Here is a 138,468-nt window from a genome sequence, read left to right on the forward strand (position 1 = left end):
TGGAGGTGGGCAGGAGGCAGCCTTTCAACACGCACAGGGTGGGGGTGGCTCTAGGAACATAAAGAGCCCGGCTGGATCCAAGAGGATCAGGCCCCTGCAGGCCATCTGCTCCCACAGTGGCCGAACATCCCCACAAGCTCCTGATCCACAGCTCAATGAGAGAGAACCCAGGCATTGCACGCAGGAGATCGCAGTCTCGATCTAAGCCCAGGTCCGGCTAAGCCACAATCCCGCCTGAAACCCTGGAGTGCTGCTGCTGCCAGCCAGTGTCGACAACACTGGGCTAGATGGACCAAGGCTCTGCCTCCGTATGAGGCAGCTTCCTATGCGCCGATGGCACTTGCCTGAAAGCCCCCTGCCACTGGTCGTGGAGGCCACACATAGCCTTCTTGGCCAGTAGCCAAGGAGAGCTGCCGCTGCCTCCTCCCCCCTAATCACCTGAAAGAGAAAGGGAAAGGTAAGGTAGGGCGCCCGCCCTGCTAACCTGACCAGGCCCCCTCTTTCGGCACTTCTCTCCACCTGGGCAGCCGCTGGCGCTGCAAAAGGCAGCAGCTCGGGCGATGCGGCCTGCAAGGTTTTCCCTCGGGGCCGCCAGGTCGCAGTTATCCAAGGCGCGCCGGGAGCAGCTCTCCTGGACGCGGCAGACGCGGCGCGCGGGTTGCTCCGCAGCCCGGGGACCCGCGCGGGAGGCCGCTTCCTTCCTTCCTTCCTTCCTTCGCGAGGGCGCCGCGGCTCTTGCTCTGAGCAGCGGCAGGCTGGCAGGCAGGCCGGCAGGTAGGCCGGCGCCGAGGGCCGCGACCCCCCTCTGCAACCCGCGGCCGATCCAGCCCCTTCCCAGGCCGGGCGGAGGGAGGCTGCGCGACCCCCGAGGGCGGCGGGAAAAGGCCAGATCCCCGGGGCAGAGGCGCCCCCGGACGGGAGGCGGGCCGATTGCCGCGCTCCAGCGGCTCGCCCCGAAGGGACGCTCCGGGAAGGGCGCCTGGCGCTGCGCTCGGCTCCCGGGCGGACGAGGGGCGGAGCGGAGCGGAGCGGCGTCTCGCTGGCGGCGGGCTGAGCGCTCCTCGGCTCAGTCGCGGCTGCCTCTGGGCCGGCCGGCCGGCCTCGCCCCCTCGCGCCGCTCTCCCGCGGCGGCTCCGCAGAGGCAACTCTCCCGCGGCCGGCCGGCCAAAGACCACTCGTCGGAGGGCGGCTGCGGGGGCTCTCTGGGCCCGGCGGCGCCTTTGCCTCCCCCCCGCGCCGAACTTTCCCCGCTGTCCCGTCGGAACAGAAGAGGCTGCGGACCCCGGGGAGGACGGGAGCGCGCGGGGGCGCCGGGGCAGGGAGGGCCTCCCGCAGCCCGGACGGTCCCGCCCGGAGCAGCGCGGCCCACCCTCGCCGGGTCGGTCTGCCTGCCTTTCTTTCCAGGCGGCGTAGTCTCAGCCGCGGGGAGGACCAGCCGCGCTGGAGGTGCCAGGTGCGCCTGCTGGATCCGCGGACTGGCGCAGGCGGGGCTCCGGGCTCCCCGCGCGGGGACCTTTTCTGCCTCGTCAGCATGCCGAGGGACAGCCCCCACGCCCAGCCGGCCTCAGAGAGAGGCCAGCGGCCAGAGCCCGCGATGCGCGGCAGCCCGCCTTCCTCTGCCCCGCCCCGACGCTCGCTGGCCTTGAATCGCCCCCCAGGTCGCGCGTGGCGGTGGCCTCGGAGACGGGCCTGTTAGGCCTGGCTCAAATGAAGCCAAGTGGCTGAAAGGGGTGGTTGCTTCCATTTTAGGGAGGGGTGTGTGTGAGCATCTGAGAGACTGAATGAGGCTTTTGGGGGAGGGCGTGCGTGGAGAGGTATTTGCGTTTTGTTAAACTGCCTGGGCAGGGAGCTGAGACGTGCTCCCTCAGTCTGGGGAGAGGCCTACCCCCCCTTTGAAAGAAACACTCGGCTGCCGAGAGCCTCGGAGGAGCTCCTGAGTCCAGCCGTCTCTCCCCAGGCTGCTCCCCGCAACCCTTTGAGGGGAGGCCACGTGACACAACAAACGCTCTGCCTGGGTGGTCGCTTCACGCATGCCGGTCCTCACTTGAGGCTGCATCCATCTCGCGTTGAATGCCGGTGCCTGACTTCACTTGCCCTCTGGGCTGGGGGGCGGGGAGGGCAACGGAGGCCGGAGTGCAGGAAGGGGCAACCGTCTCCATCCTTACCCACTGAAGGGATGCTCAAGCGAGATGCCAGAGTGCTTTGCCCACCTCACCACCCACAGCGTTGCAGAGGGGGCCTAGAGAACATTACAAATGAAAATTGGACGGAGCGACGGGTGCAGGCTGGGCAGGCATTGGAGGTGACTCAAAGCCAAGGGCAGGCGAGCAGCTGGGATTGACTCTGCTGCCTGCCCACCCACCCCCACTCTCAGAATAGCCCTAGGAAGCAACATGAGTCTCCCAGCTCCCCCCATCCCTCCCTCCCTCCCTCCCTCCGGCGGAAGGAGCCCAGATCTCTGGTTTCCTGCCACATTGGGAAGGTGACACCTGTCTGCAGGAGCTGAGAGCATCCGATCCAGAGATGCTTGGCTTTTCTTGGAATCAAAGCCCCTGCACCTGGTGCCCAACTCAGCAGAAAGGAGACCTTGTAAAAGCATCTGTCTTTCAACACCCCCTGGGAAGGGACGTGAAGGGGGGCAGTGTGTGTGTGTGTGTGTGTGTGTGTGTGTGAAGGGCGGGGGCAGTCAGCAGGAAGTGTGCTGGAGCAGTTGCTGCGAAGTCTTCTTGAGCAAGTGGCAGGTTCTTAGCCTGGTAGGCTTGGCCGGGGGCTTTACTTAAGTCAGGGCACAGCCCCATGAGTATTAAAGAAGGTTGTTTCTTTGAGCATGCACAGAGTAGCTTTCCCTCCAACATCTGGAGTTAATGCCTTTATCATAACCCCACAAGGACCCAAACAGCTGGTGCCACATTCAGGTTTCGGAGGGCCCTTGGCAAGGCCCCCTCCCCGAGCCCCCCTCTCTAAGAGAACCTGCCTTCTCGCTGTCGCCATGGTCACCAGCTGCTCTGGCTCCTTGCCCTCTTTCTCCTTAGGGCTCCCACTCACTTCCCTGACAGGCAGGGAGGCCAGGTGGCCCCTCTGGTGCCTGCTTCTCACACCACCACTGTCTGGGCTCAAGTGAGCAGCAGGAGAACAAGCGGGTGGCATGGTGAAGAGGGGGGTGGGCAAGTCCACGGGGCACTTGCCAGAGGGGCCCTGCTGGGATGTGGCCTCTCCCTGGTGCCAGCCCTGCCAGCATCCTGGGCGACCATCCTGGCCCCCCCTGACCTCCGTACCTCTTGAGGACGTTGTGACGTCAGCACTTCTCTGAGCACCTGCTGGACTTGCTCGTTGGCCCACTTCTATTTTTGCACCTTGTGATCAATCAGAGGCAGCGCCTGGAAGGCTCCCTGGAGGATCACGTGCCTCAGCCCTTGCACCTGGCACCTGTGAGGGGTACATGCCCCCCCTCTTCCCATCAAGGTGCACGCTGACCTCCAAAACCAGAGCGACAGCAGAAAGGGCCGGGCCGGGTGTGTGTGTCTCCTCTGGCCTCTTTTGTCCTGCTCAGGAGCCTCCTGGAGAGGCCCGGCTGGGCCCAGGCCACTAGCCGTTGGCAGAGGCCAGGCGCCAGGCTAGTGGTCTGGCCCAACACCATGGATGGCTTTTTATCGCTATTGTAATCAGCGTTGTTTTTAATAGCGTACTTTGAATGTGAGTTTTAATATTTATGTGCAAACCCCTTAAAGGTGTTGCTATATTAAGCAGTATATAAGTATTATTAATAAAAGGAAGAAATGGATGCGCGCTCTTGTGAATCTCTGCCATCCAGACCGCAGAGCCTGGAAAAGCCGAGTCGGAGGGTGCACAGAGAGCCGACCTTGGGAAGGTGCTGAAGCAACTCCCGCTCCTCCGCGACCAAGCCAAGCCAGCGCCGGGGAGCGGGAGGGGGTGTGGGTGTGGGGCGAGAGGCCACCTGGGACCCTGGTTTCAATCGCGCAGGGAAAGGCAGCCACGAGTGGGGTGGGGGGGCGGCGGGGGGGGGATAACCTCGCCAGCTTCCACCTTCTGCCGAGCGGTTGCCCAGAAGGGCCCCTTCCTGTCCACAGCAGAGGAGGCTTGCGGGCCCATTCAGGACACCCGGCCTTCGGGTTCAGAGCTGTGGGGCGTCTGGGCCCGTTAGCACTTGAACCCGCGCCCAGCTTGCCAGGCGGCAGAGGAGTAGCCAACGGCTGGCCTTCCCTCGCCGGCGCCGGCTTCCTTGCCCTGCAGTCCCACCTAGGGCGGCTCTCCGCAGTGGTAATCCTGCACCACTGGGATGCAGGCAGTGCCCCCCCCCCCCCACGCAGAGCCGGTGGCAGCGTGCTTGCAGCGAGTTTTTGGCAGCGGGACAAGGCCTCCCTTCGCAGCGCAAGCCCTGAGTCATGGCTCCGTGCAGCTTTCAGAGCTGCTGCAGCGGCGGCGGCGGCGGCGGCTGCAGCAGCAGCAGCAGCAGCAGCAGCAGCATCGGCGGCGCTCTCGGCCCTTCCCCACCTCCGGCTTCAGCGGCCTTTCAGTAAACCAGCCATGGAGACAGCCCCGCAGCCTCTCTCCGCAGGAACTGCGCTCTCATGGCGGCGGCGGGGAAGGAATGATGCGAGCAAGCAGCGCCCACCCCCACCCCGTCCCGCGGGAATGCTGCTGCTGGGTCTGGGCGACGCGGCTGCCCGTTCGGCGCTCGTGCGCAGGCCCGCGCCATCAAGGCACGGAGGCTGAACCAGGCCCGGGTCGTCGGAGAGGCCTGGAGGGCAGCCTGGAGAGCCCCCTGGGCGTCAGGGCTTCCCATGAGGCCCCCTCACGCCCCGGGCCGGTCTGGGCTGCCACGGCATTCCATCCGCCTCTCTTGCCCTGCTTCGGGAGACGGAGCAGCCAACCCCGTGGAGGAGCAGGGCTGGGCAGCCGGGGCTTCTCCGGGCTGCCGTGTCCCCCCCCCGGCTTTCATGGGAGCCCCCCGCTTTCAGGCTTGTCCTCACCCGCAGGAAGCCCCACTCTGGATGGGCGCTCCATGGCCAGGCCCGAGATGGAGCTCCGCGGGGTGAGGGGGGAGAACGTGCCCAAGGCAGGGCTCTAAGGAGCGGGGGCGGCTCTGGGGGAATGTGCGCTGGGCAATGCTTGGAGGGCTCGTCCATGCCGGGACTCCGCCGCTCCGCTGCTCCTGGAGCCCCCAGCCCGCCCGCGGAGGCCCTGCAGGGCAACCCAGGGGCTGCTCCGCCGCCTTCTGCCGCAGCTTGTCCTGGCGTGGGAGGGCCCCGGCTCAGGGAGAGAGGCCCTGCGTGGCTTGCAGCCCCCCTGCCAGTCCGTGTGGACAAAGTGGGCTGGACGACCCAGGCGGGACTGATTCAGTTCAAGGCCTCGCCGGACTCCCGAAGGCCTGCCTGGATCTGGGGTTTTGCCCTTCTCCTAGCCCAGGGCCCGGGCCTGCGCTGAATGACGTCCCGCCAAGGCGAGCTGGGCTTGTTACGGGCACCGAGCCGCAGTCTCGGAAAAGGAGCCCAGCTGCCGCCAGCTGGGGCCGAATGTGCCACCGGCAGCGGGGAGCGACTCCGCGCCAAGCGAGCTGGAAGAGAGGTCTGGAACTCGCACCACGTGGAGCCCCTGGAATGAAGGAGGCGGTTCTGCCCTTTTCCCGGAGGAGGGATGCGGCTGGCCCAGGTCCCGCGTGGTCTTCCTACACCCCGCTAAACTGACCCCCCCCCCCGAAGCGTCCTTCCCGCTGGCTTCAGTCCCTCGGCGCTCAGAGGCCTCACGGGCTGTCCGGAGAGCCCCCTCGCCCCCCTCCACCGGGCTTGCAGCAGTGCCTGCCTGCCTCCGCCCCTCGCTGCCTCCGTGGGCAGGCGGCCGCTCGAGGGGGCGGGACGCGCGCGGCAACTTTTGCAGCCAGAGAAGCGGCGGCGGCGGCGCCTGGCAGGAGCAGGCAGGCAGGCAGCGGCAGCGGCAGCAGCCAGAGGCAAACTTTGGACGCCGCCGACCCTGCGCGCTCGGGACCGGCCCAGGCGATCACTGCGGCGCTGCAGCAGGCGCAGACATGGCTGGGGGCACCAGCGGGGCCAGGGGCTGCCTGGGGGACGCCTTGCTGGGTAAGTGGTGGCGGGCCGGCGGGGAGGGAGCCGGCAGGTGCCGTTGCAGCCCGACGCGGGCGGGCGGGCGGCCGGAGCGGCCGGTCCTGCTGCGGGCAGAGAGAGGAGCGAGCGAGCGAGCGAGCGAAGAGCACATCCCGGCCCGGGCGCGGATCTAGCCGGCTTCGTTCCCAGCGGGGCCGCTGGAGCAAGGCCGGTGCGAACGCGCGCCCTTCCCCGCGGGGGGTGCGGGGGCTGCGTCCCGGCTGGGACCTGCAGGTAGGGCTTCTCCCCGCCTGCCTCTCGGCTCTGCCGCGGCAAGGCAGAAGCTGCCGGTGCCCTCGAGCTCGCAGCTGCAGCCCCGCTGCAGGCGTCCCGAGCGCAAGTGCCGGAGCCGCGGGCAAGGGCCGGGCTGGGGGCGGGGGCGGGGCATCTGCTCCTGCTCGGCTTTAGCACACTCTGTCGCATGCCTCCCCCGCCGCCCCCCTCGCCCCCCTCGCCCCCCCCCCCCCCGCCGCCGCTGCCGCCGGGCTCTAATCTGCATGGAAGCCCAATCCGTCATCTTTCACCTTTTCCGTTGTATGGTTGTATGTTCGGCGATAGGAAAAAGTATCTAGATTCCACGAACACTTAGGAGTGCATTTGCTTGACACGGAAAAGGCTTGTTCAGGCATGACGTAAGGAAAGGACTCTCACCACTGTCTCGTGACTTGGTATCTCTCCGGTGAGAAACTCTGCAGGAGGGAGCAGGTTAGGAGGCGCCCAGGTGCTGCCGCTCCGGACCCGGTCTCCCCCCCCCAACAAAGTGTGTGCGTGTGGGGTGGAAGTGGGGGTGGGAGGATGACGAAAATAAGCACAAAGAACATTCAACACTCACCCTTGCAACTCTAGCTCCAAGCCCCCCCCTCCCCGTCCCGCTCTGTGACAGTGCCAGTCTGGATATTGACAAAGTTAAATAAATTGCAATTAAGATATGGATCTATTTTCCAAACCCAGTGTTGGCAATGTCAGTAAAGGGACTTTCCTTCTGTATGAGCCAAATGCTTCTGGTATCCAAAGAGTTTCATAATATCTGAAATAACAAACATCACCACACCACCGCCACCGCCACCACCACCAGTCTTGTGGCCCCTTAAGGACCAGCAAACGTAGTCTGGCACAAGGCGTTGTAGACACTGATGGATCTGATGAAATGGGTTAGGGCCCACTAAAGTTTATGCCAGAACACATCTGTGCCACGAGGCTCTCTGTGGCTTTTGGTACAAGAGACTCACACAAGGGCTGCTCCTCTGGGCACCATCACACCTCGCCAGGGCCCCTGGCCTTTTCCCGGGCAGCTTCCCCCCCCCCTGCATCTTCCTTAGGCACACCTGCTGACCCACTCAGCCTGCCTGCCGTATGGTTGACAATTGCTCTGCTTTGCATGGGTGGTGCCCTCCAGAGGATTTAGATTACAACTGCCATAAGGCCAATTATTGGGGATTGTGGGAGTTGTAGTCCAAAAGATCTGGATGGCTCCAGGTTGCCCCTCTCCTGTGCTGGGTAGGCCTGCCCTGCCGTGGCTCAGCCCCAGCATGGGTTTCTGCGGCCTGCACTCGTGGGGATGTCCCCACTGTCGCTTCACTCAGGACTTCGTTCATCAGGGCAGGAGGGCTGCTTCTGTCCTCCTTGGTGCTTGGGGATGGTGCAGGATAGGTGCCTCCAGTGAGCAGCCGGGCTGGCTCTGGATCACAAAGGAAGTGGCCACGATCCCTACCATGCAGCCTTCGTTGCTCTGCTCTCCTCCTCCACTCCTCCCTGGCCTGCTCCGGAGTGAACAGGCCACAAAGCTAGTTGCTAGGCAAGGATGAACAGGGTGCTGATGGTGTCCAGAAGCACGTCCTGGTTTGGGTGAGGGTGAGCCGAAGGAAGCAGAATCCAGACCACCAAGATGTGCTCCTGGAGCGCAGCAGAACGGCTGATCCAGGAATGGGAGTGCAAGCGGCTGGGGGTGGGAGTGGGGGTGGGGGTGGGGCTCCACTGCAGCTGCTCTTGGGCGCAGCATTGAACCTGGCGACCTGAGGGATGGCTGCTGTAGGGCTCCGCTTCTGCACCTTGGGCTGGGGCAACAGCTTCCCCTGCTCCCTGAGATGTCAGCTCCAGCAAGGGTAGCAAATCTGTAGCTACCTCTCCTTTGGGGGACTATCAGGCATGATCTCTTTGTCTGAAACTGAAAACTGTTCAGCACGTGCAGCTGGTTCAGGATGGTGCAGCCAGACTGTGGAGGAGGAGGAGGAGGAGGAGGAGGAGGAGGAGGAGGAGGAGGAGGAGGTGGTGGAGCAGCTTCCTGGGAGTGACCGGGCTGGTTTTCAGTCCCTGGGAATGGTTGCACTGGTTTCCAGTTTGTTTCTGAGCCCAATTCAAAGTACTGCTTCTTGTAATCTTTAAAGCCCTAGATCACTTTAGAGCCAGGTTACCTGCAGGGCTGTGTGCTCCCATGCAAACCTGCCCAGGAGATGCTCTCCTCTGCACCCTGGCAGCCCCTGAGGTGCCTTTGGCTGGGATGCAGGAGCGGGGCGGTCTTCTCAGCAACTTCAACCAGGTTCAGGAAACACCTTCCTAGTGAGGCCCACTTCTCCTCCCCTCCCCCTCCCCCTCCTCTTTCTGATGAGCTCTTGCTGATATGCAAAGTCCTCCTGACTTTGGCCTTTCGTAGCTGATTGTTCTACTGCTTAGTTTTCCATTTTTATTTTTGCTCTCTTTGTATTTTTGATGCATTGTTTTGTTGTAATGTGGTGGTTTTGTGAATGTTTGCTGCCTTTGGCTTCAAGTACGGAAGGATGCGATACACATGTCTCTTACTTAGTAAACAAACATGAGAGCAGCAGTTAGTCCCAGGACACTAGATCCTGGCATATGGTGAATTTCCTGGCAAGGTCTTTGGGAAAGGTGGCCTCGTGAGCTCCCTCTCCAGCAGTGTGCTGGGATCAAGATCCACGTCATCCGATGCACACGTCGCATTGTGGTCATTTTAAATTCTTTATTACATTGGTAAAGTGGTGTCCCCTGCCTCTCCACTTTCATTCAACCCCCATCCATCCTGTGCTGTAGATTCAGGGGAGACGTTGGTGACTTGGCCACCCTGAAGGTTCATGACTTGCAAGCGGAGCTGTGGCAAAGAATTTCGTGTACCCTCACTGTCCGGGCGTTTTACAAAACAGCTTACTGTCTAATCATTGACACCGTGTGAGAAAATGGAGAGAGGGAAGGCCAGGCAGGGTTACCTGGGGTGGTAGTTGAGGGGGGGGGCAAATGTGATTGCTGCTTGCACCCAAAATAGCAGCCCTCAGAGCCGAGCTTCTGGAAACTTACGTCCTGTGCCAGGGAGCAGACTTTGCTGAGATGTTGCCCTGTCCAGATGAGTGAACGGCCTCTCCAGAGCCCCATGGATGCCCCTTCCAAGGATGGCCCTGCTCTTTGGGGACAGGTGCCCAGGCTCCGTGGCTGGCTGACTCTTCTGGGGTGGCCCGTGGCCCTCGTAAGACGTGCCTCGGGAGGTGAGGATTTCTCCATGCCTTTCTGCCAGGAACTAAGGCGAGGAGGCGATGAAGCCTCAGGAGGCCTCCCTGCAACCCTCTGATGTGCTGGAGGAGGACTGGGCACATGTCTGCTCCTAGTGGAACTGGTTGCTCAGCAGCCCTTTCCAGGAAGATGGTTTGCCTCCCATGGCCCTCCTGGCGGCTCTGGAAAGCCTCCTTCTCACGCAATGCGGGTTCCAGATGCACCAAGCTCAGAGCACTCTCTGAAGAGCATCCTTGGGCTCATTTGGTGCCATCGGAAAGGCAATGTTTCCGCATAGGGGGATGGATGGACAGACAGACCCAAGGTCTCCTCGGACACAGCTCAGAGTCAGCAATGCAAGATGGGACTTGTGCTGGTGGCAAATCAGCCAAATCTTTGGGCTTTGCCCCCTGTGCTAGGATGTGCCATGGGGCACTGGCAGGGTGGAACATCAGAGGATGGTTTAGGCAGGGTTGGACCTGGTCCATCTAGTTCAGCTGCACTTGCCTGTATGGATGGGCAGTGGCAGCAGCACCTTTCCAGGGTCTCTGGAGAGAAGGGTCTTTCCAAGCCCCCTGGCATTGCCCCCCCGGGGCCCTTGGCCTGCATGTGGGCACTCTACCCATCGAGTCGGTGCCCTTCCTAGGGCTCCTGAGGGATGCTTCCCACCAATCCTCCTTCATGCACACACTTCTGAAATCAGCCCCTTTCTGAAATCAGCCCCTTGTGCGAGTGACTTATGTGCAGCAGCCCTTTCCCATGGATTCCATGGATGGACTGTCCAGGCCGGGGGGGAGGGGAGATGCTGCTGCTGCAGCTGCTTCCTGGAGAGGTGGGAGAAGCTGCTGTGAAGAGCCCAGCATGGCTAGACAGAAGCCCAAGGGCCTTGGGAGGCTCCGGAAGTTGAGTGGGCCCAGACGAGTGCATCTGGGGCTGGGGAGGTTGGAGAATAAGTTTGGATTTCTATGAATCTGACCCAGCAATTCTGCAGTGGACCAGCTTTTCCCAAGTCACATGGATTCCATGGACTTGTGGACCATTTAAATTGGGGGGGGGATTTTATGCAAATTTGGTCATAGAAAAATACTTAAAACAACAACAACAACAACAACAACAACAACAACAACAACAACAACAACAATTATAGCAATACCAGCCAAAAATGCACATTTCCTCCATAGGATAAAGCATGAAAGTACATTTTGGGGGGATTTGTTTTTCCCCCCACAAGTGTTATTTTTGGCAAATGCAAATTTTGCACACATTTAGGAAATTACGGGTGAGACAGACCCAATCCATTGAGTGGACAATGGAACGAAAGGCACCTGACAATCTGTGAAGTGCATCGAGGTGTATATTTTACAAATCCTTGTGCCCCTTCACTGAGGTTTCGCCTTTGCACTTCTGATCTTCCGGGCTCGGGCTGGGCTTCTCCTGCACTTTCGGAAGCTCTGACCTGCTGCCAGTTGCTTGCATACCCTCCGGCGGATGGATGAGGGTGGTTCTTGGCTTGAGCTGCTGCAGCAACCTGGATCTCCAAGGCCTTCCCGCAAAGTCGTAGCAAGCCGGCCAAGGCACTGACACCTATCATGGCTATCCAAAGTCCTGCAAAATCTGGATGATGCAGCAGGGGGCACCTGTCCTGCCATCAGACGCCTCAGACGGAAGCACCGGAGCTGTTACGGTGCTGATTCTCGGCCTGGCGCTGGGGCTTCAGGTGGAGCGGGGCTGCTGCTGCGTCAGCCTCTGCATCCCCTCGCTCTCTTCTTAGAGCAGCCAGGGATTCAGCTGGGGGGTTTGCAGGGCAATTTTCTGACTCTGACCACAAACCAAGGTCTCCCTAGCTTGGCCTTTGAACCCGTTCTTGGGTGAAGGTGGGGAGGCTCCTGCCAGGATGGGGGAAGAAAAGCGCTCTGGCCTGGCGCTGGGCCCCTACAACAGTGGAGAGCTGAGGGCTGCAATCCTTGGGTACTCACTGTTCTCAGCTCATGCCAGGTGTGTGTGTGTGTGTGTGTGTGTGTCAAGGAGTCTGGGGTTTTGGCTGAGCCCGCTTGTCAGGCCAGAGAACCATAGAATCATAGAATCATAGAATAGCAGAGCTGGAAGGGGCCTGCAAGGCCATTGAGTCCAACCCCCTGCTCAATGCAGGAATCCACCCTAAAGCATCCCTGACAGAGGGTTGTCCAGCTGCCTCTTGAAGGCCTTGAGTGTGGGAGAGACCACAACCTCCCTAGGTCACTGATTCCATTGTCATACTGCTCTAACAGTCAGGAAGTTTTTCCTGATGTCCAGCTGGAATCTGGCTTCCTTTAACTTGAGCCCGTTATTCTGTGTCCTGCACTCTGGGAGGATCGAGAAGAGATCCTGGCCCTCCTCTGTGTGACAACCCTTTAAGTATTTGAAGAGTGCTCTCATGTCTCCCCTCAATCTTCTCTTCTCCAGGCTAAACATGCCCAGTTCTTTCAGTCTCTCTTCAAAGGGCTTTGTTTCCAGACCCCTGATCATCCTGGTTGCCCTCCTCTGAATATGCTCCAGCTTGTCTGCGTCCTTCTTGAATTGTGGAGCCCAGAACTGGACGCAATACTCTAGATGAGGCCTAACTTAGGGCCGAATAGAGAGGAACCAGTACCTCACATGATTTGGAAGCTATATTTCTATTAATGCAGCCCAAAATAGCAGTTGCCTTTCTTGCAGCCATATCGCACTGTTGGCTCATATTCAGCTTGCGATCCACAACAATTCCAAGATCCTTCTCGTTTGTAGTATTGCTGAGCCAAGTATCCCCCATCTTGTAACTGTGCATTTGGTTTCTATTTCCTAAATGTAGAACTTGGCATTTATCCCTATTAAATTTCATCCTGTTGTTTTCAGCCCAGCACTCCTGGGCTGAAAACAACAGGAAGAAACCTGGGTCCTTTGCTCAAGCCTGGCATCAGTGCTTGTTCTTCCTCTCCATCCTAGGGAGGGGGGGGGAAGACTAGGGAGAGGGGGAAGAGAGAGAGGTGTACTGCAGCAGCTCTGGAGCTGGAAACCTGAAGGTCATCTGTCAGCTGCAGTGTGAGGCAGAGCTTCTGCGGAACAAGCTGGGCTTTCTTGGGCTGAGGTCTTTTGTGGGGACACAAACAGCCCTGTGGGGAAGGGTCCCTCTGGGCTGGGCAAGAGCACAACTGGCAGAAATTTGGGAGGGTACGTGGGAGCATGCAAGTGCATGAAGCAGGAGTTGGCAGGGGCCCTTGGGCTTCTCCCTGCCTGCCACTCCTGCCGCTTCACCCTGCCTTTTGCCCATCCCTTGCAGAGGTGCAGCGCCAGCTCCTGTGTCGTTCTCCCTGGAGTGTGTGGAAGGCAAAGCAAGAAAGTGGGGCCTCACTGCCCTGAGGATCTTTGCCCCTGGCTGGTCTTCAGAGATGGCCTCTGGCTTCCCCATGTGTGATGACTCCAAGCTCCGCTTGGTGGATGAGGGTGCCTTGGTGGACTGGCTGTGCCCATTTTCACAGAGCTCAGCAGAAGGACCACTGCAGCACCAGCTAAGCCTGCAGAGGCCTCAGGGGTGGGGGTGGGGAGAGCAGGGCCCTGAAGGGACAGCCGCCCCACAACCCCAAGAACCCCTCAGCCTGACAATTTAAAAGACGGGACAAAAAAAGGAAAGTGATTCAAAGAGGGAAGAACGCAGTCAGACATGAGTTGTTCAGTTGCCATGTTCTTATCACGACCGGTCGGAGTGGACACAGCTCAAAGAGCGGAAGCACCAACCCCTGGTGGCCTCTCAGCTGAGCAGATGGAGTGGCCCTGCAGCCTCCTGCCTCTCCCTCTGCTGCAGCCTGATGGAGTGGCTAATGCAGGAAGGGCAAACCCTAATGAGGCTGGCTTCACAGGCCTCCTGATGGCTTTGCTTCTCCGCCCTGCCGCAGCCAGATGGTCTCTGTTCTTCAACTCCAAGTCTTCAAGTCTCCCAGCGGACTCCCATTCTGGAAGAATTCAGGTTCCTGGCTGTTGGTGTCTGCCCATCAGTCTTGCGTCTCTTCATTATTTTTAAATCCTTTGGCAAACAAATGTCCACTACTCTGAAAAGTTTAGATAACATTCTGGTAAGCAGGTTTCTGATGCATATCTCCTCTTCCTGTTATCTTGCTGGTTGATGGTCAAGAGGGCACATCATGTTCCTGTGTCCATATTTGGGAGGCATCAGAAGTGTAAATCAAGTCTCAGTCCTGCCTCTGCCCAGCTCAGGGTCATCCACGCATATTCAGCTGGTGGCACGTTCTTCTTGGTACAGAAAGAACAGACCAACGGTGGCTGATCACCATCTGTTATACGCTCCATCTTCCATATCCTTTGTGAACAAAGTGTCCCATGTGTCCAGTTCTGACAAAAGTGCTCTCCTGCTTTGACCAGAAAACAACATTCCTACCTGGGAAGCAGGTGGGAATGTTGCATTTGGCCGTGATGACATTTGGGTGCCTTTTTGATGCCAGAGGCTTGTCAACCCCCATCCCTCAAGTGGCTGCACACCTCTAGTTGTAAAACATGCCAGTCTCTGGGGACTTCGGGGCTATTTTACAAATCCCAGCAAATCCCAAGAGGGTTGGATTCAGATGGAGCTGCATTTCCCACACAAGGAGAATTAAGCAGCAGAGCTAAACTGTTGCACAGTGTGGCTAATGGGCAAGGTGGCCCTCCTGCCACTTGCTCCAGCAGTGCTGGCTGCAGCATCTCTCTTGTGCTGAACCACTTACTACAGACCACTTCCACACACACACACACACACACACAGTGCATGACAACTGCCACATGTTGTGTGACATCCTGGCTGCTCTGTGGGGCAGGAGCACAGTCGGCAATCCTGCACAACCCCGTAGTCGGCATACAGAAGGTCCCAGGTTGAATCCTGGACCTCTCCGGCCAAACATGCCAGGTGGTGGCGGGTTAAGGGGAGGCCCCTTCCTGCCAGCCCGAGGCCCAGAGAGCAGCATCTCTAGGCAGGGCTTGGACCAGATCCTGCCTGAGGCCCGGAAGAGCGTCCACAGTACTGGGCGAGATAGACCAAGGGGGGCTGATGCAGGGCAAGGCAGCCTCCTCTGCTGCACAGGGCCACTTCCCCTTGGCGTGGATCCTGGCCTCGGTGGACAAAGACCCTCACAGCCTGGCATAGGGCAGCTCCCTGTGTCCCCCCTTGGGGAGGGCTCCTGTTTTCCTGCGGCGGACGTGGCGATGGTGATGGGGCCAGGAGGGGCAGGATGCATGAGACCGTGCAGCCACTCTGCTCGCCACTCCGCCTGCCCCCCACGCTCTTCCCAGTGGGTCTCCAGTGGAGCTGCCCAGCCCTGCTCATGAGCCCTGCTGCCTCTGTTCCCTCCTGCTCAGGCCTTCTGCTCTGCTCCGTGACGCTTGCCTTGGAGGTTTCGGTGGGCAAAGCTCCTGTCATCTATGTACAGAACGGCACTGACGTCCTTCTGCCCTGCACTTTCACCTCCTGCATCGGCATTGACAGAGCCAACTTCACCTGGATCCGCAATCACACGGAGGTCTGTGTTCCGCAACCGCCTGGGGCTGGGCTGGCTGGAAAGGCCCAGGGCATCTCAGGTGCATCCACCGCTGATGGCGCTGTTTTCTTGTGGGTGGGGGTGGGGTGGGGGTGCTCTTGAATGGGTCCAAGGTGAACAGCTGGTTTTTTTTATCATGATAGTTAGCAGTCCTGAAGGTCCCGTGTCTGGGGCACAAAGGTGGGCCACACATTTTTTTAAAATAAAGAAAAGATGAATGAAGGTCCCCTCAAGTCTCGCACCTCATCCCATCACTGCATGGCAGCCCCACAGAACTCTGGCTGTGCACCTAGCCAGCTCTAGCCACTCTGGGGGCATGGCGTGCTGTCCGTTTGCTCCTGCTTTCCCTGGCTGAGGTCCGGGAGGGAAGGATGGTCCATCTCCATCCCCCCCCCCTCTTGCTTCTGGAGCTCGTCAAGAGAGTGCAGCCACCCGGCCACCCTCTAGAGCCTGAGCCTCCCAGTATTTGGGGCATGAGAACAGATAGCGGAAGGCTCAGCCCCAGCATCCCCCGTTGCTTGTGAGTGGCCGCTCATAAATCTTGGCACGAGAGGAAGCTGAGCTGTTTCACACCTTGCCCAGGAGAACGGGGCCCTGTGTGTGTGTGTGTGTGTCTTTAGCTCTGAGACAAGGGGCTGGTTTGGCCGTGGGCAGGTGGGAGCAGCATGCAATGCAGGAGGGGGTCTCCCAACTCTCTTCCTGCCCCTGAAAGGCCCTCTCCCCTCCCCTCCCCTCCCCTCCCCTCCCCTCCCCTCCCTCCGGCTGAGCCCACAGTGACTCTTTATCACCAGGGTTGGTCTCTGCTTCACTGAGCCAGGGCCCTTTTCCAGCCCTGTGTTTTGTGAGCCATGTGGGGCAGCCCTTCCCCTGAGAAATGCCATCTGTTCCTGGCTTGACCCACATGGTGGAGGGAGAGTGGGGTCAGGTGAGTGGGTGGGGGAAAGCTCCATGGCCAGATCCTCCACTCATTGGCATTTACCTACTGCAGATCTTCAAAGGGGTCGTGAAGAACAAAGACTCCAAGCCGGAGCCCTACCAAGGCTACAAGTATGACTTCAAGTACAGGCTCCCTCCTGATGTTGCCCTCAGCAAGGACAACCGGGAGTTCAACATCTCCCTCGAGCTCCTGGACGCCGAGTTCAGCGACTCTGGGAAATACACCTGCTTTGTCAAGAACCCAAAGGAGAAAAACGCCAATCACAGTGACACCATCACCCTCAAAGTGGTTGTGGAGTGTGAGTGCTGGCGGGGCAAAGCCCGCCCCCCCCTCAGCACTGCCGTGTGCCGTGTTGGGACAGCCACACCTCTGGCCTGGGTTCTTGAAGCCCCTTGGCTGGCTCGTGGCCTGGCCCAGCCTGTGTGTGCAGGCAGGGCAGCTGCGTTCTTGCCCCCCCACCTGGGCCTCTCCTGACTCCCCCCTCACGTCTTCTCTGCTCTCTCGCAGTGGAGAAGGTTGACAACACAGTGACGAAGATTATCGTGTCAGTTGTGGGAGGCGTCATTGGGCTGCTCATCCTCATCATGGTGATCAAGAAGGCCACCCTCTTCATCCTCAAGAAGACGCGGCAGAAGAAGTGAGTGCGCTTCATCCTCCCCGCGACCTTCCGAGAGTGTGGGCTGGGTGGGTCAGGAAGAAGGCACTGTGTAGTGGGGCCAGGCTGGCACTCCAGGCATTGCTTCTGTGGGCCCTGGGGGCAGGGGGGGGGAGCATTGGTCTGGACGCCTTTCCTTTAAGGATCAGCAGGGGGCAGGGAGGCCTTGGCGCCTGGCCTGGATGGCTGCTGCGCCTTCTGGCCAGCCCCTGACCTCTGAGTAGCTCCAGCACCTCCTGGCCAGCCTGGTCAATGGGGGAGCCCGTTAGGTGTCCTATCTGCCCCACAAGTGCCCTTGTAGAGAGCTGGGCTGGGGCTGGTGAGGAGGTGTGGGAGACAGGCAGCGCCTGTGTCATCTTTGCCTGCTGCAGGGAGTGCCTTGTGAGCTCCTCAGTCAACGACAACACGGAGAACGGGCTGGCTGGCTCCAAAGCGGAGCAGAAATCCACCCCAAAGGCCTGAGGCCAGCACCGGTGGGGCTCAGCCACCCACCGCCCCAGGATCTGGTGACCTGCGAGGCTCTGAAGTCCAGGCCTGGGGGCGGAAGAGAGTCGACTGTTTCCAGATGATGGATGCTTGAGACACGATTCCATTGCATAGCTTCTCAGATGAGACGGCAGACTCTGGGTGGCCGGCGGGGAGCGGCCGCCCAGGGCCAGAGGATGACAGGGGGGAGGGCCAGGGGTTGTGGGTCGAGCAGGCCTTGAGCCACAGCTACGCTATGTGGGGCTTGGCCAACGTGAGCCTGGGCAAGAGTCTGGTCAATGACACTGGGCACTCAGCCCTCCTGGGCAACGCAAGGAGGCGAATGGGCTGAGAGCCTTCAGGGGTGCTGGTGCTGGGGGGAGCACCCTCCTTTCTGCCTGCCTGAGGAGCTGACCTTGCCTTTCTAGAACAAGGGGGCAGGGGGCGGAGGCAAGGCAGCTGGGCTAGTTGGCCAGGAGCTGTGCAGTGGGGTGGAGGGGGCTCTCCCCACGCCTAGGGCCCATTACCATTTTGCTTGAATGTCCACTCAATTATTTGGTCTTCCCTGCAGCCTGAGGGAGGGTGGAGGGGGCTGCAGGTTGCACCCTAAACTGCCCTCCTGCTCTCCCCCCCCCCCAACTGCTTCATAAAGGTCCAAAGTCTTCACGGTACGGCTGGAGGGGAGGGATCCACCCGGCTGCCTTGAAACTCAGTGCCTGGGGCTGTGGTTGCAGGGGGTGCGTGTGTGGAGGGGCTTCTCCCCCTCCTCCTCCTGGCTCTGGGCAGCAGCCACTGTGGTCCCTTTGTTCCGCCCCTGCTGGGGCTGGGGGGAGGCAGTGATCCTGCTGGGACTGAAGCGCTGCGCTTGTGGTCCTTGCCTTCTGGAGGCCCTCTCCCTTTGGACCAAGGCCGCCTCCGCTGCGCAACAAGCCCGCCCTGCTGCCTGGCTCTGCCCCTCCTGCCCAACGTGGCTCCCCAGCCCTGCGTGCCCTCTTCCTCCTGGGCGGCTTCAATGGGCCCGAGCCCACGGAGTCTCTGCCTGGTGTGGCTCAGGAGCCACACGGAAGGTGGGAGAAAAAGGCGCCTCGCATTCCCCCTGCTCTGCTGGCCCTACATCCAAGCTGCCTGCTTGCCTGCCACAGCAACATGGAAGAGGGAGGAGCAGAAGCCCTCGCCTCCTCCAGCGGCGTCGCCCAGTGTTGGAGCGGCAAGAAGCCTGGGTGGCGACGGGAGGCACCCGGCCCTGACTGGAGGAAGTAAGAGCTGAGTGGAGCCTGGAAAGGCCTTCCCTCCCTGTAGCCCCCTGCCCAGGAGGCGCATGCAGGAGAGGCGTGAGCATGTGCGGTGAGGCCTTGGCACAGAGGCCTTGGCAGTGCATCCGGCTCCACTGGGCACCTTCAGCACCTGGGATTTCCGGTGTCTTCTGAAGAGAGCTGGTGCTGGGGGCCAGAGGAGGAAGCCAGCACTGGGCGCCAGGCAGCGCTGTGGACCCTCACGGGAGCCCAGCTTTTGGCAGGATGAGCGAAACCTCCCACCTTTTTCTCCTTGTAGCCATGGGGCCTGGACTCTTTTTTAAAATCGCAACAGCTGAGCATGTGCAAGTCCTGCTCAAAGTCCTGCTGCCCATCAGAGGCTGTTTCTTCTTCCTGGCCCAGCTAAGTCCGGATGTCCCAAGCTCCTGAGGGGCACGGGGGGAGCCCCGCCCCTGCCGAGGCTTCTGGTAGAGTTTCCTCTCCCTCTCCTTGAGCTTAAGCAAGGCTTTAATGGACCGAGGAGGTTCATTGCCTGTGTATTTGGCCAGAAACATGCCTGAGCTGCTGCTGCTCCCCTTGGGGGGTAGGAGAGATGGCCAGGCAGCTGCTTCCCCCCCCCTCGTACACACACCCAGGGGCAGTGGTCTGGTTCTATTCCTGCCCCTCCTTCTAGCTTTTGGGGGTGGCTTAGAAACAGTCCCATCCTTCTTCTGTGCCTCAGTTTCCCCAGCTGCACATTGGGGATAATAATCCTGACCTACCTCGCAGGAGGCCATAAGGACACTTAACTCATGCCTGTTGTCAGGGGCTGGGGTGGGGGGCGGGGGGGGGGAGGCTGGCAAACCCAGAGTTGCAATTCTGAGGCTGGGCAAGCACCGCGGACTGCATGCCACTCTCTGCTTCCCCAGTGGAGGCAAGAGGGCGTCTGCTCCGGGTTCTGCTCCCCTGCTTGCTTTCCTCCCATCCCCCACCCTCACCCCCACCCTGCGGCATGGAGGTGAGAATAGCAATAACAGCACAACCAAGCCTGAGCCGGCAACTGGTCGCGCAGTCAGAGGCCACCTTCCTCAGGTGAATGAGGGCCACACCAAGGCCAAAGACACCCCCCCGCCCCCTATCACAGCAGCTCCCGGGCGAAGCGAGCAGGCATTGGCCAGGGCGGATTCTGGCCAGGGTGGGGGTGGGCCCTTGGCTGGCCTATCAGGTGCCCCTTCCCACCATCCCCCCCCCCACTTTGATTCCAAGCTGCACAATTGCCCTGCTGGGGGAGAGGGGCAGCACTGCTCTGATGTGGAAGCGACTGGTGGGCAGGCCTTCCGCTGCCGCCACCACTGCTTCCTTCAAGCGCTCTGGCTGGCTCGTTCCCTGCCTGGAGGATGCTGGTCCCTGCGGCTGCCTTCACAGGTCCTTCTTCTCCAGGCCTTGCTAGGTCTTGGATGGGGGTGGGGGAAGAGACCTGGAAAGGGCTTTCCACAGCCAAGCCGGCTTGTGCTGAGGGCCCTTGTGGCCCCTTTGGCATGACACCCCCATCCCCTGGGCTCAACACGGGCTCCATGAATAGAAGAAAGTTGTCTGGAGCAGTTTGGTGTGGAGCTCTACTGCTTCAGCCAGAAGCCCCCCCCCCCCCGCCCTGCCCTGCCCTGCCCTGCCCTGCCCTGCCCTTAAATGGAGACGCCTTGCCAGCTGCCTCCGCTGGAGCCCACGGGGCCTCTGTCTGCATGTGCACACGCATTGCAGGGCTGGCGCCAAGGCTGGGCCAAGCACAGGTGCACCTGGACAGTGGGTGTCACCTCCAGGACCTTCCCTTTTGCACTCTTGAGCTGTAGTCGGCTTCTTTGCCTTGAATGAAATAAAGTTTATGTTTACTACTGAGACTCCTTCAGGCTGTATTCCTTTGTGAGTTGATGGCACGGGAGGTGTGTGTGTGTGTGTGTGTGTGCGCTTGTGTGGATGTGCGTGCAAAGTACAAGATTTGGGTTCAAGCATGCCCACACACAGGGAGCTGCACTGGAGCCTCTCCTCTTGGTCCTGAGCTGGGGCAGGCCCATTGCCTCAGCTGCCCCCACAGCAAACCAGGCAAGCCGCCTGAGCCAGAGGGGCCATGGAGCTGGTCTGGTCTTCGGGGAAGGGTCACTGCATTTACCGGTCCTCTCCTCCTCCTCCTCCTCCTCCTCCTCCTCCTCCTCCTCCTGCTGCTGCTGCTGCTGCTGCTGAGAACTGGAGGAAGTACAGCTGCTGTATCTTTTGGGGGGCACACAAATGGGCACGTGGGGCTGCTGGACTCCTGGCTCTCCCCCAACCTCAACCCCTGGTCCTTCTGCCCTGTCTTTCCTGGTCCTGTGCCCCGCTTGGCCTAGCTTCTGACCCCACTTCTCTTTATGGCTGAGGTGCTTGCTTATTTTTTTTTTTTATTATTATTATTATTATTATTATTATTATTATTATTATTATTATTATTATTTTATTTAAATCATTTTTATAGCGCCACCTCACCATTTCTGGCATTGAGGCACTTTACAATAACATATAAAACAATTCCATTAAAACCCTCAACCCACATTAAGACAATTCCATTAAAACCCTCAACCTTAAATCATTAAAAGCCCTCAACCCCAATCTAAACCACCCCTCCCCAAACTCTTGTGAAAATAAAAATGCCTTACAAAGGTGTTTGAAGCAATTGAGATGGGAGCCTGTCTAATCTCCAGTGGCACATTATTCCATAACTGGGGCCAGCCACTGAAAAAGCCCTGGCCCCGGCACATTCCAATTTGTAGTGGGGGACCGTCAGGGCACCCTGCTCCTGAGAGCGAGTCTGCCAATGGTGAGACACAGGAGAGAGGCGAGGCTCAGGTATCCAGGACCCAAGCAATGCAGGGCTTTATACATGGTCAACATGACCTTGTAGCGCACCCTAGCAGCCACCAGCAGCCAATGGAGCTCTTGAAGCACCAAAGTGGTAGAAGACCACTTTGGGAGCCCCTTGACCAACCTGGCTGCTGCATTTTGTAGCAGGTGTTCCCCAGAGTAGGGTGGATGTGCTTTCATGAAAGGAGGGAAGACAGAGGGGGGGGTGCTCCTTGAAGCAGTTCCCCTCAAGCTGTGCCCAGCCCCTGCCCCCCACTTTCTCTCAATGCCAAAACACAGCAGTAGTCAGCCACTGGCATTCCCACCCCCCCACTCCCCAGGACTCCACAGCCTTATGGTGCAAAACCTCCTTCAGTTTATTTGGCCCAGAGGCATTTGTCGATGTCCAGTAGGAGAAAAAGTGTCCGAGCTGGACTGAGCATCCTTGGACTGCCCAAGCAGATGTGAGCAGAAGCCGGGTGTCCTTCAGCCAGGGCTTGTAGACAGATAGCCTGAAAGGCACAAGGCTGGCAGAGCCCTGGCCATGCAACTGCGGGCCCCTGACCAGGCCTAGCCCCTGGCCCTCTCTGAAGTCGCTCCAGGACCAGTGGTGAAGTGGTCAGTGGTGGATCACAAGGAAACACGTTGCCCAAGCACTGCTAAGATGGCAAAAACGGACAAGCAGCAGAGCAAAGGGGGCCCTGCCTCAGGCCATGCAGCAGCAGCAGCAGCAGCAGCAGCAGTCCGAAAGTTGGGGATCCCTGTCTGGCCCCTTGCTGCAGGCTCCTTCCTCCAGCTGGCCCCTTGAGTTTCCCTGTGGCCCCAGTGGAGGCTGCAGCGTGGCTGGAAGGATGTCCTCTCCTGCACACATTGCTCCAAGGGTGGGCACAGGATGGCCAGCCCCGTTTCAGGGCTCTGACTGGAAAAAGAAAGACCCGTCACCTTGGCCTGGTGGTTACTCGAGGCAGTGGCAAGAAACCTCACCATGGAGGATACCTTTGCCCCACTGTGGCCACCTGCAGCCCTGGGCCGCCCCACCATGCAGGGCAGCAGGGGAGCGCTACTGACCCTGCGGATGGTGTAGATCCAGTTGAGGTAGGCCTGGACTTTGGTGTAGACTCCAGGGGTGCTGGGGCCTCCGCAACCATGGCCCCAGCTGACGAGGCCCACCACGTGCCAGTGCTCCTGCTCATACATCAGGGGCCCCCCACTATCTCCCTGGGGGGAAGGAAGAGAGGTTGCCGTTGCTTGCCAGCAGGGTGTAGGGCACTGTTGAGATGCAGGCGAGTTCCCTCTTTGGTCAAGTCTGTGCAGACAGGAGTCCAGGAGGCCAAGAGCTCTGCAGCTCCAGTGGCCGTCCTAATTTGCCTGAAAGGCTGGCTGTGCCTCGTCCCAGCCCAGCCCAAGCTCAGCTCAGCATCAGTGTCCTGCTTCTTAGAAAATGGGAGCAGGTGACTCCCCCCCCCCACCCTGCCATGTCCCCTCTGGGATGGGTGAGCTGGACATGCAGGGCAGGGTTGCGGCCTTTGACCTTTGCTCTCTGTTTACCTGGCAGGTGTCGGCCCTGCCTTGGTCATGGCCGGCGCAAAGCATCTTCCCCGTGACTTCCCCCTGGTAGGCGTCGGCTGCGTTGCAGCTGCTGATGTTGACCAACTCCACCTTCGCCTGCTGCAGTGTCTTAGACAGTTTACCTGCAAAAGGGAGAAGCCTCATATTCTACCGGCTGGTCCTGGAGCATTATTCAACATTCCGGTTGCCCATAAAATGGACGGCCAGAGTGGTTTGTTCCGAGCCGGCTCGCCCGCCCCTCAAGGTCCTGCTCTGCGCAAGACAGCACCTCCGTTGAGGGGTCAACCCTGCAGCCCAGCCCCCACAATCTGTTCATCTCATGAAGGCTGGCCCACGTCTTCCTGTTGTCGATGGCAGGACTCTGGCTGCCTGGGGGGTGGGGGGAGCGCTTGTCCACCTGCTGTTCTTTTTGGGGAGCTGCACCCGGATGGGCGATGCTGCAGGAGCTCTGGGGCAGCCTGTAATCAAGAGCTTTGCCTCTTTGCTTGCTCCTGAGGCAGCTGGAGCCAAAGGCCTGGCCGGGCCTTTTGCCCTGGAAGAGGTGGGGTCCCGCCACTCTGTCAGGAGAACGTGCACATGTGGAAGGAAACCCACCGTTCTGCCTGGTGTACCCCCAGCCTGTGACCCACAGGGCAGTGCCTGGGGCTATTTCCTGGTCAAAGAAGGGCAGGCAGATGGGCCTCACAGACTCTGCTGCAGGAAGAGAGGGAGAAGTCAGAACTGGGCAGGGGGCAGCCCCCCCAGAGGCCACGCCAGGCCTGCAGGGGGCTGGGGATGGCAGGAGAACAACTTTCCGTCCTAGCTGAGGGGGCCTGGCTGGAGAAATGAGGGGAACACATCTTAATTCATGCCGCTGTGCCCTGGGCTCAGCTGTCCTCCCAGCCAGTCCCCTCAGCCACCAAGCTCAGGGGCCGAGAGTGTCTCTCTCACCTGGGGTGCTCAAGGGGTCTCGCAGCTTGACCAGGGCAATGTCCATGTCTTTGGGAAACATGGACTTGATGTCAATGACGAAGACCTTTTCCACAGGGACAGCCGTGGTGCCTGAGAGAGTTTCGGAGCCGCCTTTCACTTGCCACTGCTCAGTCAAAAGGTGGCTCCTGAGAACAAACAGAGGTGGCCGATGAGCCCTGCCCCCCGTGTGGCAAGAGGGGCACTGAGCAAGACCCACTCTGGGGGACTGTCATGGGCAGGGTGGGCAGTGAAGGGAGGCTAGCTGGCTGGGCCGGCTCCTGGGCCATGAGCGTAGAGTAGAGGTCAACCACAATCAGAGATTTATTCTCCAAACCTTTACTGTGGTCCCCATGGATGCCCCAACTCCATCACCACTTCCAAATCTGCCCCACACCTGCACCCTCCACTCCCTCCTCCAGAGATCCTAATGCAGGTTGCTCTTTCTCTGCCAGCAGTGAGGAAAGAGCCATGTGCATCAGGACCAGGGGCCGTGTAGGTGTGTGGGTGTGTTCGTGCGCTGGGCTTGCATTCACCCCTGTATTGATGGGGCAGAGGGGTGGGACTTGATGGCCTTATAGGCCCCTTCCAACTCTACTCTTCTATGGTTCTATAATTCTAGACTCCTGCCCTGCTGGGTTCCCGTCGGCATTCGCCTGGTCGCTGACTCACCGGAAGCAGTGTGCTGCTGTCAGAACCCATTGGGGGTCAATGAGGCTCCCGCCACAGACGTGCTGTCCCTTGTGCTGCAGGCTGGCCTGCCACGGCCACTCCTCGATGGAAGCTGGGTCCCCGCCCACAACCCGTGGCAACCTCAGATTGTTGCCGCAACCTGTATCCGAACGGCAGACAAAGCAGAGTCTGGGCTCAGCACACAAGGCTCCCTTGGTGCTGGTGCAGAAGGCAGGAGAGGGCGGCAGGCACAGGCCCTTCCCCACAAGCACAGCCGCCAAAGATCCCTGCGCACTCACAGGCAGTCCGGCTTCCTTTTCAGGGCCAGGTTGAGAGGTGGGTGTGGGGGGTTTGAGAGGTGGGTGTTTGAGAGGTGGGTGTGGGGGGTTCTGTGTTGCTGAGTCACGCTCTGCCCCGCCATGTTCATTCATGCCTGGAGACAAATCCGGACATGCACACATGCGCCCAGCAGAAGCCATGAACCAGTTTCCCCCTGGCCCAAGATGCCGGGTGTGGGAATTGGGCTCCCGACTCTCCAAAGGGGCTGCCCACATCCTGGAAGAGGGACAGGCGAAGCCACAAGGCAGCAGCGAAGAGGGGACAGGGGCCGTTGTCACCCCCCACCGACCCCGGGCCAAACCACTGGCAGGCTGGCTCTGCCCAGCCAAAGGAAACCGCACCTGGCATGGTGCCTCCGCAGACTCTACCATACCTCCCCCCACTCTGGCTGTCAGGTGAGCTGGCTGCCTTGGCCATGTGGTCAAGGCAGCCATGGGCTCAAGGCTGCTTGTGGGATCGCTGTTTTGTATTGCGCTAGCGGTGCGCAGTCATACTCACTTGAGCAGGAGAGCGAAACAACGAGGCCAGAGAGGCACTGCCTGCAAGAAAGAGGGTTGGTTGAAAGTGACCACCTGGTGTGGGCAGCTTCGGAGGCTCCGCTGCTCCATTCTGCCTGCTGTACTCATGCAAGGAGACCTATATGAGCCCCCCCCCCCCGGGACCCTTTGCCTCTGCCCTGACCAACAGTCTGAATTGTGCTGGGCCTTGTGCAGCTTTCCATGGGCACAGCAGGGAAAGACCGTTGCTCCTTTGGTTTGGCCACCAAAAGCCACGTAGCCCCTGAGTCCCTGGCCCTGCGTACAGGCTCATCTGGATGGGGGCACCCGAAGTCGGCCTCTTCCTTCTTGCACCAAGCCTTGCTGATCCACGTACAAAGGCTTCTGCTGTGCCACCACATCTATCTTAATCTTGTGGCATCATGAATGCATCATGGTTTGCCCTGCTCGGGCACTGGGCCCCCAGCAGTTGCCCATGGATGCCAGGTGGTGGCCGGAACAAGAGGGATGAGGTGAAGGGCCAGGCCTGGCTAGCAGCCAGGAGACTCTGGCCTGCTGCAGGTCATTCACCCTCTTTTGTAAGGTGGGGATGAGGCGATAGGATGGGCGGGTATGTGTGTGTGTGTGGGGAGGGGGATTAGTCACTGAATGCTCTGAAGGCAGAAACCAGGCCCGAAAGCCCCTCCCCTTCCCCAGCTGCTGTGCCTCACCTCCCTGAGAAGTCTTGCCAATGGAGCTCCTCCCGCCGCAGGACCACCTCCGTGAGAGGCAGCCCCTGCGTGTCTTCGAGCGCCACAGCCCTGAAGGTGGGGACACTGCAAAACAGGCAAGGGCTTGGTGACAACAGTGGCACGCTCCAGGGGCACGCGGTCTCCCTCCCTCCCTGCCTGCAAACACTGCTGCAGGTGTCAAGGACACCAATGGGCAGGTAGGCAGCCCTCTGCTGGGCCTGACATGCGGTTGGAGGTTTGCCTCTGCTCAGCAGGATGACGGGCTCCCCACGGCCAAACATGCGCTGATGGTGCTTTGACATGGGCGCTGGGCACTCCCTTCCTGCCCTCCCGTGTTGGGGCCCCCTGTGTGCCAATGACAGTCATCTGCCGTTTGGAAAGACGTTGTCGGGGAGGCCTCCTTCACTTGGGTCCCTGTGCATAAGCGAGCCCTTCTTTCAGTTCAAGCCTAGGACCCAGCTGCATGCATCCTAAACTGTCACAATCAGGTTCGCACTCTCTGCTGCAGAAAACGTGCAGGTGATTTACCTGTGGGCCGGGTGCAATAGGATAATGACAGACTTCTTCAACAGCATTTCATTGCAAGGGGGAAGGGCCCCGCGTGTGGTGCCTGGGGGGAGGACAGTGCACTGGGCTGCCCCTGCTTTCACATGGGAAATGCGGGAGGGTCTGGAGCAGACCCTTTTGGTGTCCTTACCATGCCTCATTTATGGAAGGGACCAAAGGACTTCTTCTTCCACACAGGACCTGTGTGTGTGTGTGTGTGTGTTTACCATCCACTGAAAATCTTTTAAGGAGGAAATGCACAAGGCCTTCAAATGGCTAATGCTAGGAGCCCTCCATCAACCAGAAACCCTCCCTGGACACTCCGTTTACTGCTGGGGGACAGGGAGGCATCCAAAGTGGGGCCAAACCTGCCTGCCTGTCTTTGTCACCAAGACGCCTCTCACTGTGCCTAGCAGTCATTGGCCTGGGTTGGGGGGGGGGGCAGGAGAGAGCGAGCGAGCGAGCGAGAGAGATTGGCAGCTAGGCTGGACTGAGATGCTGCAGTCAAAAATCGCAGCACTACAGCTGCAGCAGTTGCTGTCAGGCTGCCAGTCCCAGAATGCAGGCTGCAGTGCAGAGACGCAGGCAGCAGGGCAGGGGACCCCAGGCGGTGCCTGCTGAATTCCAATTAGGACAGGGGGGAGGGGGCTGCTGTCTCCTCCCTGCCCCCCATCATGCCTGCAGTGATTTGCGAGTTCTGGCCAGAGGGCCCATGTTCTGGGGCTGCCCCTTGGCCGGAAGAGAGACATCAGGGGCAAGAACGGGCTACGTGGCCTGGTTTTAGAGGCTCAGAGAGAGGACAGGGAGGCATTCAGCTGGTGACAGAAGGAGCTTTGGTGTGAGGAAACCCTCTGCGGCTCATTTCTGCTTGTGTCGCAGCTGTTCACGGCCCAGGATCAAGGGGCTGGGAAGCTGTGCCTGCCATCAGCTTGGTGGCTGTCAGCGAGAATTCCAGTACATCCAAAATGAGGCAGAGCTCTTTCAAAACTGGGGGATTCTGGGAAATGTAGTGGGCATAGCGGACAACAAAATGACGTTATGCCAAAGGAGGACAGCTGAGCCCCTCTCCCTCCCCTGTGCAGAAGAAGGACTTTTGGCAGGTTTGTTGTGGGCAGGAGGGAGACCCACTGCTCCTGCTGGTGTTCCTTCTTTGGTTCAGCTATGAAGGATCCCGCACAACGTGGCTGGTTGCTTCTGCAGGACATCTGTTCTTTGGAATTGGGGCGGGGGTGGCTTTGACTCTGCTCTGGCCTCAGGGCCACCTGCCCATACCTGCTGTAGCCCATCTGCTTGCATGCTGCTTCGGCCATGGTGATCTTGAACCCATCATGGCAGGCCCATGCCCAGGCACCCGTCTCTCTGTTCCGCACTTGCAGGCTCGATCTGACATGTGAGAGACGGACTGGAGAGAAAGAAGGGGAGGTGTGGGAGGCTGTCAGTTCTTGGCTTCCTGGCCTGGAGCATCACCTGCAGGCCCACAGACGTTCTCCCCTCCCTCTGAGACCAAGCCAAGGACTCACCTCCCACTGGGGGCCCATCGGGCACCTGCTGCACACAGCCAGCTTCGTCCTCCCCCCAGGCACAGTCCACTTGCCCATCACACAGAAGGTTGAGGGGGATGAACTTGAAAGTATGGCTGCAGAAGAAGTAGTAGGACCCCACCGCCACCTTGACTAGGAGGCAGAAAGCAACAGTGAGTGGCTTGTAGGCCTATGTGTGTGTGTGTGTGTGTGTGTGTGTGTGTGTGTGTGTGTGTGTGTGTGTGCTTCTGGGATGCTCTGAAGTCTGGGGAAGAGCTGGAACTCCACCTGAGCTCTCTGGACAGCCTGGCTGGCCCCATGCATGGATGCCAGCTAGATGCATGTGTCATGGCACATGAGCGGGCCTGGAGGAGCTGTAGCTGGGTGGGATGGGAGCCCAGGAGGGAACGTGGACATGGGCAATATTGTCTCTCTCTCTCTCCCGCTCCTTCTCTCTCTCCATTTTTTGCTTTGAAGCAAAGGCAAGCATGGGAGAGCGGGGTGGGGAGGAGGTGTCAGCAGAGACACAAGGAGACCAGCTGGCCCCCGTGGGATGAGGGGCTCTTACTGAGAAAGGCGACTCCAATGAGCGTAGCGATGCTCAAGATGGCTGCAATGACGGGGACGCCAATGTGCAGGAACGCTTGCTTGGCTGTTGGAGCCTCCTCGTGCACGAGAGCAGCATCTGTGAACAGAGAGAGAACCGGGGGGGGGGGAGGCCAGGGGCTTCAGCCAGTGCGGACTCTCCCTTAACAGCCCATCTCCAGAGCTTAAGATGAACTAGATGCTGTCATGGGTCCAGATCTCCTGGGCCCGCTGGAGGAATCCTCTTCAAAAGAAGAGCTAGAGCTCTCAGACACAAACTGCAGCAAGGAGCAGGTCCACGCCAAGAGTTCGGGAGGAGCCTGGGCCCTCAGGTGAGATGACCATGGGTCCATGCCTGCAAGTGGTGGGGGAGAGAATCCATCTCTGAGGTGGATGGAGTGACACCCCCCCCCAAAAAAACCCAAGAATGACAGTGTCTCTCTCAAGAGAAAGTCCAGAACAATCACTGTGTGGAGGAAAGCCTTTTTTAAAAAAAAGAAGAAGAAGCAAGTCTCCTCATGAGTAAAGGATTCCTTGTGAGCAGGGGCCCCCTTGCCAGGAGGACTACTTCCAGAGGCTTCTGATGTGCTTTGCCTTGCGCATGGTGTGGAGGGAGGGACAGAGTACAGAAAATACTTTTATCCCTCTCTTAAAATACCAGAGCCCAGGATCATAAAGAAAATGAAGCACCTCTTCACACAGAGGAACTATGGAATTTGCTACCCCAAGGTGTAGTGATGGTCACGAACTTGGATGACTTTAAAATGGGGTTAAATAAATTTGTGAGGGATAAAGTACTGGCCATAATGACTGTGTTGGAAGCTGGATTCCTGAATACCAGTTGCTGAGGAACCCGAGTGGGAGGGTGCTGCTGTGGCGCTCCTGTCCTGCTCCTGGGCTCCCTACTGGTGCTTCTGTGTGGCAGAATGCTGGGCAAGATGGGCTTTTGGCCCAATCCATCAGGGCTCCTCTGCTGCTCTTACCTCTGCTGTTCAGTGGCTGCTCGGTATCCTTGTCCTGAAAAGCAGAAGGAACGGCCATCAGGGGCCACGAGGGCAACTGAGAGAGCCAGGCGAAGGTCAGCCTGCGGAGCAGGCCTCTCTGGTTGTGCCTGCTTAACTATGGATTATTAACTATGAACAACCTGGGAAGAGAACCCATGGTTTATCGTTGGGTTGCGAACTCTGGTGTGTTCGTGGTTAACATCCCAGAGTTAAACCACAATGCAGGGTTTGCACCTAATGACATCCCACAATTCAACCACAACCCATGATTCAATGACAACCCACAATTCAACCACAACCCAGGCTCAACCTGTACCCTGGGTTGTCGTTATGTGTGAGCCAGTCCAGAGAGCATTCTTCCCCACTTCCCAGCTGTGGCCAACACTTGCTGCCACACAGCCTCGTGATTCTTGGCTTCCAGTTGCAAATAGATGCAAACCAGATCTCCCTCTCTCACCTCGCACAATGCCAAGTGCCCTGGACATCCACTCCTTGCCCCAGAGAAAGGCAAAGCCCTCCATTTTCCACATTACACCTCAGCCTGCATGGCTCCTGCAGGCGGTTGAGCAGCAGGCAGCAACTCCTCGGGTGCCTGCCTTGTGGCAGCTTTCCTTTGGCCTGGGAGGCTGTTCCTGGGTCTCCTGCTTTGCTCCATCCTGGCTTCTTGTTGCCTGAGCAGCAGAGAGGAAGAGGAGGAGGAGCAGACAGGTGGCCGGGGGCGGGGGTGTGGTGGCTCTGGAGAGGAGGGCTCAGAGAAAAGCAGGCAGGGCTGCTGCTAGGAGACGGCGTCAACTCACCAGCGGCAGCCCACACCTGAAGCACAGAGCTGTTTGCGAACCACAGCGAGGAGCAGGAAGGATGTCCCCTGCCTTTTGGAAGCCGTCCCCTCTACTGCTCACCAGAGGGCCCAGCCACATCCTGCTCAGGTTGGCACCCTTGGCAACCATGCCAAGGGACTCTTCCGTGCTACTGCTGCTGTTGAAATGAAGCATTGGTCCTGGGCGAGAGCATTCATTTACCTGCTGGGTCAACTCTCAGATTTTGACATGACAGGTAAGGCCTGGCATTTGTATGTGAGGCCCACGTTGATGAGAAACAGACACTTGAAGGTGGAACATCCCCCCCCCTCCCGAGCATCTGGGAACAATCTGGACCCCCTTTGATGTGGCTTCTGCCCTGGGCTTGGTCCTGATGGGCAACGTGTGCAGGAAGGAGGATGGGGGAGCGTGGCCCTGTGACTTCTCCTGCTCCTCCCAGGGGATTCTGACACCAGCATCAGCCACAGCCCTGCTGCCCTTCTGGACTAGCGGCCTGGCTGGGAATCAGCTGGCTGGCCCCACACTCCAGTCATCCTGCCCCCTCCCCACCCCACCCCACAGGGATTCTAGAAGGTGGTGCTAGGACACTTTTTTGCCTGCAGGTCTCCACTTTGTCCCCCAGGCTGCTTAACAGCTGCATGAAATCAGGGGGAGGAGCCCTGCCGAAATTCAGAGTGAGATGTCATTGGTATGCTAATGCCATCCCTTTCTATTGGAGCCATGTGAGGCAGGGATGTGCTGAGCAGCAGGAACCTTTGAGCCTGTAATGGGCTAGGTGATGCCTGATAGACTGCATGTCAATCTATACAAGATGGAGGTGCTATGGGTGAGTGGCTCACCTGACCGGGAAGGTGGTCCCATTTAAGGACCCCACCACCGAAGGATCCAGGTTGCACCTTGCTTTAGGGGCACACATGGCTTCAGTAGCACTAGAGACAGCATTGCCAGTTATTGGCACCTACAAACAACCTGAATTGGCTCCTGCCTCATCTTATACGTAGGGCTGCCCATGAACACGGTTCAACAACTTCACTTGGTCCACAACTTCACTTGGTTCAGAATATTGACTGGAACTGACCAGCTGGAACTATTTTTGCCCACAGGGAACATTTTTTCCTGGCTTCCAATTTGTTTCTGGGCTCAGTTCAAGGCACTGGGTTGGACCAATAAAGCTCTGAGCAGCACAGGATTGAGGCATCTGAGGGAGCTCCTGCTCCCCTCTGAACCTGACCATCCTTTAAGATTCACTCCAGGTATCCCTGACTTCAGAAGTGAGGCAGGTAGGGGACAGGGTCTTTTCAGTGATGGCCCCCTGCTGGTGGAATGCCCTCCCTGGGAGACTCTGCTGTCATCTGCTCCTTAAACTGCCTCGTCTTATTCACAGGGTGGTTTGTTTTGGGGTTGGGGTTGGGGTTAGCGTTTAATGGGCTCTTGATGCTGTTTTACTACTCTTATTGAGTTTTCATTTTTATTGTTTTGTGTTTTAAATCAATATTTTTAAAACTGCATTGTTTGCCATCATGATAAAAGGCAGACAAACAAATAGCAGAGAACAACAAAGGAGAGATCTGGGTTTAGATCTGGGGGGAACAGTTGAGTTCCTGTTGGAAATTAATTCGCTGCTAACATCCATTATTTCTATATCACTTGTGCGAAAGCTTCCCTCTGTGTTGTCCCCAACAAGGCAACACATGGCAGTGCCAGCCATCTCCGCATCCCTGCCAATGTTTGGGAGAATTGGGGGGTGGGGGCGGAGAGAGAGAGAGAGAGAGAGATTTAGGTCATGTCCCTCCCCCCCCCCCCGACCGGTTGTGGAGTTCCACTGGTGGAACCATCCATCCCAGTTGGAATCGCTTTGCAGGCAGCTGCCCCACATGGTTCTGGGGAACTCAGGCTGGAAACGGAGAGAGGAGAGCTGCCCCCTTGCTTGCTTCCCTCCAGTTGAGCAGCCTGGAATGGGAAGGCTTTTGCTGCCACCTTCTGGCTGCTTCGTGCTGCCAGCCCTTGCCTGAGGGATGGCCCTGTTTGCATGGAGTGGGAGGAGGCTGGTGGAAAATAGGAAGGGGACGGACGCACACACACAGACACAGACACAGAAACACACACACACACACACACACTTGCAGGAGGGAAATGGAGCCTGGCTGACCTCTTGGCCCACTTAGTGGGTACAGGGGTAGGGGTAGCTACCTGTGGAAGGGAGCGTGGCGAGAGGCCTGCTGTTTGCAGAACTAGAGGCCAGAGGCCGGAGCGGTGCTGCAGGGGCGGGGGGCAGTTTGGCCTTTAGGCAGAGGTCACCTTGGGAATGCTCTCCTCGGGGCTGCCCACGATGTTTTTGCTGCAAATGGCATCCACACCCCCAGGTTGAGGTGTATAGTCCGGTGGGCCATGCTCTGCTTCATGCCCAGGAAGGAGCTCTCCCTTAGGTCAGGGGGAAAGACTGGCCAGGGGCCCTGGCAGTCTCCGTTCACCCTCCCTGGGCTGGGGAGCACTCCCATGGGCAGCCCACGGACCTGCAGCCCCCAGTGCAATGCAAGCCCACTGCCCACCACCTCTTCCTCCTCTCGCTGTGCACTTGTGCTGGCGCCCTGTCTGGAGCACAATCAGGGTTTGGGGGGGACATTGGGGGAGATGGGCCTAATCCCATTGCCTTGGGCTCCTCCTCACGGATGCTGCTGCCAGCCCTGAGATCAGAGGCATCTTCTGCTGAGGGACAGAGGGGCAGGGCCCTCTGGGCAGACTCCGGGCAGGCCGATGCCTTGGGGTCCTGGCCGCTGTGCCCGAGCCTTTGGGCCCGTGTTTACACCAGGAGCTCTGGGGTTCAGAACCCCTCCAAGCCAAATGCACCTCCCCTTGTCTCTACTCTGGACCTTCTCATGGTTTAGTTCTCCTCAAGGTGCCTGGTTTTCCCTGGGCTCTCTTTGACCAGGGGTCTCTGATCTGGAGGGGGAGGGTGGAAGGTGCCTGCTGCTGCCCTTCATCCCCCACACATGATCTACACTGCAGCAGCCACCAGTGGAGGCATCCAGGTGCAACACTAAGAGTGAAGCCTCTCTGCATTAGGCTAAAACCAGGAGCTGCCTGGAGCTGCTCTCCTTTCCTGCTCCCCCCCCCCCCCCCGCAGGGCATTTAGTGCAGCATTGCCACTGGGGTTGCCTCTGGGCACAGTCGACACAGGCAGGCTCCGGTTGCCAGCTGAATGTCTGCAGCCCAGCAGTCAGGGGAGGCCAGGCGCCTTTGCCTACTATTTCCTGGTTCCTTTTGTTGGTGGCCTTTCTGTGGGTTCTGCGATCGTATTACTGCTCATTGTCCCGTCTCAAGTGTGTTGCACTTAGGTAGCACTCCTGGGTGCCCAAGGTGCCTCATGTATGCTATCCTCCTCTATTCCTCACAACAACCCTGTATTACTGTTCCCCTATTGCAAGGAGGGAGGGAGGGCGTGGGTCCACACATGTGCACATGGCGCCTGAGGAGCAGTGGCTCGCTGAGAGCTGCCTTGAGAATTCGTGGCAGAGGTGAGATTCGAATGGGAGACCTTGCAGCTCACGGCCACTACATTACATCTCCAAGTTCATCTGTAGCAACAAAAGGCACAGAGGCAGCTTACCCTGGAATATTAGGATATGTTGTGACCAGAGAATGGAGAGGTCACTGCCTGCCCCTGAGGCTGTGCATGACTCCAGCCTCAGAAGGGATCCCCTGGGCCACTGAGGCAGCACGCTGGGGATCTCCTCACACTGCCCTGGCTGGACCCTGCTGGCCTTGGCTGTACAGCAGCTGGAGGAGCCCTCAGGCTGAACTTTGGATCCCATGAGCTCTGGGCAGGGGGCAGGACAAGGGGCCCATAGCCTCTTTGCCAAGCCTCAGGCATCCGGGCGAAGGCTAGCAAGAGATGCAGTTCCAGACCAAGGAAGAGCAGGGCTGTTGGGGCTGGAGAAGGGAAGTCCTCCTGCAGCAGGACAGGAGAAGCCCACTGAGTTCCATGCTCAGCAGAAAATGGGTACCAGGAGAGGCCATGGATACTTCCAAGAAGGCAGGGGCCTCGCTCTCCCCCTCCCTGCACCTGGCTCAAAAGGAAGAGTTGAAGGGAGGGGCTCCCCCCCTGCTCTGCAGAAAGCAAATCCCTCCACCCTGTGCACTGACCATGTTTGCTGCCAGCCAGGACCCTCTTCCAGGCCCGGAGGGGCTCCACCACCTTCGCAGAACGACTAGCGCAGAAGCACCGCCATCGCCACTCCCCAGGGCGTCTGGAGGATCCAGGCTCCTTCAGTGGTGGCTGGGGGCCCAGCAGTGCCGGAGCACTATTCCTTCTCCTCACCGACTGCTGGGCGAAGACTCTCCAGTCGGTGGATCTGGCTTATGTAACCTGACACTCACCTGTCAGTGGCCACATCCTCACCTCCGGCATCCTCCTTGTGCAACCTGAGTGAGTGAGTGAGCGAGTGAGTCACCTACAGAGATTACTGGGAATGAGCGGCCCTGGGGCATGGAGCCAGGCAGGCGCCCCATCCCCTCCTGAAACACAAATGACACAGCCCTCCATCCCCAAGGGGGCTTGGAAGACTGCTTGGCCCCAAAGCAGTCACTGAGGTGACAAAACAGGGGTGGGGGGAGAGGATGGAAGAGAAGTCCTTCATGGGGGGGAGATGGGGGGAGCTAGGGGAAAAGCCACCTGGCAGCTTGGGCTCGTCTCCACAGACTGTGGCTCCAGTTGCAGCGCACTAGAGGTCTCCATGGCACAGAGGAAGGCGATCAGAGACTGACGGTGGTGAGCAGGTGGCCCCCTGGCCTGTGCCAAACAAGTCCCCAGCTGAGAGTCATTCTGCATCTGCACCCGTCCTTGTCCACGTCCTTCCATCCGGGTCCAGTCTGTGGTGGCAGAGGGCACGGAGGAAAGAGGGGAAGGCGCCTCTTCTGCTGTGGGCCCGGGGGCAGGACCCCCAGGAATGGGAGCACCTCTGCCTGCCCAATGCTGGCCTGGCCTGGGAATCAGCCTGGCCTGGGCCGAGAGCCTTCCATGAGGAAAGCAGGACTGGGTGGGCAGAGGGGCTGCGCGACGCCCTGCCCGACCTGGCGCTTGGGTGAGCTCTTGCTGGGCTCTCGGGGTCCCCCCCCCCCGGCTCAGCCTCCCCTCCCACCAGTACGCCCGAGAAGGGGATCTCAGGTGCCAAGCTGGCGAAGCAGGGGGTTGGACTCGATGGCCTTATAGCCCCCTTCCAACTCTACTATTCTATGATTCTCCGCTGCCACACACACCCTGCCCCCGGAGCTGGCGGGACAGCGTCTCCAGCTGTCAAGGCGTCGTGCTCCACCCCTGCCTGCCTGCGTGCCTGCCTGCCTGCCGTTCTTGGCTGCTTCGCACGTCAGCTACCAGAGCCGGGCCTCGCCTGGGCTTTGTCCCTAAAGCACAACCCCAAAACAGTCGCGCTACTGAAGACTGCCGGGGTGGGTGGGGGGACCGGGCCACTTTCCGGCCTCCTCCCTAAACTCCGCTGCCTGTCCAGGCAGCCACTCCGACCCAGCCCGCCTGCCCTTTCCGAGAAGGGAAGGGACGGGACGGGACGGGACGGGGAGGGCGGTGGGCTCCTGGAAACGCGCGCTTGCGCTGGGAGGCCTGCTTCGCCCACCCAGCTCGCGCAGGAGAGCGCGCAGGGAGCGAGGGGCCCCGCCGGCGTGCACGTGGGCGCGGGGCCCCGACCACCGGCCTGGCTGGGCATCAGGCGCTTGCCCAAGGCCCTCCTGCCTGCCCGATGCGCACAGGAGCAGCTCGGCGTCTCTGGCAAAACAGAGAGGACCTCTGGATGCCCCGGGCGTGGCGATTCCACCCCGGCTGACTCAGAGGACTGCGGTGCGGCAAGGAGGCCACTTCCTGGACGAGGCTTGCCGGGGGACGGAGCGGCGCTTTCCGCAAGCGTTTGCTCACCTGCCCGCAGGCACCGCCCCCCTCCCTCCCGCCCCCGTGGCCTCGACCTCCCAGCTCCAGAGCAGCGCAGATGCCCCCCGCCAGCCCGGCTCTTCCAGTGTCTTTTCCGGAGCCAAGGCGAAGAAGCGTCCGGAGCAATCAGACCCTCAAAAAGCGCCGGAGCCTGCGGTGGTGCCAGCCCCGACGGAGACCCGCTAAACCCGCAGGGCATCCGGAGGAAGTGCCGGGGGAGGCCGGCATGGAGGCCCATTGGGCTCCGCGGGGCTTGAGCGCAGCTACACGTTGTTGCTGGACGCTGTCCGCCCATCCGTGGCGGCGCAGATGTGGGCGTGTCTCTGCCGGGAGCGGAGCTGGGCCAAGTGCGCTGTGGGACTGGCGGATCCTGCCCCTTGGCGCCATGTACGCTGGCCTCCTCCTGTGGACTTGCAGCAGGGAAGGAGAAAGCAAGTTGTGGCAGGGGCTGAATCCCAGTTTTCTGGCCTTGATCACAGAATCACAGTAGAGTAGGAAAGGGCCTATAAGGCCATCGAGTCCAACCCCCTGCTCTGACAGGATGTCCACGCCTGGAAGACCACTGAGGTTGGGTCCAAGGTCAGAGCTGCTGCTGCTGCACTTCCCCCCCCCCCATGCAACACTGTCGATTTTTTTAAAGTGGGGAAAAGGTTCCGGGGAGGTGAGCCTCGGCACGGCACCTAATCCCAGGTACCAGCCAGTCAGCAATGGACACAGCTAGCTTCTGTTGCAAAGGGGCTGGATCAGCTTGCTGGACGTCTGGATAAAACCTGGCAGCCCCATCCTCTGTACGCTCTACCCTATCCGGGGCTAGGATAGCAACACCTGCAACTAGAACCTGCAACACACACACACACACACACACACACAGAGGGAGAGCTTGGCAGCTAAGATTGGCCCTTGGGCTCACCTTCCCACTGGCCACCTGCGCAGCTGTCGGTCCACCCGGAGGACCTGGCTCGGCCCACCCTCCGGCTGTTTCATGTGTGTGTGGCTGTGTGGTTCCTGCTTCTACTTCCACCTGGCAAAGCCACACCAGGCAGACTACTAGAGTGACTCAGTGTGTGTGTGTGTGTGTGTGTATTTTGCTTACACAACAGCAGGGAAAGAGGAAGTATCTGCTGTTCTGGGTGTGAATTCTGACATTCCTGTTGCGCAAAACAAAGGCAGGCTTGCTGGTGCCAGAGACGGAGACCTTGTTCTCAGGTGGTGCTTCTATTGGATTTTGCTGTTCCTTCATCTAAAATTCAAGTTTAACACATGCATGGGTGAGAATGTACCTTGGATTTAAAGGTCACTCTTTGTCCCATATTAATGATGCTTGTAATTATGCACAAAGAGTGTAGAAGAAGCTAAAAGGCACTTTGATTTTTGCCTGAAAATGACTGTCTTCAGCCTGGCAGACCTGTCATGCTGTGCAAACTGCCGTGGGATATCTTTATAGAATCACAAAATAGTAGAGTTGGAAGGGGCCTACAAGGCCATTGAGTCCAACCCCCTGCTTAATGCAGGAATCCACCTTAAAGCATCTCTGACAGATGTTGTCCAGCTGCCTCTTGAAGGCCTCTAGTGTGGGAGAGCCCACAGGGCAGCATATAGATGGCCTAAATAAACAGCTAGAGAAATCAAACATGGCAGATCTCCATGTGACAGGAATGAGTTCCACACAGATTCATTTCTGCTCTTAGACAGGTATTCCTGTGAGCCCAGACCAGGCGTGAGTCACTGGTGGTCCTCCCAATGTTTTAGCCTACAACTTCCATCAGCTCTAGCTAGCATGAGGGATGATGGGAGTTGTAGGCCAAAACATGGGGAGGACCACACCCCAGTGCAGATGTGGCCCTTGCTCCTTGGCTGAACCTTGGCTCCTGCATTCAGGCTCCACCACAAGGTGTTTGTAACCTAACCGGTCTACTGAACAGGATCATATGCTTCTCCCTGGCAGGGCTCCAAACCCAGGCCTGCAGCAGGCTTTCTGCCCTTGTCCAAGGGCAGAGGAGAAAGCCAGCCCAGGCTTTGGGCTGCACTCAGAAGACAGGGCACAGTTTGTTCCCTCTGCCTGAGTGGATCGCACTCACCACAGCTGATCTCTCTGCTTGTCCAACCTGCAGTGTAACACACGTTTGTGTCTGAATCAAAATGAAAAGTTAAACTCATGACAGGCTTTCTCGCACCCTTGCATGGCGGATGTCTCTGGCCTGTCAGTGTGTCATCTCCTGCCCGTGCTGCGGGGCCACCTGAAAAGGCTCCTTGTTGGGTGGAGAGCCGGAGAGACTGCCTCCCCCCAGCTAAGAGGGGGCTGCAGACAGAGGTGCCCTAGCAGGGCTTGGCTCTCCAGTGCTTTTGTTCACCTGGAACCTTTATGTGCCTGAGCCTCTCTTAATCAGAAGTCATCCCGGGGCTGCATCTGAGGCAGAGCGAAAACTCTGTTGCTCAACAGCATCAGCCTTTTGCCCCATGGGGGGATGAAAGCAAGAAGCAAGCATAGTGCATAGTGCAGCCCTTTGCAGAAGCTCACTCGACTGGGAAAGCCTGGGGCTGTTTCTGGAGAGGCTGGTGCAGCAGGAGCCCAATCCCTTCTCTGGCGGCACTTTGAAGTTGTAGCTGGGCACACAGGCCAGGCACCTGGGGGTGGGGGTGTTATTTCCCAGGCTGTTGTGATGAAGACACGGCTGCCCTTCGTTGCAAGAGCAACTTGTGGGGCAAAAGCTCACAGAAGCATGAAGGTCACCAGCCCTATCCTTGGGGTGTGTGTGTGTGTGTTTGTGTGTGCAATTGCACAAGGAGAGGCCAGAGCAGGAGGCCACGGAAACTCGTCCAGCTGATCTCCTGCCACTTCCACAGAGAAAAAAGGCTCTGGCCACTGCCTGATGGATCATGTTTCCTCCTCCTCCTCCTCCTCCCCCCTCCCCCCCAGCCTGGCCCAGAGAGTTGGGGCCGTGGAGCAGCCTTTGTGCACAGGAGTTTGCTTAGGAACGGGTTTGTCTGGCAGGACACCCCCCCCCCAATGGGCCTGTAGTTACCTCCGCTCTCCCATGGGCTCTGATTTCATAGGATGACTGGCAATTCGTCACGCAGGGCTGGTTTCACTGGTCCTGCCGGGGTGGCGCTCATTGTGCATGTGCTTGTCCTCGCCTGCCCCCAGCGGAACAAATATGGTTGGGGAAGGTGTGAGATGCCAAAAAATGCCAATTATTTGTCTTTGGGCCTAACAACACTCCAGCACAACACATAGTTAAACTATGGAATTCACTTTCACAAGGATGTTGGAGGTCACACCCTCACAATGTGCATTTCCCATGGTGGTTGCATGTCCATGCTTCCTCAAGTGGTGAGACATTCTGGGGCAGCAGCAGGCCCTGCATTTACTTTCCTGTGGCTTAGCTGAGAAACAGCACTGTCTGTCTGCTCCCAAGTGCAACTCTCCCCCCGTCGTTTCTCCTCACTATCCTCTTACGTCAGCCCCTCCCCCTTTGCTGGATGGTTCATCTCCCCAGGCTGTGATTACACAAGGAGTGATTACCACCCACCCGTTAGCTCCTATGGGGGACAAATGTGATTGCTTACTCACTTCGCAGGTTCTTTACACCTCCTCATCCCTCAGGTCCTTTCTCCTGCTTTGCAACCATTGTGGCAGTTTTTTTTCCTAATGAGGAAATTGGTTTTTACCTAGAAATGGTGGAATGAGAGCCGCCTAAAATCTTGCAATTCTGCTATACCACAGTGCCATCTAGTGGCTGTATCATGAAACATATAGACAAGTAGAGAAAGAAAGAAACCCCTGCCTCAGGGGCGGGGCGGGGCGGGGGGGGGGGAGGGACGGCAGCACATGTAAAGCAGCTGATCTTAATCTTGCAAAGAAGCAGAAGCCTCCGTAAAGATGTGGGATAAAAGCCTCATGTGGAAATGTCAAAGATATAAACAACACTTCCTTGAGGTGACAAATCCCAATTTTAGCTGACTTTTGTGTAAAAAAACCCCACCTATATAATTACATTTTTAGTGTTTTATTCTTTTACAAACCACCTGGGAATATGATTTGAGGGATTGTATGAAATATTTATAATAAATATATACCACATTTCTTCGATTCTAAGACGCACTTCCCCCCCCATATAAACATCTCTAAAAACGGGGTGCGCCTTAGAATCGCGTGTGCGTTTATTATTTCTTAGAATCAAAGCTTTTTTTCTGTTGGTGGTACTGAAATTAGTGGCGATGGTGTCTTAGAATCGAAGAAATATGGTAAATAAAATTAAAAAGCAGGAAACCCAGCAGCCCCTGATCTCCCCTTAAAGCCTTGGAGGCCTTTAACTTAGGTGCTGAGCTGAGCCACGTGGCTAGCGCTTCTTCCTTTGGCTAGTCTCCCATGGGTGGGTCACCTTTTCTCTTTCTCCAGGCAGAGAGCCCATCAGCCTCCTGGGCCTGGTCCTTGGCATCAGCCTCTCTCTCTTCATCCTGGGCATCCTGGCCTATGCCCTCGCCAGGTGGTACCGGGAAGGACAGTGCTGGCACAGTAAGTAGGCAGCGTGGTGATCCACTCCCTACGTGAGAGGCGGGTGAGTGGGGGTGGTAAGGCCTTGAGCCAGGTGGGCAGGGAAATGGATGCCCAGTTTGCCCAGGACAGGGCTGGGCTTCCACAGCTGCTGTGGGCAGGCACTGGGCCTGCCCACCATCTCCTGCTCAGCTGTGGACTTCCTTTCCGTCAGAAGGACATCTGTGGGAGAACCTTCTGGAAGACTGCCCTGTTTGGGGTCTAGCTTTTCACGGCTGAGCTTGAGGAGGTGAGCAGGAATGTTCATGGCCACACTTTACAGTCTTAGGAAATGAGGCTACTTCTGTTTCCCCATCTGCTTCCTAGCAAGCGAGCCAACCTCAGTCTCTCTTGAAGATAAAACATGTAAAGTCTTTCTGCTAAGGAGTCCTGACGACTGGCCGCTTCTGACAAATTGTCTGGTGAAATCTTACCATCAATGTTTAGCAGCCCCAAGGCTGGCAAAGGAGGAGGAGGAGGAGGAGGAACAGTGGCGCAAGCAGCAAATGTTCCACTACCCAGCTGTGAGAGCCGAGCAGGGCTCCGTCCGGCTGTCAAAAGACCAGTGGCGACAACAGGGAAACTTCCTCCTGGTCACGCCGCTCTGCTGGGACTGACTCACCTTGGGGGGATTTGCCTGCCTGCCTGGGTATTTTTTTTAACCTGGCAAGTGGAGGATGGAGAAGCTGAGCCACGTAGAGATGGGGAGGTTCCCACAAAATTCCCAGGACTGTCTGGGGCCATCTGAGGTTCTGGTGCTTTTCATTGTGAAGTGGTCCATGGCTGAAACCAGCAAGTTTCAATCATGCAGCCACATAACTGTCCTGTCCCTCCCTGGCTGGTTGGCCCGTGGGCCTGTGTCCTGAAGAAGGGTTGCATCTGTGACTGCTGTGGCTCAGGGCCTCTTCTTTTCTCTTCCAGGGCCTAATTTTGTCTTCAACCTTTACCACATCCGGTAAGTAAAAAATGTGCACCTGCACCCACCTGCGCAAGCACCCCCACCCACCCACCTCCACCCCATACTGTATTGCAAGCCTCTCTGGCCCTTGCATGAGCCATGCTCGTAGAATTTGACTATGTGCCTACTGCTGGCCCATGCAGGTTGCCCCTGGCTCCTCTGCAGGTGGGGCATTTGCCATCAGGCAGAGGGAGGTGGCTGAGTTGGGTTTCAGGAAAGGGCAGCAAACATTGGATAGTTCACTAATGATAATTCTGGGATGTTTGCTGCCCAGGTGGCAGGGGTGGGGGGGAGAGGCACTCGTGGGATTTTCTGCCCCAGGTGCCAAAGTAACTCCTTAGGTTGGCCCTGAGACAGGGAGGAGGGAGAGGATGGGGAGCCCTTGAGGAGCAGGGCCTCCAAGCTGGCCACACCTGCCTGAGGGTGAGTCTCTGCAGTAAACCCAGGCAAGAGCAACTGCGGCTACGACTCAGCCCTCTGGGAGGCTTAAGACCTTGTGTTCCCTTTTGTCAGCCGAGGATGGTTTAACGCAATGCACCATCTTTACCTGGGTTGCATCTCTGCCCAATGGCAAAACTACCATCTGTTGCAGGCTTCCCCAAGCTGATGCTCTCCAGGCATTTTGGACTTCAAATCCCATCAGCCCCAGGCAGCATGGTCAATGGTCAGGAATGCTGGGAGTTGTTGCCCCAAACATCTGAAGGGCACGAGTAGCTGGGGAAGGTTGGTCTACTGGTGTGTGTGTGTCAAGGTGCTTTAGGCCAGGAAAGAAGAGGAGCTCCTCCATGGCTCCATCCAGCCCATCAGTCTGTCTGTCTGTCTGTCTGTCTGTCCTTGTCACTTTTAGGAACCTGAAATCTGTGCAGGTGGAGCTGGCCCCTCCCTTCACCATCAGCGGCTCCATGCGCGAAGCAGGAGGGAGCTACATGCGCTTCCACGACAGTGCCACATAGGACTGGGAGCTGCGCCATCGCCCCCTTCTTCCCCAAGCGTGTGCCAGCCATCTCTGGGGCCAGTTTGGAAGCTGCCATGTGCGGAGGTGTTGGGCAGCTGCTCGGGCAGGGGCAGCGTGGGCTGTGGCCTTTCCCCTGAGGGTGGAGCTGGCCCAACCTCCTCTCTTCACAGTTGATGTGGCCCAAGTGTTTTTCCCTGTGTAGTTTTGAAGGACCTTTTGAGCTGCTCTTGGCACTTTGTAAGAGGCAGCACTCCCTTGAAGTAGCCTCCAAATAACCATGAATGAGGAGACGGGCCTCCTGGCTGCTTGAGGACACGGACCAGAGCCGCTGGGTAGTTCTGGGCAGCCATGCCTGGAACCAGATAAGACCAGAGATGTATAGTCCACCCCTCTCCGGATCTGTGTGGCTGCTCTGTGTGGCAAGCTGCAGAATTGCAGGTCGTAGCATCTGCTTATGTCGGTAGTTCCCTCAGGTTCATGCCTGGCCCCAGGCTGCCCATTGGGACAGGAAGGGCTATAAGAAGACTTCCTGTTTCCATTGAACCACACCTGAGCAGCACGGCCTTCTTGAGTTCTGGTGGGTTCCCAACTATCCTTTGGTCCAGCCCCACTGAGACTAGAGGAAGCTCTGTCCCGTCCCACCCCATGGGAGGGTGGGCAGCTGTGGTGTGGTGGCTCTGCTTTTCAAAAGGGCCCAGGGCAGCTCCTGGCACCTCCCATTAAACCAGGCCATGGATAGCAGTGCTGAGACCACACTTCCCACTCCAGCCCACTCTAGCCACCCAGGTCTGCTCTGGTCTGGGGGTCATCCTTGGCTTTGCAGAAAGTGCCAGCTAGGAGCCCCTTTGCCTTGGGAGCCTCCTCAGAATTGCTGTAATGGCCCCTCCATAAGCCCCACTCTGGGAGGGTGAGCTTGGTGGGAGTCCTGTGTGACTCTTGACAGTTCAGTTGAGGCTGGAGGCTCAGCTCAGGGGCCACTTCCTGAATGGGTCTTTGCATAACATGCAAACCAACTTCCTCCATTGCACTGTGTGTTAATTGGGGAAATGCGCATGGCTGTGGAGTTTCTTCTTGGCCACTTCTGGAGCCCCTTGTTTAGAGGAAGTTCACTTCCAGGTTATTAATAAAACTTTTAGCTGGAAAGTTTTATCTGGGGAGGTTCATAAGAAGTTGTGGCTTGCCAGGCCAGTGGAAAGGAGCAAAGCCTCCCCACTTCCCGTGTGAGAGAGTGCTGGTTGGGGCCAGTCGCGGGACTCAGCCTGCAACCTGCTTCTTTGGGGAGCTGAGAAACCACAGGACTGTGAGAGGAAATGCCTTCTCTCCCACCCACCCCGCCCTCACCAGTCTCTGTTCTCACTCGAGAGAGCAGGCCCAAGGCAACAACAGCATGCAATGAGAAGTGAAGGCGAATCCTCTCAGAGTTTTAAAGATTTCAAATCCATCTTGAAAAGCAGGGGAACATCATCAATAGGACAAGACGCAACCAGGGGGCTGCCTAGATGCTCCAAAATCCCCGCCGTGGCTGTGCGTTGGCACCTTGTCAGTTGTATGGTGCAGCTGCCGGCTTGCAGCCATCGTGGGGATTTCCCGGGAAGCTGCAAGGTAGAAGCAGTCAGGGATTTCCTTTTTTTTTTGCTAGAGCGAGGCAAATATGTCGCATTGGCCATCTGACCTTGCTCTGGCACAGTGGCGGAGGCGTTCCCGGGTGGGTGGTTGCTGCCTGCCAGGGCAGGGGCAGGAGGGGGGCTGGTGAGCCAAATGGCCTTCAGAAAGCCCGTGTCCTCCCTCTGCGTCAGGATTACCCGCTGCCACCCTGCAGCAGAGAAAGTGCAGGGTTTCCTTAAATGTGGCGGCAACTTGGCACAGACTAGGCAGAGCTCAGGCTGTGAATTTGGCCCACGGGGTGGAGCCCATTCCTCATGCCAGAGCAACTCCGCCCTCAGGATGGCCATGGAACTGCCTCCCTTGGAGACTGGAGGCTGGGCTCAGCTGGACACCTGTGGGTCAGGCTGCTGGTCAGGCTGGGGTTGCTGCTTGCGCTTCAGAGGAGGGCTTTGGAGCAGCTGGTCATTGGGCTGATGGAGGGCCAGAAATTATGGACAGGATGGAGAACAACAGTGCTGGGACTCCCCTGCAGGGCCCTTGCCACCCACCCCACATGCACACTTTTGAAGGCTCCCTGGTGAAACGCTGAAGGCCCAAATTCACATAGGCACAAAACTGAGTTCAAGAATATAGCCAGACTTTAACAAGAATTTAACAGTAATTACTGCTAATTGTCTTAACCAAAAAGAAAAAAAGAGGATCCCAGTCTTCAGGGGTGGCTTCATTCAGAGCCAGCTGCAAAGCAAAACCGCACTGTGATAACCAAGGGAGGGACTTTCCTTGCATAAACACCACCCCTGCCCTGCTGCTTTGGCTCGGGGGCTGGCAACGCAGGTTGCAGCAGAAGGAGGTGGTGGTGGTGGTGGAGGACCAGGCTGCATGACTTCAGCCAGTATCTGAACTCCATGCCGCCAGAAAATCAGGAGCACAAGGAAAGGGCTAGGATGGAATGCTTCTCCCTGAAGTGCTCCCATACTCTTTGCAGGTAGAGGTTTCTTTTTAAATGCATTAGGCATGTTCCAAATTGGTTTCCCCACCTGCCCTCTGAAGCAGTACAGTCTATCCTGCCATCTCATTCTGCCACCCGTGCAGGCTCAGGTAATCACTGCCACAAAATGCAGGGGTGGCCACCACTTGGACAGCTTTAAAAGGAGAGGAGACAAATTCATGCAGAAGGCCATCATCAATGGCTACTAGTCACAGTGGCTGTATGCTGCCTTCAGTATGGCACAGCTTGGTCTTTCAGCCATTGGGGAACATAAGCAGCTGCAGTCATGTCCTGTTGTGGGCTTCCCAGCAGGGCATCTGGGTGGTCATTGTGGGAACTGAATGCTGGACTAGATGGATTCCCTTGGGTCTGGCTCTTATGTTCTCATCTACCCCTTCAAACTGGGGCAAAAACTTGCCTTTGAACATGATCCCAGAGGGAGGGAGGTGGCTGTTAGCCAATTGGGACAAGAATAAGGCAGTGGTCCCCATCCTCTAGGTATCAGTGGCAAAAGAAGTCACCCGTGGCTGTGGGGGCACAACCTAGGCAGGGCCTCCAGGCTGGCAGCTTCCTCTCCTGACAACCAACGGAGCCCCTGGGCCGCTGCCACTGCTGCCCCCCTGCCTTTGGCTGCCTCTTGCCAGCCAGTTCTGCAGCAGGCAGGCAGTGTGGTCAGGGGGTGAGGCATCTCTGCCATTGAAGCCACAACAGCCGGCTCATCGATGGCTTTATTCCAACATGAAGCTCTCAAGTGGAACGTGGCACAATATTATTTTATTAAATACACTAAATGCATTGATGAAAGCCTTTCACCCTTCAAGTAGCTTTAGAAAATAAATACATAAATACATAAATACATAAATAAGTCAGTTTATACAAACATTTCAGACACATATGACTTTCCTGCTGTCTGAGCAACTGTCATCATCATCATCATCATCATCATCATCATCATCATCATCATCTCCACTACCACCATCAAACATGGGTCACTAAATGTCCTCCTAAAAGGAACATGGCACCTTGTGGCGTGGGACTGGGGTGGGGGCAAGGCTTAACGGGATGAAGACCCCCGCTTCAGGTGGCAGAGTGGGAGGAGCAGTGAATTGCACTGCTCCCCCAGCCAGGAGGGCCCGCTGCTGCCTCCAGAGGTGCTGCAGAGAAGTCCCCAGCTGCTTCCCCACTGAGGCATCTGCTGCAGTGGGACTGTGGGGCCATTGGGATCTCCAGAGCCGCTGGGCACTTGGCAATGCTAGCGGTGCTCTGGAGAGCCCCGTCCACTTCCCTACAATGGCAAATGCTGGAGCAAGAGCAGAGCCAGTGAGGGTCTCCAGGGAAGCCGCCCACCCTACGGAACAGAGGATAGCCACCCACTGGTTTGCACCGAGCATCCTCTCAGTGAGATCCAGTTGGTGGGTGGGTGGGTGGGCAGGCTCTCCAGAGATCCCTGGTAGGAAGGAGAAGGGGAAGGGGGCGTGACAAGGGAAGGGGAAGGGAGTGGGGGGGGACATGACGCAGGAAAGAGAAGTGGAGCTTGACACAGTAAAGGGGAAGGGGGCAGAAGGCTTCAGTGGGAAGAAGGGGTGCGATGCGGGGGCGTCAGCACATGTTCTCTCCCGTCTCACACTTAGAAAGATGGAAGTCCAGCTTGCAATCCATCTGGAACAGCCCTCCCATGTCCAGGGCTCATCCAGCTGCTTCAGCTTTCCTCCTTGAGTGTCAAATCCAGGCCGGTTGTTTATGGGGGTGGGGGGTGGGGAGCAACCAAGCAGACCAGGTCATTTCTGTCTCTGAAGCTCAACAGGGCGGGTGCCTTTCCAAGCCTGTGTGGGAGCCCTGTCAGAACACTTCTGGCTGTTGCTCTGAGCGCTTTGGAGGAAAGCAGAGACACAATGCAAAGAGCTCTCTCTGTGTGTGTGTGTGCGTGTGTGCGTGCGTGCGTGCATCCCGATGGGCCAGGCCTGCCGAGAACCTGATGGGCCCGCCCTGCCCTCACCACCGTGGAGAGGGCCCCACTGATGTGCAAGCGGTTCTGCCTTCTCCTGCACTACCTACAGCTGCCTCTGGTGGCTTCTCCAGACTTGGTCTCCACTAAAATGTGGGGTATTTGGAAGCTGCAGCTCTGCCCATCTAAGGGAAGAGGTAGTTCAACGGGGTCAGCCAGAGTTTTTCCTTTGGACTGCCCCCTCGCCTATTTCGCAGGCCCGGCACATGGCTCTTCTCACACTCAGCGCCGTGGAAGGGTCAGGATGCTGAGATCCAGGCTCAGCTGCGTGCCTGTGTGCAAGAGGGAGGCGATGTGCAGAGAAGTGCCGGCTGGCTCCTGCTCCGAGAAGCCCAGTGCCAGGAGGCTCTTGGGGATTTCCAAGGTCCCCGAGACATCCAGGGACAGGCTGGCTGGGAAGTGTCCTTTCCCCAGGTCCGTGCTGCCAGGAGTGTCCTCGGCGGGAGCTCTGTCCCCAAGGGCAGAGGGAGCACCAAGGGAGGCCTGCTTCAGGTAGCCAGTGACCAAGCCAAGCTCAGAATGGGCCATGCCGGCTGGAGGCCTGGGGCTACTCACCACCTCCACGGAGCCGCCCAACTGCTTCTGGTACCCAGAGAACTGTGTCTGGGGCTGCAGCACTCCCTCTGCCTCCGAAGCCCCCTGCAGCCACTGGTCCTCCATGCAGCCATCTTCCTGGAGGCCTCCATCCTCGCTGCTGCCCAGCGACAGCCTCCTGCAGCCCAACAGGTGGCTCAGGCTGCCCAAGGGCTCTTGTAGGCAGATGCCGCTGTCGGTGCTGCAGCTGCTGCTGACGTCCATGAGCCCCTCCAGCCTTGTGCCCTCTGCCAGCCAGGCGGGCAACCAGCCACTTTGCTCCAGACATGGTGGCTGTGGTGCAGCTCCGGGGCTGTGGCTCCCGGTGCTGGAGCGGCTGTGGTCCTTCAGCCCCACGAAGGAGAGCTGCTGGATGGTGTCTGCCTCCACGTGCAGGACCACGTCTTTCATCCCATGGGGGGAACGTTCCTTCGGCAGCCAGGGAGAGCGGCCGTTCAGCAGAGATTGCTGGCAGCCAAAGAGAGAAGAGGCTGGTGAAGTCTTTCTGGCCTCCCTGCACAGCTCCACACTGTGGGGGCCACCGCTGGTCACTCCATAACCAGCCCTCAGAGACCAAAGTGGGGAGACTTGGCACTGTCCATTCCCCCCCACTGCAGTTCTCTCCCACCAACTGGGGAACAGACACTCCCCCTGCCCCCACAGCAGAAGGAAGGCTTCAGGCAGTGGAGCATCAGCAGGCCTGGGTCCTGGGAGCCTGGCTTTCAGCCCGCCTCCCCCGCCCCACCCCAGCTGGGCACTCCTATGGTTGTGTATGGGGCACTAAGTCTCAGCCTGCAAAATGGGAGTAGGAGCAGCTTCTTTTACAGAACTGGTGTTTGTGAGAATAACTTGCCCCACAAAGATCTGGTCTTGATGTGCACCCAGAGGAGAATGGGCAGAGCCCTGACCCTCTGAGCAAACAGGTGGGCAGTGGGAGGTGCAGAGAGACCCTGCAGGTAGGGTCTCTCTGGTGGCCCTTGACCAAAGGGCAAGGGGCAATGGAGGAGGCAGCTTTCTCTTCAGGATTTCCCTGAGGCTGAGGAAGGTGCCCCAGGATGCTGGCACCACCTCAACCGGCCCAGCCCTGCCCAGGGGAGGAAGTGGCAGCTGACTCTGGGTGGGAGCACTTACCAGCACATTTGGAGTTTCTGTGGGCTTCTTCACATAGGCACAGGCCAAACGCAAGACCAAACCCAAACCCAGGACTCCAAGCACTGCCAGGCTGAGGAGGGACAAACTGGGGGTAGCAAGAGTGGCTCCTGCACAGTCTGCAAAGGAAGAGCCCCCCCCCACATCATAAGGGTCATTTGCCTGCATGGCCAAATCACACCTGCCATGGTGGTGGTGGTTATGTTCTCATGTGCTGCCGCCGGAGGGGCTGTGATCATAGAATCATAGAATAGCAGAATTGGAAAGGGCCTACAAGGCCATCGAGTCCAACCCCCTGCTCAATGCAGGAATCCACCCTAAAGCATCCCTGACAGAGGGTTGTCCAGCTGCCTCTTGAAGGCCTCTAGTGTGGGAGAGCCCACAACCTCCCTAGGTAAATGGTTCCATTGTCGTACTGCTCTAACAGTCAGGAAATCTTCCCCTGCAGGGGAACGAGGGCCACAGGGGCAACCTTGTGAAGGGAGCAGGCACACCGGAGGGTCAGAACTACCTGGGGAATCAGTGGCAGGAGTGGAGACAGTATGGCCGCACCTGCCACTGCTCCCCTGCTCCTGGCTCTGCCCCCTTCTCCTCCACCTCTGGTCTTTAAGGCTAGCAGGAACACAAGCAATTTGTGCCCGATGGATATGGGCCGATGTGCAGGGACCCAGGAAGCTCTGCCTTCCATTTATGGAGAAGGGCTGGAGCTCCGTGGCAGACCAGCTGCTTTGTGTACAGAAGCTCCCATCCCCCATCCCAGGCAGGCTCTCCCGGTGAGGCTGAGAAAGTCCCCGTCTGAAACCCTGGAAAGCCACGGCTGCCAGGCTGTGTCCCACACAGCAGCCACTGCCACGACCAGTCATGGCCGCACCACTGCAGGCCCAGCGCTTTTGAGGGTTATGGGGGAGCATTTCTCAGCAAAAATGTTGGGAACCCAGTGGTATGGCAGCAATGGGTCTGCAAAACTTCCTGCCCCTCGGTGAGGCCACATGTGGCCCGTGTCTTGCCTACCCCTGCTATGGACAAGGGTCAGACCAAGACAGCCTCCATTGCTGGTGGCATGAGAAATGGCAGCGGCGGGTGGGGAGAAACACCCTTGAGTGCAGGTGCTACAGAGGAAAAAGAATGGCTACTGTCTACATGGCCAGCATTAGCCAATGGGATGTGCCCACTGCGAACCCCCACCTCTCTGGGGGGTTTCATCTCAGCCCTACCTGTCCTTCCCTCGTCCTCCATGGCCTGCCCCTTCTAGGATCAGCCTGTCGTCATCCAGGACGCTCTCTGTCGCAGGGGGCTGGGAGGGACAGGGGGAGGGAGGGACAGGGGGGAGGAAGGGAGCCCCCCCGCTATGCCAGGGAGAGCAGGGCCAGATGTGGGGGTAACGTGTGGAGGGCCTGCAGCCTCACCTTCCAGCGGGGGGGTCAAGATGCACTGCTCCTCTGTCCGCGTGGTAGGATTGGGCTGGGAGGCCACGTGCGGCTCCACGCTGATGCAATAGCACTCGCCTGGCAGCAGCGATGGCAGGTCAAACTTCAGGCCGGTCGCCACATGCACGGCCTGCAGAGCCAAGTGAGGATGGTCAGGCTGGGCACAGCCTGGCTGAAGGGCAGCTTTTAGCACTGGCCACCAGGGGGCATCTGGCCAAGAGCAGAGCAGAGCACTGCCGTGAACCAAAGGGCCTAGTTAGCCCTTCACAACGTTCCCACAGCATGTCAGTGAGTAGGAGGCCGGCCGGGGCTTCCAATGGGAAGAGAAGAAGAGGGCGCCTAGGACGGGGCCCAGGGCAGAGGCTACACTCCCCCACACCCACACAAAGGGAGCGCTCTGGGAGATGGCCACCCCTGAGGCACAGTGCAGTGGAAGGAGAGATGGGTGTCAGAACTGCAGCTGGCCCACTCCCCTTCCCAGCCCAGCCCAGCCTTTCTCTTGGGGTCTCTTCACCTGGGGTCCACCACAGGCTCACCTGAGCATTGTTGGAAACCCTGCGGATGTGGGCATGGTATTCCCTGTGCCCAGTGTGGATGTCTTCATAGGTGATGTTGTCCCATGGGCTGATGGGAAGCTGGAGAGACACCTGGATTGTTCCGCCCTTGAGAGACAGGCTCATGTTGGACAAATACAGAGTTGCTGGGGAAATAAACCGCAAAGAATTCATGGGCATTTAAGTTCCACCTGGAATTTATTAGGAACATCAGAAGCTGCCTTCTTCCCAGTCAGACCTGGCTTGGTCCATCCAGCCCAGTATTGTCAACACTGACTGGCAGCAGCAGCAGCTCCTCTCCTGGGTTGCAGGCAGGGGCTGTCCCAGCCCTACCTGGAGGTGCTGCCTCTGCAGAGGGGGCCTCCACCCCCCAGCTGGGCTTCCCACCCCTCTGTGCCCACCTGAGTGGCCGTTTGAGGTGAGGAAAGTGTCCCTACTTCCAGGAGGCACCTTTGCCCCCTCCCTTCCCACACAGACGTCTGTGTGTATAGGGGAAACGGGGCCAGGAGTGAGTCACTCTTTTCAAATGTGGCAGCCTGGCTTGAAGCTAGAAAAGCAGAAGAGCAGCTCCCCACCCCCACCCCATGGTCCAGCCACTTCATAGCTCCCCCACCCACAGCTAACGCCCAAACGGTTTTCCAAGTGTTTGGGAAAGGGTTAGGAAGCCGCTAGGTTACTCCACAGCTGGGGGAGGGTGGTGGGTGGGGAGGCTGAACACCCACCCTACAAATGGGAGGATGACGAGATGGGGTGGTGGGCACACCATCTCCTTCCAGACAGGGCCCTGTCTCCTTCCAGACGTGTTCTTCAAAAAGCTAACTGGCCTTGTTGCTGCTGCTACTGCTGTTACTGCTTCGGGGCGGGGGAGGCGTCCTACCTTCCTTCAGCACGAAGACGATCGGCTGGGTCCAGCTGGAGGTGCGGCCGCTGGCCACGGCCCGGACCCTGGCCAGGTAGCGCCACGAGGGGTCCCGCGTCTCGTAAGAAAGGTCGCAGGAGCGGCGGGCGATGCGCGTGCAGTTCGGCGCGGGGGTCCAGCTGCTGTTGCCGTACCTGCCGGGAAGACGAGCAGAGCGCCTGAGCGGGCTTGATGCAGGCGGAGACCCCCACCCCACCCCCACCCCTCCTGCCCCCCCCGCGCCGTCTCTTACCTCCGGTACTGGACGTCGTAGAGGAGGCGACCGGCGGGGCGGGGTCCGGTGCCCGGCGGCTCCCAGGACAACACGTGTTGGAAGAGGCGAGCCTCCTGGAATCCCGCGTTCGCGGGCGGCGCCGGGACGCCCCCTCCTGCAAAGACACGCGGCGGGAGGGGCCGTTAGGGCGCCGCTCTGGGCGCCGCCGGGCGCGGAGTGTGGAAGGAGAGCCGCGTCCCCAGCCCCGCCGCAGAGGGCGAGGCCGCCCAGCGCGTGGAGCGGCTCCCCGCCCGCCCGCCTCACCGCACCCACCGTGTCCGCGTAGGCAGCGCGGGAGCAGCAGGAGCAGCAGCGCAGCCAGCAGCATCGCGGCCTCCGCGCATTGCCCGTCCCGTCGAGGCGGCCGCCGAAGAAGGACTGAGGCGCGCTGCCCGGAAGGGGGAAGGGAGGCCGGTGGGCGGGGAGGGGCGTCGGCGTCGGCGTCGGGCCGCTTTCGCTTCCTCAGGGCATTCCCCGCTGGCGCCGGGCCCTGGGGGATCTCCCGCCCGGGCCTCCCCGGGAGAGCGCCTCTTCGGTGGGACTGGAACCCCACCCCACCCGGGCAGAACAAGAGTCGAAGGAGCCCCCTCCCCGTCGTATTTACAAGGGGCATTGCCCCCTCCCGGGGGGGGGGCTGTCTGGCGCCTCGTCGGTTGCCAGGAGCGAATGCTGCGAATTCGCGGGGGGGGGGCATTGGGGGGGAAGGAACGCACATTCTCAGGTTTCCAATAAGGCCAGGTGTGTGTGTGGGGGGGGAGGTGTTCTCGACCCGCGGCCGCCAGCAGAAGTACAGACGATTGTCAGCAGGACGGAGACCCTTTCCCACAAGGGCGGGGTCCTAGCTTTGGGGCTCTTTTCTTCCGTTTTAGTGAAGGGGGAGGCCTTTCCAGGGAGGGCGGATAGAGCGTTATAAAAGTAGCTGAAGGGAGCGGGGTGGGAGAAAGGTCCCCTTCTCTGCCTCCCCCGTTCCCTGACCCTCATACGTGCTCGAAGTGGGGCGGGAAGGCGGTCAAGTAGTGAAGCTGACCAGCAGGTTACTGAAGGCCGGCCAAGGCAGGGGCTTCCGAGGGTGGACGTGGCCCTGGAGGGGAGGGGCTCTGCCCGGGGAGCCTTGAACAGGGGGTCAGACCAAGTCGAAGAGGAGGGGCGCGCGTCTCTCAAGGGCTTTGATTCTCCGTGGTCGCCAACACCAACTGGCGGGGGGGGGGGGACAGCAGAAGGGGTCCTTCCTTGCTCTCCATGCTGACTACGGGTGCCAAGATTTGGAGGCCAACCTCGGGAGGGCTGCAGTTCTCCCATCCGCGGCCTACAGGGAAAGACTCTGCGCCTGTTCGAGGTCTGAGTGTTGGCTCAGATGGGGCGTGGGGGGGGGGGGAGGCAGGGAGTGCGTGCCTCACTTCTTCTTCGGAAAGGCCAAACAGTCACAACAGATGAAGTGCCATGTGCCTTGCCCCCCTTCCCGCCCGCCAGCCAATGTTTGGTCGGCCAGCTGCAGTTTCTGTTTCTCAATCTGGAAGTGAGAAGATGCGGGGGTGGGGGAGAGCGGAGTTTCTCATGAGGAAGTGACGCTCGCAGATCCCCATCCTACACGGGGACAGGGGGGGGGCAGAGGAAGAGCCCGTAGGATCCCCGGCCGATGCGTCAGGTGTCGGTTTTGTTTCAAGGAGGGAGCGAGAAAGGGGGGAGGAGACCACGCGCTTCCTTGTCCTGCCCCCTGAAAGGCACTTTGCGTTTGGGGAGCAGGCGGTTTCCCCTCTGTGCTGGACAACCCCTTCCGAGCTGGGGCCCAGGCTGCGCGGGCGGAGGGGGGGGCGCCATCGTCAATTTCGCTTGAAACCTCAGGAGAAAAGGGCAGCTGAAATGGGGGAAGGCAGGGAGGAGGATGGGGTGGGGGCGAGAGGGAGATGGTGCGGCGCTTCGGAGCGGAGCCCCCTCTAGCCTGGGACACCTCTTTGGACCCCACCCCAGCCAGGCAGGGCAACGCGTGTCCCGGGGGAACCAGGCCTGTGGCCAGTGGGGTCCGTCCCATGTCCTTGGATCCTCTCGGCCCCAAGGGTGGGGGCGGGGTGCCATGGAGAGCCCACCCACCCACTCACCCACTCTCCACAGCTGCCCTCTTTTGCCCCTCCACCCACCTTTGTTCCTTGGCCAGCCCTCTCCAGCGCCTCCATGGCCCCTCCACCCACCTTTTCCCCTTGGTGCCGCCACGTTCCTCCTGCCTGGACCCTCCACCCCAAAGCAGCAGGGGCCCACAAATGCTTCTGGGCTGGCCTCCCCATCCTGTGCCCTGCTCAGCTCCCAGCTCTCTTCTGGAGTCATGGTAGAGTTTCTTCCCTCTTTTAAAGGGATTTGTGCATTTATAATGAGGCTGCCTCTGCTGTGTTTTGTTGGTTTACTGTCAGTTTTGTTCGTTTTAACCCCTGAAAAGCACCCCGAGGCCTCCAGTGATAGAGCAGCCCCATACACTGAGTGCCTGCATGTCCCTGGTGCTGAGGGTTTCTTCCTCTGGCACCTTCTCTTTAAAACCATCCCCAGGACAATTTGACGACCAGAACAGGGCAAGCAAGGCAGGCGCCTCGTGCTCCCATTACATGGGGGGGGGGGGCTCATAAAGCTCCGCGGGCCCTTGGCTCTCAATGCCATCCTCTCTTGGAAACTGTGGCCTGGCAGCACCTTATTTCTCATTTCTGGGCACCAGGAAGGCAGGCAGGGAGGTGGCGGCTCAGACCTGTCCCTCCCAATTGCCAGAAACCCAGGGGCCCCTGGGCTCAGCTTAGGGAACTGGTTTGCACTGCAAGGCTCCAACAGGTGGTGTCCCTGTGAACACGTGCAGAGTGCCCAGCCCACACACCCCTGGGGCTGGGAGGGGGAGAACACCCAAGGCAATGAGTGGGATTCCCTGGCACTGTTCATTCTCAAAGCTCCCACCCCCTCCTCCTCCTCCTCCCTGCCACACACCCAGAGGGAGAAGTGGCTTGGTGCCACTTCCTGCAGAGCAGGCTGGCCGAAACCCTCCCTGCGATTGCCTCTTCCTTGGATGCTCATGATCTCAGCTCATCAGTATGTTGAGTGTTCAGGCAGGCAGCTCTGCTAATGGCTCTGCCTCTGCCCTGGCTGCTGCCTCCGCCTCTGCCCTGGAGCAAATGTCCTCCTCAGGCACTTCCTGCCTTCCTCTGCGCTGCCAGATGATCATCTGGTTCTGTGAGGCTGCCGCTCGGGAAAGGCCGGCCAGTGCCTCAGAAAACACCGCACGGTGCTCGGACCTTCCAGTGGAGCCTGGACATGGCAGTTAGGGCCGGGGCTCACGCCTCCCCCGCAGCCCCCCTCCCTCCCCCTCCCACTCCAGTCAGTCCACATTGGGGATGGAAGGGGCCGCAAAGGATGTGCCTGAAGGATGCTGGAGCTGCTTCCACAGGAGGTCGTGTTGGCCTTTGAAAGCCATCCAAATTGCTTTCAAAGGCCAACACGACCTCCTGTGGAAGTGGATTCCATAGTTTATCTCTGTGCTGTGTGGAGAAATCCTCCCTTTTAACCATCCCGAATGGCCCACCAATCGGATTCATGGGATAACCTCATTGGGTCCTAGTATTATGGGACAGGGATAAAAACATCTCCCTCTCCGCTTTCTCCACACCATACATAACATCGTACCCCTTTGTCATGTCTCTCTTAGTTGCCTTTTCCCCCAGCTAAACAATCCCAGGTGTTGCCACCTTTCCTCATAGGGGAATTGTTCCAGCCCCTTGGTTATTTTAGTAGCCCTTTTCTGCATTTTACCAACTCTACAAAGTCCCTTTTTAAGTGCAGTGACCAAAACTGTACACCTATGCTAAATACACATCTTCTACACGTATTCTCGGTTTCATTTTCAGTTCCTTTCCTATTTATGCATAACATGGAATTTCCTTTTTCACAGCAACCACACACTGAGCTGTCCAGCACAACCCCAAGGTATCTTTCTTGGCCAGTTACTGTTAGCTCAGATCCTATCAGTTTTTTGTTTTTTTAAAACTTATCCCTCCCCCCTGTTCCCTCCCCCACCCCTGCCCATCTCACATAGCTTCCCCCTATTTTTCTTTCTAGGGTGGTTTATCCTTTTTCTTTATCTCTTCCATTTTATATCTATCTATCTATCTATCTATCTATCTATCTATCTATCTATCTATCTACTACTTTTTTAGGAGTCCCAGAGAGTCCTATAAGCTTCTACTGAAGTTGTTCTATTCTTTTGTTTCTTCATATATTCTATATATTTTTGCCAATCATTCTTAAAGTTACCTTTTTGCTTTATTCCTCTTTGAAAATATAACTTCTGTGTCAATTTTTCGCTAATTGCTATTTCCCAAATTTTCCTTTCCCACGTGCTCAGTTACTGTTAGCTCAGATCCTATCAGTTTATACTTGGGCTTTTTTTTTGCTCCAATGTGCATCATCTTACACTTGCTGACAATGAACCCGATTTGCCATCTTGATGCCTGTTCTCCCAGTTCTAAGTGATGCTTTTGGAGCTCCTCACAATCCCTTTTTCTTTTAACCACCCTAAATGATTTGGGGTCAACAGCAGACGTGGGCACTTCTCTGCTCACTCCTAATTCCAGATCATGTATGAACGATTTGATGAAGCATTGGTCCCCCATGGGAAGCTTGTTACATCTTTTCTGGGGACCGGTTAGGCCAGCAGAGCCAAATGGAGAGTGTGTGTGTGATGGGGGGCAGCCGCCTTTGTGCAGGGTTGGTGGTAGCGCAGGGTTCCCAGAGGGACGCAATGGCCGTCCAGGGACACCATGCTCCTCCTCCTCACCCCGCCCTACTCCAGCATCCTGCAGCCCGGTGGGGTCCAGATCTGACTGGTTTTCCCAGTCCGGTAATTGGGCTGCCAGGTGTTTCTTCCACCTCCCTGGCTGTCACCTCTCCTGAGTCAGGCACGCCTGTCTCCTCCCATGAGCCTCATGACCTCCCCTGGGTGGAGCTCCTCTGCTTCTGCCGGCTGCCACAGGAGTCTTGCCCAGATCCCCGACCAGAGGGGCTCCAGGTGTGGGGATGCACTCAGGGAGGCCGCTGTGTGTGATGGCCCGACCAGGCAGGTAGCGAAGGTGCGTCTCTTCCCGGCCTGTGGGGCTCCTCGGGACACCTGAAGAGCGACACCTTCCACCTGCCTTCTGGAATCTGGGAGGAAAACTGCGGCGCCAAGTAGCATTTCAGGTCAGTCCAGTTTCTTCCATGGATTGCACCTCTGCTTGCCACACAGCTAGCAGGGAGGTTGCCAGGCAGGCAGGCAGGCAGGCAGGCAGCAAGACTGAAGGGAACTGGTAGCCCATGCATGCGCAGGAAGGATGGCAGCTCTTTGCACCGCTGGAAGGGGGGCTGCACAGACCCCAGGCCTCCTCTGGGGCAGAGCAGAAGAGCCCATGGATGGGGGTCCATGCCTGGTGTGTGAGCCGAGGCAAGGAAGGTGGTACCTTGGGAAGGGGGGGGGAGTCAGGGGAGGAGAACGGCCTGCTGGGGTCTGGCTGAAAGAGGCGCAGTTTGTGGCGCATTGGATGGGGAGAGAGGGATGGGGGGGAGGCTTTGATGCCTAGTTCCCACAGGCCCTGGCAGGAGAACTGGGTTCCCCAGGCGTCCCTCGCAATAATGTTTCGAGAACTGTTGCTGTGGGGAATCCCCAAACTTTCATACCCCAAATTGTCCCTAGCTGGTTCTGGGTCACCCTGGAACCTGCCAGCCCAGAAGCCAAAGCTTCTTCTGCTGCTGCTCCTCCCCCTTCCCTGTTTGGTCAACAATGACTGTTTGCCTCTTCCTGGAGCTGAAGCAAACAGGACGCGGTGGTGGTAGCGGGGGCGGCAGCGGCTGTTGCCCAGCACCAGACCCAAAGAGCAGGAAGGGCGCCCTGGGGCAATGACCCTGAAGAAGGCCCACAGCCCAGCCCTGCATGCCCACTACCAGGCCAGGAATTGGGGCTGCTGGCCCTTGGCTCAGGGCAGCTGGGAGGAGAAGCGAAGATGGGCTGGATCCTGGGAGGAGCGGCAGGTCCAATGTGTGCCCAGGTGCAAGGCGAGGCATGGTGGCAGCGCCTGCAAGGCTAGGAGGGGACTCATGGAGTGTGGGAGGCGGGGATGCTTCCAATTAGACTGAAGGGGACACGGACACACACACACACACACAGTGCCAACAAACTCCTCAGGCCTGTAACCTGCATGTTCCTCAGGAGGGAGGAAGCAGCAGCAGCCAGTGCAGGGTGCAGAGGTGTGCCCCTTGTAAGCCTGTGCCTTCTGTTCCTGTTGCAAAATGGGCGGTGGGGTATGTGCAGCACCAGTGTGCAACTGGCCCAAAGAGCAGAGGCTGGAAATGCCAAGAAAGCATGAGATGCAGAAGCAGTCCAGGACATCTCTGCCAAAGGTCTTGTGCTGTGCTGGGATCCAGAAGAGCAACCCTGTGGGTCACGGACAGGCCTTGTGCTCCTTCGCCAAAAGCTTCCGACTCAGAAGGGCTTGGCTGTGCCTCATTGGCACGAGGAGGAGCAGCTTCCCCTTGGTCGAAGGTATGAACCCGCGCTGCGCCTTGGGCTGACGGCCTTTTGTCGTGTGCTGCCTTCATGGCTGAGATGCCCTTCTGGAGCGCACACGGCTGAACAAAGTCTGCCTTTGGGCTGAAGGACACCTGACAGGGCAGATTTCTCCTGATAACCCATTTTTTTTCCTTTATAAAGGCCATGGGGAGGGGAGTCTGCTCCAAACTGGGTTAGCGCAGCAGCACGGGGGCAGTGAAAGCTCACCCGTTTGGGCCTTTGCCCCCCCTCCCAGACTGCCTTGGGTCCTGCAGCAGCTGGTGGCTGGGAGGAGAGGGAGATGAGGCAGCAGGTCCATTGAAAGTGGCTGTGAGTGAGGCAGACGGAGGGAATCGGGCCCTTAGGTGTAACATGCAGCCCAGCAGCGTTCCACATCCCAGGAAGATGGCTCTGCCTCTGGAAAGGTCAGGGTAGCCAGGCTGGAATGGGGGGATCACCTGTGGCTTGGACATGGCCAGCTTCCTGCCTGTGGAGGGGGCTATCGGGGACTGGTCTAGCTGCAGCACACACAGAAGAACCCTTTGTCCTGGGAGGCCAGGAGATAGGAGAGGGCCAATCGAGGGCCCCTGGCTGATAAAAGGACTCCTAGAACTGCCTCCTTCCCTCCCTCAGGCTGGGCAAAGTGGGGCTTGCCTGCTGGGGTCTTTGCAAAGGGCCCCCATGTCTTTCTCCCTCCAAGAAGAGGCTGAGAAGGCATTTCCAGATGGCCCAATGCAGCCCCCACACCTGCCCTACGGAGGCATCTCTGCTTGGCTGTGGCTGTGGCTGTGGCCATGAAGGGGGAGGGGCTCCCCTGTGCCCCCCCCCAGCTTCCCCTTGGCTCCTTCAGAGGAAGAGCCATGACTACTTCTGCCTCGGCCTTCTTTGCCCACAGGACAGTCCACCCCCACATCATGGCAAGCTGACTCCTGGTCCCTTGGTCTTGCCGCCTGCTCCGCCCACCGTCACCCCATCCGAAGAGCCAGTCCAAGGAATTGCCTTTCGAGCTGACCCTGCAGAGCCCAGAGTGGGTCCTCTGCCCCGCATGGCTCGTGGGAGTGCAAGGGGTAAGATGGAGCCCAGGGAGTAGCAATGCCGGTGGGGAACACCTGTGGCTGTGGCCTGCAGGGAAGTGGCTGGAGAGGGTCACCTGGAGGGGCTGCCAGGGCCCTTCCAAGCTGACGTTGGGAGAACGTGGGAGCTCCACTCCCACCCTGCTGCTTTGTCTAGGGCAGAGCCAGTGGCCAAGGGGAGGCCCCAGAAGAGAAGCTTTATTTCCAGAGCTGCGCCAACTGGGCAAGGCACCCCTCACTTCCTAACCAGGTTGCAGGAGGGGTTTGTGTAGGAGCAGGGGGGCCCTGGCAGCCTCCTGTGCCCCTTTGGCCAGCAGTTGGCTAGAGCACCCCTGGGGCTCTGGCACCTTCCTTCTGCCTGCAGGCAGCTATGTATTATCCCGCAGACCCATTAGAGTGGGAGAGAAGGGCCCTAATAAAACCTACAAGGCCCATCCCTGCCTGTTACACAACCATGCTCCTGTCTCCCAGTAACCTTCTAAACCAGCAGCTGCAGGGGATTCTCCAGAGGTGTGGGGCGCAGCCTTCTCCACCCCTCCCCCAGGCATTTCTATGGCACCGTGCCCCTCCCAGGAGAATGTCCTTTGGTGTGGTAGTGGTGGCCAGTGCTTCTCCACCCCTCTGCACCTGGACCCCTGAGTAACCGGCCTGCCTTTCTCCTTCTCGCCCACCCACAGCCGCTGCTGCTGCTGCCGCCGCCGGCTCCTCCACCCCAACTTTCAAGGCATCGTGGGGGATGGGCCAGAAGAGGGTGGCCCTGATTGCCTGCGTGCTGGTCCTCATTGTGCTGCTGCTTGGCGTCATCCTGCTATGTGAGTGCTCCGCAGCTTACCAGGTGGGAGGGGGGAGGGCAAAAAGGATGCCTCTGGGGTCCCTTCAGCCCTGGAAGAACCATTTTGCTGGCCGGTGAGGCCAGACCTCATGGAGGACACAGAAGAGTTCAAATATCTGACAAAGCAAAATAGCAGCACTTCCCCTTCTTCTTTTTGAGAAATCTGGCTCTTGGAGGGGAAATAACGTATGCAGCCCTAACTCTTAGTTTTAGCTGCATGGTGTTGGCTTGAAAATCGGTGTGTGGCTTACAGGCGACTGTCTCCCCCGGCCTCGGAGGCGCTCGCTTTGGGGGATCGGGATCTCTGTGGAGTGGCTGAGTCCAGCCTGTGGCAACTCTGCCCCTCCGCTCTCTCTCCTCTTCGGCTGTCCAGCTGTGGCTGTGGCGAGGGGCTGTGGTCGTGGCATGGGGCTGTGGTCATGGCAAGGGGCTGTGGTCATGGCGAGCTCCAGGGGCGGATCCAGCAGCCGAAGGCTTGGTCTGTTGAGATGCCCATATGTGCTGGCCAATGCAGCACTTGAGGGCACCGCACACAAGAAACAAGGCCTGACGTCATAGTTGTGGCAGTGGGGTGGCGGCGGCTGGCTTGCCGTACCTTCCACCTGGATGTGTCCTTTCCATTCTTTTTGCTCACTCTAAGCCACACACAAGCTATGATTTTAAAATGTGAGAATTTCATTGTCAACAAGTGGTCTGAACAGACGATGCCAGGGAAATACATGCAAATGGTATGGTGTAAACAGGCCTCCCACATTCTGGAATTTGGGCTCTGTCAAACCCGGATGAAAATTCCCCGCCCAGCCTTCGTTGCTGTGACCTTGTTTCATGGCTCTTCCCACTTCATGGAAAGTTGGCTGAGGGCCCACGTTGCTCACCGGACATGCCAGAAATGTTGCCTGGAAATGCCGCTCCTTCCTTCCCGGTTGTGGCTTCTGAAATCAACCCTAAAGAGCAGGAATGGGGGGTGGGGAAGAGGTGCTCTGGTGCCTGGCTTCCTTCCCATTTCTGGGCCCCCCTGGGTGCTCCTGGCCAAATCCATTTCTGGCTCTCCCACTGTCAGCTACTGGTGGGGCTGCAGCTGACCCTCCACATGAAAGTGAATGGCCCAGTCCTTCTGTGTCACCAGGATCCCCCCAATGTTCTGTCCAGGCAAGTGGGTGTGAGTAGAAAGCGGGCAGGCTCACCTCAGCCAAGTCATTTTAGCAGGGCAGGTTCAAAATGTTGTTAAAGGCCCCAGTGCGTCCATCAATAACTTTCTCTCTCTTTTTTTAAGTAGGTAAAATGTTGTAGCACCAATTAAAAGAATCCCAGACTGCTAAAATAGTGCCAATGGGAATGGTATTTTTAAAAAATAAAATCTTAAATTATAGTGCTCTGTTGTGCATTTAACCTCAATTGTGCACATGATAAAAAATATAGATGAAAACATTGAAATACAAATTCAAAGATTGATTATTTAAAAACCTTCTGCCAAAATGATGCCGACTAAGAAGGTCATAGTCATAGAATCAGAATAGCAGAGTTGGAAGGGGCCATCGAGTCCAACCCCTGCTCAATGCAGGAACCCCTCGCAAAGCATCCCTGGCAGGTGGTTGTCCAGCTGCCTCTTGAAGGCCTCTCGTGTGGGAGAGCCCACAATTGCCCTTGGTCACTGGTTCCATTGTCGTACTGTGAAAGTGTGAGGAGATGTGTTGCTCCACCCCACTGCCCAATACGTCTCCGCACCCGCAGGGACCACACCTCTCGAGAAAGACAGCAGGGCAGCCCTGAGCCAGCTGTGCACATTGGCGAGTGCTTCTGTTCTTTAAGAAGGAAACAAGGTTTCCTGTGGTCTGGAGGAAGCAGGGAAAACGCAGGAGACCAACTGTTGGATGCCCTGTAAAAAGGGAGTGGAAAACGGCGTGCGGCTCTCAGCCCATGCCTAGCGCGGGCGCAGCGGGGGTGTCCTTTACAAGGGATGCCGCGCGCTTCAGCTAATAGCTCCCTCCCCTCCTCCCGCCGCGCGCCTTTTCTATCTCTGTGAGGGGGGAGAGACTGGGCGGGCTGCTGGAAGGGGCTTTGACTGCGCCATTGCCCCGCCTCATCCGCAGGAATGTCGCCGCCGCTCCAGACCTGGTCGCTCTCCACGAGGAACCTTCCCGTGTCTTCCCGCCGCTTCGCGCACCTTTGTCTTTCCGCGAAACCATCCCTGGGGAGGGCAAGGCGGGGAGCTGCGCCGGGCCTTTGGGTGGTAGCGCCGGAGCCCTCCGTCCGCCTCCCTGGAAGCGCCCCGACGGCGTTGCGCCGTTGGTCCCCCGGGCGCGCTGCCAGGGCGGCAGCTGTTCCTGGAGGCTGGAGCCCGGAGCTCCTCCGACGGAGGGCCGGAGGGCCGCGCTTCCCTCGGCTGGCGCCTGCAGCTCTCCTACCCCCAGGCGGACCCGGTGCTCCAAAGGACATGGCAGCCTCTGGATGCCACGCAGCTCCAAGGACCCGTCCTAGTGCAGCCCTGCTACGCTGGGGGCGGGGGCGGTGGCGGCCGGGGTGTGTGTGAGGGTTGCAGCCACCTTGCCTTTGGGGCTGGAGTGTGGCGCATGTGAGGGCGGGGCGCTTTCGCTGCCGCTAGTGGGCAGCTCCAGCGTGGCGTCTCCGCGGCCTCCCTCAGACCAAATCTGGTCCGGGGTGGCACCTTTTCAGCCCCCAGATCCGGGGCGCTTGGCTATGGGAAGGGGCGCTTCTGCTCCCGGCGCACAACCGGCTGGGTCCCGCGGGAAGCAGGGAGACGCGGCTGCCTTGCCTTGCACGTCGGGGAGCGCACTGCCCAGCCGGCCGCGGACTCACGGGGAAAGGAGCTGCCTGGGTCGGGACCGCGCCATGGCTCCTGCGCTGCGTTTTCTTCACACCTGTGCTTGGGGAGTGGGGAGGAGGGGGCCTCGCCTGCCATCCCGTATCCCCCTTGCCAATGGCTCACCAGGGGTGGGTGCGTGCGGGGTATGGACGAGCCCTTTCAATAGCACCCGGGCCGTTCCCGGCCAAGCGCGGCGTTCCCTGGTGCTCCGCGTCCAGCCCTCCCCGCTCTCTGTGTCACAAGACAACCCGCGGCAGCCTTTTCTCACCCACGTGCCCCCTCCCCCCCCTCCAGTCTTGTTCTGGCGATCCAGCACCGGCATCGTGTACAAGGAGCCGGCCGAGAGCTGCGATGAGCGCGCCGTGCGCTGCGACGGGGTCGCGGACTGCTCGCAGAGGAGTGACGAGCTGGACTGCGGTAAAGGACGCGGCGCGGGCCGAGTCTGCGCGCGGGGGACGGGACCGGACGGGACGGGCTGCTGTGGGTGCGATGGGCACCGGGGCTCAGCCCTGCCCGGGCGGGGATCACAGCCCCGCGGTAGCGAGGCCGCCTGCTGTGAGAGGAGCGGGCCTTGCTTCGGATGCTGCGCGCCTTCCCACGCGGGCCCTCTCGCTCGCCCCCCTCCGCCCCCCCAGCTCACGCCTCCCTCTTTCTCCCCCCACCCGGCAGTGCGCTTCGGCTGGAACCAGTCCTTGCTCCACGTCTACTCCGGGGCCGAGAAGCGCTGGCTGCCCGTGTGCAGCCAGGCCTGGACGGAGGACTTCTCCAGAATGACCTGCCGGCAGCTGGGATTCCTAAAGTAATTCCTGGGGCCAGGTGGGGGGGGAGGTGGGCAGGCGAGGAAGGGGGCGACCGGCCTCCTGTCCTCTCCCAGGCTCCGAGCTCTCCCGGGCTGGCCAGCTGCATTCCGGGCAGGAGGAGGAGCAGCTGGAGGCGTGTCCTGCCAGCCAGCCAGCCAGGGTCTCACTACCAGCGGAGGAGCAACTGGCCTGCGCTGGCCATTCCAGGCTGCGGGGTGGGGTGGGGGGAGGATGGAAAGCTAGCTAGTATGTTGGGGTGGGTGGGTCAGGAGCCTTTGGGGTAAGGGAGAAGCTTCCCTGTGGGAACCCGCGGGACAGGTCTGACTTGGGTCGAGGAGGAGGTGACCCTTGCCCTGCCATCAGGTCAGCCCCCCCCTCTGCACCCCACCTCACCAACTGCTCCCTCCTCCTGGACAGCCATGTGTGCTCCACATGCCACGCTCTCCAGGACTGCTTCCTCTGTGGCCGACCCACATGGGCAGTTGCGGCTTTTGGAACAGCAGCAGGTTGGGCCAAGCATGTCTCCAGACTCAAAGAAAGGGATCCCTGCACCCCGACTGCTCTCTTCTCCACCCAGGCTGACTGGGAACCTCTTCTGTCCCCGCAGTGCCTCCCAAACGGAGTATGTCCCTCTGCCTTTCTCTGGGAAAAGCCTTGCGGCTGGACAGCTGCACGACACCATACAGCAGAGTCTCAACAGGTAATGGCACTGAGCTGGTGGGATGGGATGGGGATCACAGAGGGCTTTGGGAGGGGGGACCCCCCTACTGTGCCCAGGCCACTGGAAACAGGCATGAGCTGCTCTGCAAGCTACTGCCCTTGTTATTAAGTAGTGAGTAACTTTTGAGAGTGCTTCGCTCCTGAGAAAGACTCCGACTGAGCATGGAGATCAAGGAGCACTCCAGGAGGCATCACTCATGTGCTGCGCTGCTCATAGGACTCATACTGGTGCCTATGTGGTTGCATTGCCACACTGTGTGAGTGGGCAGTGAGCAGGTGTCAGGTGGAGGGTTGAGCATGTAGCAGAGCATGGTGGAGGAGGATGGAGCGATGTCTCCCCCATGCCCCATCTTATTTATCTATTTGTTTGTCTGATTTGTACTTGACTGAGGAGAGACATGATAGCACTCTTCAAATACTTGAAAGGTTGTCACACAGAGGAGGGCCAGGATCTCTTCTTGATCCTCCCAGAGTGCAGGACACGGAATAACGGGCTCAACTTAAAGGAAGCCAGATTCCGCCTGGACATCAGGAAAAACTTCCCGACTGTTAGAGCAGTACGACAATGGAACCAGTTACCTAGGGAGGTTGTGGCATTCAGTCTGTTGGGGATGCTTTAGGGTGGATTCCTGCATTGAGCGGGGGGGGGGGGTTGGACTCAATGGCCTTATAGGCCCCTTCCAACTCTACTATTCTATGATTCTATGATACTCTGCCTTTCTAACCAGGAAAAATGGTACTCAGTGCAGTTACTATCATAAATAAAAATTGATTTAAAAAATCAGTAAAACAAATACATGTAAATCACAATGAAAAACTACAATTACAGAATAAAAATAGCACCCAGCCTAACAGGCTTGCTTAACCGCCAAGGCCAGCTTTAATAAAAAGCACAGCAGAGATGGAGTGACCCTTGCCTCCCTCAGCAGGGCATTCCACAGCCTGGGAGTGGCTACTGAGAAGGTCGTCTCTCACATCGCCATGCAGCATGTCTCTGAATGTGGTGGACTCAAAAGAAGGGCCTCTCCCAATGGTCTTAAGACAAGGGCAGAAACGAGGGAGTGGCGCTCTCCCTGTCATCAGCCTGGCCAAAGCATTCTGGGCCAACTGAAGTCTGCAAAAAGTTTTCAAAGGCAGCCCCACATAGAGCATATTACAGCAGTCCAAATGGGAAGGGACTAAGACTTGCATGACCATGGCCAGATCAGACGTCTCTAGTACAGGCGCAGTTGGCGCATGAACTTCAGCTGTGCGGATGCAATGCTGGCCACTGTTGAGACCTGGGCAGCCAGGTTCAGGGCTAAGTCCAAGGTGCACCCAAACTCTGAGCCTGAGACTTCAGGGGAGGGGGTGTAGCCCCACCTAGCACAAGTTGAGATCTATTCCCTGATCTGCCTTTCAACTGGCCAGGAGCACCTCTGTCCCTTTGTTTGCCCTCATCCCGTCCACTACCAATGTCAGATTCTGATTTAGAACCAGAAGAGCTTCCTTGGATGTAGAGGGAAAGGGGAGAGGGAGAGAGAGAGAGAGAGAGAGAGAGAGAGAGAGAGAGAGAGAGAGAGAGAACCCTGAGAGACAGGCATAGTGTCTGTAGTGAATCCCCTCAGTGCTACCTTCTGAGATCGCCCCTCCAAGAAGAACTGGAACCACTGTATAACAGGGCCTCCCAGTCTCCCCAGACAGATGCCTCAGAAGGCTACCATGGTTGATGGTTTGGAAAGCCATTGAAGGGTCCATCAGTATCAACAGGGACACCCTCCCACTATCCAGTTCCCAGCATAGATCATCCATCAAGGTGACCTAAGCAGCCTCTGACCCATGACCAGGCCTGAAGCCAGTTTGAAATGGACGTAGATAATCCGTCTCATCCAGAAACCCTACCTAGCCCTCAGGTGTGCTGGATGGCAGTCAGTGCTGAAGTAAGACACTATTATTTGGCTAGAATTGGGGGGGAGGTGTTCTGCACTCCAACCAGGCCTCCTACCTCCATGCTCCTCCATAATTTGAACATTGCATGTGGGATGGAGATGGGGTGGGGGCTGTGTAGGAAACTGGACTGAGTAGGATTTCAGGTTGCTCCCCTCCTGCCCAGCTTGCCTACCCAGAATGCCAAGGGGCTCCAGCCCTTCATGGCCACAAATCCAGTCAAAATCCAGGCATCCCCAGACCTTTCTGGCTGGAGGGTTTGAGGAACAGTAATACCAACCTGATAAGAGATGTGATCCCAGGCATCAGGCCCCTGGCCATGCACAGTAATCACTGCTTTCCCTTGGCTTGGCCTCCTTCTCCCCCCCCCCCCAATCATGCACAAGATCAAGAGCATAGTGCTGCCAAAGAACAGCCTTGACTGACAGTGGGGAGAATCCGTAGCACACTCAGGTCAGCATGCCAAGGGCCCAAACCACATCCTGTTTTGGTGGCATGAAGCCAAAACTCCTTCAGCCCTTGCCAGAGTCAGCCAGGAGTGTGGCTGCAAAGGCCAGGAGAAAGGGGAAGCCAGTGTGGTCTTCCCAGCCCTCCTCTGCACATGTGAGGCCTGAGCCCAGTGGGTCAGTGGATGAGAAATGCGGAGCCCTTGCGCAGCTTCAGTGATGAAGTGGGCGGAGGCAGAGGACATGGCCCAGCGGGAGAGGCAAGCCCACCTGCCTCGCATGCAGAAGGCCCCAGACTCCGTCCCTGTCCAGAAGACCAAGTGGCAAAGGCCCTTCTCTGCCCGTAGGAGGAGGGAAGTCTGACTAGAGCCGGAGCTGCTCTAAGGCTACCTGCCCCCCGTCTGCGCCTGGATGTGTTGGTGCACATTTTTGTGTAACATTTGCAATGTGTTTAATAAGTGTGTGTGTGTGTGTGTATGCATGCGTGTGCACGTGTACACACACACATACACACACACACATACACTACTGCTGTATTTCTTGTGTCAAAAAGATCCCTTACATTTGTGAGTCTCTTCCTGGTCAGATTAAAATTACATGATTTGTCTGTTTTCTGAAGCTGTGATTTTCACAAGATCACTTCACCATGTGCTTTGTGACAATGGAGCCATCTGCTGTGCAAGATTATCCAAGGCATCAGCATCCTTTAAAGAGCAAGATTTCCTTACATCAAAGGATGTGAGAGATGAGATCTTTCACACCTTACGGTGTCTGAGTCCCAGGACAGAAGTGAACAATTAATGCTTAGGCTGGTGTTTTGTGGGTCCCTTGATGGCCTTTGCTGGTGGCTTAGTTGGACTTGCCTTTTCCGCCACTGTGAGGAAATGGCATATTGTCTTGACCCCGTGAAAATCCATGTTCAGCCATGGTTCACACCCAGGCTGCTCAGACACAAGGGAACTCATCAGGCCGTTCTCCCAGGGCTCCTTTGCCTGTGTTCCTTTAGCTAAGGTCTGGAAGCATCTCGCTTGTTCGCCCGCTGCCTCATGCCGATTGGTTATGGGTTGGCTGGTGGCAAGTAACCCTCAGTAAGGAAGGTCTGATAAAAATGCAAAGAGCCAGGGAGGCCACGGATACTGTGGCCCAGTCCACACTACACAAGGATGGGTAATGCTCATTTCCGTAATCACCCTCACCAAGCACAGGCTGTTGTGACATCCAAACCCATCAAGGGTGAGTGGTTGGTAAACCACCCAGCAACCCTGCAACAGACCATGGGTAATTAGGCGAGGGTAGTTAAGGAAATGAGCCAACATTTGACCAGCATATGCCCAGGGTGGGGATGTTAACTAACCACCATGGCTTGTTAACCACCTTCATGTCATGCACACCTGGCCAGTGAGTCCCAGTCCCCACTTGGCCCTGAAGGTTTCTTGCTTGGTGACCTTGGGCAGCTCTCTCTCTTTCAGGAGGATGAAATGCAGCCAGCTGAGGGGACCCAGGGTGCTCCATGGCCAAAAGGCCCAGGGCAAGGCTCACTCTTAGGTGCAGGAGGGCCTTCTGGGCGACCCAGCACCAGGCCCAAGCGATGAGGCTGGGAGCAGGCTTCCCTGGAGACACACTGCTCCCCTCTCTTGCCCCCATGACCAGGGGGCCATGTGCTGGCTAACACTAGAGGCAGCATCTGCTAATGCTTCACTTTCTCTGTCTGTTTTGGTCTCTCCTAAAGCTCCCAGTGTCTCTCTGGAAAATACGTTTCCCTCCGATGCACAAGTAAGGAGACTTGAGGGTGGTAGTGTGGAGGGGTGGGTGGGGAGATGTTCTTCCCTCAATGTGGTGAGGAATTGCCCAAGGGACTGAGCTGGGGGATGCTCTGGAATACACCCCCCCCCAAGTAAGTAGGGAGGGTGAGATGGAGGAGGGGTCGCACATCACATGGCCCCTGTGGCACTTTATGCCAGTCCCCGGCCTTGGCATGGGCCAGCGTGGGAAGGTGGCTGTGGGCTTTCCAGGGGTCTCTGTGGCTGCCACTCCAGCCACAGGGCTCTTTGGCATCTTCTCTCCCTCCAGGCTGCGGCCAACGGATATCTGGCCGCATTGTTGGCGGCACCGAAGCGTCAGCCAGTAAGTGGCCCTGGCAAGTGAGCCTCCAGTATGGGTCAACTCACATCTGTGGAGGAACCATCATTGATCCGCAGTGGGTGCTCACCGCTGCCCACTGCTTCTTCATGTAAGTGGCGCCTCTGGTGGAAGCCTAGCATTGGGTAGTTGGGAGCAGGAGAGGGGGAGGGGGAGGGGGAGCAGAGACCAGCACCCAGATTTCTGCCAGGGCCACATGTCGCCTTTTGGTATATGAAGTCAGGAGGAAGGATGAGGGCTAATTCATCTCAGGAGCAGGGAAGGAAGGAATCCAGAGAGCCACCTTGTCCAGGGTTGGGCAGGCATTAGTCTTGTGGGGTGTACTCTGTTTTTCACTAGGACCCCAAGATGCCCCAACCAGAGTCTGATGCAAAAGACACACACTTAGAAATTAAAACCTCTGAGCCTAGGAATGTGTTTTGAGTTCCAGAACTGAATGGAGCTCACTGACCATCTCTCCACACACAAATCTATGCCTGATTACTCCAGGCTTTCTCTACTACAGCAGTATATTTTAGGGAGGGGAGCCGTTCTGTTGCTGCTGAACAATCGAGAGCCAAACCCTTGCTAATTGACTTCAAATCATCTGAGATCTCCCACTACCTCCTGATCTTCCTTCTGCTCACCCTTGATCCATTGTGCACTGAGGCAGGCTGCCTCATGCCTGCCCGGCCTTTTCACACAAGCCTTCAGGGAAAGAGATCTGCAGCAGCCTCCCTTCCTGGGCAGCCGACTCCACTGTGTGATGATAAAACACTTTGCTTAAAGCCAGCCCCCTGCAGACTGTCCCTACCCTGTCCAAGCGCTGCCCCTTGGTTCTTGCCCTGCCTTCAGGGGAGAACAAGCAATGGTTTGCCCCCATCCCTCTCCCCTTTCTGATAGCTGTCAAGTATCTGGATCATATTGTTTCTGAGGCTGGACTGAAAGGGTGCCCTTCCAATTGCCATGCACGCCATCCTGATTGACAGCTCTCTCGCTCTCTTCCACTCCCTCCTTCCCTCCCTGCCTCCCTTGCCATCCTCCATTTGCTCTCTCAACCAATGTGCCTGCCTGCAGAGAGAGGGAAGGCGGGTTGGGTGTCCCTGCCCCTGGGCAGAAGGTACCTGCTCTGCCCTTACCTCCTTCCTTTGGACTCCATAGGAACAGTGTGAAGATTCTGGATGAGTGGAAGGTGTATGCTGGGGCCTCCGATCTCAAGCATCTGACGGAGGGCATCCCTGTTGCCCAGGTGATCATCAACGCTAACTACAGCGATGACCACGATGACTATGACATTGCGCTGATGAAACTCTCCCGGCCCCTGCCCCTCTCAGGTGAAGCTCCTTCCCTTGCTGGCCCTGGGCTGCCCTCACTTGGGAAAGAAACAGGCCCACCGCTTGCCCTACTAGGGGAGAGGGCTCATCTCTCTCTCTCTCTGTGCTCCAGCTCACGTGCGCCCGGCCTGCCTGCCAATGTCTGGCCAGAGGTTCCTTCCTGGGAGGACCTGCTCCATCACGGGCTTTGGCAAGGTCAATGAACAGGAAGGTGAGCTCATTGGGCAGGGCATCTCATCTGCTAGGCCATGGATCTTGGGCCAGTCCCACACCCCCAGCCAGGCCTACAGGAGGTGGTCTGAAAAGTACTGCAGGAGGGCGGGAGGCTCCCTGGTAGGGTGGGAAGGCTTCTTTCTCCCTCTCCTGATAGCGAGTCTGTTTCAGAGAACACGTCCCCCAAGCTGCGGGAGGCAGAGGTGAAGATCATCGACTACCGACTCTGCAACAGCCAGAGTGTCTATGAGGGCTATCTGACTCCCCGCATGATGTGCGCGGGCTACTTGCAAGGTGGCCGAGACTCCTGCCAGGTAAGGCAAGCAGAGAGAGGGGGGGGGAGAGGAAGGCAATTCCAGGAGCACAGAGGAGCCTGTGAGAGGAGGAGGAGGAAGATCAGGAGCATCTCCTGTCCTTTCTTCGCTGGCATCATGACCCATGGGCCAAATGCTCAGGGCTCCAGGGTATTGTGAGAAACCAGTATGTCTGCACCTCCACCCTGTGAGGTAGGACAGGCTGCAAGTCACCCTTTGCCTCTTCTCCTCCGAGGTAGGCTGCCACCACCCACATAAGAATAAGTGTTACCTAATGCTCATATTTAATAACTATTTTAATTTCTTCATGAATATTACTATTTGGTAACTCATAACTTAAATATATGGGATCCAAGCTTGTGGCTTTTCAATATGGAGAAGGAAGAATAGGCCCCTGTTTAAGCTCCTTTAACAACCTGTTTGCCAAGGAGTCCACTTTCTGCCTAGGCAAGAGAATGAAAACAACTCATCTTTCAGTATATAAGAACCAAGAAGAGAAATACTTTGTTGCTTTTAAAAATAAGATAAAACATCAAACTCACTCAGTAAACCTTGCTTATGAGGATCCTAAGCATAACTCACAAAACCCACTTATGGGGGGTGGGGTGGGGTGGGGTGGGGTGAGGTGAGGGGTCCACAGCATGGAAGAGTTTTGCCAGAACCTGATGATGTGCTGGGATCCAGGTGATGTCTGCAGTGCCTACTTCGCATACTGCTGAGTCAGTATGGGATGTGTAGAGATGCCACTGCAAATGTGTCTCTGGGCTGGCTGGGTTCTTAGTTCAGAGATTTCCAGAAAAGGGAAGATGTGTGTGTGTTTCAAGTACACTGATCACAAGCAGAGTGCTTTGACCAGGCGTGTTTCAAAGAAGCCCCACTTACGGGCAGAAAAGGAAGGCCAAAGGAATCAACCAGCGACATGCGATGTCCCAGTTTTCAGACCTTTGGGACAGGTGGTCACCTTGTTGAGCTCCTATGCAAAGAGGCTTCCAGGGTACACATCCTGGCACAAATTCTTGGGTGGCTTCCAGACGGGTGGCTCTAACACACCACCAGCCTTTGCTGTTCCACAATAAGCTACAAGAAAGATTGCAGTGGACTTTCCACACTTGATAGCTTTGTTGACAAGCCTCAGTGGCCAACAGACCCTGGGAGGCCCAATTGCTGGACGGCTTCTGCAGCCCTCTTCCCAGTGGCTGGATCTTCTGCCCTGCCCTGTTGACCTTGTCTCTCTGCTCCCCAGGGTGACAGTGGTGGCCCCCTGGTCTGTCAGGACAGCAACCGTTGGTACTTGGCTGGTGTCACCAGCTGGGGGACCGGCTGCGGCCAGAAGAACAAGCCAGGTGTCTACACGCAGGTCACAAAGCTACTCAGCTGGATTCACAGCAAAATGGAGGTGAGGGGCTTTGTGGGGGGTCTGCTGCCAGAGGCTCCCTTACTTTGGGAGACTTGGAAATGGTGGGGAGCAGAATCCAGGCTGTAGGGCAGCACTGCCAGAAACAGGGGCAGAGCGTCTCCTCCTCCACACTTGACAATGGACTGGAGGCACTGGCAGCATCTCCTGCACCAGCCAACCTGATACTGAAGGGGGCCACGCCCAGCCAGTGGGAGGAGCCGGGTTCTTGCTCCTTGACCATTTTATGGCATGTATTATTAGGGGGCAGGTATAAAACAGGTGAAATAGTCTTCTGGTTTTGTCACTGGAGGTGTTTCCAGATGAGGCTTTTATTCTGCAATCGCTCTGCCTCAGTCATGGAATTTTGCAGGGATTCCAGATGATGGCATTGTTTCCTTTGTGACCCTTCCATGTTTTTCCTCACTGCTTCCTCTGCCTTTTCTCCTCCACTGTAAACCCCTTAAGGAGGGAAAGACAGAAGAGTTGCACCATGCCTTTCCCCAGGTAATGTGAGGAGCCATCCACCTGGAAGCATCCTAGCTTTTTAACAAAAGTTAAGCTGTTTAAATTTACCAGTGGCTTATATTGCAGAGAAACATCCCTTTCCATCTCATGGAAGGGAATGCTCTGTGTGATTCCAAAGCTTGTGCACTTGAGTATCCACAGGGATTGGTCTGTGTAAAAGAGGATTCCTTGTTCATCTCTCTTGCACCCTGTTTTCCCAGTGGGAGGGGGCAGGGTCTGCTCCCCCAAGCTAAGCCTCTGCATCTCCCCCCATTTCTCCCCAGAGCCAGAGCAGCTGATGAGAGGAGGGCTCTTTGCTGCTGCACCTGTGTCCCTGATCTCACGGAAGAGCCCTCGTGGAGCTGTGGGATCCTTGCTGCAGCTCGCTCCTCTTTAGGCATCAGGATACTAGTGTGGCAGAGAACAACTGTGACCTCCCCCTGGCCTCTGGGCTGCTGTTGCTTTCAGTCTAGGCCTCAAGCCACTCCTGCAACTGTTGAGGCTGGAGCAGAGCATCTGGGAGGGATATTCCAGGACATGTAAGCATGTGTTTGATGGGGGAGGATGTGATGGTGTCCCTCCCCAAAGAAGTGGCTTCACCGGACACCTCTTGGGATCAAACTGCTTTGGCCAAAGAGAACAGGCCTCCTCACTGTCGACTGTGGCTGGACAGGAAATGGACCAGAGGGGCCCTGGGCCCACCAGCCTCCTGGGCCCCTGATAGAAGAGGAGCCCTTGGCTGGCACCCACCTCTCCTCAGCCCCTTGGCATTTCAGGGTCTCTCTGGCAGACTCACAGCCCCTTGTGGCAGCCTGGCTTCCCCACCAGCCTTTGAAATGAGTCAGGGGGACCACAGGCTTCACTGGTTTAGGGTTGCCCACGTTGACTGTCAGTTGCAACAGCCCTCCCTCCCCCAGCTTCAGGTAGAGATTCCAGGCAGGCCCTGGATGTGGCATCTGTGTGGCAACCAGGGGCTCTGCCATGAAGTTGTGGCCCCTCCCTTTGAAGTGGACCAGGTGGGGACAGGAAAAAGCCTTTGCATAAGGCAGAGAGGGTCTTATTTGCTGCCACCAACCAAGAAGGGTCAGCGCAGACCATGAGCCACCGGTCACCAGCTAGGCACAGTTGGCGATTCACTGTGGCAACTCTTCCACCATTTCAGTGCCAAAGTCCAGGGGGTCTCCTGGCAGAAATGAGCTACATTAGCTTGATGGTAAGAGTTGGGCGGTTGTTTCTTCTGACATCACTTTTCTGTAGCTCCAGACATAGACATTTCTGGTGTTCTGATGCAGCTTCTTCTCCCAGTGCCAAGGGACTGGCTGAAGGGTGAGGTAGCCTCCCTTAAGCCCCATGCTCTGGAGCTAGCCCCTGAAGCTGGTCCTTGGGGGTAGACTTCTTCTGGACTGGAAGGTTCTATTTTGCCATCACCAGACAGCGATGGGTTTCCTCTGGTTCCCCCACCACCACCTTAATACTTTTACCATGGATTTGCTGAAACCTTTTAAGCTGCCCAAGCTGGTAGGCATCATAACATCTTGTGAAAATGAATTATATTATTTAATTATGACTTGGGTGAAGAAATCCTTCCTTATCTCTCTCTTGTCCAGCATTTCTTTGCACACACACACAGAGTTCTAGGACTTCTTTGAGATAGAAAAATCTTTCTCTGGTTCAGTTTCCCCACTGGAATGGGCGGAAGGAGGCCTAGCGAGGCTCTCTCAGCCCCACAACTGGAGGCACCTTTGCTGCCACCAGCTGCCCCCATCCCAAAAGACACAGCACACACACCCCCAAGGTGCTTGGAGTGAAGCAATCCCCAGGGACGGACTGATGAGGGCGGGGCGGGGCGGGGCCGCCTAGGGGCCACTCCTCAGCAGCAGCGCCTGCCAGGCTTAGCAGGCAGAGAGCAGCTTAAGTTGTCCACGTCTGTCAGGATGGGCTACGGAGGCAGAGGGTGAGCGAGGCCAGGCGCACTCTGATTTGACCCCGCGGCGAAGGAGACGGGGGGAGGTGCGGCCAGCAGCGGAGGTGGGCACTGAGAGCCTGGGTGGGCTCCACGGTCCCTTCCAGCTGGCAGTGGCCGAATCCTGCTGCTGGTGTCCTGCTGCCGTCGCCTGTTGCGATGCGGAGCTGCCCGGCTGCTGCTCGGCCCTTTGCCGCGGCTGCCGCCTGCTCGCCTCTGGCACGCAGTGAGGAAGGGCCCGCCGGCCCGTCCGTGGGCCCGGCCCCTGTGGACGGCGGGAGGGCGCGGCCACCGCTTCTGACCACGCAGGCAGGGGACTGGAGGAGGCCCCTTCTGCTCTGGGCGCCACTCAGGGCGGCCGCTGGCCCGGGCCACGGGGCGGAGAGGAGACGTCTACCGCTCTCTGGCGCCGGGTGGGGACTTGGGAGCGCAGCTGCTGTTGCGAGGCTCTGCCCAGCGGTTGCAGACGCACCCTAGCCTCTTCTTCGCCCCCTGCCGCCAGGCTGCCCGTCCCATCCCACGGCGAGGCGGCTTCAGCCGGGGGGCTCGGCTGCCCCACTGAGTTTCCTCCGCGAGCCCCCCGCCCGTGTTCTCTCTTTGAAGGCCGGGGTGTGTGGAGAGGGGGCGCAGTCTGCAGAGCGGGTCGGAGCGGCCCCCGCCTCTCCTTCCAAGGCCGGCCAGACGAAGTCCGTGGCGGTCATCGTGCCAGAGGCGGGCGGGCTCTGAGCATGGGCAGAGTGTACGGGCCCCGTAGTGAGCCCCTTCAGGCCGCTGTCCCCTGGGCAAGGGGACTGAGCCCCGGTATCTCTTGGCGAAGGGGGGGCGGACGGGCGGGCGCAGGCTCTACGTCCGGCGGGGCTGCTTCGACGATCGCGCGGTGACATCAGCGCAGCCCCTGCCCGCCTCCCCTCTCCCTCCCCCCTCCGTCTATCTGTCGGCGCCGCCTCCCTGGCTCCGCCGCGCTCTCCCCCTCCCCGCCAGCCGAGCCGAACCGAGCCATGCCCGAGCCCGTGGCACGCCCAGCCCGAGCCAGCCACGCGGGGACGCGGGCTTGAGCCGAGCAGCGCAGCGCCCCGAGGAACGGAGGCGGCAGCACAGGAGGGACGTGCCGCGCCTCGACGCCTCTGCTCCGCCAACGCCCTCCGACCGGCCCTGCGCAGCTCCGCCCGCCCGGGGAGAGCCTCGTCCTCCGCTGCTTTCCCGCGCAGCCTGCCCGGTAAGCAGAGCCCCGACGGGAAGGCAGCAGCGTCGCGCCGCCTCCCCGCCCAGCCAGCCGCCTCCGAGGCCGCGGAGACGCGACTGGCGAGCGCAATCCGCGGGCCGGAGGGCCGCGCCCCAGTCGGCCCCCCGCCTCCCGGCAGCCCCCCGCCGCGATCGGCGGGCCCTTCCCCCAACCCCACGCCGCCCCTTCCTCACACGCCCCCTCCCCCTTCTGGGCTTCTGCCGGGGTGGCGGCCGCAGCGACGGGACAGCCCTCTGCCAGCCGTGCGGGGGCGACTCCCGGGGCCCAGCCTGCTCGCCGCTTCTCCTGCCCCCGCCGGGACACAGCCCGCCTTCTGCCCGGTTGCCAACCCGCAGCAGCTGGGCTGAGCTTTGGGATCCGATTGGCTTTTTGGGGCTCCCTTCTGCTATGAAGGAGCCTCCCCACCACGCTCCTGGGTGTGCTCCTGGGCATATGCAGAGTGCCCCTCCCTCGAGCCAGCCTGAGCCGAGCTCCAGCCAGCTCCCTGGCCAGGAAGAGGTGGGCTCCTGGGCAGAACGGGCGGCCCAGGTGGGCTCCAGCACGCCTTTCTGGGTGTCTCCTCCACAGGCGCGCACACACGCACACACCTCGGGCCTGCTTGCCCGGGGTGGGGCTGCGTAGTTGGGCGCTCCACGGGCCCTCCTAGGGGGCGCAGGGCGTCCACCCTCCTGCTCCTCCCTCCGCCCCCGACTTCTTGGGCGCTGCACATCTGTGGCTGCCCGCCCAGCCGCCCGTCTTACACATCCTGCCATTGCAGGTTCGTGATTGGCCTTGCTGTTGCCGTGCCAACCACCTGCTTGCACGGCTCTCCTTTCGCTGGGTTGCCTAGTTACCAGTTATCTCCCCACATAGGCTGGGGGGGATATTTTGCCTTGGCTAGCCCCCCCCTCCTCCCCACACTTGTAGATGGAATCCCATCAGACAGGGCTGAGCTGAGCGGTGCCCGTTTCCCGCCTCCTTCCCGGAGGGGACGTTGCGCGCGGATCTTGACTGGCCGCCCAGCAAGTCACTCAGCCACGACGGAGGGGGGTGCGCGGTGTGTGAGGGAAGGGGGGGACACGGGGGGGGGGTTGCGCGCGCGCGCATTCTCTCTTCGGGCTGAAATATGCGCTGGCATTCTGAACGTGTTGCATGTCGCTGTTTGGATGGCCCTTCTCTAACTGGAAGACGAGAGGCTGTCGGGCAGGAAAATGGAAGCCGTCCGAGTCGGGGGGAGGGGAGGGGGGAGCAAAACAACATGGACGAGAGGCAATGGGGGAGAAGGAGGGGCGGGCGCTGTTGTTTAGACCCTCTCGGAAAGGCAGCCCTCGTCTCACTGGCCTGCCGGTTGGAGGAGCGGATTCTGGGGGCGGGAGGCGGCGGGGAGGGAGCGGTGGAGGAGGGCGGCCAGCAGGGAAGAAGAGCAGCGCCGCCGCCGCCGCTGCGCAGGCATCTGGAGGGAGGGGGCTTTGGCGGCTGCGGCCGACAGCTGACCCAATGGGAAGCCCCCAAGCAGGACGGGGGGGGCATCAGACCCTCCTAATCCCTCCCTGGACAGCGTTTGTACACTGCCCAAGAACCAAGGACTTTGGGTGGTCAGCAACAAAATGTAAAACTGGAAATGGCGAGAACAAATCAAACAGAAGAAAAGGACCACTATGCACGTTAAAATTAGCGCAACCTCACCAGCAAAACAGGACTACAGCAGAGCTAAATGCCCTGAAAGGTCTTGAGAGTAAAAAGCTCTTCACCTGGCTCTGAAACGGCTGTCGCTGGCGACCAGGCGAGCCCCTCCGGGGATGGCATTCCACAGCCGGGGACCCTCCCCCAAAAAGGGCCGGATGAAAAGAAAGCGCAGAGGTGGGGCTTCAAGAGAACAGATAGCTGAAGAAGTGTGGACATCCTTGCCACGCTTGGGCCACGGGGATTCCTGGCATCGTGCTGGAAAGATAACAGATCTAAACTTGGGGTGGGCAGGAAGTAGAACTTCAGGTGTTTGGACTTCAACTCCTCTTCTCACCTCTTCTTTGATTTACAGGGACTGATTAGACTCAAAAGTCAGCTGAGACTCCAGAACTGATATATGTTTGTTCAGTAATGTGTTTCTATGCAAACCGGATTGCACACTAAGTAAGGGCCAAGGCTAGGTATAGGAACCTAGACGTCGCCCTGGGTTAGGAAGGACAGCTCCAAAATGATGGGGATACTTACAAAGTGCAAGGAGAGACCCCAAATGTATAGCTACAACTCACATCATTCTTTATTTGCCGTTTAGAGGTGGTCCTGAAAGCCAAATGAAATTGCACATGTTTGCCAGACTCCGATAAAAGATCTTCATACAAGTTCCTGGGTGTATATTACTTGCTGGATCAGGAACTGCTACTATAGATCAGATTTGCATCCAAGTTCACACGCTGTCTGTCCGCACTGCATTACTTGCCCTGGAAAGCACATACCTATATCTATCTTCCAGTGCAAATAGCCATGCATAAATACCATCTTTACTTGTGATCAGAGCTGGATTAGGGTGTTAGTGTAATTTTGAGGAATGTGCAAATACTCTGGGCTGCTGCGTTTGCTTTTTTCTGTTATGAGAAGTGGTGGTTTGGGAGAGTCTTCAGTAAATAGGGTTCTCTGTGTCACCAGTGGGAGTAATTCTGAATACCAGAGAGAGTAACTTGGGAATTTTTGTGAACTGCCCAGAAAGCTTCGGCTATTGGGCAGTATAAAAATGCAATAAACAAATAAATAAACTCCCAGCATTCCTGACCAGTGGTCAGTCTGACAGGGGCTTCTGGATACTGAATTTTATTATATTTATTTCATTTATATCCCTTCTTTTTTCTTCCAAGGACCCAAGGCAGCATACATAATCCTCCTCCTCCTCTCCATTATATCCTCACAACAACTACCTTATGAGGTAGGCTGGGCTGAGAGTCTGTGACTGGCCCAAAGTCACCCAGTGGGTTTCCACGGCTGAGTGGGGACTAGAACCCGGATCTCCCAACTCCCAGTCCGACGCTCTAGCCACTACACCACACTGGCTCTCTTAAGTCCTAAATCCATGGCGATCTCCCTTCTGCGCAGCTGATCTCAGCTACCGGGGACCACTGAGGATGATGCTTTTTTGTGTGTGCAGGCTGGTGCGGCTTGGCCTGTTGATGGCCTTTTTAGCCATGGTGTAGCCATAGAGGGGTGGGATTGTGCTCGGGTCCCCTTATACAGCTCTAGCGTACGATAGGGGGCCCCCATGTTATGGTCTTCTGCCAGGGAAGCCTCTGGCTCCTTGCTTGCTATCCCTAGCCGTGTCTTCATGGGCCACAAATCAGAGCATCTCTGCTGTTTCTGTTTTAAGTGCTGGGGGCCAACAGAGCAGTCATCTCCCCCAGCCCAGTGCTTTTGCTGTGGCACCTGGGACTCCTGCTGCTGCTTGTAGTGGACTCCACTTTCTGCTTGTCCCAAGTCAGGCGCTTGAGCGACCACAGCCTGTTTGCCCTGGATTGGGCATCCAGTGATTTCTGCAGCACAGTCCCTAGCAAGCCGCTGATGAAGGAGCCAGCCGCTGCCTCTGGGCTGTGAATGTCAACAGACCCACCAGCTGAAGTCCACAGAATTTGTGGAAGTTGAGCCGCACCCGGGTTCCCACATTTGTCTTGTCTTCTCCAGACAGAAAAAACAAGAAGGCAAACGGGGATCCCTGAAATCAGTGAGCAAGTGAGCTCGTGTCTGGATGATCAGGCAGCAGGACTTTCAAAATCCACCATGAAAGGTCACAAATCAATGTGCAGAATTGACTTGGTTACCTCTGTTGTGCACAGAAAATCATTTAAAAGCAAAAAGAGAATGGTGAATGTTTGCAAATTACAAAAAACACACACAGCCCATTTTCTAGTTTATATTTTAGAAAAGGAGGCAGAAGATGGATTCTCAGAATTATTTGACAAAATCCCTTCTGATTAAAATCCTGTGCTAAGTACATTGTCTTCCTGGGTGGTGGGGGAGATTTCTCTGTGTCCTGGAAAGATCTGGTTTTAATCGACTGAATGCCGAGCAAAGGACCTGTGTCCCAAAGCTCCAGTCAGTGGCCTTCTGACTAGTGGCCTCTGCAGCCTCATTCAGACTGACTGAGGGTGCAATGCTGAGGCCATCCCTGAACAGGCACAAGTGCAATCCACAAGAACCTCACACTGGGGGATGAGCAGGACACACTGATGCAAGGGGAGCATAGGAAGCACATGCATCCGGTTGCTGGGGTGGGCTACCTCCTCCTTTCCTGTAGCCACTTGCAATGCCCTCCTGTCTGGGCCCAAGTGAGCCCTAAGTGCAGTTTCATAGGATCATTGAGTGAGAAGGGCTCTTGGAGGTCATCTAGTCCAACCCCATGCTCAGGGCAGGCTCTGCACTACAGCACCCCTAGCCGAGGGCCCTCCTGCCTCTGCTTGAATGCCTCTCACAGAGGAGAGGCCAACGCCCAAGGTGGGTTTCCTCTGAGGCTGACTCTGTTCTGCTGTCAAACAGCTCTTACTCTGAGAACGTTTCCCTCGTGTTTATCCAAAGTCAACCATCCCTGCCCTTTTCTCTGGTTGTTCCTCTGCCCTCTGGAGTGTGTGTGTGTGTGAGAGAGAGAGAGCAGGATCCGTCCTTCTCAATGTAGTCTCATGTGTGCAGCAGTGGTGTAGTGGAGTGAGGTCTTGCAGGGAGGCAGTGCCGGGACTTCTTGAGGTTCAGGGATGCTGAGGTCCTTGGGCTCCAGCGCTGCTCAGGAGCTGGGGGTGGGGGGGATTTTGCCAGCAACAGTATATTGTCTTTGGACTCTCCTTGGGCACATAGCTGTGGGGACCATCGTGAGGTGTGCTTCCACTTCAAAATGCACCACGGCACCACTGGTGTGCAGGCTAAGAGCTATTGATGACATGAGTGGTGGTGGTGGGCAGCCTCTGAGGAGTATAGGCAAAGGGTGTGGTGGAGCCTGTCATACATCACAAGAAGGTCTAAAGGCCCGGCTCACCAGAGGTACCCTGTACAGTCCGATGGGCTTCTGTAGACATCTCCTGTTTGTCCTTCTCCTGGGACTCATTTGCATTTGGGACTCCAGTATTTTGCTTTTCAGAATCTCTCCTCCCCTCCCTTCCCCCTTTGCTCTGCTCCTCCTTCTTCTCCTTCTTCAAAATGCCCAGCCATTGATCCCGCCCAACTTCTCCCTGAGCTCTTTGAACTCTGCTTTCCAGGCTCCACATCAAACTGTGCTCTGTTTACACATCCGTTGCTATCTCAGATTCCAAGGTGATGCCGTTACTTTCCCCTGGGGCTCCTGCCACTTTCACTTCATCAGCCAGTTCAACCCCAGTGGTCAGTTTAAGTCCAGGAGAGTGGATCCCGTGCTCCTCCCTCCATCTTCCAAAAGACGACGTTGTCAGAGCAAGAAGGCAGGAATATATTGGACGCTCCACTCTTAGCAGAGCTCTAGGCTTCTAGCAGATGACAGGAGAGTTGAACCCCCACCCCACCCGTCACTGGCATGCCTGGCTTCTTTGGCTGGCTGGCTTGGTCTTCTGTAGTATTCGGCCACAACAACATCCCTCTTGCTTCTCTCTCCTTCTGTCGCCACCGAGATGCTCTCCAGGGCTTCCACTCTCCGATTCATGGATGTCTATGCAGGTGTATATATTCTTTACATGTGGCATTACGCCCTTCACTTTCTGATGGGTCTGTTGAACAGACTGAACGCTGCAGTACTCTGTTCCAGTCACGCATTCCATCAAGGCTCTGTGAGAGCCACCAGATTACTTACCGTCTTGTATGAGGAGTCCAGGTTCCTCCTTTTTCCTTCCTGTGCAACGTGCATTAGTAGACTGCCGCTGGGGCCCATGGGCCTGGCACCTTCCCGGTTCCCCTGCAAACTTCCGAGCACCACTTCTGCTGCCTGGCTTCCTCCTTTGCCCCTCACACTTGTCTCAGTTCCTGGCATTGGGCTTTTGCCTCTTTCCCCACAGCATTTAGCTTAAAGGGGCCCCCTGGCCAGGCTCCTGCCAGACGCGTCCTTGCCCGTCCTCGTGTGGGGCACCTGCTCTCCGGCCGGGATTCTTTTGTTTTGCTAACCTAGGCCAAGGCCCAAGGAGCCTCTAGCACCCTTTGTGCAGGCAGCTGTTGTCTCCAGGGAGGTGTCTGCCACGGTTGGGGCTTCCATGTGTGGTTTGTTTTTGCAAACCTTTGCTGTGGCCTAGTTTCGCTGTGGCCTCCACCTACACAGGCTGAAGCAGGCACAAAGACATTTGCATGGGCACATGACTTGGAAAGGTTGTTGCTGAGGCCTTTTCAGGGATTCTGGCCCCAGCTGGTTGCTAGTTCTGTATTCTGAGAAGAATCTCTTTCTTTGCATGCAGGATGGGCCTGCCTGGCCACAAAACGACGTCATCCCACACAGAGCTCCAGCTGGACCGAGCGCAGCAGGCGCCTTGGCTTGTTGTGCTGTGTGCGGGAGACTGGCACGGAGGTGGCATGTGGGGACTGGCAGCCTTTTCCCTGCTGTCTGTGGCTGGCACAACACAGGCAGGCGGCCGCCTGGGCCCTGACTGCCTCTCTCCTGTAAGAGGAGACTCCTCCCTGCCAGTGCCCTGCCTGCCTATGGGACTCCCCCCTGCCAGGCTGGGGAACGGTCCCAGGGCCAGGAAAGGAGGCTTCCCATTCTGGGGCAGAGAGCTGTGCCTGTTTATTTATTATTTATTTATTTATTACATTTTTATACCGCCCAATAGCCGAAGCTCTCTGGGCGGTTCACAAAAATTAAAACCACAGTAAAACACCCAACAGTTTAAAACACAATTACGAAATACAGTATAAAAAGCGCAACCAGGATAAAACCACACAGCAAAGTTGATATAGGATTAAAATACAGAGTTAAAACAGTAAAATTTAAATTTAAGTTAAAATTAAGTGTTAAAATACTGAGTGAATAAAAAGGTCTTCAGCTGGCGACGAAAGCAGTACAGTGTAGGCGCCAAGCGGACCTCTCTGGGGAGCTCGTTCCACAACCGGGGTGCCACAGCGGAGAAAGCCCTCCTCCTAGTAGCCACCTGCCTCACTTCCTTTGGCAGGGGCTCACGGAGAAGGCCCCCTGTAGATGATCTTAAGGTCCGGGTAGGTACATATGGGAGGAGGCGTTCCTTCAGATAACCTGGCCCCAAACCGTTTAGGGCTTTAAATGTCAATACCAGCACTTTGAATTGGGCCCGGACCTGGACTGGCAGCCAATGAAGTTGTAAAAGGACTGGCGTAATGTGATCTCGCCGGCCAGTCCCTGTTAATAACCTTGCTGCCCTGTTTTGCACCAGTTGAAGTTTCCGGACCGTTTTCAAAGGCAGCCCCACGTATAACGCATTGCAGTAATCCAAACGAGAGGTTATCAGAGCATGGATAACTGTAGCTAAGCTATCTCTGTCCAGATAAGGGCGCAGCTGGTATATCAGCCTGAGCTGATAAAAGGTGCTCTTTGCCACTGAGTTCACCTGTGCCTCAAGTGACAGTTCTGGATCGAAGAGCACCCCCAAACTACGGACCCGATCCTTTAGGGGGAGTGCAACCCCGTCCAGGACAGGGCAAACATCACCTCGCCGGACAGAAGAACCACCCGCTAACAGTACCTCCGTCTTGTCTGGATTGAGTTTCAGTTTATTAGCCCTCATCCAGTCCATTACCGTGCCCAGGCACTGGTTCAGAACAGCCACTGCCTCACCTGGGTTTGATGAAAAGGAAAGGTAGAGCTGGGTATCATCCGCATATTGATGACACCTCAGTCCACATCTCCGGATAACCTCCCCCAGCGGCTTCATGTATATGTTAAACAGCATGGGGGATAAGATAGAGCCCTGTGGAACCCCATGGCTTAGGAGCCACGGCACAGAGCAATAATCCCCCAGCACCACCTTCTGGAATCGGCCATCCAAGTAGGAGCGGAACCACTGCAACGCAGTACCTCCAACTCCCAGCTCAGACAACCTATCCAGAAGGATACCATGGTCGACGGTATCGAAGGCCGCTGAGAGGTCCAGGAGAACCAACAGGGTCGCACTCCCCCTGTCTCTCTCCCGACAGAGGTCATCCCACAGGGCGACCAAGGCAGTTTCTGTTCCAAAACCAGGCCTGAAGCCCGATTGAAATGGATCTAGATAATCCGTTTCATGCAAGAGTGCCTGGAGTTGTCCTGCAACCACCCGCTCAAGCACCTTGCCCAGGAAAGGGATATTAGCCACCGGCCTGTAGTTGTTAACATCTTCCGGGTCCAGATTAGGCTTCTTCAGGAGTGGTCTAATTACCGCCTCTTTTAAAGAGGCCGGCACCACTCCCTCTCTCAAGGAGGCATTTACAACCTCCTGGACCCAGCCGGCGATCCCCTCCTTATTTGATGTAATGAGCCACGAGGGGCAAGGGTCAAGCACACAGGTGGTCGACCGGACTTGGCCAAGCACCTTGTCCACATGCCTGTTGGTAACAATGCATCTCTGGGTGCCAGCAGGCCCTGCTGCTGGGAGCTGGGAGCTGGGCCTGAGCCCCAGGGGATGGAGAGCAGCCAAAGGCCTGGCTTTGCCTGGGGGTGCTGGGCCCCTCAAGGCCAGGCTTTGGCAGGGGGGCCCTTCCTGAGTCAGGCCAGCTTCCCCTGGGAGCCCCCCCTGCTACTGCTGCTGACACTGCTTTGCCTCAGCGCTGGGGGGGGGAAGCGGAAGCGGCTTCCCACCGACTCCCTTTCTGGCCTGTTCTTTGTCTTCCTGTCAGCTGCCTGGCTGGCCCCCAGTGGGCTGCTTGCCACAGGAAGGCAGGAAGGCTGCCTAGCGAGGTGGTGAGGAGGGGAAAGCACACGCAGCTGCCACGCGGCAAAACGGGGGCAGACAACGCCGCTGCCCAAGGGCTCCTCTTGCCCTCCCCTGCGCTGCTCCTGCTTGCATTGGGGCAGGGGGGCTGCCGGATGGCTGTTCTGTTTGCATCTGGTCCCCAAAGAGGGAGCCGGACCACCCCCACCCCCACCTCCTGCCAGATTAGCTGCCTGGTTGTTTATGCTGGGTGGGTGTTTTATAGCCCCCGACAAGAGAGCCTTGCCATTGCGCCTCAGGGGATGGAGGCGGTGCGGTGCTGGGCTGTTGGCCCTCCCCATGCCCCCTGGGCCCCCGACCTTTCAGCCTGAGCTGCCCCACTGGTGCTTAGCTACTGGCCCCCCTGCAAAGGCAGGGCAGGACGGAGAGTACAACCATGGAGCCTCCTTCCCTCCCAGGTGTTGAACAGTGTTGGGCTTCATGCCCATTCTCTCTCTCTCTCTCTCTCTCTCTCTCTCTCTCTCTCTCTCTCTCTCGTGTGCCAACTCCGCCAGTGGGGGCTGAGAGAGGTGACATTTCCAGCTGACCTTTTGCAGATCCCCGGGCACCTTTGGTTGGCATAAGGTGGCCTCCTCCATGATGGCCCAATGCCATAAAACCCCTAACCTTGGCAAGCACCCCCGGGTGTGTGTGTTGTGCTCTTGTCTCCTCGGCCCCAAAGGTTGCAGGTCAAAGCATTCTCACCTTTTGGTTTCACACCTCTAAGAGTTCCAGCTGCAGCAGCCCCTCCTCTCCCTGGGCTGTTGGAAAGTTTCTTGGGCTGGTAAACTCCACGTCCAGGACTAGCTGCAGTTTGGTACTTCCCCCCCACTTGCAAAGATTATTTGGAAGTGTGCGGTGGTGTGTGGTTTTTTTTATACTCCACCCTGATGAAACATTCTCTGCACAAACACCCCTTTGCCTGATTATCTCCAGTTGGGAGGGTGGGATGGCTGGCTGGCAGGAGAGGGCTGCACCCTTGAAGCCAAACAGATCTGGGCCACCCAATTTGGGGCAGTTCACACCTCTCGGAGAGTGTCCCCTATGTGATGGCACTGAGCCCAGTGTGGTCCAAAGCTGTCTGTACCCAGAGCGCTCTTCCAGGCATGGCTCGCTGCGTCAATATTAGCCCAAACACTTGAGAATGCCCTGTGCAGACACACTCCCTTGGGATGGACTGGACTCCCATCTCCTCTTGTAGAGGACACTTCCTTGACTTGGGGTGGCTGTATGTTGTTGGGTGGCCCAATGCCTCATTTGGGGCACACAGCACCAGTCCTTTACTCGTTTCTACCTATGTGGGCTACCGCTATCATGACTCGCCAGGCTTGGCAGTGCCCTGGGCATGCATCAAGTCTTGGGTCAGACTGGTCTCAGTGCCATCTGATGGAGGGCACTTCCTTGGGTGTGTGGATGTATGATTTGGGGTGGCATGGAGTTTAATTTGGGGTGCACAGGGCCTATTCCTTATTTGCCATGTCATCAGAAGTTGTGACTCAATGTGTTTTGCATGAAAATGCCTGCTTTGACTTGGAGAGAATTGGCGCTGATCTTCAAGGGGGGAAAGCCTCCTGACAGACCAGGGAGATATGTGACATGAAGTAGCCCTAAGCTTGCTTTTGGGATGCAAGAACATTTCAGCATTAGGGCCTTGTTCAGTTTGCTGACCGAGCGCTCCTGACGTTTCACACTCATCACCCCAGCCTGGGCTACCAGCCACCAACTTCCGCCACTTCCCTTCCCCCATCATCTAGTCACTGACTGGTGAAGTGTCAAACAGGCAATGAAGCCAGCAGGCCGTGTTTCTCTCAGGGAGGCGAGGCGAGGCAAAGCAAATATGGGTCGAGGCAGGGTGGGCAGGCGGGCAGAGCCCCTGAGCAGTGCTCCCGCTCCCTCCATGGAGCCTGGAAATGGGACGGAGGCTTTTGAGCTTGCTGCTGCTGCTGCTCCTCCTCCTCTGTGAGGCCCTGGCTCGGCCCATCTTCATCTCACCGCATTGGAGGAAGACGGCCCTCCCTCCCAGGGGAGGAGGAGCATGGCGCATGCGCTGCCTGCCTCTCTCCCAGAGCTTAGCGGGAGCGAGGCTGCTTTCCACCTGGCTGGCTGGCTGAGCAGGGCTGGGGCATGGCTGGAGGCCAACTGAACGCGCTCTCCCCACTCTCCCACCCTGCTGTCCCTCCCTGCAGCATCAGGCCAGAGTCCAGGCCAGTGCTGCTTCCAAGCCCCGACCCGGCAGAGCAGGAAGGCATCTGGTGCGCTGCTCCACCGTGAACACGAGGGCCAGCAGGGCTTCCCCTGGCACAGCCCCCCCCCCCCGCTGGCTGGCACTTATCGAGAGTAGGATAAGTCCCCCTGAACATGGGCCTGCCACAGAGGCATCCTGGCTACCAGCCCTAGGTTGCCCCCCTCCTCCGTGAATGGATCTGCTCCCCCTTTAAAGCCACCTCAACCATCGCCGCATCTTGCAGCAGCAAATTCCTTCCTTAGAAGTCATCAAGTTAGATGAGATGGCCAAAGTGCTGTGAGCAGCAGATCTTCCAAGTGTTTTTTAAATCATGGAAGCAGGGTGAGGGATTTGGGGGTTTGGACAGGTTGGGCAGCTTTAACTCTGTTCCCTGCTCAGTTTCCCCAAAGTAGAAGCTCCTCAGGTGTTCTCTGCCCAGTAGGGTTAAACAGGAAGGCATCATGGGAGCAGGGGGAGAGAATGTACTTGTATGCTTTGCCTTTATGATGCACCCCAGGGCATGGTGTGAAGGTGCATGAGGAGGCAGCCACCTTGCGGAAGCTAAGCAGGTCTGCCTCTGGTCAGTGCTTGGAGGGGAGACCACCTGGAAAAAAGGTGGGATATCAATGCAATAAATAAGAGAGGGGTGGGGTGGGGTGGACCACAAGTGTTTTGCCTAGTTTGGCGCAAAGGCAGTGGCCATCACTACATGGGGTGTCAATGTGTCCAAGGAAGGGACTGGGCAGGGAGGCATGACATGTGGCTAGATCTGCAGGGATGGCCCAAGGTAGGCTGACACCCAAGGCAAGGAATAAGATGGGGCACAACCTCTCTCCTCCAATGCTTAATTGCACCCCCCCAGGTTCTGCTACCAGAGGGGGCTTCTTCACTCTGCCTAATGCTAAGGCCGGCTCTGTAGATCTAGCTGAGAAGGAACGGCCTCCCGAGGAAAGCCGGCAGCTTTCCCTGGGACCCTCCCCACTCTGGTCTGGCTGCAGCCCAGCTCCACAGCAACACAAAGCTGGACCCAGGAGTGGCAGGTCCCGCGTGGGCTGCCTTGCCGTGGGCTGCCATGTCGCTGCCCGGCCTGCTCCCCTTTGGCCCTCGCCTCCCTCCCTCCCTGCCTGACGCCTTCTGCTTTCTCCCTTTCCCAGCCGCCATGGAAGGGGGGCTGTTCTTCCTGTGCTCCCTGCTGGTTCCAGTGATCTTAGCAGACGGTAGGTACTGCTGCTGCCGTGGCCCCTCCCTGGCCCTCTGAGCGAGCCCGGCCCTCGTGGCGCCACCCCTCCTCGTGGCTGCCACACCCGAGGGGAGGGGAGGGGAGGGCCAGCTCAAATGCTGGGTGGCTTAAGAGGAGACGCCTTGGCGGGCTGCAGGGACAGAGCCCGGTGCGTCGCCAGGCGGAGGATCAGCCCGTGGCTCCTGGCGTCTTTGTGCAAAGGCGTGTGCCTGGCATCCTCCCCATTGTTCCTTTGCGGGATGAAAGGGTCCTGGTCAAACATTACCTTGTCAAAGGACTTAAAGGTGCATTTACTGCATTAATTGTCTTGGCTGGGTAAAAAGGCTTCCAAGGCTAATGAGCCTGCTTCTCCCTCAAAGAGGAAAGCCTCCGTGAGCCCAGGGCCATAAGGACAAGGGCTCCCCTCCCACCCGTCGAGCCCCATCCAGCCAGAGCTGCTCCTTCCACCAACTCTCCCCCCCCCCCGGAACTTCCCTCTGTCCTCAGAGAGCCAGTGTTTCTGGCTGCCTCTGCCTGCACACCTCAACATGACACGCTCTCCATCTCTCTCCCCCCACCCCCACCACACACACACACACTCCCCCGGGGCAGGGGGCTCTCAAGTCTTTTGGTGCCACAGAGGCCAAGGCTAATGCATTTTTCTTGTTTGCTCTTTGCAGTGACTGATCAGGAGAAGGAGAAGGACCCCTTTACCTATGGTGAGCCCCACCCCCCTTTCTGGGCACCCCTGAAGGGCCCTGAGCCAGCTGCACTGGGCATGGACCTGCCATCTCTCCCTTTTGTCTCCCCTAGACTACCAGACCCTACGGATCGGCGGCCTGGTCTTCGCTGTGGTCTTCTTCACTGTTGGAATCCTCCTCATCCTGAGTAAGTGAGTGGGTCGCCTGCCCAAGGCCTGTGCCTCTGAAGGAAGCACCCAGCTGGTGCAGCAATGGGTCTTGGTCCGGCCCCAAATGGTGCCACTGAGATCTGGGTTTGAGGGGCAACTCAGGAGGCGGGGGGGGGGTTGAGCACAGCAAGCCAACAGCCCTCTTTCCATGGAAAGGCTCCCAGTTCAGGGCCCTCACCCCAGCAGGCAGGTCTGGAGTTTCTTGTGGCTGGTGTCCGCTGGGAGAGAGATTATTTATTTATTTATTTATTTATTTATTTATATAGCACCATCAGTGTACACGGTGCTGTACAGAGAGAGAGAGAGAGAGAGAGACACCTCTGGCTTATGTTCCTGCGCTGCCCCAGACCCCACTTCGTTACTGATCAAGGGAGCTCTGCAAGCCCCTTAGGTCCTCTGGGGGCCCTGGGCAACTGTAACCCCCTGGCAGACGATGGGAAGGGCGGGGGGTGGGGCGGGTAGCAGCCAGGGCTGGGCAAAGCTGTTCGTAGGCCCAGGCCAGATGGGAAATGTAGGCCCCATTTCAACCTGCTCATTAAATATTTTTTAATCAGTTCTAAATGCATATGAACTAGATCGATTTATATAAAAAAAAGGTAATGGCAAGCACTTTTATTCAAGAGGTATATAAGACATCACTTCTTCACATTCAGAAATGCTTTACGTGCTTTTCTTTGGGCAAATTCATCAACAACAACAGAAAAATCAAGCAACTTTGCTCAGGGGGACTCAGAGTGGCCCCCCTCAAAACCATAGGCCCATGCCAACTGCCCCCCCCTCTGCCCAGCCCTGGAAGCAGCCAAACAGCCCCTGGAAAAGAGCCCTGTTAGGAAGGATGTCCTTGATGGGACAGGACAGGGGCAGCCCGGTGGAAGGAGCCTGAGCTTTCTGTTGCCTGTTCTTTCTTTCCCCAGGCAGGAGATGCAGGTGCAGTTTCAACCAAAAGCCCAGGTACGTGATGTGGAGGGCGGCACCTCCTCCCTCCCTCCCTCCCTCCCTCCCTCCCTCTCGTGACGGACTGCCTGCCCTTCGCCAGCGGCCCACTCAGCCGCACGCTTCTTTCCCTGCTGCAGGGGAGGCTTTTCTCTGAATGGAAGGCCACGCGGGAGCAGACGGGGCAAGGGGCCATCCCGGGGCAGGTGCACCAGTGGCCCTTCTGCTCCTGCTGTTGGCCTCCAAGGCTGCTCTTCAGCCGAAAACACCTGGCTGGCCATGTGCCAGCAGAGCACTGGCCCCGTGGAGCAAAGTTATCCATCTGTCTCTAACTCAACGTGCTTAAGGGGTGGTCTGTTCTTTGAGGCTGGGGGTCGTACCCAATCGATCCTCAGGCAGTTTACAGTGCACTGCCATTCGTAACCTTTTCAAACACCAGTGAAACTGTAAAAGTAAAAAGTAAAAACAGCAGAATGCCCTGTGCACGACTGGAATGCAGCCAAATATTCAAAACACTTCAGCACCCCTTGAGAGCCTGGAAGGACGGGTGATTTCTATTTATTTATTGTGCTATCAGTGTGCCTGATCCTTACGATCTAAAATACGTTACAAGGGAAGCAACAGGGGAAGTGGAGGCAGAGGCCAAGAGGGCAGGAATCGGTGGTCGGTTCCGTTACACGGGCTGAGGCTGTGTGGCCGGTGTGTGTGTGCAGGGAACTCCCTGGAAAAGCTGGCTTTTGAGGAGGGAAGGGAAGGGAGGGGAGGGGAGGGGGTGGGCTTCACGCAGGTGCCCTGGGAAGCAGCTCCAGGCAGAGGGGGCAGCAAGGGAGAGCACAGGAGACTGGTGCGAGAGCAGGCCATTGGAGAGCCACGGGTGAGGGGTGGAGATGGAGCAGTGGGAGTTCTGGGCAGGGAGAACAGCGGTGGCTATGGCCAGGCCGTGAGTGCCCTGGAAGGCAAGGGTGAAGCTGGATCCGGGGATGGACAGGAACAGCGGGTCGTGCCCACAGGTCCTGAGCAGCGAGCGCTGGATGGTTCTGGCAACAGAATGCTGCATAAAGGGGAGACCAGAGAAAACTAGGCCAAAGATTGCAGTAGTTAAGGCAAGGGATGGCAGGATCTCTCTCTCTCTGTCTCCCACCCACCCACCCCCTTCTCAGGACCTCGTCCTTCTCAGCTGATCGATGCAGATCAGCTGAGGAAGGGGGCATTCTCACTCACCCCCCCCCCCACTGTGGTGCGCTGGCTGGGAAGCCTTTAACCTCCTTGCCAGTGTGCCGTGCTGGGCTTGAAAATGGGGTTCTCTCCACTCTGGCTGAGGTGGATCAGCGGAAGAGCAGAGATCACCCGATTGTAATCCCCTTTGCGGTGAGCTGGACACAGAGCGCTAAACCTCCCTCCAGCAGGCTGCCATGGGGATGAAAACCGTGGCCCGGGGAGGGGGAGGGCCATGACTTGGGAGGGTGGCACAGGGTGCAGGGTCCCCAGCCTGCTCTGCCTATCTTGAGCTACACTGTTAAGGTAATAATAAGAACCCCAAGTTAGGAAAATGGCAGCCTTAACGAAATGGTGGCTGGAGTGGGTAGTGGCACCTCCCACAATTCCTTGGGGGTGGGGCGATGGGCCCCTCTCCTCCTGCTCAATGCTCTCTCTCTCTCTCTCTCTCTCTCTCTCTCTCTCTCTCTCTCTCTCTCTCTCTCTCTCTCTCCAGGGCTCCCGGAGACGAGGAGGCACAGGTGGAGAATTTGATCGCCTCAAACGGTAAGGGTCTTTCTACTCGCTGTGCCACGTCTGCGTGGAAGCACCCCTCAGCATCCGGCTCAAGGGCTGCATTGGCAGGAGATAGGTTCTCCCACCATGGGTCTGAAAGGCCTGTTTCCCTGGGCGGAGAGAGGGCCTGGGGCCAAGAAGCAGCTGCCGTGCTTTGGCTGAGGGCAGGGTGAAGGCCTACAGGAGCAGGGGCCCCCTCCGCGAAGGCCCTTGGAAGTTGGAACAGCAGGGCCAGTGGTTGGAATTGGAGGTGCCCCTGCCCTGTCTGCATTTGGCCGCCATCCTCTTCAGGCACTTCCAAGGGGGAAGCTCACCTTTTGTGGCTGGGATGGGCAGTGCCAGGTTGAAAGGGGGTGGGGTGGGCAGCCCCAGTGCCCCCACCACCACAGCCACTCCTCTAGCGAGCCTCTTTAGGGAGAGAAGCCTGTTGTTTGCCGCTGGAGCGGGGGCTCTCAGGAATATTTCCCAATCGGCCTTGTTTTGCAGCGACAGGAGCACAGAAAGCGGAGAACTGAATGGAAGACATGAGGTGAGCTTTCCTGTAAGGGAGGGGGTCTGTTCTGGAGGGGCACGTGGCAGCAACGGGGTGTCCCTAACCTCCACCCCATTTCTGTTCTCTGGTGTGTGGTCATTCCAGGGTGTTCTAAATGTGTGTGTGCGTGTGCGTGGGAGCTCTCGGTTTTGGCTGCTTGCCAGCAGGGCCTCTTGAGGGTGGGGTCATTTCCCAAACCTGTGGCTACCCCGCATGGCTGAGGGTGCGAATCTAGAGCTTCTTGGCCTGGATCTGCCCAAAACAAAACTTGGAAATTAGCAGGAAAATGGGGCGCTTGATTGGAGTCTCCGTGGCTCTGGACAGCAGCCAAGGAGCCTTCCTTCCGGGCGGGAGCTGCACCCCCACTTCTGTTCTAGAGACTGCAGAGTAGGAGTGGGGGTGGAATGGGGGGGGCTCGGTGGGCAGCAAGAAGGCCCTGCTCTGGGCAGGGGCTCATTCTTCTTGGGCCCCATCTGTGTGCCCCCGCCCCCGTGCCGGCGCTTGCCACCCATGCCTGCTCAGCCACCACCCGCTCTGCCTTGGGAGAGTGTGGGTTGTGAGCACACGGCAGCCCGTTCACAGCCGGAGACCCTCCTCACATGCCAGGGTTTGTGTGTGTGTGTGTGTGTGTCCCATGAGGTTCCCTGGTTGTTTGGAGCGTCGCTGGGGCAAGCATCGAAATGTTGGAGCAAATCCCTTCCCTCTTTGAGATGGGAGAGCTGGGGCCCCAGGCGGATTCGGTGCCAAGCAGGTGCGCCCCGACCCAAGAGGCCCCTCCTCCAGGCCGAGTCTTTGAGCTCGCCACATCCCTCCCTCCCTCCGTCCTGCAGATCTAGAGACCAGACAACGGACAAGTCGACCCCAGATGCAAATACCGTGAAGAGAGGCTGAGGCGAAGGCTGGGGGTCCCTGCAAGGAGATGCTGAGCGCACCGCCTGTGTCCACGTTGGCTGCGTCTTGGAGCATCAGTTCTCTTTCAGGTCCCCACTGGACTCCGCCCTCCCCTGCGCCAGTACTGAACCACTGTGTCATGTTCATCTGTGGTGACCGTGGAAGCTCACTTTGATGTTGTTGTCGTGTGGGTGTGTTTCTCTTCTCCTCCCTCTCCCTCCCTCCCCCCCAATGTTTTGACGTGATGTGCCCCTCCTTGGAGGTCGCCTTTGCCCATTTATTGGCTGTGGCGCCTTGCTCAAAGGGGAACATCTCTTCAGGGGGGGGGGAGCACCTTTGTAGCATAAAGCCTCTTCCCAAGACCAATGTTGGTGAAAGCAAGGAAATGGGGTGGGGGTGGGGTGGGGGGTGGGGGATAGAGCCTGTGCTCAGCTGACGCCCTCTCCAGCTCACGCTGGCCCCCTCCCCTCTCCAGTTCACACTGGCCCCCTCCCTCCTCCCCTGCTTTCCAGGCAAACCTGTGAGATGGTGCCTCCCCTCTCCCTCATGCCACTGTGATGCCAGCCAAGGGGGTGGGTGCCCTATTCCTCTGGTGAGGGGCCAGAAAAGGGGGTTCTGTGCCTGGGTGGTGGCGGTAGAAGGGGCAGCTGCAGGGCCGGCACTACCATTAGGCCGACTAGGCAGCCGCCTAGGGCACAGACCTCAGAGGGGCGCAGTACTGACCTTTGAGGGTCACAGTTTTATAAAAATTAGCTGTTTTAAGAAAAAACATAATAAAAAGAAAATATAAGTTCAGAAACTCTTCTTCAACAGCTGAATCAAAGTTGGCAATTTGGGGGGGGGGGCTGTGGTGGTGGTGCAAGCAGCTCGCCTTGCCTAGGGTTCAAAATAGTCTGGCACCGGCCCTGGGCAGCTGTCCCTGTTTCGAGCACCCCTGTTTCAGCCCCCCACGTGGCTGAGAAAGGGAAGCAGCACTGCCTGGGGTGGCAGGGCAGGGGGGTTGTGCCTCTGATAGTCTCTGGCTTCAAGGTGCCACATTTTGCAGGGAGATGCCCTGGAGGCCGCAGAGTGGCCAGTTCCTTCTGCACAGCCGTGGGAGAGTGAGATCCACGCTAAGGGGGCTGACTGGGCTGTGCTGAGCAGCTCCTCCTGTGCTCAGGGTCTGAATGGCCCACAAGGCAGGAGTGGGCCATTACTAAGCCTCGCCTGCCCATCCCTGTCAGCAATTTGCAGGATTCTGGCTGCCACCAAGTTTGCTGCCGCTGCTGCTGCTGCTTTTGCACAACCACCATGAGAATCTGGATTAGCCCTGGGAAGAATGGAAAATTCATTTAAATGCAAGGATTGCTCAGTGTCAGATCCAGGTCTGACAGATGACAGATCCAGGTCAGTTTCCTGCAGACTTAAGGAAGCAAGTCACCTGCTCCCACCCACCACCCACCACCCACTGCCGGCCTGCATCACCTGGCCAGCAGGGATTTGCAAGGGGATTTGCCCCTGCCTAAATGCACCTCCTCCAGCTCTGCATAGCCCCAGGAAAGCTCCCCCCCACCGCCAGCCCAAAGGCTTCTGTTTTCCTGCCTAGAGGGGCCCTGGCCTCGGGTGCAGGGCTGGCTGTGGAGAGCCAGTGCTGGGCATGCGACCCCTGGCAAGCCGCCTTCCCCTCGCAAGTCGTCTTGTCCCTGCTCCCAGTCAGACTCCACCAGTTCAAACGAACTGACAGGTGCTCCTCTGCCCCCGCCCTGCCCTCTGCCCCGCCCACATCTTTGCTCTGTGTGCGCCACCACGTCTGTGTTGCCACGTACCTCTCCGTTGTGTCCGTAATGTGCCGTTGGTAACAGCCATTTAACACTCCTGGTAGAAACTGCCCAGCCGTAAAAGTGTTGTGACTCTGAAAGCCAAACCTTCTGTTGTGTGTTCATCTGAAATAGGCCACCCCGCTGTGCTGCTGTGATAAAGGACTGTTGCATTTTTGTGTTGTCTCCCCGAACCCAAGAGAGAAAAGGAATAAAATATTGTTTCTAGTTCAGTGGCTCTGGCTCCTCTCTGCAGGGCGCCTCCGCAGGGCCTCGCTTGTCAGAAGAACACCGGAAGAGCCCTGAGGCTGGATCAGACCCAGGGCCCATCTAGTCCAGCACTCCATTCACACAGTGGCCACAAGTGGTGTAACAGCACCCTCCCACCCATGTTCCCCAGCAACTGGTGTATGCCGGCTTACTGCCTCTGATACTGGAGGCAGCACCTAGCCACCAGGACTAGCAGCTGCCCTCTGTGGGGCCTCCAGAGCTCTCGGCGGGGGTTAGGGAGGCTACTGCTCGGGGAGTGCCCCCAGGCCAGGTCCCCCATCTAGTCTGGAACTCTGCAAGGAGCCGGGGTCCAGGGGAAGCAGGGTGGCTTTGGGCCTTCTCCTCACTGGGCAAAGGAGGACCTGAGGTGCAGACCCTCTTGACAAGGCTGAGCCGGATTGGCCCATTGACCAGCACGGGGGCGGGACTCCTCCGCCCCCCTGTTCTTCCGTGCCATTCCTTTTAAACTGTTGGGAGTCTGGCAAATGGCCCGAGAGCCACCCAGTGATTCAGCTCTACCCTCTGAGACCCCGCCCGGCGCTGTCCCTGCGCGCTGGTGCCACCTGCTGCCACTTGGCTGCTTCATCGCTCTTTTGCTGGAGCTGGTCACAGGACGGAGCCTTTTCATGTGCCCTGACCATGGTGGATGACCGGATGTTCCCTAATGCCTTGACCCTGTGGGGTGGGGGTGCCTTCAACATGTGCAGTGACGCTCACTGCCCTTTCCTCCCCTCCTGCGTTCACTCCCCTGAGCAGGAGGGCAGGAGTTTCACATGCCTTCGTGCACACCGTTTCTTTTAAAATGTGTTTTAAAACCAGGTTTCTGGAATTTATTTTATGTACTTATTTATTGATTTGATTTTTATCCCCACCTTTCCAGCCAAAAAATGGTGCTTGAGACAGAATGTCAAACCACTCAGAGTTGCCGCTTGCTCCATGCCTTGTGTCTACCTATCTTCCTGCGTTTTCATTTTTCCTGTAAAAGGAATGTTTTTTGTTTATGTACAAGTGGCTGATATACCTGCCAACACCTTTCCTTTATTTAAAGAAACATTTTTGTGGCATTCCACAAGCTCGAAATGTTTGTGTTTTGGCATTTAACAAAATGGAGTCTCTCATTTTGTTCCTCATGCTGGAGCTACACAGCGAGGAAGGGCTTGCCGGCCCCCTCCCCAATCCCAGGTGAGTTTGAGCCCCCCTCCCCGCCCCAGCACCAGCTCTCCATGGCGGCAGCGGCTGGTAAAATGCTTCCCATTTGGGAACTAGCAGGGCAAGGAGGGCAAATGGGGAGGGTCTTCCTATTTGACCACCCAGATGGGAGCTGGTGCTGCTGGTGCTGCACTTCCCCTGCTCCTCCCTGTCCAACGCCTGCAGCCTGAGCCAAAACGAGGCCACGGCAGCTGGGCCCATTCTTTCCACAGCCTGATTTTTTTTAACATTGTCATTTGGCCCCATTGCCCATGAGACTGGACAGGTTTCGGAGCCAGCATGAAAGCCTCCCTGCTTCCCACACACTTTGGTGCCTGGTCTTGTCCAGCGTCACGTGGCCAAGACGTGCAGATGCATTGCACTGGCCCAGGGCCAAACCCTCTGGCCCACATGGGCTATGCACAGCAAGAAGGTACATGAGGATGAGCGGGTGGTGATCAGATACGAGTGGTGCTCGGCCTCCCCAACGTGCCACTTGTGGATGTCCGCTACACCCACCACACAAGCAACGTGCCCTGGCTGAGATGGGGTGTGCCATGGAGTCCTCTCCAGCCCCCTCGGAACAGGCCATGAGTTTGGGCCGGGGGGACTGGGGAAGGAAGGAGGAGGCAGACCAGCCTCAGTGCTGGAACAGCCACTTGGCAGGCAAGTTTAATTTGCTGTCACAACAAGGCTAATGGCAAAGTGTTTCCTGCCTTCTCTCGTGCAAGAGCACTGGGGTCACTGCACATCCTTGTCTTGAGCTGATCCAGGCCAGAGGTCAGCCATGAAAGAGTCTCTTTGTGCACTGCAGTGGCTGGTCTGAGCAGGCCGGTTGAATATTAAACCCCAGCAGCCAGAGGAGCAAAAGCGGTGTGTGTGTGTGCGCACATGCGTGTGTGCATGCGCTCTTTCACAGAAGGGGGCTGGCTTTTTCCCCTGGGCACGGCCCCGAATGCAGCCAGGTACAGAGCCTCCGGCCTGGCCAGCTGGGAATGCTGTCACACCTCACTGCGACGGTCAAGGCCGAGCTCAGGTGCTGTGCGTCTCCCCCACCCTTGAGGGGGCTGCAGCCACAGCTTTCCACAGCCTCCCACCAGGGCCCCCAGGAAGCACAAAGGGTGCACCCCCCACACACAAACACAGGAGCCACACTGAGCAGCCACATCAGGGCTCCTCATAAAAGGCAGCATCCTGAATTTGAGTGTGGGGCTGGCGGCTAGGGTCATGGCGGGTGCTGGCTGAGGGGGATGGAACACTTTCCTGGGACTCCTGGTACAGAGAGAGGTCTCCGGAGCCCTCAGGCTGATTTTGCCATAAAACTAATACTCTTCTGGTGCCTAGCTTGGACAATCAATGATTGACAAACCTTCAAACTAGTTTTTAACAGGCATTTTGACATCTGGGCTGCAAGCCATCCGTGGCTGCTCCACGGTGTGGAACTCCTTCCCAAGGAGGGCTCATTTTGCTCCCTCTCTGCTCTTGTTTGGACAGCAGGCAAAGATTGCTCTCATCCAGAAGACCCTTGGCCTGTAAGCGCGTCTGTGGGTTGGAGATTTTATTCTGTAATTGTTATGTTTTTATTCTATTTTAATACATTTTATTGTTTTAATCTATTTTAAATTATTTGTAAGCCTCCTTGAGTGCCATTTTTTGGTAGAAAGGTGGGGGTAAAAATCAAATTAAAAAATAAAAGTGTTTGGGAGCAGCATGGTTCCGGTACTTGGTATCTGCTGCTATCCAGGCCAGTCCCTGACAGTGCCTGGGACTCAGCACCACCACAGCAACTGCCAGACGGATGATGAGACCTCTTGCTGCCATACTCTTCCATTCTCTCTTTGCGAACAAGAGAGCAGCCTGTCGTTCAACTTATGCCATCAGATGCCACAGGCAACTACAGCTTCCCCTCTGGAAGTTGATCATAGAATCATAGAATAGTAGAGTTGGAAGGTGACCATAAGGCCATCTAGTCCAACCCCCTGCTCAATGCAGGAATCCACCCTAAAGCATCCCTGACAGATGGTTGTCCAGCTGCCTTTTGAAAGCCTCTAGTGTGGGACAGCCCACAACCTCTCTAGGTAACTGGTTCCATTGTCGTACTTCTCTAACAGTCAGGAAGTTTTTCCTGATGTCCAGCCGGAATCTAGCTTCCTGTAACTTGAGCCCATTATTCCGTGTCCTGTACTCTGAGAGGATCGAGAAGAGATCCTGGCCCTTCTCTGTGTGACAAACTTTCAAGTATTTGAAGAGTGCTATCATGTCCCCTCAATCTCCTCTTCTCCAGGCTAAACATGCCTTGTTGTTTCAGTGTCTCTTCATAGAGCTTTATTTCCAGACCCCTGATCATCCTGGTTGCCCTCCTTTCAACCCGCTCCACCTTGTCTGTATCCTTCTTGAAGTGTGGTGCCCAGAACTGGACGCAATACTCAAGATGATGCCTAACCAGGGCCGAATAGAGAGGAACCAGTACCTCACGCGATTTGGAAGCTATACTTGTATTAATGCCGCCCAAAATAGCATTTGCCTTTCTTGCAGCCATATTGCACTGTTGGCTCATATTCAGCTTGTGATCTACAACAATTCCAAGATCCTTCTCATTTGTAGTATTGCTGAGCCAAGTATCTCCCATCCTGTAACTGCATTTGGTTTCTATTTCCTAGATGTAGAACTTGGCATTTATCCCTATTAAATTTCATTCTGTTGTTTTCAGCCCAGCACTCCAGCCTATCAAGATCACTTTGAAGTTTGTTTCTGTCTTCCAGGGTATTAGCTATACCACCCAATTTTGTGTCATGTATGAATTTGATATTATTATCATCATCATCATCATCATCATCATCATTTATTACATTTATTTACAGCCCCATAGCCAAAGCTCTCTGGGTGGTTAACAGAAGTAAAAAACAGTGAGCATTAAAATTTAAAACCATAAAAAGCATAAAATACAAACAAAAACAAACAATATCCATTCAAAAACAACCATTCTGGGGTCAGTTAAAAACACTCCGCATATGCTGTTAAATGCCTGGGAGAAGAGAAAAGTTTGACCTGGTGCCGAAAGGATAACAACGTTGGCGCCAGGCGAGCCTCATCAGGGAGATCATTCCATAATTGAGAGGCCACCACTGAAAAGCTTCCCGCAACACTTTAGATGTTGAGCATAGTGTATGGGTAGGTTCATGTTGGGAGAGGCATTCCATCCGTCAGGTATTGTGGTCCCAAGCCGTATAAGGCTTTATAGGTTAAAACCAACACCTTGAATTGGGCTCAGAAACATATAGGCAGCCAAAGCAAGCAGGCCAGAGTCGGTCTTATATGCTCGAATCTTCTGGTTCCAGTTATCAATCTGGCCACTGCATTTTGCATAAGCTGCAGCTTCTGAACCATCTTCAAAGGCAGCTCCATGTAGAAGGCATTGCCATAATCTAAATTGGAGGTTAACAGAGCATAGACAACTGAAGCTAGGTTATCCCTGTACAGAAAGGGGCATAGCTGGGCCACCAGCCGAAACTGGTAGAAGGCAGTCCATGCCACCGAGGCCACCTGGGCCTTAAGTGACAGAGATGGCTCCAGGAGAACCCCCAAATGATGAACCTGCTCCTTCAGGGGGAGTGCAACCTCATCCAGAACAGGTTGAACACTCACTGTCCGGTCAGAGGAACCACCCACCAGCAGCATCTCAGTCTTGTCTGGATTGAGTTTCAGTTTATTAGCCCTCATCCAGTCCATTGTCGCAGCCAGGCACTGTGGTTCAGCACATCCACAGCCTCACCTGATGACAATGAAAAAGAGAAGTAGAGCTGTGTGTCATCAGTGTACTGATGACAATGCACTCCAAAACTCCAGATGACCGCACCCAACGGTTTCATGTACATGTTAAACAGCATGGGGGACAAGACTGACTCCTGAAGAACCCCATACTGGAGAGTCCACGGGGCCGAGCAATGTTCCCCAAGCACCACCTTCTGGAGCCGACCCGCCAAGTAGGAGTGGAACCACTGCAATGCAGTGCCCCCCACTCCCAACTCAGCCAGACGTTCCAGAAGGATACCATGGTCAATGGTATTGGAAGCCGCTGAGAGATCAAGGAGAATCAACACAGTCACACTCCTTCTGTCTTTCTCCTGACATAGGTCATCATACAGGGCGACCAAGGCTGTTTCTGTGCCAAAACCAGGCCTGAAACCCGACTGAAATGGATCCAGATAGTCTCATCCAAGAGTGTCTGGAGCTGGCCCGCCACCACCCACTCAAGGGCCTTGCCCAGGAATGGAACACTTGCTACCGGCCTGTAGTTACTAAGATTTTCTGGGTCCAAGGAAGCTTTCTTCAGGAGTGGTCACACTACCGCTTCTTTCAGACGGCCTGGGACCACTCCCTCTCGCAGAGAGGCATCAATCACTTCCTTGGCCCAGCCAGCTGTTCCATCCCTGCTAGCTTCAATTAGCCAAGATAAGCGTTCCCTGCACCTCCTCGTCCAAATCATTAATAAAAATGTTGAAGAGCACTGGGCCCAGGACTGAGCCCTGCAGTACCCCACTCGTTGCCTCTCCCCAGTTTGAGAAGGTTCCATTGATAAGTACTCTTTTGAGTCCGATTCTGTAGCCAACTGTGAATCCACCTAATAGTTGTTCCACCTAGCCCACTTTTAGCTAGATGGGGGAGTGCAGACAGATCATGAGCTGTCTGCATTCCCCCCCCCCAGCTCCCTGATGGATGTGGATTTTGAAAAACAGAAAAATGTTTATATCCCACCATGCTGTTCATCCCAGCAGTCAATGCCATTTACAAATAGGTAAACAAATACAGCTACAGCCATGGGAAAGGCCAAGGAAGGCATTCCACCCAGAGTTTAGCATGGTCCCCCAATGTGCCTTCACATGCTGTGGAAAGGCCAGAAGGCTGGGCGAGGTGAGCTCCCAGGGGAGGGGAAGTTCAGATGTCCACCCACCCCGCCTCTGAGAGCTCAGCCAAAGGTGGCAGGAGGGGCAGCGGTGCTTGTGCTTGGCTGAGCCCAGGCTCTTTGGGGCTCAACAGCACTGTGAGCTGGGCTATGGCCACTGGCCAGCAGGGCCTGGAATGTTCCCATTTATTTATTTATTTATTTCATTTTTATACTGCCCAATAGCCGGAGCCCTCTGGGTGGTTCACAAAAATCCCAAATCCAGGCTGGAGTCCAGACGGAGTAGGATCCAGAGGACAACAATTTGCACTTGCTTACTTATTTGCAGAGATGCAAATTTAGAAATGATTATATTTTCAATAGAAAGACGTGCATCTCAGTGCAGCCTGGAAGCCTGCGACCAGCCCGACCTGTGTGCCCACCAGCTATGGATGGGCCTGTCAGGGCTCTGTGGGCTCTCCCTTCTGAGGGGTCTTCCGCTTTACACGTGACCTGGACTGGAGATGCCTTCAAGCAGAGCACAGGCCTCTGTCAGAGGGCCGCCCTAGGATGGCCGAGCTCCACCTAAAACCAAGACACGGCTGTCAAGGGATCCCGAGCTGCACCTGACAAGGGGGCTGAAATGCCTCAGCTGGGGGGGGGGGCTCCTCCTAACACCCCCACCCACCAGCGCAGGAAAGGAAACCCACATGCGCGCCTGTTTCTCCACCAGAACCATTCGTTATTTATTTAAAACATTTGTATCCCGCCCTATATCGTAAGATCTCAGGGTGGAGTACAGAATCCTCGCTGCCTCTGCCTCCAGAACGCAGCAGTGCGTACCGCTGCAGCTATGCTGGGGCGAGGGGCTGGAGGTGGCAGCACTGGGCCCCTGGTTAGGGGAGGTCCCAACGTGGACCCGCCCAGCGTCCCCACCGGTGGCCACGCCCCTTTCCTTGCTCCCCACAGCCGTTAGGGGTATCCCCGGCTTTTGCGCCGCCCCCCACTCCCAAGGCTGAAAGGCCTCTCTCCCGGGCGGTAAGAGCTTCGACCGAAGGGCGTTGGCTGTTTTGGCCCTGCCCCTTGTCCCAGCACTGGGATGCGCCCCCGAGAGCCTCTGCGAGAGGGCAGGCTGCCCCCGGGGTGGATGAGGGCAGCGCCCGCTCGACGGCTGTCGCTGGGAGCCGGCTCGGGGATCACCGGCCAGGCCATCAGGGTCTGCCGAAAGCGCCTCCCACCCCCCGCGCCGCCCCGGCCCCGTCTCCCATGGCCTGGCGTGGCCTTCCGCCCAGGAGAACGGTTCAGACCGGGCGTCCTTCCTCGGGAGGGGAGCAAGGGCTTGGCCCCGCCTGCCTTCCCCAGCCCTGTCCGGGCCCACCGCGCCCCCGTGCTCAGGAGTGGGCAGGCGACCTCGCCCCGCCATGGCCATGGACAAGGGGGAGAGCGGAGGCCCCCTCCTGCCCTCCAGGCTGCCCCCGCCACCCCCGGGCCAAAGGCAGCGTTCTGCCTGTACCGCCGCCGCCGCCGCCGCCGCGCTGTGCCTCGCAAGGAAGGCGAGGCGAGGGGGGCCGGGCGGGAGGCTTGGCCTTGCGACAGGGGTAAACATGACAGGGAGTCCGTTAATGTTTAATGGGGAGGGGGTGTTGTTGTTTTGCTGCCCCGCCCCGTCTCTCAGCCCGCCCCGGCCCCTTAAGCTGTGTGCACCCCGGCGCTCCGCCTCAGAGCATCGCAGGCGGCGCAGGCACGAGCATGGCAGACGGTGAGCCCCGTCCCACCCCTTGCTGGCTGTTGGTGCAGGGGGCGCTTCAGGCAGGAGCTGCTGGTGCCCGGGCCCAAAGGAACGATTGGAAAGGCCGGACCTCCGTCCCTGGGCCCTGGAAGGGGCCCTCAGCACCACCCTGGCTGGAAAGCGCCTGAAGCAGCAGCAGGCGGGGCGCCGTGAGTTGCAGGAGGGGGGTGGGAGATCCAGAAGGCAGCGTCTCCCTGCCTCCCTCCCTCCAGCTGCAGCGGGGGACATGCGGCTGCCCTGGGAGGGTTCCTGCCCCCTTTCCCCCAGGCTGCCCCCTCCTCTGGTTTAGTCGGATGGAAATTTCCGCTCCAGCTTCTTCTACACCCGGAGGCACCGACCTGCTAAAGGTTGCGTTTTGCCCTGCTGGTGGAGTCCTGGCCTAATTCTTCTGTGGCCCAGCTAGGCAAAAAAGAGGGGGTGTCAGAGGGTGCCAAGGGGCCCGTTCCTTTCCACCCACTCATGTGGCAAGCGGGTCCATCCCTCTCATTTGTCAGAAGCAGGGATGGGCAGGACTGGAGTGGGGTGCGCACCTTTCCATTTGTGGCTCATGCCAGGGAGCCTCTGGGCCTCAGGAGAGTTGCTGGGCAAAACCGGCAAAAACTTCCCCTGGACCCTGGCAATTATTGCCACAGGCCGCTTGCCATGAAGAGGAGGGGCTGTGGACTGGAGGAGTCCGTGACTACCACTGTCCCAAGAACAAGCCGCCACAGGCATCAGCCCTTCGCCAAGAGCTGCGTGACCAGCCCTTTCCCAATGGCACTTCTGCACTTTCCACGGGCGGAAGTTCCACTGTGCTCCCCGCATGCAGAAGCGGCCATGAAATGTCTCCGCTCCTGAAAGTTCCTCTGCTAAAGCTGCAGTGGGAAACTCCAGCATAGCCAATGGCCTACATGTCCCATCATTCCTCCCCATCAGCCTCTATGCTGGCAAGGGCCGATGGAAGTTGTAGGCCAAAGCATCTGGGGGCCCACCTGCTGCCCACCCCTGGGTTAATGGACGCGTGTCCAGAAGCGCCTCGCCTCTCCCACAGCCACAGCCCTGAGCCTGACAGACGTCCTCTCCCCCTGTTTTTTTCCTCCCAGAAAGCTTTCCTGAGGCCGAGATGGACAGATTTTCTTATGGTAAGGAATGTGCATGCGTGTGGGTGGGTGTGGCAGGCGGGCGGATCCCGTCCTGGGAGGGAGCAGGGAGTTACACACCCACACACCTCTGCCCTCCCACTGTTTGCTTGCAGAATGAGACCCTGGGAAGGAGTGGGGGCAGGATTTGCCCCATCTGAGCTGGATGAGAAGCAGAGCAACAGTGACTGTGGGAAAGGGGGACTGGGGAACCGGAGCGTGGCTGGCCACGGGCCACAGCTGCCTCACAGCTGATATCAGAGCTGCTTGAGCTGGAGACAGGATTCCCCCCCCCCCAGCTCCCTCCCTGCCCCCAGCCCAGAACCCAGCATCTTCCCAAGGCCTCAGTCTGAATGTGTGGGGTGTGTGGGTGAGGTTGAGCAGGCTGGCTCTGTGCCCACAAGGGTGCCCAGTTATACCTGGAAAGGGCCAGAGGCAGAGCAGGGAAGGGTGTCTGGGGAGTTCGGAGACATTTTTTTGCTGTGGAAAATGGGGAATTCAGGGAAACGTTTATTTTTATTTTTATTTTATTTTTATTTTTAAGCATTGAGCGGGTGGGTGGGCGGTTGGGACCTAGTGAGCAATTCTCTGTTAGGATGACGGGTGAAATGCATGTTCAGGTTGTGCCTAATGATAACACTTTTGCGAAGCCCGCTTCCATTGCCCCCCACCCCCCCACCGCCCCACTGCTTCTAAGCCCAGATAACGAGTGTGGGATTAGAAGCACTTTCTTTACAAGCATTTTAATTGTTTCAGTTTCCAAGTATTTACACTCCCTGCACCCCACATCCCCAACTTGCAGAATCTGTGTTCTGCTTCGTTCGGGACTCTTGCAGGTGTTGCTTGAATAACAAACAAAGGCATTGCTGCTTTCTGAACTGCAGAAATTCACCAAAGCGTGCAATGTTCCGTCTGTCGTCAAAATTATACACAATATATTTCCTGTTATTAAGTATGTGTGGCTTGATAAGCAAATTGTGTCTAATTTCTATTCTCCTCCCACAAATGGAACTCCTCCCCCACCGACACCCCGATCTCCCCCCCCCCGCGCACACACACTTCAACATGTGTGGAATTGTGGCATCTGTACGTCCAGTTGGACCACCTCATGGCACTTCCAGGTGGGTGGGGGCTCCCAGGCACCTTCCCCAACCCCCCCAATTGCTGCACAGGCTTGTACTGACATTTCTCCCCCTCCTCCCCCGTGTCCTGAGATTACGAGACCATTCGCAATGGCGGGCTGATCTTTGCTGTGGTGGCCTTCCTGGTGGGACTTGCCATCATCCTGAGTAAGTGCCTGGGATTTGGAGGTGGGGGTGCAGGTGTGGGGAGACACACCAGGGCCCCAGCCACTAATGCTGGGCCAGGATGTTGCCTAGAAGGGAGGGAGGCTCACGGGGGATGGAGGGAGGGAGGGAGGGAGGGAGGGAGGGAGGACCCCTGTCCTCGTCCAGCTACAGGCCAGATGAACCAGAACTCTGGCTAAGCTGCAGCCCAGGAGGCCGGCTGGCCGTGCCTCCCCACCCCCATCCGCCCATAGCCCTTAGTGTCGTCATCCCCCCAGTGGCAGGTGAGCTGCCTCCCCTACCCCCCCCACATGAAAGCTCAGAGAGAAGGGGTGTGTGGGGCACCCTGCCCTCTCCCTGGAGGGCCTGGGGCCTGCTCTGCCCTTTTTCAGGGTGTACAAGGTGAATCAAGCAGCTCCTCTCCCCTGGGCCAGTGCCTTTCGGAGCTTTCTCCCCCATCTGCCCCACTCCCAGGAGCCTGGCCTGTGGGGAAATCCCAGGCCACCCGGGGACCCAGGTGAACTTCCCAGGCCAAAGGTGCTGCCGTGAACCGACCTGTCAGCTCCACTCCGCTCCGCGTGGAAGGCCCTCCTCTAGGTGCTCCACCCCCTGCATGCACTTCCTCCCCTGGCCCTGCTCTGGAGTCTTCTGCAGCCTACCAGGCAGAAGTTCAGCAGGGGAAGCTGAGCCACTCCTCCTCACCAAGCCGGCCCAAGTGCTGCATGCCCGATTCCTTCTCAGAAGGCAGATATCCAGAGAGCAGGGTGGGGGCTTCCCTGGGGCAGCCCTTTCTCCCCCGCCCTGCTCTCTGGACATCTCTGGATGTCCTCTCTGGATCCTTCCGCCCGCCTGAGCAGTGATGTCTTGTTTTAGCCCCCAGGCCCAGAGGCATTCCAGTGCAGACATGGGGGGGGGTGTCGCCCTTCCATCTACAGAGAGCCCCCCCTTCCCTGCTGTTAATGAGTGAACTTTTCCCTCCTCCTGCCGCTCTGCCCCCGCAGTCTTCTCCGCTTGGCTGGATTTTTATCTCTGTGGAAAGTTCCACCTCCTCAGCCAGCAGCAACACAGTGTGTGTGTGTGTGTGTGTGTGTGTCCCCACCTCCAGAGGACTCTAGTTTCTGCGGGTGATGTGGGGGTGGGGTGAGGTTTGTCAATGGCAGAAGCAGGGCTCTGGCAAGGGGATGCCCCCCCTCCCGGCCTGTCTCCACCCCAGCGAGGGCACCCCGTTACCTGGGCCTCATCTGGTCTCCCTGATTCTAGGTCGCCGTTTTCGCTGTGGAGGGAAGAGGAAGCAAAGGTGGGTGTCCTTTTGTCAGGAACTCTTCCTCCCCTCCCCCTCCCTTTCCTGGGTATGGCCTGGCGGGCGCTGGGCATGTGAGACAGATGCTCACTGATGGCTGCGCACTCTCCCGGCTTTCTTTCAGGCCTGCTGACGAGGATGAGCTCTGAGCGCCACAGGTACGTTGGGCGGGCGAGCGGACCGGGGGCTTGGCCGCGCAAGGAGTCGTCTGGCCAGACCACAGTGGAACCCAGCCAAGAAGTGTGGAGAAGCTGCCAAGGAGGGGCTCCACCAGGAGCCCACCCCTCCCCCACCCTGCTTCGACTGCCTCCCGTGGCAGAGGCTGCTGTCCCGGGACCCCGGGGCAAGCTGCACCCCATCTCCTGGCCACTCTGGATCATCCTAGGCGGGGGGAGAGGCCCTCCCTCCCTCCCTCCCTCCACACACCGCAGGCAGCTCTGGAAGGACAGGGCCGCCTTCTCCTCGGCAGCACCAGAGCCTTGTCTCAGCTTGCATGGATAGCATGCCTCCTGCACTGCGTGACGGGCTTGTGCAGGCAACCGAAGCAGCTCCCACCTGCCAGGCCATGGACTGGGAAGCTGGGTTGGGCCAGCAAGGGCGGCCAGAGGCCCTTCGGTCTGAGTGGGCCGCTCACCCTTCTCCCTGCCCTTGTCCCCTCCCCCTTTCCAGCCCTGCTCTGCCCTGCCCTGGAGGGGTCTGCTGGGCCAGAGGGAGCGCAGCCTGGATGACGGCCCAGCCCTCCACACTCCAAGGATGGACGCCGCACCCCTTTGACTCCTGCGCAGCACCAAAGTCATCCGCCTGGCGTTTTGCTGCTGTGAAACGGACTGATTGCTTCTGTGTTTGAATAAAGTGCCCCACAAGGAAAGATGCCTTCTGTTGTGCTGTGGGTGGGGGAGGGGGGAGAGAACCCCAAACTGCTCTTGGCCTGCTTCTCCGCCCCCCCCGCCCCCTTTCCTCCAGGCATCCAAGCTGGAGGCCACCTCTAACCCAGCTCTTCCTCTGCCAAAGTGATGCTCACAATTGGACTGGGATTCTTCTGTCCAGGCCATGGGGGTGGGGAGGGAGGGTCATAGAATCATAGAGTAGCAGAGTTGGAAGGGGCCTACAAGGCCATCGAGTCCAACCCCCTGCTCAATGCAGGAATCCACCTCAAAGCATCCCTGACAGACGGTTGTCCGGCTGCCTCTTGAAGGCCTCTAGTGTGGGAGAGCCCACAACCTCCCTAGGTAACTGATTCCATTGTTGTACTGCTCTAACAGTCAGGTCACTGCATTAGCCTATGGCAGCAAATACGAGGAAGAGTCTTGTAGCCCCTTTCGAATGATGGCAGAAGCGTTTGTGGAGTGCAGTCAGAAGATGTGGCCTCGAGTCCACATCTTAGCCCATAATTTATCAGTTAGTCTTTACATTGCTAAAGGATTTGCACTTGTTGTGTTTGGCCTGAGTAGATGCACCTCATAACGCTAGAATTTATGGAAGACACAAGGTGGCGATGGGGTGGGGGGAGAGAATTGGCCGTAGAACTTCAGAGAGCTAAACGCACTGGCACGGCCACTGACCCAGGCCTCACGGGGTTTCCAGCCTGAAACCACCTCTAGGGCCAAGGCGAGCTGTGGTGTGTAGAGTCACATTTTGGGGGGGTGCAACGGTGCTGCGTTTTCCAAGGGATTGAGGATTAAGCACCCAGGATTTCCTCCCAGCAAGGAGGAGCTGGAGCCACCACAGGAAGCCCTCCAGAAGACGGGGAAGACGGCAGGAACCGGGATCTCAATGGAAGAGCAAGACACGTGGGGCTGTGCTTCAGGCAACAAACTCTCTTGGATGGGTGTGGCAGGAGTCTGCCAAGGGAAGATGGTCTGGCAGCCACTGGGGGACTTCCAGGCCCTTGAGGTGAATGTCCCCCACCCCACACACATCAGCTGCGCTCCTGAACTTTTCCTGGAGCAATGATGCACTTTAGTGGAGGCACCAGGAGCTGTTGGTGTGTGAGCAGAGCTTTGGGGGCCACTGGTGAAGCACCCTGGGGCCCTGTTCCCCAAGCAGGACCCCTTGGCGTGCCAGCCCCAATGCTCAGCTTAGAACCTGCTAGGCCCCCTCCACGAGGGCTTCCTGCAACCCTACCCCACCCCCTGCTTTAGAACCTGGCCTGCTTGGTGAAGCTGGGGCAAAGGTAGGCTGCTGCTGCCACCTGGTGGACCCTCCTGCTCCCTGCAGTGGCGTTGGTAGGTTTGCAGGCGGAATGCAGAAGGCCGCGCATTCTTTGCTCTGGGGCGCTGCTGGTGCATCCCTCCCAAGGGGGCTGGCAAGGAGGTGCCCCTTCCCACAACCTTCCCTCTCAGGCAAAGCATCATGGGCAGCTAATCATCACTCCTCTTGCCAGGACGCTCCCTCACCCTGCCGCGCTCATGGAATGCCACAGCGGGGGGCGGGGGCAGACCAGGATGTCTTCCGGTCGAACTCTCCTGCATTTTCCCACCACGTCTTCCCTCTTTTCTCTTACAACGGAAAGTCCATTAAGAAGGAAAAGATGGAATGGCTGCCAAGAGCCCGCCCACCGCCTGGGTGACACACTTTGAGCTGGGCAGGAACACTGCCTATGCGCCTTGGAGGAAAGGTGGGATAGGTAGAAATGAACAAGGAAGCAAAGAAATACCCCTCTCTGCCACATTGCAAATGTCAGTGCTTAGAATTAGCGGTGGTGGTTGTGATTTTATTCTTTATAAACCATAACAAAAGCTGAATGAACATTCAGGGCTTCCAATCACACATTTAGCAAAAACCCTTGAAGGTAGAATTAGGAGAGGAAAACCATCTTGATCTATGCTGCAGTTTTTCCTTGGTAAATTGACACCCAGGAATCCGCAAAGGGCCCTGATTCAAAGGTCAAGGGATGCCAGTTGTGATGGCTACATCTCACCACCAGCATCAGGAGCAGCGTTTCCCTGGACAGCAGTGGCTGGGGCAGGAGAATGCCGGCAGAGGGGGCTCAACTGCGCTCTTGCTTCTGGGCTGATGAATGCAAGAACTTGAGAAGAGCCCTGAGGCTGGATCAGACCAACGTAAGAAGAACTCTGAGGCAGGATTAGACCTGGGTTTCATTTTAAAGGGCCATGGCCTCTGCGCTCAGCCTCCAGCTTAAAGAGGCTGAGCACCATTTAAGCACAAGATGGGCACAACAGCTGCCCAGCAGTGCTGAGATGCGTCTCCTCTCCCTTTGCTGCACATCAACAAGGGCGGGGGGACGGGATGCAGAGCAGCCCACGCAGCTCTGCAAGGGCCGGCACAGAGGGAGTTAAACCCACTCGGCAAACTGGCTTGCGCTGGAACCTCAAAGAACCTACCACCTTCAAAAAAATTAAAAAACAGCAGGGCATCCGCATTTAATAATGTTGAGTTTATTTATTGATTTGATTTGTTCTCCACCTTTATACCAAGGAAAATGGCACTCAAGGCAGCTCATAACAGAATAAAACCAACATCCAACCCAACAGACCTGTTTACATGCCAAAGGCTGGTGGAAGGACAGCCGAGAGGTAGTGAACCTGGGAGCGGCCACCAAGAAGGCCCTCTTTTTCATGGCCACTGAAGGTCTCGAAAGAAGGGCCTCTCCCGAAGATCTTAAGACCTGGGAGAAGGCAGCCTTTCAAGTAGGCTCGCTCCAAGCAGCGTAGCGCTTTATAGGTCATAACCAGCACTTTGAATTGTGCCCAGAAACAGATAGGAAGCCAGTGAAATTGCTGAACAAGTGTGCTGGATGCTGCCTGTAACCAGCCTTGGTCAACGGTCCAGCTGCAGCATCCTGGACCAGGTGACCTTTCTGAACAGTCTTGATTTCTGAATGAGTTGGTTTAGGTTAAAGATGTGCCTGGATTTCTCATATTTTCAAAATGCCGTGCATTGGTGTGTTCTGATTGGGAGGCACAAGTGACCGCATAGGTTCCCACAGACTTTTGCACACGCGCACACACACGCACACACACGCACACACGCACACACACACACATACACACACACACACACACACACACGCACACCCCACAGAGCTCCCCCTGAGTCCACTGAGAATGTGTTCGCAGGCCGTGAGGTGAGCGATGGAACAGGCTGGTGTTCAGAGAGAAGCCGCTAGAGGTCAGCCGGGGTTTACATCTTGCCCTGGAGAGCCATGGCTACATGCCACCACCACGCAGGCAGGCGCTGGGTTCCCCTGCTTCCAGGTGAATCTTATTGGAAATGCTGGCTGTAGACAAACTCTGGGGTGTCTCGAAACTTTGTGTCATTTGAAGGCAAAGTTTTGAAACGCATATGGAAAATTCCCCTCTTCTGAAGAGAATCCAACAGGAACATGGCAATAAAAGAAAAGTGGCAGCGCCTCCACATTCCTCAGGGGAACAAGTATCCGCGTCGCAGGGCTGATGCAGGTGCCTGCTTTGCATGGGCCGGTTGCCGTCGTCTGGCTGAAGAGAAGTGTTGCACGATCCCTTGGACAAAGCACGTTCTCTGGATCCATTTCAACCTGGCTTCTTCAGGTGCTTTGGTGGAACATCCACATGGGGAACTGGGCAGGGGAGGGTGTCCCTGTTGGTTCTGCCGGGGAAGGGCCACCTCACCCCCCACGGAGACCCCATTGTGCGTGCAGAAGCTCCCGGTTTGATCCCTGGCACCATCTCCAGGCAGAGCAGGGAAAGACACACACACACACACACACACACACACACACACACACACACACACTGTGTCCCTGGGGAGCTGCGGCTGCCAGGCGGTGGAGGAGAAGGGCCTCCAGGGGCAGCATCCCATGGTCCTCGAGGGCTTTTGCTGGCCTCAGCCACAGTCCCCTGCTGGGCTGTCCATATGGGATGAGCCCAGGAGGAGGCGCTGTTTGGCGCTGGCGCTGGCCTTTCCTGGAGGGTCAGTTCCAGAAGGGGGGGGCTGTGGGGCTCCTGCTTGAGGCTCGGCTAACAAGACTCTCCTAGCCCCCCCGCCCAGGTGGGAGCTGATGCTGACTGTGCTGGCAGGCGCCCTTTCTTCCTTCCTTCTTAATTTGAAAATCATTTTCCAGTTAAGGGCCAGGCATGTGTGCTAGTACAAATGCTCATTTTTTTTATGTTTTCCTTTTAAAAAATATTACCCTTTTCTGCAACAAAATGGTGCTTATTCCCAAGTAAATGAGTCCAGTGCCAAGGCAGTAGAAGCAAACTCCACTTTGTTTCTGTAGCTCCGATGGCCCTGATGATTTAAGTGAGTTGACAATGCAAAACTGCCCATGCTGAGAGAATTTCTTTTTACTTTTTAATTAGAGCTGGCAAACCGTGTGGCTCACTGTCGTTGCTTTTCTCAAAGATCTCTGGGACACCGAAGCGTGGGGTGGCGGGCATGGCCTGGGTACGTCGCTGCCAGAGGTCTGCACCTGCTCATTTCTCTTTCCTCCCCAGAGACAGAGGCCTGGCCGGGCTGGGTGCCCTTCCTGGCCCACTGGGGTCAGAGGCGTTGGAACCTGGCAGCCTGCTGTGCAAGGAGAGGAGCCTTTGGGGCACGTCTTCTTACACGTGATGGACAAGAAAGAATCCTGCTGCTGTGGGAGCTTCAGAGCCATCACTTGGCGGATGAGGCTGAGGAGGGAGAGCGCCAGGGGAAGGGGGCGTGGCACAACGGAGGTCTAACGTGGTGGGGTTGGGAGGGTGAGGGCTGTTATACCCAGGACTGGAAAGGGCCAAGCTGCTCCGCTGTGTGTGAAGGGTGACTGGGTGAGAGAAAATTGGTGGGGTGGGAAGGGTGCATACGTGTGTGGGGTTCCCCCCCACTCATTTTGGCCCAACCCCCCAGCCCACCTATCCATGCAGCCCTTGAAGGGTTGTCCAGCTACCAATGCAAACCACCACCCAAAAAAGGAGTTGTCCCCTTCCTATGGCCAGGTTCCTTTCAAGACCACTCCCACTCCTATGAGCCTGCCTGTTCATGAAGGTCAGGGAGGAGGCAGCTGGGCGGGTTGAGGAGGAGCCCTTCTCAGCCCTCCAACGAGACGTGGGGCTCCCTGCTGAGGGAGACCAGCTGACCCCATCCTTGAACATGGCGGCCCACAGGAATTGGGCTGGGCTGGGCTGGGAGCAAAGCTGCACAGTAGTTTGTAGTTGTATCTGTAGCGCAGAACATCTCCCACTACAGCACACCCGGGCATGCTGATTCTGTGTGCCCTTCATGGCTTAATGTCGCATTCCATGAGATTTAGAAGCCTACGTGGGGCCTGTTTGCATGTGAGGGAGGCAAATGGTGGGTTAAGGAACCTAACTTCTAACTGTAGATTAACAGTGAGAAGGCAGCAGGTCTCCTAAGGGAGCGAGACCTGGCTGCAGAGAAACGCCTGTGCTAGGCCCAGCCCTTCTGTTGTTTCTCGGTGAGTAGACCTCAGTGAGGCGACCCTGGACAATGTCTTTCTACCCACAGCTGAACCCTGATGTTTCATTATTTTATTTGTATTTTGTTGTTACCTGCCTTGAGCACTAATTTTATTGGAGGGGCGGGATATAATAAAATACATTCAAGAACAATTAATTACACATTACAAGCTTTGCACATTGCGAGCTCTGTACGTTGTGCCAGGCGGAGTTTGGTTTAGCTATCCAAACTGGAGGATTAATCAAAGGAGATGAATATTCAAATTTGACTCGTGTACTTTAAAACCCTACAGCCCAGTCATCACTTTGCTTCTAACCAGGAAGGAGAGGAAAGAGGTGATGGATCGGGAGCAGTGCCTTCTTGCTGAATGGCCGGATCTACACCAGGCAGAATATTGCACTATGAAAGCGTTATATAAAAGGCAGGAGCTACACGACTGGTTTACAGCAGTACTGAAGTGCTCTGACAACTGTTGGGGCCCATAAGACACAGACCATAGACCGCTTCCACAGTGCTAGGTCCTGCTTGGTGTAGATTAGGCCTAAGTTTCAGAAAGAAAGAAACAAGGTTTTTGACAGGGATTCCTCCAAAGTGGTTCCTGAGGGAGGGGAAAAGGGGCTCTGATTTGAGAATAACATTCGTTTCCCTATAAACAAGTTGAATATATAGGAGTGCCAAAACTGAAATGTCCTAAGCAGAATGTCTTTCTCCACAAAATAAGAGGGGAACATTTTCTCAAACGCTTTCCCTGTTGCAGCCATCAAAAGAAAGATTTCCTTCACGGGCCCAAACACGTCCAGCTCTCCACACCCCCTCTCACTGATGGCTGGAGCCCCACATCATCCCCTCCCCAAACCATGCCAGTGGGGCAGCCCACTCGCTGATTCCCTTCCATCTTGCAGTGAAGAGATTAAGGCGGCTGAGAGGGCCTGGCCGGATTTCCTAAGCTGGAGGATCTCTGTCTGGGGCTCCAGATGGCACGGACAGCATTAAGGCAGCTCCCCGCTCATGAGCTGCTCCAGAGCCAATGCCAAAGAAAGGGAGTGCCCCCACAGAAAGAAGGGGGCACTCCAGTGCAGAGCAGCTGGGCTGGGGGGCCCTTGGGCCCTGAGCTCTGTGGTGTCTTTGGAGCCCATCTGGCAGAGGTCAGCAACCCCATGCAAAGGCGAGCCATTCTTCGCATCCAGCAGCTGGGAGGGGGAAACCCGACGAAGTTCCTCCCAGAGGGGTCCATGGGGGCTCTGCCCAGATCTCCTCCACACCAGGTGAGAGCCAGGGGTACTGTGCCGATGGACAGCGGACACAGCAGCATCCATGGAATGTTTAAAATTGGCGGTATCCCAGGGTTCAAGGCAGGGTGACATATTCAAAATGTTTTACCGGGTTGCATTGGGAAGAATTTACATCTGGAAACATAAAAGTAACTCCCACCCATCTCTGCTGGCTACGCCTTGGCAGCCAAACACTCTGAAAATCGCTTTGTGGCCCTCTGGATGCCTGAGCCTTCCCTGCCCCCCACCCCCACTTCATGCACAATGCTGGAGCTACTGCAGAGGCCCCTGTATGTAGGCTCACCCATGGACTGCACCCAGAATGAGGGGAGATTTGGCTGTGGCAAGTAGGATGTGGGCGGTGTAGGAGGAGTGATAAGTGTACTGTCAGAAATCCAAAGTAGTTGTAGGCTGAGTTGGAAACACAATTTTTCACCCTGGCCACCATGCATGTGGATCTTGGGGCTGAGATGCTGGTGAATGGGGTGGCTTGGGGCCAGGTGCCTCCAAGGAATAGCTCATCTAGCTGGCCCGGCCTGAATTGTTGTGAACCCCCCAGAGAGCATCAGCTGTTGGGCGGTAGAGAAATGTAATAAATAAATACATACAACGAAGCCCTTAGAGCTTGGTCTCCGCCTACTGGAGGGGCCTTCTCCTGGCATTTCCATTTCAGGGTGATGGGAGAATGAAATCTGTGAGAATGTCTCGAACAAATGAGGACTACCTATGAGAAAATCCTGGAGAACAGGTGACATGCTGTAGGAAGGCAAATGTTGTCTCCATCTTCCAAAGGGGCAAAAAGGAAGATCTGGGGAATTATAGTCTGACAATACCCCGGGAGATTCTAGAGCAGATTATAAAGCACTCTTAGCTGTAGGCACCTTGACACTAATGCAGTGATCACTGGAAGCCAGCATGGATTTGTCAAGAGCAAATCCTATCAGACCAATCTTATTTCATGTTTTGATAAGGTAACTTCCTTGGTAGATTGTGGAAATGCTGTGGACATAATATATCTTGACTTCAGTAAGGCACTTAGAATCATACAATTATAAAATAGTAGAGTTAGAAGGGGCCTATGAGGACATCAAGTCCAACCCCCTGCTCAGTGTAGGAATCCACCCTAAAGCAAACCTGACAGATGGCTGTCCAGCTGCCTCTTGAATGCCTCTAGTGTGGGTACTTGACAAAGTACCCTAGGATATCCTGATTAGCAAGCTAGTTAAGTGTGGGTAGGTGGCATTACTACTAGGTGGATTCACAGCTGGCTGGGGAATCGTATTCCAAGAGTGCTCTTCAATGGTTCTTTGTTCAACTGGAAGGAGCTACTGAGTGAGGTGCTCTGGGCCTTGTACTCTACAGCATTTTCATGAATGATTTGGAGGAAGGGGTGTGGGGGGGATGCTTCTCAGATTTGCAGATGACACAAAATTTGGCAGGAGAGCTAATACCTTAGAAGACAACAAAATTCAAAATGATCTTGTTAGACTAGAAAGCTGGGCAGAAAATAACAGAATGAAATTTCACAAGTGCAATGGGGTCATATCCCATGAAGCTGAATGGTGGGAGATCGGGACGGACAAAAGGAACCCTTCTTCAAATAGCACACACTTAAACCATGGCATTTGCTGCCACAAGATGAGGTGATGGCCAGCAACTTAGATGGCTTTAGAAGGGGATTAGAGAAATCCATAGAAGAGGATAAGACTATCAGTGGCTACTCGGACTCGATAGGCCTCTGGTCTGATCCAGCAGGGCTCTTCTTATGTTCTTAAATCACAGTAAGCATCTGCAGGTGTCACCACCAGATTTTCAAGTGTTGTCTATTGAATTAGATGCCTTTCTGCTTATATAGCCACCCACTAAAGAGAATCTCCAGGAAACAAAAGCTTCATTTTGCAATTGCAGAAGCTGGCGACTGGGTGGTTGCAAACGTTTTCTTCTCATAAAAGGCTTCTAAACCATGATTCACATTCACCTTCAGGCTCTGAAAAGCCACCCTGAAGGAAATTCGGAAAGGTTGACCTCAAAGGGTTAAAAACAACTCAGCTGCAGTGCCCTGACTAGCTAAGGACATCCCACCCCACCCCACCCCACCCCCACCCCCAGGAGAAGCAACAGAGCCCCAAGCTCTGCCTCTGATGCCCAGGCTCCGTCCATCCCGCCGCGCTGCCCTTCCTCTAAAGTTCTGTGGACCTCAGTAGCCATCCTGGCGAACCCAGGCTGCATCTGCACTATGGGATGAACGTGCATTTTCCAGTCATGGTTAACTCCTGCTTCCAGGACATCCACCTGACATCACCACCCTCAAATGGATGTTCTCCTGTATTTTTCAAATACTTCTTCTGTTTTTTTCAGGACCACAGAAAGTCCTGCTCATTTTTTTTAAAAAAAGAACGGAACGAAGGTGCCCTTTCTTCAGCTTTGGTGTGGCTTAGCACGACCCTTCTGTCCATTTCAAGAGCTGTGGTTTTGACACATGCAGTGAGGTACTGGGTAGTGGGCTGAGCCTATAAGTCATTATTACCTTTCCAGTTGGTGCCATATTAGCCACACACCTTTTCTATTAATTTGTACTTTTTGCCTGCTTTTAAACAGTATTAAACTATCCACACAGTGGTACTCAATTAAAAAAGCTTTAACGCGAATTTTAAGATGTTTTAAGATGTATTAAAAACAAACACAACCAGCCCACTGCCTCTCTGGTCTTTCCGACAGGTGCTATTTTGTAACTGTGTTACTTTTTGAATAGCTTCCCTAGTTTTAGTTTTTCTGTCCACTTTTTAACATTGACCTAGTGGTGCCGTACCACTGAAATCTTAAACATGCATCGTGCAACCCTCACACGCCTCAAATACAATTGACCATGTGGCTACATCATGCCCACCAGTGTGAATAAAACACCGTGGGACACGGACAGACACACCCACATGGGGACACAGAGACCCACAAACAAAGCGGCGTACTTCCTGGAGTGTGTGCATGCAGTGTACAGTGAAAAAGCTGTGAATGGGTCACATCCAGAGCCTCCTGTCCAGAATCACCCTTAGGAAGCCTCACTGGAACCGCGTCCCTCCATATAATCTGTTTTGTCTAAGACCGTTTTGGGGCAGTTGGGGGAGGAGAGCTGCTCGCACACCCTCAGCCGTGAGGCTTTGGCAAAGGCACGAGTAATTGGTCAATTTCTATCATATTCTTCCCGCTTCAGTAAATTAAATGCAGCTTTTTGTTTTTCTTGGAAGAAAATAATTAATCCCCCTCCCTCCTGAGGAGAGACCATCTGCCCCAACCTCCTGCCTCTGCAAAGTGTTTGAGCTGCAAATCTCTGGGGAGGGGTGGGGGCTTAGATCTGGAAAACGATGCTTTGTGGAGTGCCAACGCCTTCCGCCCCAGGTCTCAAAAGTCCTTGGCAAGCCATAATTTATTCCACCACAGACGACCTCGCAGGGTTCTGTGTGAGGCCCAGACGGGAGGACGACGCGCCAGCCCCACTGGTGAGGATATCAGCCATCCGCAGGAGTCGCGTTGCCTCGTGTCTTGTGCAAAGCTCTCGCTTGGATGTGCTCCATTTCAGAAGGGGTTAAACTAGCCGAAGCCGCCTTTAGCAATCAGGCATTGCTGGGACTGGACATGGAGAGTAAACCCAAGAAGATTAGAGCGAGGCTTTGAAATGCAACGCCTCACCTTGGAGGGCACCTTCTGCCAAGGTCTAGCAAGCCAGCCCAGAGGAGGGGGGTGGGGGGCATTTTCCCTGGGTTTAGCAGGACTGTGACCTAATCCCTCCCCGTGATGAGGGGAGAACCGGCCTTGTCCACACAGCTGCTCCATACCTCATGCCTGCAGCACAGGGGACACTGCCTATGTTCAGGTCTCCTCGCTCCTTAATAACGAGGGTGTGGATTTCTTTTTATCACTGTGTTGGCTGCTGCTGGCACTAACATCTCAGGAGTAACCACAGATGTGAAGAGGTGCCCTCTGGGTCTGCGTCAAGCGGACAAGCCAGAGGGAGGAGTGTGGCCTTCTTGCCCTGCTGCTTGTGGGGGCCCCATTGCAGCATCTAGTTGACCCCGGAGGGATCTAGAAATGAGAAAGCAGGACAAGGACAGGAGGGCAACATCCGCAGGTGCTGTAGGAAGTGGGTGTGTTTTTTGAAATTTACGCAGCACATTTCAAGCATATTGCTCTTCCTCATGAAAACAAGGAAGCTGCTCCAGTTCTCATTATGAACGATCCATGCAACAGAAGGGAAGCCCCGACGCCCCGACAACCACATACATTGCTATGGAAATGATCCCTTTAAACAGAGCCGGTGTGTCTCCAGCCCTTGTCTTTACATCTGCTGCACGATCTCCATCATAGAAGGACCGTGATCCAAGAGATGGGTGCTCAGTGCATGGACGAGACAGGGTGGCAAGAGGAGGCCTTTGGGTTCCTTAGGCACTATGGGTCATGGACTCCGACACCCATTGGAGGAATCTGCCATGACACAGGCTCTGAACAACAGACCCAGCCGCGGCTACTCCCTGCTCAAGCTAAGCACCACCGCTTGATATGCCTGAGGCGAGGGACAAACACCACCTTCCTCCAAACTATGTGGAGAAGGGGGTTAAATGGAGAAGGATTTCAATAATAAAATAATACACTGTGAGTTATATGTGCTGAGGTGAATTATTGTCAGAGTGGGTGCTAAATGTATAAACTTCAGATGATAAATGCCAGACAGACACGTGGGCTTTTTGTGGTAGTTAAAAACAAAATAATTAAAGTTTATTTTAAAAGTTCACAAGCTTTGTTTCAAATAAAACATTTAAAAACCTTTTTGAAACCTTTCATCCAATCCTTTCACCTTTTCACATACACGCTTTCCTCTCTCTCACACAATCACTCTTGAGCTTTCTTTATTATCAGTATTGTTTAATATACATCAACTATGTGCACACCACACTCCAAAGACACCACTCTCTACCCTGAACCTCAATTTCTCCAGACCTAAGTGCTCTAAACCCCAAGAGCTAACGCACAGAGAGCGCTAAGAGTACCCAAAAGTCTCCCTCAATCCCCTCAGTCCTTCCCTTATATATCACTCCTCCCCCCTCCTCAGACATTCTAACTCCACCCATTCAGGACAACATTCTAAAAACCACAGACTTACAAACTGCAGACATACATTTGGGAACTGACTTGTGGGGTGTAATGCCACAGAATCCTCAGCAGAGTACGATTGGCCTCCTGGGACGGATGTCCCTGGGGAACATGTAGAATGCTGTGTACAGTTCTGGTCACTGCACCTCAAGGACGATATTGTAGAGCTGGAAAAGATACAGACAATGGCACCCAAAATGAACATGGGGCTGGATCAACTCCCCAGTAAGGAAAGTTCACAATGTCTGGGGCTCTTTAGCTTAGAAAAAATTAAGTAAGGGCATGTGTATATGGTATGGAGAAAGTGGTCAGAGAGAGAGAGTCCCCCCACCCTTTCCCATAATACTTGAACACCAATGGGGTTGTCCAGTCAGGCTAAGTGGCAGGAAATTCAGGACAGACAAAAAGAAGGGCTTCTTCACACGGTGCATAATTTAACTAAGGGATTTACCGCCACAAGATGTACTAAGGGCTACTGGCTTGGATGCTTTTAGAAGGTGATTGGACAAATTAATGGCACATTCCCGTCAGGATGGCTGACTATTACCTCCAGCAGCGGCGGCAGTGTGCTCTGAAGGCCCATTGGCTGGGAAACCTGGGTGGGAGGCAGGGAGGGGGCAGCTGCTGAGTATGTGTTCGAACACGGTGGGAACAGAATGTCGGGGCTGCATGCCCCTTTGGTCTGATCAGGACAGCATTTGCTCTCATTTTTGCATTGTTCTTTTGCCATATTTCAGAATATGGATAGAGCTTATTTTCCAAACTATCCCTTTAAAACAGTCTTCTTCTCATTTGAAAGTGCCTTTATGCATTTTAATCAGGAAACCGACTCTCCAAAACCTCTAGAAATGAACAGGTTACAACAAGCCCTTTTAAAAATTGCATCGAAACTCTTGAAATAACAAAGTATTAATTGAAGCACTTTCTAAGGGAACAAAGCCTTGTTATTTATTTCCTATCTCATTTTATTTCCTATAACTAACAGTTCCATATGAATGTTCTTTTCTAAGATGGAAATATTTTCATCCTTTAAAAGAACGCCCCCAAATCACATGTAACCCTGATAGACAAGACGTTGATCTGGCATTTCTGAGCGTTATGTTAGCTATCTTTTTTATATCTAAAAGTAGTTGGCTGCTATCCGAGACTAGATGTGGTGATGGGCCCACCGTGGTCTCAGCCAATAGCACTCATTCATCTACACATGCTCTCACTTGCACTAGAGCCCAGTACCTGCCACATTCCCAGAACAGCAAAGCTCCCAAAAGCTTGCAAAAGTCAGTTTCTATCATCTTTTGCTTGATGGATTTGGAAGTTGTGGCAGTGAGACCAACCAGGAGCAACCATCTCATTTTCTCCCATTGTCATGGATTCTCTTGAGACCTGGATGAGTCCAGCAGGAGGGTTCACTGGACCATAAGGATCTGGTGTATTCCTCCAAACAAGAATGCACACATCAGGATCAGAAAGCCCTCATCTTTGAGGGCCCTTAGGCCCAGCTGGAACTTTGAAGGAACGTTGAGTGGGCAATCACAAAATGGCTCCTGTGAAGGGTGTGGCCAGTTGGCTCTAATTCATAAAAAATGGATCATCATGGTCACTGAACCTGAAGCTAAAGGGTTAATGTACACCTACAAGGTGGGAGGGGATTGCTGCAATGCTGGTTTTGCTACTTCCTGTCTCCTCCTTCCTCCTTGCTGTTTTACCCACCTGCATGGTGTGCTGACTATGATGGGGGAACCAAGCCATCCCATTGTAAGATAGAAGTTAAATGTTCCTAAGTAAAGTTTTCTTTCAAACCACAAGCGGAGTGTTTCTATTGTCTGTACGCATGGCTACTCACAGGGAGCTGATTCAGTCGACAACAAATCCCCCCTTCCATCTATTGACCGTATATTAAAAATCACTGGTTCTGTCTTGCCCTTTCTTTCTTTTTCCCATTAACATTTTTTACTGGGTGGCAGCACATAGTCCACCAATTTCAGTTCCCAAGCTTGCTTCTGGGTCCCAAGACATTTTGGGGAAATTAAGACAGCAGGCAGCTAGAGCCTGAGCCAGCATGCTCAGCCTGGTAAAAATGTTTTTAAAATAAGCAAGCCTTGGAAGGGGTCCTTAGCAGCGCCATGGGAGGTTACTGCAGGCGTGCATTGGGAAAGGCAGCTCTCTGCATGCTGCCCTCTGAGGGTCAGCCCACTGCCCTCTGCCCTTGGATCCTCCTCTCCACAAGCCACAAGTGAGCCCTTCTCTGTCAGCCTCCGCCTGCCCTGCTGCCACGGTTCCTTGGGGACCTCTGGCACGGTCTGCCCTGGACTCTGGGACCTTTGACATGCAGAAGAAGAATGAGCAGGAAGTGTATCTGCCTCCAGAGAGTCATTAGCCCAGAATTGACCAGCTTATCTCTGTTCTCCTCCTGTTAACCACAGAACACTTTGTGTCCAATTATAGTAAATCAAAGATGAGTTTATTAAGGATCGTAGCGACGGCTGCATAGAGTGTGGTGTGGTGTGTGTGGGGGGACATGAACACAGTGGAACAAGAGCGAAGGGCAGTTGCTGGCTGACACAGCAACACAGAAGCGCTGACCAGGGTCTGTCTGGCTGAGAATTCTGCTTGCAACTGGGGCCAGCCAGAGGGGCACTTCTGGGAAGCCACCGAGCAGGCGTTGGGGGTGGCAGCAGCAGGCCTCCCCCACAGCTTGCCCCCAGTAAGTAGTATTTAGAAGCACACTGCTGCCTCTGAAGACGGAGGCAGTACTAGCACACACACACCCCAAGGACGACAACGCCTCCTGCTCCAGGAATTTGTCATCTTCTCCTTTTCCAAAAGCCACCTGAGGCCCAATTCTTGCACTGCCAGGAACTAGTCACCCGTGGCCTAGTCTTGCCCAGCTCCCACCATGTATGTGTGCAGCAAGGCATTTTGGAAGCAGCCCCACCACCACCCACCACTTGCCTGCTTCCAAAGGGGCTCTTAAGACTTTTTCTTCCAGCAGCCATTTTTCTAGCCAGAGTCTCTGCTGCTGTTGCTCGTGTGTCTCCCAGGCTAACGCTACTGGCCATCAACACTTCTCATGGGAGTCAGTCCCATGAGCACTGTGGCCAAGTGCTGCTTTTTGTCTAGTGCAAACTTGCTGCAAAACACCTTTAGTGGGCATCCTATATTCTAGTTTAGGCGGGCGGGGAGAAAGTGTCACTTACCCTAAACTCTCTAAATAAACTGGCCCCACCCTGTCTTTATTTAATTTTTTTACATTTCTACACTGCTCAATAGCCAAAGCTCTCTGGACGATCCAACTTTTCTCTCAACTAAAAAGTCAAAAAGACCCATCCTCTCCTCCTAGGGAAGGACAGTTGCTCCACTCACTGCCTTGGTCATTTTAATTTCCCTTTCCAAGTCTGTGTCTATTTTAAGCCAAGGACACCCAAACTGGATGTAGAATTTTAAAAGGGGGTGCTCCAAACCATCCGTTTATGCAAGGGCACAATGGAATTCCTGCTGTCATGTTTTCGCTTGCCCAAAGATGCAGCTGTCTAGACAAATGGGGCTTCCCAGGAGGTGAGCTTTCCATTTATATCCACCTTGTTGGGGCCCAGGATTGTGGCAGCAGTTTGGAGTATGAGTGATGCTGGGGACGTCACAGGACACCCTCAATACAGACCATTATTATTATTATTATTATTTATTTATATAGCACCATCAATGTACATGGTGCTGTACAGAGTAAAACAGTAAATAGCAAGACTCTGCCGCATAGGCTTACAATCTAAGACCACAAACGGGCTCCTCCAGCACGACCCTTTTAAGTCTCAGCTCATCACAGAGTTCATTATGTAGCCCTACAGGCTTCTTTAAATGCCCCATTTTCCCTTCTCATGGGAATAGTTTGTGGGTGGGCCTCTGTATTTCAGTTTTCAGGATCTCCTATCCCTCTTGAACTCTTTTCCCCTTCAGTATTTCTACCCATGGGATTCCACTCAACTTTCTCCTGAGCTTTTTGAAACTGGCTTCCCTAAGTCCCGAGGTATACATCCGCCTAAGCTCAGTTTTCACAGCCCTCTCTATCCTGGATTCCAGAATGACAGGGTCCCTTTCCCCTGTGGCTGCTGCCACTTTCCCGTTGGTCAGGATTAAGCCAAGGACAGCAGTCTCTTGATCTTTCTTCCACCTTTCCTCTGAGATCATCACAGTTTTGTGCTTACAACCAACCTCAACTTGAGAAAAGAACCCCCTCCCCCAAAGGGTGTGTAAGGAGCAGTCTCTGCTCAATTGGTCCAATCCATTATTGGATCAAAGACTATATTAGAAACTGGACAATGAATTTGGGATCCAGCCTCCTGTGGTGAGAAACATACACTGCTGAGTTATCAGTATTTGCACTTACTCTTTTTCAGGTTCTTCAACAGGGCCCTCAAGGCAACTTGCATCAAAAATAAACAGCAACTACTATCGATTAAACAAGTCCATAAAAACCAATTTATAAAAGTACCTTTTAGAAGCAGTTCCTAACACTTCAGCAACAGTAGAAGGACCAACACCCCCTCCTACTTTCCAGCAAAAGCCTGGCAGAATATCGGCATTTTAAACCTTCTGCTTCTTCCAAACACCCAGGAAGGAGCCCTGCCCCTAACTTGAGAAAAGGAGGTATGTGGCGTTACACCCCACAAGTCAGTTCCCAAATGTATGTCTGCAGTTTGTAAGTCTGTGGTGAGTTTAGAATGTTGGCCTGAGTGGATGGAGTTAGAATGTCTTGGGAGGGGGAAGAGTGATATATAAGGGAAGGACTGAGGGGATTGTTAGGGACTTTTTAGGTACTCTTAGAGTCTTTAGTGCTCTCTGTGTTTAGAGTACTTAAGCACTGAGAAATTTGAGGTTCAGGGTAGAGAGTGGTGTCTTTGGAGTGTGGTGTGCACATAGTTGATGTATATTAATCCATACAGATAATAAAGAAAGCCCAAGAGTGATTGTGTGAGAGAAAGGAAAGCGTGTATGTGAATGAGTGGAAGGATTGGATGAAAGGTTTCAAAAAGGTTTTTAAATGTTTTATTTGAACAAAGCTTGTGAACTTTTAAAAATAAATTTTAATTATTTTGTTTTTAACTACCACAAAAATCCCATGTGTCCGTTTGACATTTATCATCTGAAGTTTACACATTTAGCACCCACTCTGACAATAATTCACCTCAGTACATATAACTCAGAGTGTTTTATTTGATATATTGAAATCCTTCTCCATTTAACCCCTTTCTCCATATAGTTTGGAGGAAGGTGGTTTTTATCCCTTGCCTCAGGCGTATCAAGCGATGGGGCTTGGCTTGAGCAGGGAGTAGCCGTGGCCAGGCTTGGGGTTCAGAGCCTGTGTCGTGGCAGGTGCTACCGCCAGATCGGTGGTCACCAATCTGCCACGGGAAAGATGCTTCCTTGCATCTCAGCTTCCCTGAAAAAACTCAATTCAATTTGGTTAAATGATTGCAGCATAATAATGGTGTGAGGGTGTTACACCACCATCTGTTTTCAGATATTTGTATCTCTCAGCAGAACTTTAGCATTTTCTTCTAAAGTTTTTGACAAAGGCCTCTTGAACCTCTCTCATTGGATAATTGCTAAACCTAGAAATTCTATCCATCCCTGTAACCTTCTAACAGACCCGGAAAACCTCTGCATAAATGGCCACTCCCAATCACACCTGTGCTGCATGCAGTGGGCTGCTTCTGCCCCTGAAAGCAAAAGAAAGAGAAAAGAACGGACAGTTTCTTTGGACAGACCAGCAGTATGATGGCAAAGCATAAGCAGAAAAGGCGAAGGAGAAGTGCCCAGGAACCCAGCAGCAGTGCAGGCCCTCTAGAGGTCAGTCATAATGCATTTCACATCCACCAAAGGCTCATTTCGGAAAGGATGCATCCTATGGATGCACGAGTGTGTGTGTGTTCAGAATGCACAATGGACGCAATTTGTTTAAGGCTGCCTGGTGGGCTGGAACTTGGTTCCTCTTATATCGTTTCTAGGTATAGGGAATATTTTGATGCAGATTTCCCAAATAACGTTTAACTTTGTTGCTAGAGTGACATTTGGTGGGTGCACACTTTCCAATGTGCATTTTTTGGGGAAGGGAAGCAATGTTAGCTGCAGCCTCCATCATGCCTGTGGGCTGCACTGTTCCCGTGACCGCTGAGCACTCAGGATCCACACGGGTGACCTTCTCTGATATAATGGCCTTGCACACGGCATCTGTGGGATCAATTCCACAGATCATCTCATGGCCCCACAACAGTACAATGCAGCCTTCCATGCTTCACTTTTACAAAGACCCTGAAGTCTCATCCTCCAAATGGCTTCCTGACAGACTCCCCCCTCCCCCATGACCAACTCTGACTTAGCATCTCTGTGGGAGCCACATCTGAACTAGGTTTGGTGCATAAGAACATGAGAAGAACTGAGCTGGATCAGACCAAGTCTGCCTTGCCTGTGGTAAGGGCATAAGTAGGCTGTGAGTGCAAGCACACACACACCGCCCATGTTCCCCAGCAACTGGCATACACAGGAAAACTGCCTCTGATACTGGAGGTAGTATATTGCTGTCAGGGCTAGTAGCCAGTGATAGCCGTCTCCACCATGAATTTGCGTAAGCCATTCAAACTGCTGGCCATCACTACATCTTGTGACGAGAAGCTGTACTACAGCAGAAACAGGAGGACGGAACAGAGGGTGTATTCTGCGTGAGGCTCCATTCCCTCGCAGGGTCTGTTCTCTTGCTTCTCCAGCAGACTTTCTGCCTGCATAGCAGCTCTGGGCTGAGCTCCGCTGAAGCGACTTGCTTGGTGGAGCCTTCAGGGACAGCCTGGCGTGGAGCCTGGCATGTGCTTGGTCTTCCCTTTGTTTTGGATCATGACAGGCTTATCCATCAATAGCAAAGTGTCTGCCAAAAACCGATGTTGCTCAGTAATAAATTGTCCTTGTACCCTACGTAAATAATATTCCAGTCCTCGTTTCCCTAAGACACACGCGTGCCCCAGAGCCATTTTTATGGCAAACTGACAAGATACACGCTGGAAGCTCTGCCTTTGGTTGGCCAAGGGGATCTCTTCCTGCAGCTCCGTGCACAGGTGTGCCATGCCGTAGCCTTTCCTGTCAAGAGGCTGCTGACTCTCCATGCTGTCTCCTCCATCAGAGGTCTTATCATTCGGCCACATCTACCATATTGGGCTTCTTGTCCCTTCACCTTAAAAGACAGAGAGCAGATTAAAAAAGGCACAGAAAGGCCAGCTAAAAAAATTATAGATGTTAAATACATTCTGTCACGGGTATCAGCCGATATCACCTCCATGTGCACATTTGGGTTTATATTGGTAACGACCTGCAGTAAAGAAAAAAACTAAAGGGGCAGCCTGACAGAGCCCCACACCTGGGGGGCAGCTGCGCTGTTGATTACTTTGCACGTCAAAAAGTGGTATTTGGTTTTCCTTTTAATGTTGCTCTCCACACAATAGGGCAGTTACAGCCATGTGCCAACTTGGGGAGAAATCACAAAAATTCAGAAATCCCAGCAGGGGAAGAATAACCTTGAGGAAGACTGTGTGGAGTATGTGATGAAACACAAATGCAAAACAAGTTGTCCTTTCATTTGTATTCTCAGGGCGTCATTTTGGACCAGAAGTAACCCTGGCTCACGCCTGGCAGCTTTTTCAATGCCAGGCTCAGTTCTGCTTTGTATGATGATGACCCAACGGCTGTGCCCGGGGCAAGTGCCAAGCGACCAGACATAGGGGGAAGATTGGCGGTGTGTCCAGTGGGCTGTGGTGTGAGCAAACATCTTTCTGTAGAAGTTTTATTGTCCTGAATTAGAGGCAGTAAGCCTATGTACACCAGTTGCTGTGGAACATGAGGGGGAGAGTGCTTTGCACTTGTGCCTTCCTTCTGGGTTTCTGGTCGACAGCTGGTTGGCCACTGTGTGAACAGAGCGCTGGACTAGATGGACCCTTGGTCTGATTCAGCAGGGCTGTTATGTTCTGGTTGTTGTGAAATGGCATCAAATGGAGGAAGTTGAGTTTGCTTACCGTCGCTTCTTCGCCTGTAATTGTCCCTCATTACTTCCTCTTTGAAAGAGGAAGTAAACAACGTGAACGTGGCCCATTCAGTGGGCTGTTTTGATTGCGCTGCTTCTCCTGCACATAGCAGGAGATAGCTGCCATTTCTGTCTTTAAAAATAAGTGGGACTTCCTGGGGTGTGCTTTTGTGGCCCCAAGAATGCTAGAAGGGGTGGGAGTGCCCAGTAACGAGAGTGCAATGAAACACTCGTCTGATGGAGCGCACAGATGCAATAAATAAAGGGTTATCTCCCACCTTTTATTGCTGTTTTATAACTGTATTTTATTTTTATTACACTAAGTGGTTGTAAGGCCATTTTTGGTTATACTTGTTATTCACTGCCCTAATATCTTTCGAGGAGAGGCGGTTTATAAATACCCCAATAAATATATGCACAGTGTCCCTTGCCTGGGAAGGGACCCTTCCACACTGAAGGCCTTTTGTGGGACATGGTCAGTGCCGGCGATCCCAGGCATGTTTACTCGGAAGTAGGGAAGCCCCGCTCTGTCCGTCCGGGATGCCTCCCGAGTACGCCAAGAGGAGCCCGCGCGAGGCCTGCCGCCCCGGTGGGCCTCGCCCCTGCTTGCCTCACGGGGCAGGGAGGGCAGGGCCGCGAGAGTAGCGCGGGCGGCAACGCTGGCCGCAACGGAGGGCGGCCCGCCCCGCCTCGCCCCCGCCCCTTCTCGAAAGTTCCTCACGAGGCGGAGGGCGGCGAGGCCCTTCCCGGGGCGGCCAGGTAAGCGCCTTCCCGCTTCACGGCCAGACGGCGAGGCCCGGCCGTCCCTTTGCGGGCCGCGTCCCCGGAGCTGGGGCCACCCCGTTACTCGTTCGTGCACTTATTCTCAGCGGTACTTACAGGCCGCGTAAGGGAATCCCGGGCCCTCCGTGCGGCTGGGAGGCAGGCGAGGCGCTGGGGGCCGCCGTCGCCCAGCCCCGCAGACGCGCCGCGGGCCCCCGAGCGCCGAGGAGAGGCCCGGCCGGCGCCCTGGCGCTGCGGGCAGGGCGCGTCGGGGGCCGCCGGGCCTGGCGGCGCCTCAGGGCCGGGCTCAGGCGGCCGGGGGCGCTTCCAGGCGAGGCTTGGGCCGCCGCGGGCTGCCTGGCGGTCCGTCCATCCGCCGCCGCCGCCCTCTGCTCGGGGCCTCCGTTGTTTCCTCGCCGCAGAGAACCTGCCCGGGAAGGAAAATGGGAGCACGCCCCGCCGCTCGCCCTCCGCGCCCGGTCTGGGTGAGGAGGACGGAGGCGCGCAGCGCTGTCCTTCTCGGGGGCGGGTGCTCGGCTTCCCGGGCCGCCACCTGAGCGGAATAAAACACGGTATTAAAAGGCAAGGGGGTGGGGGGAAGCGCGTTATGGAAAAGGCTGAACTGCGTGGTTCGGTTGGGGGTTGCAGCAGCAGCAGCAGCAGCAGCAGCTCCGTGTGCGGCTCAGCCGCTGGGGTTCCAGACGTGCGCACTGGGCAGGCTGTGTCTCCAGGGTGGTGGGCGAGCGAGGAAGCGAGCAACCCTACGGGGGAAGCTGGGTCGACGTGCCAGGGAGGGCTCCTGGGCACGAGTCGGGAGGGGGAACTCTGGCCACGGGCCGCTGGAGCGGGAGCGGCGCCGGCGTTGGGGGTGAGCGTGTCCCGAAGCCGTCGCCGGCTGCGGCCGGGCGCCCCTGGCAACGAGGGCCGCGGCCGGCGTTTGGAGCGTGACGCGTGCTTTTGGGTGCGCCCCCGCGAGGCGCCAAAGTTTGAAGCCCGCACGGACGCCGTCAAGCGTTTGCGCCCCGCAGGAGCCGCCCGTGGTCCTGCAGCCGCCCCGCCCGTGTGGCCCTCGTGTGTGTGAGTAGGGGGGAAACAGAGGCACGGCTACTACGGGCCGCAAGGGCGTCGCAATCTCGCGGGGGAGGCGGTCCTGGGCCTCTGCCCCCCCCACCCACGGTGGTGCCCATCCGGGCCCTGACCCAGCGTGGAGGACCCCTGAGTGGCCAGGAGCGGCCCTCCTGGGCAGGCCCTTCCACTGCAGGCACGGCGGGGCAGCTGGGGTGGCGGGGGCAGCCCGGCATGCCGGCCCGGGTGGAGGTGCAGAGTGCCTCGAGGAATCGTTCCTTGAGGCGGTCTCGCCCCTCACCTTGGGGCCCAGGGAAAAGCTACCTGCAAGCGACGTGAAGGCCAACGCCGAGCCGGGCATGTTTACATGGGAGGAAGGAAGTGGCGCTGACTCCCAGGGGAGCCCACGCACAGGATCGGAGCCCCGGGATGGAGGGTGGCCGGGAGGAAGTGCCGCTCGGCGCGCTGGTGTCGGCTTGCCCGAGACGGGGCGCCCAAGTCCGCGGACGGCCGCTGCGGTGCCGGACCTGCTGCCTTCCGGGGCCGGTCTCCGCTGGAGCATGTGCGGAGCACCCAGGCCCGCCCGGAAACACCTGCTCACCGCCACACCTGTCGGTGGTCGGAGGAGGGACCCCCCCCCCCGGGCCGGTGGGCGGGGATGCGGGAGCCCGCCCCGCTGCTGCCGCCGCCCCCTCTCTCCCTCCCTCCCTCTCTCCGTCTCTGCCTGCCTGCCTCCCTCCCCGCCCCGCCGCTCCCGCGCTCGCTCGCTCGTTCGCCGGCTGGCACTAGTCGGAGCTGGGCTGCGCAGCGCGAGGGAGGCAGGCGGGCGAGCGGGGCGGGCGGGCGGGCGGAAGGAGCCGAGCGCGGAGCCTCCGACGACGGTGGAAGCTGGCGAGGGCCGGCCGGGGACCCGGGCAGCGGCAGAGGCAGGGCGCCCGCCCGCCCGCGGCACCGGCCCCCCTGGATGGCATGTGGCTGTTGGTCACTTCTTGCCTCCTGCTGCTCAACTCCTGGACCAGCCCAGGTAGGCGTCCCGGACGGAAGGACGGACGGACGGCGGGCCAGTTTGCGGAGGGCGGCTGGCCGGGCGCCCCGTCGGGGCGGGGCGGGAACTTCCCTTAGCTAGGAGTTCAGGAATGCGCAGGTGTCCCCGATCCCTCCCCCCCGGTACTCTACTCGCTTGGAGGCCTCTCTCCCCCCCCCCCCCCGGTCTAACGCTTTCCCGGTGGAGACTGGAGGACAGGGGCGGGCTGAGACCTCGGCAGGGGTTTGCTGCCTGCTCTGCCCCCGCCAGCGACGGAGGGGCAGCTTGTGCGTCCGGATTGCTATGGGGCCAGAGGACAGGCAAGCCTGGGCTTGCACTTCGGGCTGCTTTCCGCGTGTATAGATCCTCGTCTTCCCAAAGGCAGCTGATGGGTGTGTGTGTGTGGGGGGGGGGAGACGGGTAATGATCCTAATCCGTTCGGGGGGGGGGCTTTTTGAGTCTGGGGATGCTGAGATCAGTAGGGGCTGTTGGACTGGAAACCAGCCCCCCCAGTCTTCAGGGTGGAGTAGCCTATATTTTGCTTTGTGCTGTCCCCAAATAGCTCACACCCCCATCTGCTGTCCTCCCCCAGAAGAGGCACCATTTGTGGGGCACGATGGGGTCTGTCCAAGAGAAGGTGGGTGTTGGGCTGGCAGGGGCTCTGGGGCAGGAGGGAAATGGGTCTGGGCCCCTGGCCTGGCAGTTGCTGCCGTTAACTCTTCATAGCGTCTGAAATTCCCTCAGCGGGTAAATTAAAAATATTGCAAACCCCCCCCCCCCATCCTCAGCTCATCTCTGCGGAAACATCTTTAATTACATGAGCATTGAATAGATACAAGTGCAGCACATCTTTCTGTGTGTTGGAGGCAAGAATTCCAAGGCTTGAAGTGGAGAGAGCGATAGTTTTAGAGCTTTGTTCTCAAAGTCGACGGAAAGCTGTATTCTAATCCCATACGACAGATAGTCCAAACCTGAAGATGCCTTTAGAGCAACAGCCTGCCTTCTAGGTGTGCTTTGATGCATCCGGCCCAGCAGTTTGATAGGCGTTGGATTTAGGAAAGGGGAGAAATGTGAGCCAATTCAGTTGTCAGGGCGATGCAATTCTTTCAGCCCTAGTTTAGAATCAGAAGCCGGTGTTCGCATCTTGGGTATAGAAACTGAGGCCCAACTAATGAAGCCGTTGAAATGAGGAGGCAATTGGATCTTGCATCGGATGAAATTACAACCCGGTTTAGTGTAATCGATCCCCGCTGCATAAAAGACTGGGCAATTTGCAGCTTCTGCCATCTGTTTGGTGCATGAGCCACACGAACGGCCGTGCAGGCGCTGCAATTTGGGGGTGACCGCCTCCCCTTTCACGGACAGGTTCCAACGTAAGATTATCTTCTCCTGCTGTGCCTTGCAAGGGAAGCAAAAGTGTCCTTCCTTGCTTTGGGCTCCAGTCAGACAAACTCAGAGAAGGGCAACATACAAAAACTGGGCATCCCTTTAGGATAAATACTTTTATTTGTTCATTTTAACATGTTGCAAATGTTTTGCTCGTATTAAATGGAATGGCTTGTTATGTGAAAATCATTTATTAATCTTAAAGTAACTTTTTAATTGGAGCCAGGGCCAGCCTGTTTTGGGGGAACATCCCCCAGATCTCTCTGTGTTGAGGGTCTGCTTGTCTCCACCATCCATAACAGCATCTGATTTGCCTGCATTTGCATTTTGACTGCAAAAAGGAAGAGAAGAAAATAGACACAATGCATTGCCTAAAGCCCATTTGGTTTTTTCACAGCCAAAATAATAACTGTTTGTATTTGATTGATTGATTTTCTATCCCAGTGGTTTGGAAAGTGTCTTTGGTGGCAGCTGCTCAGTCTTTGAGAAGACAAAAATGAGTCTTCCTCAGCAGAATGTTGTACAGCCTCATCCGCTTTTTGGAAGCCATGATTAAAAAAAACATGGACCCCTTAACTGCTTCTTTGTTAGAAAGTGTTAAAATGGAGCAATTCCAGAAATTGAATAATAATGCAATGGAGGTTACGTTACATTAGGGTAAGAAATAGAATTGCTTAATGCATGAAAAATCTTTTGGATACTTAATATATCTGCGCATCAAACCATAACAGTTTAATGGGCTTGCCTTGTAGAGAAAGGGATCCATTAGAATGAAAAAGCAAATAAACATTTGCTCCAGGGGAACACTAAAGTTTGAGAAAAATCTCTCAATGGGTTGGAATTCTTTTTTATTTTTCAGTTTTTTTAAAAAAATCCAAAATAGGCAGCTGGCGAATGTCTAGGGGGATCTCGTGAATGAGGGGATCTCACCGGGGTGGGGAGCTCAGTGTTGCTGCTTTTACGACTTGGGAGCGGAGGGTGCGAGCAAGTCCGCTGGCTTTGCAGGCGTGTCCAGCATCACAGGCTAGAGATACAGGACTTGGCTCCAGCCAAGGGACGCCTGCAATTCCGCCTGCCTGCCTGCCTGCCTGCCTCCCTCCTGTCGGCCCCATCTCTGCCTGCTGGTTCATCCTGGCAGCATCCTATTTATCTCCTCTTCTTGTATTAAAATCAGGCAGCTATGTAGTTCTAATTTGAAAACCCGCTGCTCCCTCTCTCCTGCTCCCCCCTCGTTGTTCTTTGCTTTGTTTGTCTTGGAAATCAAACATGGGATCCTCATTAAGCTGTAGAAAGAACTGGTTTGACATGTCCCAGGTTCTGCTAAACAGCAGCATTAGGAAGGAGCAGCTAACAGATGGGGACTGGGGAGGTTGCTCACCCCCCCCACCCTCCACCCCCCATGACTGCTCATCCTTGATGACCTCCTGCCCTGGGGCTCTCCAAAGCCTCGTGTTGGCTGCAAAGCAGCACACTGTTGAATCCAGGAGGATCTGCTCCCATTCTCCATCTTGCCTGGAACCCATGCCCCTCTCTGGAGGGGGGCAGGGAGGGAGCTGGGCACGACTGGACTCCAGGCTTGGCGCCGGAATCTGGTGACATGTAGCAGTGCCTCCCCTCTCCGGCGTCCACTGTGCCGATCGATGGCCACAGGCAGAATTTTGGACTCGCCTGTTCATGCGCTTAGGCACCCCCTTCCATGCCCTTCTGCTTCCATTCTCTGCCTCCTGCCAGCCTGGCATCGAAGGCGGCAGGGTGTGTGTGTGTGTGTGTGTGCGCTTCACAATGGAGAAGCTCTGTGGGAGAGCAGAAGGCATCTCTCATTTTCTGTGGCTCAGATCCTCCCAACATGGCGGCCTGTGTGTTCTGCAGTGTGCTGGGAGGTGTGAATTCATCCCTTCCCCAAACAGCGTGGAAGAAGCGCCTGCTGCTCTCTAGCAGAGAAGGGGGCAAACGTTCCCAGAGCAGGAGAGAGAAGCCAGGTTTTCAAATTAGGAACAACATGTCGAAAGGCCTCTTCAATTTCACGTCCTTGGGAAATCAGAAACGGGCAAAATCATTTATTGTATCTAAACAAAAGTGAAGAAATCTCCTGGATTTCAGCTTTTTCTTCCAACTGCTTTTGCTGTATGTGTTGTTTTCTTACCACCACGCCCTGCCCCGCCTCCAATTTGTGGGAAATGCCAAGGGTCCACCCCTCTTAATTTTTTTTGGAAGCATAGCTTTAGTTCCCCCCCCCCCCCAGAAAGTATGGCTCAGTGACCTTTGCAGTTGGAGTACAAGGCATTGCTTGGTTGCAATGATGCCTCTACTGGCCCACTCTTGGCTTTTTCCCTAGTGGAGACTTGCCTGAGGTGTACGCCTGTGCTTGTCCGTGCACATAGACCTATTGGTGCATTGTTCCCAAGTGCCAAGTGGACTTGGCCACGTGGCAGGAGCACAGTGCTTGGAGGGAGCCTTCCATGATGCCTCCCCTAGATGAAGGTGGTTCAGTGCTTCTCCCAGCAAAAGAAGCTTGGTAGTGATTGGTGTGCTTAAAAATGGCGGAGCATTGTCCATTGGCTGAGATGGAATGAGAGATGAACCGAAACTGAACTGAGCGCCAGGTATTTGCGCACAGCCCTCCCGTGACTGGCCAGCCCAACTTCAAGGAGGAGGAGAGGATGTGACGTCTCCTGTGTAAGGCCACTTTGGGGGTGTATCTGAACCCCTCTGAATTAGTGTGTCAGTTAGTGAGCTTTCCGTGGTGGCAGTGGTGGTGGTGGTGTCTGTTTTTGGCCAGAGCTCAGGGATCTAACCTTGGCACAAGGCCTCTGGCAGGTGAGGGATGCCAGTGGTGGCGCATGCATGGCTTGGCCGAAGGTGCTCTTTTCTTCAGAGGGTTTTGGATGTGGCAGAGAAGCTGCTGTGGGGACGGGGAACCACGTGCTGCTCTCTGACTTCCCTGCTGGATTTATATCAGTGTTTCATCTGCACTTCATTCTACCTCCCACCCCAAATATCTTCTGTGACTTGCTTCTGTACCAAACGTGTCTCCTCCTTAGTCCCACAGAGGGAAGAGTTATCTGGGCGCTCTTCATGGATTTGGAGGTTGTAGCAAGGTACTTTGAAGCTTGCTGCTCTCTCTAAGAAGAGCAAAAATGGAAAAAAAGACATGGAAAAAATGTAGTCCAGACTTCAGAAAAGAAGAAAAAATCAGACTTGGATCTGCTGAGTCTTCAAGCCCCCGTGCTATGTAAGAGGGTTGTACCATAGGAGGCTGAAGAATCAGCACATGCAAATCTGAAATTTTCAGAAATTCCCTGAAGGACCGATAGGAGCCAAAAGACATTGCAATGCAGACATATTTCTCTCTCTTATTTCCACCAGTGTCCTCCCCCTCAACCCCCCCCACCTCATTTTGCTGGTCAGTTCCGGAATTCCCTATTTGTTTTTTTCTCTATAGCAAAAGGCAAAGGAGTGTTCTGTCAAAACCAGAGCCCAAGGGCCAGCTGCCCCCTGTCTCAGCCCACGGGGTTGAGGGGAATCCCTTCTCCTCTCACCATCTCTCTGGTCGTGCTAATGAGCCACCAGGAGAGGCAGACGAAAGGGGTGAGCACAGCTCGGATCACGGTTTGCCCATTGTGTGGGGTAGTCAAGGAGGCTGGCGTGCCCTTGGCTTGGCCCCCCAACCCTGGACTCACCTCTTGGCTCCCTTTATTAAGAACCAAGGTGCTTACATGCCCCCTCAGCCTAGCAGTTAGAGCAAGCAGATTGCTTCAGGGGTGCCGGGTGGGTGGAGGTGGGAAGGGCCCCCCAGCACGGCCTGTGCTCAGGGTGGCCCTGTGCCCCCAGGGTCGTGCCTCGTGTCGGAAGCCTCTCAAGAGACCTCTGCCTGGGGGTATCCGGAGGACGAACTTGTGCGTTTTCTTTAAAGAAAAAGTCCCAAGTAGCCTCAATGTAAACATGCTTTATTTGTTATTTATTACTTATTTATTATATTTTTATACTGTCCCAACAGCCATGGCTCTCTAGGCAGTTTAGGGAATCCCGCTGTTGCTGCTGTCAGTTCCATGCACCTCTTTGGCAAAGAACCCTCATCGCTTGCTCACTGTTACCTGAGCAAGGCATGTTTGGGGGATCTCGTGGTTCCTTCTGCCACCTTTCCCCCACTGAGCATGTGGCCCAACTCGATCCCATACCTCTGTCCCACAGTTTAATTGCTGAAGCTGCCTCTGGTCCCTTGGGGCTCTTCCAGGGGCTGCTGTTCAAAAGGAAGGAAGAAGAAAGAAGGGACAAAGTGTGTGCGTGTGTGGTGGTGGCGGTGGGGCGGTGGGGGCTTGCTGTCTGAAAAAGACACCTTGCCAAAGTCCTCCCCTTTCCACCTCAAAGAGGTACTTGTGTGGTTTTGCCCAGGGCACGTGCAAATGAGGTGCAGCTGGGAACAGAAGGAGTCTCCGGCATGTATCTGTGTGACTGGGGAGCTGGATGGATGTGGCCCTGTGCCCCATGGGGCGTGCCCCATGTGCCTGCATTGGGCCATCCTCTCTCCTCCTTCCTGAAGAGTCAGGTGCAGCTCCTGCCTTTGTGGAGCACCTTGTTGACCCACGAGCCTGGCCACGGGTGGTGCTCTGTCTCCAGCGGTGTCTGGGCAGGGCTGGTTCTGCTTCAAGGGTTGTCACGGGAGAGGACACTGGTGCGGCCTCCTGAGCAGAAACTCCAGCTGAAGATCTCCTGCCAGGCAGCATGGAGGGCAGAAGTGGGGTGGGCCCCTCGTGGGAGCCGCAGGGCCCTCGCCTGCCAGCATCAACCCATTTTGGCCGCAAGGGGGTTGCTTCCCTTGGGTCTGACCGGTGGGCCCACGGTTCGGGCAGCACAGCGCCTCCAGTGACCATACTCTGAGGGTCGTAGCCGTGGGTGGGTGGGTCTTGCTGAGGAGGTGGCTGCTTGGGAGGGGCTGGGGCACCTCTGTGCTCCCCACCCAGGACGCATGCTGGGTGCAGACGGCTGCTTTGGCAGAAAGAACCGTTCACTTTCCCTTGCTGAGTCCGTGCTAGCGGTTCCACACTTGAAGAAATACGGTGAGGAAAACTAGTAAATATTATGGTGGGGTGATGACAAAATGAATCTCTTTCCTTGGACAAAGCAGAAGTATTAATATTTCAATACCTCTAGGTTGCAATTTACGAAGATTGCCCTGTGAGGACTCGAAATGCGTTTCCCCCAGTGCTGGGGACCCAGGCTGTGCATCTCTGCTGCGCTGCTGTGGTTCTCCGGCCATCCTATCATCCCCCATGGATGAGGGGGCCTCTGTGCGAAGCCCCCTTTCTCTACCAGCATTGAGAACTGGGCTGAAATTAATGCCTTTGATATGTAGGTTACAGCCATGGCTTGTGACCAGATGCCAGAAGTGATTTCTGTTTTAAAAATATTGCACGGCTATTTCTACGTTTTTAATCTCTCCTGGTGATTTGGAGGCAGTTTTATGAAACATGGAATTAGGATGGTGCTCACCGTTAAATGGTAAAGGAGATTAGATGGATTTAACGCTAGGCGTCTGTCTCATAACTACTAGCAATCCTGTAACTTCCATTTTTTATTAAAAATCTATTCCGCCCCTTTTGACCTGCAAAAGCTTTAGTAGCAATTTTAATTTTTCTCCTTATTTATGAGGATTTTTTCTGCTTCCTACCCCCATATCTGCAGCTCCCCTTCCATGGGTTCCCCCCCCCCAATGCTGAGAAAGGGGCTGCCTATCCAGTGGACACTGCTCCGGGGGTCTCTGCTGGACCAGGGAGCCGCCGCCGCTGCT

The 138,468-nt window shown here is 56.5% G+C and overlaps 4 protein-coding genes across 4 annotated transcripts; 2 read left to right on the plus strand and 2 right to left on the minus strand.

Annotated features, from left to right (window-relative positions):
• The first annotated feature begins 6,043 nt into the window (after positions 1-6,043).
• SCN4B (sodium voltage-gated channel beta subunit 4) lies at positions 6,044-17,341 on the plus strand. The gene is made up of 5 exons (XM_063139033.1): positions 6,044-6,095; positions 14,976-15,136; positions 16,143-16,389; positions 16,599-16,728; positions 17,118-17,341. The coding sequence occupies exons 1-5, from the start codon at positions 6,044-6,046 to the stop codon at positions 17,206-17,208; spliced, it is 681 nt and encodes a 226-aa protein (XP_062995103.1). The 3' UTR covers positions 17,209-17,341.
• Positions 17,342-22,069: 4,728 nt separating this feature from the next.
• On the minus strand, positions 22,070-29,759 carry TMPRSS4 (transmembrane serine protease 4). The gene is made up of 12 exons (XM_063139034.1): positions 29,702-29,759; positions 28,702-28,818; positions 28,134-28,286; positions 27,886-28,015; positions 26,047-26,151; positions 25,338-25,378; positions 24,501-24,660; positions 23,811-23,977; positions 23,475-23,570; positions 22,860-23,002; positions 22,380-22,529; positions 22,070-22,230 (listed from the first exon to the last, which is right to left on the minus strand). The coding sequence occupies exons 1-12, from the start codon at positions 29,757-29,759 to the stop codon at positions 22,219-22,221; spliced, it is 1,332 nt and encodes a 443-aa protein (XP_062995104.1). The 3' UTR covers positions 22,070-22,218.
• Positions 29,760-47,711: 17,952 nt separating this feature from the next.
• IL10RA (interleukin 10 receptor subunit alpha) lies at positions 47,712-52,747 on the minus strand. The gene is made up of 7 exons (XM_063139166.1): positions 52,669-52,747; positions 52,375-52,510; positions 52,101-52,276; positions 51,206-51,369; positions 50,649-50,799; positions 49,225-49,361; positions 47,712-48,561 (listed from the first exon to the last, which is right to left on the minus strand). The coding sequence occupies exons 1-7, from the start codon at positions 52,721-52,723 to the stop codon at positions 47,743-47,745; spliced, it is 1,638 nt and encodes a 545-aa protein (XP_062995236.1). The 5' UTR covers positions 52,724-52,747; the 3' UTR covers positions 47,712-47,742.
• Positions 52,748-58,758: 6,011 nt separating this feature from the next.
• On the plus strand, positions 58,759-73,842 carry TMPRSS13 (transmembrane serine protease 13). The gene is made up of 14 exons (XM_063139035.1): positions 58,759-58,933; positions 59,196-59,269; positions 59,790-60,006; positions 60,690-60,824; positions 63,963-64,085; positions 64,338-64,467; positions 65,076-65,168; positions 69,290-69,333; positions 69,631-69,790; positions 70,840-71,012; positions 71,125-71,223; positions 71,397-71,539; positions 72,783-72,935; positions 73,724-73,842. The coding sequence occupies exons 1-14, from the start codon at positions 58,759-58,761 to the stop codon at positions 73,736-73,738; spliced, it is 1,734 nt and encodes a 577-aa protein (XP_062995105.1). The 3' UTR covers positions 73,739-73,842.
• The last annotated feature ends 64,626 nt before the right edge of the window (positions 73,843-138,468 follow it).

The sequence above is a fragment of the Elgaria multicarinata genome, chromosome 12 (assembly GCF_023053635.1).
Source record: "Elgaria multicarinata webbii isolate HBS135686 ecotype San Diego chromosome 12, rElgMul1.1.pri, whole genome shotgun sequence".
NCBI lineage: Eukaryota > Metazoa > Chordata > Lepidosauria > Squamata > Anguidae > Elgaria > Elgaria multicarinata.

Coding starts and splice junctions, on each gene's coding strand:
- SCN4B (XM_063139033.1), top strand. CDS start 6,044: ATGGCTGGGGGCACCAGCGGGGCCAGGGGCTGCCTGGGGGACGCCTTG. Junction 15,137..16,142: donor GGATCCGCAATCACACGGAG/GTCTGTGTTCCG, acceptor TACCTACTGCAG/ATCTTCAAAGGGGTCGTGAA. Junction 16,390..16,598: donor CCTCAAAGTGGTTGTGGAGT/GTGAGTGCTGGC, acceptor GCTCTCTCGCAG/TGGAGAAGGTTGACAACACA.
- IL10RA (XM_063139166.1), bottom strand. CDS start 52,723: ATGCTGCTGGCTGCGCTGCTGCTCCTGCTGCTCCCGCGCTGCCTACGC. Junction 51,370..52,100: donor CGTCTTCGTGCTGAAGGAAG/GTAGGACGCCTC, acceptor TTATTTCCCCAG/CAACTCTGTATTTGTCCAAC. Junction 50,800..51,205: donor GGGTTTCCAACAATGCTCAG/GTGAGCCTGTGG, acceptor TTGGCTCTGCAG/GCCGTGCATGTGGCGACCGG.
- TMPRSS13 (XM_063139035.1), top strand. CDS start 58,759: ATGCAGAAGCAGTCCAGGACATCTCTGCCAAAGGTCTTGTGCTGTGCT. Junction 58,934..59,195: donor CAGCTTCCCCTTGGTCGAAG/GTATGAACCCGC, acceptor CCCCCCTCCCAG/ACTGCCTTGGGTCCTGCAGC. Junction 60,007..60,689: donor GGCTCGTGGGAGTGCAAGGG/GTAAGATGGAGC, acceptor GCCCACCCACAG/CCGCTGCTGCTGCTGCCGCC.
- TMPRSS4 (XM_063139034.1), bottom strand. CDS start 29,759: ATGGCCGTTCCTTCTGCTTTTCAGGACAAGGATACCGAGCAGCCACTG. Junction 28,016..28,133: donor CGATGGGCCCCCAGTGGGAG/GTGAGTCCTTGG, acceptor CTTTCTCTCCAG/TCCGTCTCTCACATGTCAGA. Junction 23,978..24,500: donor ACAGCAGCACACTGCTTCCG/GTGAGTCAGCGA, acceptor GTTTGTTCTCAG/GAGCCACCTTTTGACTGAGC.